The following is a 144,179-nucleotide window of genomic DNA, read 5'->3' as shown; positions in this document are numbered from 1 at the left end:
AGCAAATTGAACTGGCCTCACAGGCAGAATAGCCTTTTAACATGGTCCTTGGGGAGAGAAAATAATTTCTTTCTAAAATGATGAGCGAAAAAAACGCACCAGCAGATCTGTATTAGCACTTCATTACTGCACTAATATTTCACTTAGGTTAACAACTTAAACTACGCTTGAGTTTTAGAGAGTACACATGCCTTATTCCTCAAACAGCAAGCAATTAAAGCTTGTTTTTGTTTTAAAAATAAATAAAACAATTGTTTGCAAAGATATTTATTTGATTAAATAGGGCTCTGATGGCAAAGGCATTCCTGTATTTTGCATAGCAGAGCTGTATTTATGCTGTATTTATACTGTATATAGGCACACAAGGACCTGTGTCTAGGGGGGGCAGCTTCAAACGCCCTCGGCTGCTTATATAATTATTAACCTTTATTTTTAGAAAAATAAAAAACCTCCCAAGCCACCAGAGATTACCTGCATAAATCCGGCAGAGTTAGGGGTGGTGAGGGGGTCAGCCTGCGATTCATTGGGACGAGATGTAACACGTAGCGGCAGTGACGCCACGCACAGTCGTATGCATGATGTCACTTACGCAAATGGGGGAAGCAGTTAGGTCCGGTGCCTAGGGTGGTACCGGACCTAAAAACAGCACTGTATAACAGGTTTACAGATAATGGATACCATACCTGTTTATGTTTTTGTTCTCATGTACAATGTCTCCTGAAGGAGCCAATACCAAATATGTCAATTTTATGGAGATTTCTGACTTATATACCTAGAAAACTGCAGAAATCTGCAATTTATGGCCAAAAAATCCACAAAAAATAGGTTTACATCAGGAACCCACACATTTGGGAAAGAACACACTTGAATCCAAAATGGGTAAAAATTATACTTTTTATACTGTAAGCCACCTAACTGCAATGCAAGTAGAGTGGAGTTAGCAGTTCCCAGAGGGTTCCAATTGTGGTGTCCATTTCACTGAGACTATTCCTTTACATCATTACAATCTGTTATGGGTAATGGTGCATAAACTAAACTGCTTATTCTTAAGATACCACTAAGTTCTCACATTTGCCTGTACTCTGTAAAAGGGAAGATTGTATCATACTTACCGTGATCTTCCTTTCCTTGATGAACTCCATGTTAGTACTTACCGTGGATAGTCCCTTCCCCTGCTCACATCAGAAGGACCCTCCCCAAACCTAAAAGGCCTGTCTAATCACAGGAGCATTGCATTTGTATAATAAGACATTCAGATGCAGGTGTACTAGACACAGATACAACCAAGCCACAAAAACATGTTATACATAGTTTAGATCAGCTGATGCTTAAGCAAGCATATATCAGAGCCTAGCAGCCACTCAGCCCAATAACCTACATCCATTAAGGCTACTGGTTCCAGGTAAGCAATACCCAGAGGGCATCACACTGCACAGAACTGTACTGAACAAAATAGGAACACACTGTCTGCCAGCCCATTTGCCTATCCATTAGGACTACTGATCTCAGGTGAGCAATATTTAGAACTCAGCATAGTGCAGGTCAGCATAGGTTCCCTTTTCCTGCCCAGTTAGCTATATCCATTAGGGCTACTAGCGTCAAGTGAGAAATGACTAGAGCACACTGCAGAGTAGAATAGGAACACATACCTTATCTGCTGTGCATTATGCCAGGCTGTAATCAGGCCCCTAAAAAGCCACCTTATTGCAGAACACCTGGTTCACATCCCAGACAGACAGACCTCACAAACTTATTGAGAACAGCAGATTTGTTTGTGGCTGCAGTATATTAATAACAACTGTTCCTACTATTTACTTGAAGGGGGTTATTTACTAAACTCCAGTTGGGCTTTTTGGGGCAAAACTCTAATTTTTCTGTTTTTTTCCCAAAATGTATTAAAGCCAGATGATTGCAGTATATTAATAATAACTTTTCCTACTTTTTACTTGAAGAGGGTTATTTACTAAACTCCAGTCGGGCTTTTTGGGGCAAAACTCAAATTTTTCTGTTTTTTTTTTTTAAATGTATTAAAGCCAGATGCAGCAAAAAGCCTGAATTCGAAAATCCGCCATCGCAGACCTGCCAAGGTTGTGTATAAGTCAAGGGCAGAGGTCCCTATCTTATTTAGAATTTTCTGTTGTCTGCGCTGCAATTAGCCGGAAAATCCAACCATTTCAGGCTTTTCAGGAAAAGCCCAGAAAAAATCAAGTGATTCCAGTAAAAACTTTAAAAAAAAATCATACGATTCGGGTTTTCGCTCAATTTTATCGAGTTTTTATCAGAACCAATTCAAGCTTTTTTTAATAATAAATAAGGTAAAATCGGGTATGGGAGTATGGTTGTGTTTTTTTTATTTAAATATTAGATAAATTCAGATTTTAGTAAACAACCCCCGAATTGTCAGTTATGGAAAACATGTCCTTTCGCAGACTTTGTTCTTTGCATAGAAAATTATACAGTAGCACAGAAAAATTTGGATATTTGTAATAAGGGAAACCCTTCGAAAGTATTCATTACAAAAGTTGAACTGATTTGTGACAATCATAAGATTGTTATATAATTGAAAAAAGCCACAACCTATAGGTTATATCCTTATAATACACAAGTCCTGAATATCTGTGTTATATCCATATTATGTAAGTTATATCCATATAAATAGCGCTAATTGATGTCACTAGTTATAATTGGTGCTTAGTGATGCAAATTCTGTCACTTGATTTACTGTATTATTTAAAGGAGAAGGAAAGGTTAAAACTAAGTAAGCCTTATCAGAAAGGTCCATCTAAATATACCAGTAAACCCCCAAAGTAATGCTGCTCTGAGTCCCCTGTCAAAAGAAACACTGCATTTCTTTCCTTCTATTGTGTACACATGGGTTTCTGTATCAGACTTCCTGCCTTCAGCTTAAACCTCATTGCCCTGGGCAAGAGCATGCTCAGTTTGCTCCTCTCCCCCCACCACTCCCTTCTCTACTGTAATCTGAGCCCAGAGCAGGGAGAGACTCAGGCAGGAAGTGATGTCACATCACATTATTACTGCAGCTCCTATTGTAAACAAACAGAGAGTTTCTAGAGCTTTTTACTCAGGTATGGTAAAACATTCTACAGAATAAATATAGCATTCTAGCTTGCACTATTGCAGCTAATCTATTGGCAATAAAATGCCTCCATAGCTTTCCTTCTCCTTTAAAATGATTTACCCCTTTATGTAAAATGTGGGTAAAATAAAAGTCATCTCAGAGTTCTTTGGCCTTGTGCCTGCTTTCATTGGGGATATTGTGTTAAGATTGGATAAGGAAATAAAGGTTGTATTGAGAAAAAATTTAAAGAACATAGCTAGAAAGCATTTAAAGCCAAAGTAAGGGTATAAAGGCAAGTGGCAGGTGCATGCAAAACCTTTATGATCTGCTGTTGTTTGAAACCAGATGATTTAATACTGATTTATACCAAACTACTGTGTAAAATCTGGTAAGACACAATCCACTGGAATTATTTGGTTTAAAAAGGTTAATATATTGTAACAAGGATGGCATGATACAGTATATCGGGAACTGAAATCAAGACAGCTATTGCTATTAGAGAAAACAGCTGCAAGCTGTGGAAGTGGTGAAATGTATTTCTAATTCTTGGTTGATGAATGGAATAAATCATAGTAGCCTCTATGGTTAAGATGTGTGGGCCAGGGGTCAATAGAGCATGTGTAGATTCAGCGTGTAATAATAAATCATATGGCAGAGCAGAATGTCCAGACTTACAGATGACTTTTCTATTAATGCTGAAAGTATTATCAGTAGCTGGACATTTTTGTATTTATGGGTCTATCTTAAAACTTTTTCCAAAAAAAAAAAAAATTCTTGTGTCAAGAAATCATCAGTGATCAATTACAACCCTATTACAATACTTTTAAAAAATAAAACCTTTTTTATATAAAGGTATGGGACCAGTTATCCAGAATGCTTGGGACCTGGGGTTTTTCAGATAATGTATCATTCTTTTTTGTCTACTTAAAAAATCATTTAAACATTAAAAAAAAAATAGGACAGGTTTACCTAATTAATTTTGTTTAATTATATCTTAATTGGGATCAAGTACAAGGTACTGTCTTACTGTAACGAGAAAAAGGAAATCAATTTTTAAAAATTTAGTTATTTGGTTAAAATTGAGTCTATGAGAGATGGCCTTCCAATAATTTGGAGCTTTCTGGATAATGGGTTTCCTGATAACAGAGCCCATACCAATGCTAAAGTATTCCCACATGGTAGTCCTAAATATATATTGTTATACATATATCATTGTATGCTGTCCAAGTTGCATTTTCATGAGAATAGGATCTCATCAACTTACTCATCTTATAAAATAATACTCCAACCAGAATCAGACTTAGATGTTCATAACCAGCACATATTTCTAATGTTTGGAAGGTGTCTGCATAGTTTTTTACTGATCGGTCTAAAGGCCATGAGATTTAATTAAAATTTCCAATGCACATACCTTGGCCCTATGTATTATTAATGGTATGATATTCTGGGCAATTGTGTATATTTTATAAACTGGGCTATTTTAAAGGGGTAGTTCACCTTTAAACTAGCTTTCAGTATTATGTAGATTGTGTAGATATTCTGATTCTTTATAATCCATTTTATATTTTTTTATGGTAGTTTACCTTTTTGTTCAGCAATTTGTTCAGCTCGGGTCTTTTTTCCCTATTAATCAGGCAGATATCAGAGATTGAATGAGTATAGGAGAGAGACTAAATAGAATAAAGTAATAAAAAGTAAAAATAACAATGAAATTGCAACCTGACAGAGCAATAGATTTGAAACCTGGAAAAGGGGAAGAAAGGAAAGGAAAATTAGTAAAAAAAAAAACTATTAAGAATAAGTAATGAAGACCAATTCAAAGTTTTTAAAATGATGACATTCTATAACATATTGAAGTTAAATTAAAGGTGAACCTCTTCTTTAAGGCCCTATAACAGCTTTCAACTGAGCAGAGCTATTTCCCAACATAAATTAAAAATGCAAGCAGAAATGTTGCCCATACACGGGGTGTTTTGTATCCCATGGTAAATCTATGCTACAACGCGTCACAAAACATCCAAATATTTCTTCCCTTAGTGTAAACCACCTATCCTCTCCAAAGCATAACAGATTGGAAAATATACAGTGCTGTACAGGTATTTAGAGGTAGATTTTTAAAAAGTTTTATTGTGCAGTGTGACTTTAGAAAAGAATTGTTTTGCATTACAATCAGTCCTGGCATGTACTAGCCAGTGACAGCTACTTTAAATGGCAGCATTTATTATCCTCCTAATGTTGTCTGTCAGTTACCCACGTACTTTGATTGTAAGCTCTATAAGGCAGGGACTTAGCACTTGAACTTGAATATAACTGTATTTTGTAACCCCTATGTGTTCTATTGATTTAGTATTGTACTGTACATTGCTGCATGCAAGTTGCATTGTTTAAATTAAAATATACATACATGCAAACTTAACTACAGTTCAATGCAAGTTTAACCCTTCATAATAAGCTGACAATGCTGAACGTTGTAATCAAGCAACATTTGGGTGGAGCAAAACTTCTATGGAAGTTATTGTAACACTATTTTGGGCTATATTAGACCAGAAATACAGCACAATGTGGCACCATTGTAGATGTAGTTAGGTAAGTAGAAGGTTCACCTCTAGGAATCCTTTGTCATGGTCCGGATCCCATTAAGTGGAAATGATCAGGGAGAATGAATGAAAGCCTGATTCCCTATCCAACTGTGGTCAGAGCCCAGCAGAAAGCTACTCCCTACCATTGCTGCCACCAAGGTGGCACAGGGGGTACTGTTGTACAGAACCTGGGCCTAAAGGGGGGCCCGGCTGTGCTGCACTTTTTGAAATAGCCTGGCTCCCCTTAACAGTGCCAAAGCCATGCCGAAGACCCAAGCCTGCAAAGTCCCGAAGCGCCAAAGTCCCGAAGCCGTGAAAAAACCCAAAGCCACAAAAGGAGCCTTAGTTGATGTCCCGAAGCTGCAAAAAGACCCAAAACCACAAAAGGAGCCGAAGTTGAAGTCCTGAAGCCACGAGTTCAGTTCTAAATTTCTAAAAAGTTTATGGGGGCCGGGTGCCAATGTTTTCTTTTAACAAAATGCACGCGACAAGTCGGATGGATTTGCCCACGTGAAAATATAATTGGACTGAATGAAAAGTCAGAATTATCAACTGCACGGCCCAACTGTCAGATGAAGATGCTGCTTTTTGTGTCCACATCCGACAGTCATGTCGCGTCAGATGTAATGTAGTTGTTACCTCCGACTTTTCATTCAGTCCAATTATATCTTTTGTCAGCAGGTGTCGATTTGACCGAAAATGCTTATCGAGTCCAGCCCTTAAAAAAAATTTCATAGTTTTTTGCTATAAAATCGTAATTTTCATTGAAAAAAAAACTTGAATTTTTCAAGATTTATTATACCCCGAGGATGGAAAAGTCGATTTTTCATTTTAGCAGGTCGAAGGCAGGGGGAAGGCAGTTCGGGAAGATTGTCGCCCAGAAGAAGAGGCAATTAGTTGCCAGGCGACTAAATCTCCCCAAATCTGCCCGTGTGCCCCTGCCCTCACAGACCCAAAAGTACCATTAGACTGGGCCCTCTGACCTCCCACAAGACTTTAGTTATCGTTTACTCAGGTCAATTAGATTTCAACATTTTACATTTTTTATACTCTAAGGTCGACAACAATTTATAGACTAAAGCATTTTTTTCATCAGCATAAAATATATTATGGACCCTTTATATTATATAATTTTTTTTCTTTTTTTTTAAAGGTATTAAGGTATTAAGGTACAGGTTTTTTTTCTCAATGCTTAATTGTCAGCATTAATACATTTGTTGAATCTTGCAGACTCCCATCAGACAATTTTAAATGAAACCATCAGTAGGATGGAGAAGAGGTGTATTTCCTAAGTTACATGATCATCTTACTCATTCCATCAATAAACACAGAAGGCTGAATTAACCCAGCTCTCCGATCAAAGCCCTTTATTGAAAGAAATTATCTTAGGGGCTGACCATTTATATGAAATTCAAATCCAGTCCTGGAGTAATTTGGCTGTAAGGAGATTGATTTTACTGAATTTTACTTTCTCATTTTCAACAGAGTGAGATTGTAACCTGGTTAATTTCTGTTAAATACATTATGCAGGTATAGTCTCAGTACCGATCAAATGATTTTATGTCTGAGCTGAAGGATTGTAATTGCAAGATAATAGAACAATAAGAGTTCTGAGCATTGTAAAGATCTATTAGCTATACAAAACATTTATTATATGTGATTTTTATTTTCTCAGCCTTCTCCCAGTGAACAGAGTAAGATGTGAGGCTTCAGTCCCACTAAGAGTAGCCACCTGTATCATTGTAATATTTATCAGGCAATATTCTGCAATATTTTGCAAGAAATTGACAGCAAACAGAAATCAATTTATGTACTTAGCCAGTCCTTTCTTACACTTTGGAAAACCTCAGCCCTTATTACCATAGATTGTTGACTTTCATAAGGATAATCATCTCCTTTATGTAACTTTTTTAAAACATGTCATATATGTTAGGGACTTTAAATATAGGTTTTAAAACTGTATGCACACTGTTAAATTGTAACCTTTGGGATCTGTAGTGGAGATACCATATTGATATTTTAATTTTATGTTTTCAGGTTTAATTACAAGGTTATAAATGTAATAACAATAACTGTCTTATAGTTTTTTCCCGACGCTGATGGTTCTATAATGCTGTAATAATAATAGGGCAAATTTACTAAAAAGGGCGAAGTGACTAGCTGGGGAGAAAATTTGGTACTTTGCCGGTTTACTAACGGTCGCTGGCGTAACTTCGCTAGCAAAGGAGATAGACTCTATTGGTACTTTGCTCCCTAACGCCTGGCGAATTTGCGCTCTGGCAAATGCAGATTTTAATGAACGTTAACTCTTGCGCTAGACTTGCTTTTGCCACCTCAGACCAGGCGAAGTGAAATAGAGTAGATAGGAGTTCCTAAAAAAATTAGTTGGAAATTTTTCTAAGTCCCAAACAACGCTAACGTCTTTTCCTTTTTCAGGGTGATAGGCTGAAAAAGAGCGTCAATTTTTTTTGGGGTAACCAGCTTCCCCCCTACATTTCTTAACATATGGCACATAAACTATACACTGGGCTTATGTGCAGGGCAATATAACAACTTTATTTTATTTTATTAAGGTTTCCCGGGCTTGTGTACTGCAATGTATTTATACGTCCATTGAACTTTAACTTCCCGCCATATGCAAATTAGCCAACGCTAGCGCAACTTCGCTTCATTTGGCGCATTAACGCTAGGGCAACTTCGCCAACATTCGGCGCCCTGGATGCAACTTCGGATTTTAGCGAATTAGGGGTATATTTATCAAAGAGTGAAGTTAATAGTGAAGTTCCGCCACTAGAGTGAAATTCCGCCACTCTCCAATTATTTCTATGGGATTTTTATAGGCGTATTTATCAAAGGGTGAACTTTCACTTTCACCCATTGATAAATACGCCTTTCAAAATCCCATAGAAATAAATGGAGAGCTGCGGAATTTCACTCTAGTGGCGGAACTTCACTCTTTGATAAATTTACCCCTTAGTGTTGTCCTGGGGAATCTACGCCTGGTGAAGTGTTGCGCTGTGAGTGAAGCTGATGCTGGCGAATTTTCGGAGGTTAGTGAATTTGCCCCACTGTCTTTTGAATTTCAAATAGTTATGCTTCTAATCTTAAGGAAGATTTATTGCATTTAGCTACATAATGGCAATGCAGTACAAAAGGAGTTCTAACGTTATGCTGAGATAATACATTTTCAAGTATAACAAGATATACCCAAACTGTGACAACAACCATGGTAAGTTAACAGACACATAGGTGAGTATCATTTAAGGTACTTGTAAACAAATGCAGATTTAGAAACATTATCAGCCATAAAATGTATGCAAAAACACTAATACATATTTTTTTGGGGAAAAAACAGTTCTTTGCACCTTACAGTTTATAGTCTATGTTTTGTGCCACCAGGTTTCCCCACAGTTCCATTAAGTACACCTGAACAAAATTGCAATTCTAACTTCAGGTATGGGACCTGTTATCCAGAATGCTGGGGACCTGGGTTTGTCAGATAAGGGATTCGGCCGTAATTTGGAACTCCATACCATAAGTCTATTAAAATAAAATTTAAACAAGAATTAAAGGAAAATCATATACCCAAAATGAATACTTAAGCAAAAGACATACAGTGTAACTCTGTTAATTGGCTCATGTGACCTCATATGTTTGGTATGTCTGTGTGCACTTTGAATCCTAGGATCCCAAGGGGCGCCCTTATTTTTAAAAATGCCAGTTTTCTGTTCATGATTACCCAATGGCACATACTACTAAAAAAGTATATTATTATGAAAATGGTTTATTTACATGAAGCAGTGTTTTACATATGAGCTGTTTTATTCAATATATTTTTATAGAGACCTACATTGCTTGGGGGGTATAGTTTTCCTTTAAATCTAGTAGGATTGCTTTTGCCTCCAATAAGGATTATTTCTATTTTAGGATTTGTTTTATTGTTACAGAGAAAAGGGAAATCATTTTTAAAAATTTGAATTATTTGACTAAAGTGGAGTCTATGGGAGATGGCTTTCCCGTAATTCCAATCTTTCTGGATAATAGGTTTTTGAATAATGGATCCCATACCTATACAAGGCAATGCAGCTGCCCCCCAGCTCCCTACCCCCTCCAGACACAGTGTTCATGGTGGATTCATATGCGTGCGAACTGCCAGCGGGCCCCAAGGGGGTGCAGGCCTGGGTGCAATCTCACCCCTGGTAGTTCCCTCACCGCTAAAGAGCATTGGTCAGTTTATTTCTCTGTTGGCTCAGACATTTTATACCCACATTTAGCACTGAAAAACCTGACAGATTCCACTCTGTACAGAAGTACTTTCTAATCTGGTTGGTGCATATATTTTATTTGTACCCAATCCCAATTTTATAGTAAAAATCCATTAGAGGTAAATACAATCTCTAATTTATACATCCACTCTGGCTCAGTTTCTCAGTTAATTTCATAAAAATGATTTGTCATTCCACAGAGACAATTGGAAACACCTTCAATATTTCTATATTTATCCATTGAAAAAAAAGTTGTTTTCCGTGCATTAACAGTTTTAATGCATCTTCGAAGTAGACCCTCCTGCATCCTTGGGCTGGTATTAGGATGATATAGAGAAGTTCATATGTGTTATTATTGATGTTTCCAGTTGAATTCTGCAGTTGTGCGCAGTTGATTTAGCTTGGGAATTATCAATACAACTTCAGAAGCTATTCCATGGTAAGATGATATGAAGGATTCGATTAGCTTTGATTTGTCTGATCCATGCAGACAACAGCTATGTAATAAAATGCAGTTTTACTCCATCACTGGCTTTAGGGAATCCAATCATTCATCCATTGTAACGTTGCTGGTCCCTAAAGGAATTAAGGAACTACTAGCACATTGCTTGATCTATGGCTAATGTATGTTTGTATGCATATAAAATAATGTTACATAGCACTGAGAGGGCTCACAGTTATCACTCTCGGAACTATGTAATGGAGAGACTAGCCCCTATATGTAATAAAATGCACAAAGTTTGCCCAGGAGCAGTAACCCAGGGCAAACAATAAGATGTTTGCTTTTAAAAAGGTGACCAGTGAATGCTACCTGCCGGTTTCTGTTGGTTACTGTCTCTGGGCAAACTTAGTACTTTTTATTACATAACCCCCAAAGGGTATAGAAGCTATTACTCTTATAGAAAAGATTTTATAGAAGAAAATAGCCTGAACTCGTGTAACCAAAACTTTAATGGTACTCTTTCTCCCTTTACAGATATGCATCACCATGTAGCACTTTTATGAACCACAGCCTGGTTTTAACTTGGGAAGGCAACCTTTTGTGGGGTAATTCTCCCTTTGTCAAAAGTGCCGTTCTGGCAGCTACTCTAATTAAAGACTCATTCCAACAATTTAGGTTTTATCCATAGTTTGTGAATATCTACTATTTATCAAATAAATGTAAGTACATGCTATATCTATTATATTCTCATTTATTTTTACCACCGTAGAAGGCACAGTAGCATTTTTGGTTCTTTTTCTTTCTTTTTGAGATCATCTCATATGATGTCAGTGACTAATTTTGTGACATAACTAATCTTTATATATTTAAAAATAAATAATATACATGCTCCCTCAGCACTCCAGCGTTAATGTAGTTTTTAAGAGAAAAGCAATATAAAAATCTGCCCTGCAAAGCAATGCCCTTGATTCAGTAGTAAAGTGAAATCAGTATATACTTCTTGGGGAAAGAAATACCATGTCGGATTCTCTTTAAAACTGCTATGTATCCACATCAGATTTAGGGGCATATTTATCAAGCGTCAAATTTAGAATTGAAAAAATGGCAAAATCCGAATTCAAAAAGACCAACCGACATGAAGGCAAAGTTTTTTTTGGTAGAATAGGTCCGTTTTTGATCGAATTCGAATCGTACGAATCAAAGTAATAGCGCATTCCATCAAATTCGATTCGAAGTTTATCCCCAAAAAAACTTAGATTAGACTCCAAATAGATTCAAGGAGGTCCCCCATATGCTAAAACAGCAATTCGGCAGGTTTTAGATGGCAAATGGTCGACGTTGAATTTTTAAAGAAACATGATAAATTTTGATATTTGAATTCTCAAATTTTTTTCAGATTTGAATCGAATTTGGACTATTCCCCAGTCGAAGTACAAAAAAAATAGCTCGAAATTCTAATTTTTTCATTCTAAAATTCATCTCGACCTTTGATGAATCTGGCCCTTAGTGTGTTTTTTTCATATACTAAGCTACAGGGCAGTCCTTAAAAGGGGGATTGTTGGTTTTTAGAGAACTAATATTTGAAGAAAAAAACACTTTCCTTTTTGTATTAATCATACATACAAAAGCTTTGATTCTAAGAGAATAAAACAGAATAAAGGATTATACATATAGCAATGGAAATAACCTTCAGTGTAAAAACAGACACAAGGGCTCATTTAACATGGGCACAGGCACAAATGTTGGAGAACTCTAAATGAGACACAAGGTAGAAAGTAGGTATACAACAGGGGATGCCCATATTCTGCCACCATTCCTTCCTTGTAGTACGCAGCACCAGCAGTCACTGCCAAGGATTTATACATCAATGGTTGCTACTCGACGGACTGGGATGCCAGGGGCCCACCAGAAAACGTTAGTCCAGGAGCCCATTCTCCAAACTATTTCTCCTCTTCCTCATCTCACTCAACCTCTATTTTTCAAGTCTCTTTTCTTTCTATTCCATTATTTATTATTCTTTAGCCTCTCCCATACAGAAGTAGGTATTGACTATGAAACAGGCCAAATTGTTAGAAGCAGGAGGGCCCACTGACACTTGGGCCCACCGGTAGTTTTCCTGGTATCCCAGTGGGCCAGTCCAACACTGTTGTGCTCCATTTTGTGAACAAAAGTGGAAAAAATTGCCACTTTGTACCAGCATGCAATTCATGCTTTCTTTGCACTTTGCACATGGCTTTCCTTGAATAAAGACTTGTCACATGTGTCTGCACTCTAAAACGGTGCAAGCTGCAGACCATAACCAGACAGAGAGGAATTAAGCAGTAAGGTTTATACACAGAGCAAGATGCAGCAAGTCCTATTACTGTCCCAATAGTGCTCCATCCAGGCACCCGATAAATCAATGTAAGTTCAAATTGTAGAACAGAAGGACAAAGTCGCAGATTTAACTGCTAATGTGCAAATTTATTATGGTCCACACAACATGTTTTGGGCACATCTGCCCTTTTTCTTGCCGAATAAGCACAAAGGGTGCACTCATGCACCTCTTCCCTCAGTTGTAGTAAATAACCCTATAATGTACGTTAATGCAACTTTCCGTCAACCAAGACTCCAGCTGTCTCAATGCTTGCTATTTTCTTTGTACACAGGGTCTAATAATCACAGAACCTGCAAACATTGTAGGAAATGGAGACTTGGCCGCAGTGTTGGGCTATGATGTCAGTGGCCCACCAGAATACATTAGCATACCTCCCAACTGTCCTGTTTTTAGAGTGACAGTCTTTCTTTTGACAGCTCACCCCCCGGTCCCTTATTTGTACTGGAAAGTCCTGTTTTTCTCTGCACTGAACAGCCAGAAAAGAAACAAAGTTTCTAACTTAATTGGTTTTTGTCAGAGAGCCCACAACAGCCACAGCAGAAGATAAGAAGATAAGATACTTATGTAACAATTTCTAGATAAGCAAATAAGTATTTGTAACAATTTAAGATAACAGGTTCCTTGAGAAAAGTTAGATTCACAGCTTTAAGGGCAATTCACCTTCATTAGCAAAACTATAATAACTAAAAACACAGAAATATTTTCATAAACCGCTAAATTTTTGAACATGGTAATTATGGCCACAATAGTTTGCGTGCTCAAAACATTTTCAACACACTTTTTTGTCCCTCTTTTTATTTCCAAAATGTTGGGAGGTATGCATTAGACTAGGGGTCCCCAACCTTTTTTACCTGTGATCCACATTCAATTGTGAAAACTATTGGGGAGCCACACAAGCATGTAAAATGTTCCTGGGATTCCAAAAATGAATCTAATTGGTAGCCTCATGTGGACTGCTAGCTTACAGGAAGCGCTGTTTGGTGTAAACCTGTGTCTTTATGCTTGTAACATTTTCTTTCAAGCCAGGAATTTAAAAATGGGTACTAACACTTGAGGCCACTGTTAGCAACATCAATGGGGGTGGGGAACATGATGCTCATGAGCCACTGGTTGTGGATTTTTATTACTCGTCTTTCTATTCACACCCTCTCCTAGACATATTTTAGTCTCTCATTCAAATCAGTGCATGGTTGCTAGGGTAATTTGGACTATAGCAACCCGATTGCTGAATTTGCTAAGTGGAGAGCCGCTGAATACATAACTAAATAACTCAACAACAACAAATGCTAAAAAATGAAAACTTATTACAAATTGTCTCTCTACTAAAAGTGGAAATGTAGGTAATTTTGTTTCAATAACAGGTGACAATCTAGTCCTATAGTTAAAAAGATGAAAATCACATTAATGATGTGAGACAGGAGCCTATGGTTAAAAGCACAAATGTCTCTTTTTTAATGTTTTTTATGGTCTAGCAGACTTCACGATAGCTGAATCTTTAAGCTGCCCATGCTCCTTAGTTTCATTCTGCAAAAAATCTTAATATTTAAGACTAATGGCACACATTGCATATGCTGCCCTCTACTACCCCATATGTGCAATTACTGAGATGAATGTCATATGTATGACACTGCCAACACGGGGTGGATTTTGGGCAGAATATGCTCAAGTGTGCACTCACCCTGGTCCCTAAAGAATAAGGAGAAACTCCTTTACATATGGTCGGCTCCATAGTAAGAAGTTTGTAAGGAAGTCGGACACATACCAATCTGGGCATATCTTTACAGGTATAGCCAGTTCAAGCTTCATAAATCCATATATCTGGAAAAAAAAACAATCTTACTGGGTTTATTTAATATTTACATTTTTTAATAGACTTAAGGTATGGTGATCCAAATAACAGAAATCCCCATATGTGGAAAACCCCATGTCCTAAGCATTCGAGATAAAAGATGCAATAGCTGTATAGTGTTTTAGGTTTGAATTTCAACCACGCACTTTCTTTGCAGTACCACACTGCCCTCAAGTGTTACATTATATATTTGTATAGTAGATAATAAGATAGAGAACATTACAGGATGATAAATTGCTGTGCCAAAAAAAGTCGCAAGTCAGAATAGTTGCGTGCATAAAATTGCTGCGCGTCAAAATTATTTTCATTTTAATGCATTTGGACAAAATCGTTACGCATATAAAAATAGCTGCTCAAGTTAAAATTGACGCACGTCAAAATCATTTTGATGGCCATTGACTTCAATTTGTTTTGCAAATTTTTCGATGTTTCGCAAGTTTTCCGGTGAAGTAAGGATTTTTTGGGCACTGAATCGCCCATCACTGGTTGTGAGTACATTTTGAGGTATAAAAAACCTCACAAACCTCTAAAACTTGACCTTTGATAGATAACCCCCTATATCTTACTTGGGATCAAGAACAAGGTACTGTTTTATTATTACAGAGGAAAATCAGAGCAAATTATTATTTTTTAATTCAAACGGAGTCTATGGGAGAAGGCTATCCCGTAATTCAGAGCATATATATAGAAGTAAGTAACTATAACTCACAATGGGTCTTAAAACCTTGAGAAAGGTTGCAGATTATGACTGAAACGGCTGGCTGTGTAAAGTTTTTTTGGTTTATTCTCACTATCTGATGAGCGTTATACCTATTTACTTTCACAATTCTTGTTATCAGTACCCAGGCTTTTGTTATTTAGTGGTGAGGTCTCCTTCCAAACATTCACTGCATCTAATTATTATTTCAAATAGTCGGTTTGATTCGCATTTGTAAAAACTGGACCAAGAAAAATGGCTAGTGTAAATGCAACCTATCTGTTACAAGGTTTTTCACGTCTTAACCACAAAAGAGGCTAAAAAAATTGAAAAGTATCATAGTATCACAGTTCTGGTAAACATAGTTTAATTATCCATTGGCTTGTGCAATGTGTGAACGCTGCTTCCATCTTGTTTAGAGCCAGTTATTGCAATGAAGCCCATTGCACTAAAGTAAGCATCACCTGCTTTATTAACAAATTCTGCTGATTAAGTGTATAATAATCTTTATATGAAAGTGTGAATTGGGGTGGTTTATCAGGTTCCTGCTTGGAAAGCACATGAATAAGTTGCATACAACTTATTTTACTGTAACAATGTGTTTTCAGCGCCTGTGCTCTTCTGTTAACAAAGGGAAAAAAACCCCTTAGATTGTAAGCTCTCGTGAGTAGGGCCCTTTGAGCTATATTTTACTCTGTAACCCTTGTTGGTTAAATCATTGTAAAATCCCTGTTTGTTATAAATTGTTGTAAAGTGCAGCATAATTTGCTGGGGCTTTAATCTCTCCTTCTTGTCGATGTTCCTTTAAACAAGGACATCTTGTGGTGATCAATGGTAAGAATATATACGTATGCTCGCATGTATGCTTCCAGATGTATTATTTATTCCTTGCTGTGCTCTTGTAAAAGAGGTTATTGCTCTTCTACCAAAACTTATAACTGGCGCTACCATTACAAATTAAAATGCTCAACTTGCCAAATAGGGCTCACTCATTCCATACATGAGTGTCACCCAGTATGGCCGCACTCACCAGGAGCTCCGTCCTGGAAGTTTTAAACCATATTCTTTCTTGTGTACAGAGCTAAAAAAAAATCATTGAATGAAGACTTCATTTTAAATCAAGCCAATTAGATGCCGCTAGGACAAAAGATCTGGGACCAGAAGATATTCAGGTTGGGGTACTAAAAGAGCTTAGCTCTGTTTTCGCCAGAGCTCCACTTTTTTATGTCTGGAATGTTGCAGAGAGATTGATAAATTGCTAATATAGTATATAACCTAAATCTGCATCCTATTCGCAGCTTAGTTTGGAAAGTGTGGTAGATATTTGCTAAAGCATTTAATACTGTTCCACGCAGAAGGTTAGCTGATAACATTAAGAAATAAAGTAATTTAGAGCCTGAGAAACAGAATTTTCACTTGAAACAGTAGAGATTATTCTTTACCATGCGAGTTGTAATTGCACAAAAAAGTGAATAGAACTGGGTGGTGCCAGTTTGTTAGGTACATCCCTAACACACGCACAGAATAAATGGATATTACTGTCCTGCACATGCGCTGAATACCAATGTTACTATACTGCTGATTTGGCAAGGTGCTAGACAGCTCCAAAAATCCCTGGGAGCTCAATATGGTAGTGGTGGTGGTACTTATACTAAGCCATTTTTGTTTTCAGCAAGAGGAACACCAGACAAGGGTCCAAAGATTTGTAGTTATATTCAGTGGTGGGTGCCTAACAAACTGGCAATCCACCAATGATATGCGCTTTCTTCGGCCTTCAAAAGAGGAGCTTGGGTAACTTTTTGGACAGGTACCAGGACTAGGCTGAGAATCAAAATAGATACAAAAAATCAGGTCTGCACACTCAAACACGAATCTTTAGACTCAGGTGGTAAGATTGAAATATGTTTTACTAGTTAAAAAGAACAACCAAACAAAAGCATAATGTTTACAAGGACAAGAAACATTTCACATGATACTGATATACATACCACCCTTAGGTACAGAAAGGCAGAAAAGGAACTACAACTAGCGGATACACCTGCCAAAATGAGAATCAAAATAGGCCATGGCATTTCAGGTACACAGAGGCCCAATAAATAGTGACGGTCTATGGCAACTTACAGCAGCCCCTGTGGCATTTGTCAGAGCCCACAAATTGCCAGTCCCAGCCTGATATGCACAATAACAAGAACTGCTGAATTTAGATTAGTGGAGAGTGAACATTATGTTTAAAGGAAAACTATACCCCCCAAACAATGTAGGCCTCTATTAAAAGATACTGAGTAAAACAGCTCATGTGTAAAACCCTGCTTCATGTAAATGAACCATTATCATAATAATATACTTTTTTAGTAGTATGTGCCATTGGGTAATCATAAATAGAAAATTTCCATTTTAAAAAATAAGGGCCGCCCCCTGAGATCGTAAGATTCACTGTACTCACATACAAACCACATGTAAGGTCACATAAGCCAATTAACAGACAGAGTTCTGCCTTTTGCTTCCTCACTTCTTCCTGTTACAGTTAGTGTTGTAGTATTTCTGGTCAGGTGATCTCTGAGGCAGCACAGATAGAGTCACGAAATGGTGGTTCAAGGCAAGAGATGTAAAAGGGCAATATTTATGTAAATATATATTCCAGTTTGGTAAGATTCTTTAATATGTCATTCAATTTGATATAAACTATCTGTTGCTTAAGTATTCATTTTGGGGGTATAGTTTTCCTTTAAATGCATTTACAGTTTTCACATTTTATTGCTGCAAGTCGATGATTTAGACAAACATTTACAATGAAACTACATGGAAGATTTGCCAACTCTACATGCTGCATCTTCATCAGACAAGATAAAATATTATGGTATCTGTCTGACTTTTTTTTTTTCTTCTTACTGAAAAAAATTGACTGTCGGATGTGGATGATGAACAAACCACACCATCCGACCTTCTCTGATCCAACTTTATACTGTAGCTATGAGGATCATTTTGTGGGATTTAGCAAAATCTCATGCTGTTGGGTGGCAAGATCAGATAAAATCTGACCCACAAAATCTGATCAAAGTCTCCCATGTAGCTTATACCTTACAGGCCTCATCTTTCTTTAAGTTATGGGCCTGTTGATGCTGCTGTAAAGTACTGTATTAGCAAAACCACAAGTCTTTTTCCTTTCTTAGGTCACTCAAGTCATTCTGACCACAGCAGTACTCATAGGGTAAATCACAGCTATCAATCCCAGCGGCTTTCGGCTAAAAATGCAAAGGCTCTTTGCCAAAATCAGTCGAGTGTGTTCGCGCCAGGACACAGGTCTACCGAACTTTAATGCTGAAGAGGATTTCACTAGTGGTCAGGAGCTGAAATCTGCGGATTTCAGCAGGTGGATTTCAGCCCCCGACAGCTAGCAGAATCTCTTGTCTGCTCGAGTCTGGAAGCCTTGTGTTGGCTCCAACACAAACACTCAGCAGATTTTGACGAAAAAAGCAAGACTTTGCATTTCAAGCTGAAATCTGCTGAGTCAGTTCGCGCCTTACAGTTGCACTACAATTTGGAGTGATATCGCTCCCCTCCATATCCCCTCAGCAGAACAATGGGAAAATATCAAGATAACAGCACCTTGACACCTATATTGCTAAAAATGCTCCCATGACAATAGGTTATCTGAATGCACAGGATTAGGAACAATGGCCCAAATTGGTTTCCTACACACGAATATAACAACTAAAATGTACATTTGTTGGTTCAGGAATAACATTGTATATGGTATAGTTAATTATTTGCAATGTAAACAGTGCAATTTAATAATAAAAAAAATCATGACAGGTTCCCTTTAACAGTGAACTGGCAATTAGAAAACATATTAGAGTTCAACTGATATAAAAGATCACTTTTGTCGTGCCACCTTAATTATTCAAATGATCCAAAAACAAGAGGCAAATTAGGACTTTCTTATGCCAAAGTTTTAAAATGATAAAAACAAAATAATAAGAATAATAAAATCTCACGTCACTGCTGAAAATTAATCTTTATTCAAAAATATACATCCTGAGAAATGCATTAACTATTACTTAAAGTTTTCAAAAACTACACATGCAATAAAAAAACGGAGAAAAATATATATCTTATATACATATATTTACATGTAAGCTCCCACCTTCAGTCTTGTGTCCACCAGGTGAAAAATAAAACCTGGGGGCACATTTACTTAGCTCGAGTGAAGGATTAGAAGGAAAAAAACATTGATTTTCGAAGTATTTTTTTGGCAACTTCGACCATCGAATTGGCTACTTCAACCACGACTTCGAACGATTCGTACTAGAAATCGTTCGACTATTCGACCATTCGATAGTCGAAGTACTGTCTCTTTAAAAAAAACTTCGACCCCCTTACTTCACCACCTAAAACCTACCGAGCACCAATGTAAGCCTATGGGGAAGGTCCCTATAAGCTTTCAAAGCTTTTTTTGATCGAAGGAAAATCCTTCGATCAATGGATTAAAATCCTTTGAATCGTTCGTTTCGAAGGATTTAATCGTTCGATCAAACGATTTTTCCTTCGATCGTTCGCTCGAAGCATTTGCGGTAAATCCTTCGACTTCGATATTCGAAGTTGAAGGATTTTACTTTGAGGGTCGAATATCGAGCGTTAATTAACCCTCGATATTCAATAGTAAATGTTCCCCCTAGTGTTTGATATTGTGGGATTATGCATTACTATCTGTGCCTTGTAAGAATCCCTCACTGATCACATTTCATATTACTTCATACTAGGCTTTAAGAAATTTTAGCGCAATCTGCTGGTGTGTGAGCATTTGGGAGACAAGCTATTCAAGAAGGATTTTGAATCCTTAGTCACTGGATGCCAAAGCATATATGGGCTTTTATGCTTGTCTTCTGTCTGATCTTTAATGGTACTTCTTGTGTTTTTGTCTTCTTTTTCAGTATCCTTAAAGGAAAAACACAAACAAAATTTTACCTGAATATCAAGGAGAACATTTATTAAAATTGCAAGCTGTGTTTTTTCACAATTAAAATAAAGCATTTTTCAAATACTTATAACTTTTTGAATTGTGAATCGTATCTTTTTATAATAAAGAAAAATGAAATCAGCTGTGTGAAAAAACCTAACACATTAAAGCAGCCAAGCTTCTTTTTTTTTTTAAATTCAGCTTATTAAAATTTGAGATGCTTAGCCTCATTCATAATGAACTGGAAAAACAGTTTTTTGTCTGTATTCCATTTTTTTTCCACAACAGGCACCCATGATTATTCTGTTTTTCCAAAATATACTAGTGTCTGAGAAAAAATTAATATGGTTATGGGTGAATTTTGATGAGATTTTAATTTCCCCATTATGTTTTTTTCTAAAGGTTTGATTAATTTGGCTCAAAATGATAGTTTTATTTATTCTTCAAAAAGTTGTTTATTCCTACAAGTCCCATCGTGCTAGCATTATTGTTTTACACATAACTTCTAAACATTATTGTGTTACTCCTGCAATACAAACATTTACAAGATTATAAGCCCTTTTTCATAATTGCAGCTTGTAAAATTTTACATTCATTGTTCGTGAACAGGTTAGCAATATTAACTAGGTCATGGCATAAACAAGTGGCTGCTTAGTGTTATACAGAAGTTCCAATTTCCGAAAGCAAGTCATTACATGAATGTGAAGCTGAGCAATGGCAACTAGTGGACAAAATAAATCCATATATAGGTATGGGACCTGTTATCCAGAATGCTCGGGACCTGGGGTTTTCTGTATAATGGATCTTTCCAGAATTTGAATCTTCATACTCACTAGAAAATCGTGTAAACATTAAACAAACCCAATAGGCTAAGATAACAGGTCTTTCCAGAATTTGGATCTTCATTCCTTAGGTCTACTAGAAAATCATGTAAACGTTAAATAAACCCAATAGGTTAGTTTCCAATAAGAATTAATGATATCTTAGTTTGGATCAAGTACAAGATACTGTTTTATTATTACAGAGAAAAAGAATATGATATTTAAAAATTTGGATTTTTTGGATAAAATTGAGTCTATGTTTCCGTAATTCAGAGCTTTTTGCATACGGTTTTGGCATAACCTGTACAGAGGCTAATTATTAGAGACACAGGGGGCTTTGTAGCACATGAATAAAATCAGGCTCCCCAGAGACATTATAGCTTCTGAAAATAACTTTTATTGCTGCTCATGGGAAAGCCTCTACTATTGCAAAGATGCAAAATGAGCACAATTTCCAATGGGTGACAAAGCGCCCTGTGTGCCACTACCGTAAAAATCAGCATAGCAAAACTTTCGCCCCACCATGTGGCTAAAACTATATACCATGCATAAAGTATATAGAGGCCAAATTTCAGATCAGCACTTCAATTTTTAGACATGTGATTAAGTGTGTTGCAAAATTATATACTTACAGGATACCCTCTTTGAAAAGTTTTGGTACTTTTGCTTGTTAAATCTTCAACTTTTCTTGATTGCTACAAAACATAAAAATTGTATTTAAACAGTGATTCGTTTGTACAACACCTAATGCCAATAAAGCAAACATCAAGTACAAATTATGTTTCATTACTGCAGTTGCTGATCTTAATTAATATCAAAGTCAAAAATAAATGTATATTTTTCACCTCAAAAGCCAATTTTTAAAAAGAAAGAGGGTTTGACACATTTGAGCAGTTACATTTCCTTTTTACCCTATTTCTGGTTTAAAATCTATACGAGACACTTTCAGCACAGTAATTTATATGCAAATGAAGTTGGTCGCTTCTTCAGCACATTGTTATAAATCTGGAATATAGTTAATAAATTAGGAAGATTACCCATACCTTGTGATTCAGAAAAGTTTTTAAGATTTGTTACCCTGGCGCTAACAATTCAGACAAACTGAAACATGACCATCAGTGCGTGCATCTTGCTTATTCGTATTTAAAGAAACCAGCAACACCAAAAAGGTTTATGCATATAATTATAATGCACTGGTAAAAAAATAGTTTTTGCTTCAGAAACATTGTTACGGTTTACATAAATAAGCTGCTGTGTACCCATGGGGCAGCCATTTCAGTTGAATAGGGCAAAAAGGCACATGCGCATACAAATACACAGCATATATCAAATAAATTGAGTAGAATACAATGGTTTATGGCAGCAATGCATCAGTCAATGAGCGTACGGGCCACTATTACACTCCTTTTTGTTTTTCTGGTCATATAAACAGCAGACGTGAAGATAAGTTTAACTCCTCTTTACTTTCTCACTTGGTCATGTACAGGCCAATGTCATGAATCTCCAAATTTTTCAATCCTGCTATATACTTGAACCAAATGATAACCCTAGGATATGGATATCAGTCTGGATCAACAGGATACAAGCACAGAAAATTGTATGAAATAACTTCATGTATTTGCAGCATTAGCCCTTACACAGGAACAGGGGTCAAACGTCATTCATGGCTCTCTGCAGATCTATAGAAGGAAAACCTCTTTTAAAATAAAAGTGTAGGGGACTGGTAAATTAGTTCCCCGGTATTATTTAGCAGGTAGTCCCCTAGTGTTATAGACACTGAACTGGGTCCTAAAATACAGTTAGGAGGGGTAACTGTTTCCTATTCCTGCTTTAAGCCCCTTGTTGTTTCTCACAGTGACCAGTAGATGGCAAAGTGGCAAAGTATAAAACCCTCTGAAGCCATGCTTTCAGGTCCATCTTGTGCTGGCTCTAGCCTGAGCAGGCAGGCAGAGCTCGAATGGAACCTAGACAGGTCAGGTCTAGCAAGGATAGGCTACTCACCTTTATAGGTCACTCTAGGAGTGACAGACAGTCAGGATATTTAGCTGAGCAGCTTGAGGCTCCTCATGGGATTGTGAACTGGATTAAGATCCCGGGTACTAATTGCCCAGAAGTAGGGAATAAATGTACAGACCTAGGGTAGAGTTTCTCCCCAGGTTCCACTTAGGGAAAAGGCTGAAAGCTGGGTGTAACCCCTCAAGGCTGCATACATTGTTCATTTTCCAGAATCCTTCGGAATTGATTTGGCCAAATACCGTACTGACTCTGAACCCTCAGTGGTGCCAGAAATTCCTGGCACAGGTAGAAAAAGCAGATACACATGCAAAGCAATTTTTTACTGTTATATAGGGTTTGGATTCAGTTCAGCCAGGCTCCTGGATTCAGTTGAATCTTGCTAAAAAAGGCTAATATTCATCTGAAATCCGACGTGAATCCGGGATTCCATGCCTCCCTACCATTAACTTGAAAGGGAAATAAGATATGCCTGCCATACAGTTTATAATGGCAAAGCTACCTCAACTGCTACATGGCCTCCCATTTAGGGACATTGAAGTTAAAGGGCACCTATCATAGCCAAAATCAAACAATCTGACCAGTACAACCTAAACACTTTTAATCAAACTACATATATAATTTTTTGAAAAAAACAGGCGGTTTAAAAAAAAAACCTTACTTTGCCAAATGGGTTCTTTCACTGAGGGAGTTCATGCTGTGACTATAACAGAGACTATAACATGCAAATTTCAGGAGCATACTCACATTGTAGCATTGCCTTGAGTATTCTACCCAGAATGCCTTGTTTTAATAAACTCCTCCACTAGACGTATCACAAAATTTCCCTCTTTAGTCCCCTGCTGGTGATGTTATTATGCAAATGAAGGGCACACACTAACTTCCAGAAGGTGGCATCAATACAACTGAGCAACTGATCATGTGCGAGATTTCAGAGCTACAGTTGTCTGGGAAGATATAAGTAGGAGGACCCAGTGAAATCAAAGATGCCTGCCTCAACTGCAGTGGAGATAGGGGAGATCTTGTAGGAGGTATAGTAATCTCATGATTTACATTATACAAACAATTCTGATTTACATTATACAAACAAAAACTGTTTTGAAAATCAGATTTCTTGAGCTTTCACATAATGTATTTACTTAGTAAATGATTTTAGTTTTGATTGATGCCCTTTAACCCACATTTTACATACCTGATTTTAAGTTTTTACACTATTTTTTGAGGTCCCACCAATATATAATGCATAATGCATTTCCCTGTTTTTACATTCTCCTGGATTTTACACAATTTCTTTCTGTTTTTTTCTGAACCAGAAAAAAAAACACTGTAGAATTTTCATTGAAATACCTAAAAGACTGAGCTAGTTTCTCCTTCAAATCCTGAGTACCTACACACAACCATGACATTACCACCTGTTCCACATCCTCAAAGGCTGAAGTTCATATGCAGTTCTATGAAAACAGAATAATTACTAGAGAGATGGATGTACATCTTATGTAAAGATGAGCTGTGTAAAGTAAATGATTAACTGCCAGTATCGAATTACGCTAAAAGCCCACACATTCACATAACTAAGTGTAATTCAGAAAAAAAAACAGAACTGAATTGAATTTTAAAAGGTCATTTTATTAAACAGCTGGTAAACTAAGAGACATGTATTTTCGCTCCATTAACATTTGATTTATTTTTATATGTTCAGAAAACTGTACAGTACAAAAAAACAAATGATTTGCTGATGAACACATTTCAAAAAATGGTTATTTATCAATTTGCAAACCTCAAGTTTCACGTCAACACCATTTACTGCCTAGACTGGGCTGAGATCTCGAGTCTGATATTAAGGGTGAACATGAGAAAATACATTCTCTTAACTTTAAAAGGACACAAAATTATACATACCTCTTTCTTCAAATTCGATTCGATTTTTGTGATTTACAACAATTCTGACACACTCACGGGCGTGCTACATACTACATAGTAGGGGTTATTTACGGCCTCAATTGCCATGTTTTAACCACAATTCAGCACATTCCCCATAATACAGGTGCAATTGCAGTTGTCAGAGGGAGATGTGCCTGACATAATTCCATCCAATGTGCTACAATTTGCACACTTATATTTGCGCTTTGACACAAATCAGACCCACTTGCTAATTTGAATTCTGGGTGTCGTTGTTTCTGATATGACTGCTCATAAGACCTACACATCATACAGAACGTATGTGCACATGATCAGTCCCAAATCTCTGGCTAAACCTATTATGTAGTAGTTGAACTATAGATAAGCATATTATTAAGAGACTGCTATAAGCTAGCTGGTGCAAGAGGAGGAGGAGACATCGGAACCTAACAATCATATACAAAGCTTATTATTGACCTTTAGTGTTTAACAGCAGCCCTTGGGTGGGTGCAAGCCTAGGAGATAGGTGGGTGGGATAGTAGGTGCAAGGTTAAGTGGGTGGGTGCAAGAGTAGGGGGTGGGTGCAATGATAGGAGGGCGGGAGCAAGGGTAGGGTGGATGCAAGGGTAACAGGTTGCAGGGTGGGTGCAAGGTTAGAGGGGTGGGTGCAAGTTTTGGGTTAAGAGGGTGGTGGCAAGGGTAGCGAGGTGGGCAGGTGGGTGCAAGGGTAGAAAGGTAGTGGGTGAGATCAAATGAGGGGAAGGATGAGTGCAAGGGTAGGGGGCTGGGTGCAAGTGTTGGGGGGTGGAAGGGTCAAGGTTTGGAGGTGGGAGGGTGGGTGCAAAGATAGGGGTGGGAAAAGTGGGCAACAGTAAAGTACAAGTGTGGGGGGAGGGCGGTCGCAAGGGTAGGGGGTGGATGCAAGGGTAGGTGGTGGGAGGGTGGTTGCAATGGTGGGGTTGGGTGCAAGGGTAGGGGGTGGGTGCAAGGGTAGGGGGTGGGAGGGTGGGTGGAAAGGTAGGAGGTGGGTGCAAGGGTAGGGGGTGGGTGCAAGGGTAGGGGCAGGTGGGGGGATGGGTGCAAGGGTAGGGGGTGGAATAGAGGGTGCAAGGGTTGGGCATGGGATAGTTGGTGCAAGGATAAGTGGGTGGGTGCACAGATGGGGGTGGGTGCAAGAGTAGAGGGTTGGTGCAAGGGTAGGAGGGTAGGTGGAAGGGTTGGGGTTGCAAGGGTGGGTGGATACAAAGGTAGGTGAGTGGGTGCAAGGGTAGGGGGTAGGCTGGTGGGTGCAAGGATAGGAGGGTGGGTGAAAGGGTAGGGGGTGCAAGTATAGAGGAGGGTGGATGGAAGGGTAGGGGATTGGAAGGTGGGTGCAAAGGTAGGGAGTGGGATGGTGGCTGCAAGGGTAGGGGTAGGTGGGAGGATGGGTAGGAGGGTGGGATAAAGGCTTGGGGGTGCAAGGGTGGGTGCAAGGATAGAGGGAGGGTTGATGCAAAGGTAGGGGTTTGAAGGGTGGGTAATTAGATATATTACCCAGATTCTCTGGAACCTCTTTGCAACCCTTCTTCTCAGGGTTAGCTGATGTTCTTCGGCAGGAACATCTTCCGCTTGTTCCTGCTGTTCCTCCTGTTGTTCCTCCAGCTGTTGTTCTACCTCTTCTACCTCTTGCGCCTCCTGATGTTTCTCCTCTTTCTGTAGGTGTTCTTCTTGTTGTTGACTGGTCCTAAAGGGAAAAATAGAAAAAAAAAATCAGTCTGTGTAATTTGTTTCCAAAGTGTTGAGACTATATTTATGATTACTGGAGGAATAATATACCCTGATAGTCTTTACCTGAGTATCAACTCTATACCTGCTTCAAACCTCTGTGTACCGTAACAAATGTGGGTGAGTAGGTTCAATGCTCTGCTGTAGGGATAGGCTTCACCTCGATGAGTAGGAAACGTTTGAAAAAACACCTACTATCTTGATGTGCGGGGGGGGGGGCATTTAGTATATTGTATGGGTGGATCAGAGTAAACTGACAGACCAGCTTTATTTGTACTTCATCATGGCTATCCATTAGTAAAACTAAAACATAGGGGCAAATTCACTATTGGCCGAAATTTCGCTAGCGATGGCTTCGCCGCACTTTGCCAGGCGTAGTTTCACCAGGGCTGCTCAAATTCACTAAAATCCAAAGTTGCACCCAGGGAGGCGAAAGGTAGCGAAGTTGCGCTAGCGTTAAATCGGTCAAGCAAAGAGAAGTTATGCTAGCGATGCCTAATTTGCATACGGCGCCAAGTTAAAGTGCAATGGACGTATATGTAGCAGCAAATACATTACACTACACAAGCCTGGGAAAGCTTCATAAAATTAATAGAGATGTTATTTTGCCCTATACATGTGCCCACTGTATAGTTTAGGTGCCATATGTTAGGAAATGTAGGGGGGAAGGAGGGTACCCCCAAAAAATGTACGATCTTTTTCAGTCTATCACCTTTAAAAAAGTAAAAGACGCTAGTGTTTTTTCAACTTTTTTTGAAGCAAGTCCTATCTACTCTATTGCACTTCGCCTGGTCTGAGGTGGCGAAGGCAAGTCTGGCGCAAGAGGTAACGTTCAGTAAAATGCGCAAATTAGTGAATTAGCGTAGTTACGTCCCTTTGTCTGAAGAAGAGCTGCAGCTCCTCTTAACTTCCTGCTGTTCTGATTGTTCATGCTGTTTGCGCATATTATCAAAACAGTAGTAAGGCAGTCATACCGTGTGTGGGCCCTCCATTCATTCATCCTATGGGCCAATCAATCAGAGCGTGTTCTTTGTATGACTAAAATGAACAGGAGGAAAAATCTCTTTAAAGTGCTATAAAGATAAAGGCATATACAAACTATTGCATACAAATACTGCCAAGTCACAGTGAAACCTAGACAATGTATAAAAATAGGGGTGTGGAAGCACTCTAAAGGCTAAGTAATAGTATATTTAAGTATAAAGGAAGTGCTAGTTTTAATGCACATTCCCTGGGCCCCTGTCTCAAAAGTAAGTTTACAAAACAGGGGTTTTTAGTTACAAAGTTATGATCATAAAGTTGAAAAGCCACCATACCACGTCAAGGTAAACCCCACATGGCGGTCCCTAACTTGTTTGCCTTTCGGCCATAGTATAAAAAGTCTTACTGCATAGTAGCATTCAGTGTAATCAGTGTCTGTTGAACCTTGGTTTCAGTGAAAAGGATCTATCCTCCCCCGCCAGTATGCGGCTTTTAAGGGAGAGGCATTGTCCAACCAACGCCCATTTTTAAAAGTATAGGGCCCCAGGGGGCACAGGGGTACATTTGTACCAGGCTTAAAGTGAGGCCTGGCTGTGCTGCACTTTTCGAATTAGCTGGCTCCCCATTGACAGCACCGAACCGCCAAAGTCCCATAGAGCCAAAGATCTGAAGTCCTGAAGTGCTGAAGACCCGAACAGAGTCCAAGAAGTGAAAAGACCCAAAGCGCCGAAGACCTGAACCCACAAACAGAGCCGAAGCTGTGAAAAGACCCAAAGCCACGAAAAGACCCGAAGATGAAGTCCTGAAGCCACCAAAAAGACCCGAAGCCACGAAAGGAGATGAAGCTGAAGCTGTGAAAAGACCCGAAGCCACAAAATGAGCCCAAGGTAGGTTCCACTGAACAGCAATGTTTTTTTTTAAATTTATTTTATTAAACCCCTGGCCACCAATGTATTATTTTAATATTATATAGGCCAACAATGTTTTTTCTTTAAAATATTCTCTGGGGCCCCTGACCACCAATGTTTATTTTTAACTTGTAAGGGGGCCCATGGCCACCAATGTTTTTTTTTAAAACTTTCATGTGGGGCCAATGTTTTTTTTAAAACTTATAATGAGGTCCTGAATACCAATGGCTTTTTATAACATGTATGTGGCGGATGTTTACCATTTTTAGCTCTGTCTGTGTGGTCTTTTTACTGTGGTGTAGGGGCGTGATCTGGGGTGGTCGGGGACCAGAAAATTATTTTTACGGGGCCCTGTGATTTCTGATGGCGGCCCTGACTGTACAACAGGAGTTGCTAAAGCAAGTTCATTCAAATATTGGAAGATAAGAAATATGGGGTGCTCAGACTGAATTTAGAAATTTGTAAGGGAAAAAAAACTTTATGATGGCACACCCAATTTTTCTGGCCCTTCTTATTTGTACTTTATCACTGCTACCCACTTGTAAAATGAAAACATAACTTTTATTCTATAACTGTGGTCTGGGCCGCCATTAGAAATCACAGGGCCCTGTACAACAACATTTTCGGGGCCCCCAGGGCCCCGCCCACACTGGAGCCCAAGCCCCACCCCAGATCCCGCCCACTCCACTTAAGCCCAACTCTATCCCTCCCAAAGACCACACAGACGTCAGTGCTAAAAAAGTAACCCCCCCCCACACAAGTTATAAAAAACTATTGATGGTCAGGGCCCCTTATAAGTTAAAAAAAAAATATATTGACGCCAGGGCCCCCCTTACAAGATAAAAAAAATTGGGGCCCCAAAAAATATTATATTAAAAAAACATTGACGATGGGGCCCCCCTTACAAGTTAAAAAAAATTGGGGCCCCAAAAATCTTTTTTAAAAAAACATTGGTGGCAGGGCCAATAGAATATTAAAATAATACATTGGTGGCCAGGGGATTAAAAAAAACAAAAAAACAAATTGGTGTTTAGTAGAATTGAACTCGCCGCTTCAGGACTCTGGTCCTTCAGCTTTTCGGAACTTCCGCATTTCGGCTGTTCGGGATGGCTGCACGGCTTCGGCGCTCGCAAGGGAGGCCCGGCTCTTTCAAAACTGCAGCACTGCTGGGCCCCCTTCATGCCCGGGCCACTTGTCCCCCCTGATGGCTGCCCTGACTGTGGTATAAAACTGTGGTAAAAGAAATTTAAACATTTAGGGGCATATTTATCAAGGGTTGAATTTCGAATTGAAAAAACTTTGACTTAGAGGTATTTCCCAAAATTCGATTTTTTTGCAAATTCTAATCTAATGTGGACTTTTCCCTAGTCGAGGTACACAAAAATAACTCGAAATACGAATTTTTTCTTTCGAAAATTCACCTCGACCTTTGAAAAATCTGCTCCTTAAGCTGACCATTGACGCAGAGATCCTATTGTGCGAATCGAGGATTCGTATGATTTTTGGATCGTGTGTGGAGAGTGCCGACATCTTTCGTCCGGCGGAGATCGATCGTTTGGTCGATCGGACAGGATTGATTTTGACCCAACCGATCCGTCCGAGCCCATTGCGCATCGTAATCAGAACGTTCGGCCATACGGCCAAACGTTCAGATAACCCCCGATATAGCCATGCACGTTAATGGCATATTGGGGAAAGATCCACTCGTTTGGCGATGTAGCAAATGAGTGGATCTTTGCGTCTATGGCCACCTTTACAGTATAGGACTAGATTGACACGTGTTTCACTGTTGCTTTCTTGAGAACTTGGTCTGTGTCGATCTTGACATAAATGTTTTTTTTAAGTGAGAAATGTATTTAAGAGCAGCACTGTATTGGATACAATTGAGCAACCCCATATTTGCAACAGCAGAAGGCAGTAATTACTTGCTTGTTGTGAGTTGCTGTTTATGGCTCTTGGGGGGGGGTCAAGAGGGTGGTGCTTGTTGAAGCATTGGCATGAAAGCTGAACTACAACTCACACTATGTCTGATATGTGTTTTCGTTAGTTAAATGTGTACATACCAAAGTTTTAAGTTATGGAATAAAAGTAAAGTTTTCATTTTACTAGGGGATAGATTGTGTGAGGTTTTATCCTCTAAAGTTCTCGTAGTACGTTTGAAATAAATCTTTCAATCAATATACAAAATATGTCTTATTGTTGACAATATCCCTTTAATCACTGAACGACTAAATAAACGTCTGAAAAAAGACCATAATAAATGTCAAAGTCATCGTTCTTCATAAAAAAATGTAGTACTAAAGGCGGGAGAAAAAAAAACTCATACACTCTAGTGAACTTGGGCAGGAATGAGACAGCAGTTGTGGTACCGCCCAGTCACATGACTAGAGGCAGCTCGTGCAAGATAAACTGCAGGGACAGCCTTGTTATTTAAGACAATTCAGGGAAGTGGTGGCTGAGTATCTGAGGCAATCATGGCAACCACGATCCACGATGTGCTTCCAAGTCATTTCGCCTGTGTGATCTTTACTTACATCTACAGCGTGTTCATGATAATGTACCTGAGTATGAAGGTGATGGGAGCAAGAAAGAAATACGGCGTAAAGGTAACCATGGGGGGCGTGTGTGATTGTTATGTTTGTGCAGAACTGGGAATATGGATTGTACAGTTGTATTTTCTACACGCGCTCTTGGAGACTGGGTTGAGATTAAGTTAAAATGTGTGTATGAAGTCAGATTCGCGTGTTTTAAATCCCATTTCACGTCGTTTGTGACAGATCCATGCACACTTTTAAATTTTTAAACACTTTAAAGATGTTTTTATTCTCTTGTTAGTTTTCATTGTTTAAATAATATTAATAAGTAAATGTGGCTTGTAGGCTATACCTGCTGGGAAATAGGGCCACCCACCCCCTTCTTTACAGTGCAAAGCCTTTTTTTTTTCTTTTTGTTTGCTTCTTTTTCTTTGCCAAGTCCTTCCATTTTGCAAAAGGGGACCAGCCCTTTCCAAATATTTACACCGTACTGTGTAAGAATGTTTTCTTATTGGTTTCACACGGTTGCATGTAGATTTTTATGTAACTACCAACCCACCTTCTGTGTTGTTTTTTTTACAATCCTACCAGGTTCTTCAATGAGTTTGAATTAGGGATGGGCGAATTTGACCTGTTTCGTCTCACCAAAAATTCGCCGCCGGCGAAATGTCGCAGACGCCTATTAAAGTCTATGGGCGTCAAAATAATTGGACGTGCGTCTTTTTTTTTTTTTTTTTGCCGCACGCCGCCATACAAGTCTATGGGCATCATTTTTTCGGCGAAACGAGGAGAAAACATTCGCCCATCCCTAGTTTTAATAACAGCTCATATTTATATAGAATATTTATACAGTGCCGGCATATCCGGCAGCACTTCACAGCAGAACATAGAAGAATTCTACAAATACTGATTCATACAAGAGGTCCTGGGATGGTTACCTTTTAGTTGCAACTGCTGCACGGTTTTAAAAAAAAAAATTTTTTTTAAAAGGACCTGCTATCGCCAAAAACCATGTGTGACATCAGGGGACACAAGGGCCAGTTTATACCACAGATATGGTGGATTGAAGCATTAGTACATTAGGCATAGTCATGTGCCCCAAGATGGCTGCTCCCTTCTGCAGGAGCCAGAGAACATTTTTTTATATGTAGAAAAATATTCTTGTCTCCTGTATGCAGATTGTGGGGTCTGTTAAACCACACCTATTGGAGAACAATTTATAGGTGATAAGTGACCTTTGATGCATTCCTATGCATGCATGTGCCGGAGTGCTGCTGTTTTCTTTGATCCAAGTGACCTTTGATGCATGTCTGTCACTAAACCAAGTAAGGTGCATTGCTGTGATTCCTATTTGCTTTGCATGGGATGATATTTCTAGATTTTATTTCCTCCAATGGAGAGAATGCTGTTGAAACAAAGTGCTTAAAAAATCTTCGTCTGTGCCACTACTACACAAACAATTATTATAGAAAAAACAGTAGAGTATTATAATCGCTTACATTATACATGTGTCTCCCAGAGATGATTCATTTAACAGCACAATGTTGAAGTTACACAGTTTGATGCTATTCATTAAATTATTATTAGGGATGCACCGAATCCAGGATTCGGTCCGTGATTCGGCCAGGATTCGGCTGAATCCTTGTGCCTGACCGAACTGAATCCTAATTTGCTTATGTAAATTAGGGACGGGTAGGGAAAAATCACATGACTTTTCATCACAAAATAATTTTTTCCTTTCCTGCCCCTAATTTGCATATGCAAATTCGGTTCGGTATTCGGCCGGATTTTTCACCAAGGATTCGGCCGAATCCCAAATAGTGGATTCAGTGCATCCCTATTTATTATGGAATATGCTCCAAAGCCACACCAAAAAGTTAAGTCCACTGAAATCAATAGGAGACTTCTGGGAGAAACTATTGGTTGCTGATGGTACAGGGCCGATTATGAAATTCTGATGCTAATTACACTGATTTCTGAGCTGCGATGTAATGACAAAATTAACATATTACTATTCAGCCTTGCATTGCAACCTTTGTATTATATATAGGTGCAGAGAGGAGCACAACCCTGTAAAAATGTAGTTGACTGCTCGGGTGCTGGTGAAATTACATAAATAAAGAAACCGAGTACCGCGCTTTTTTTAATACAAGAAAACATTTTATTACATAGAATTCAACGTTTCATGGACAGACGGTGTTCTTCCTCAGGGACAAACCAACTATGCCGTATTTCTAGCCTACTTCGTTATTCAAGCTTTAGTCTCATTAAGATTTAGAAACAACAGTGAAAGTTATTCAGTATTGTGTATTTTACTATAAAATAGTATATCATTGTAAAGATAACAGCAGAGGGAGTCAACAGCATTTTAATCACCACTTCTGTAAATCCCACCCTGAAACGTCCATTTGATCCTCATATTCATGTACATTTTATCTGGTTTGTTTTAATGAAACCATAAGGGTTAAAAGAACTACTACAGTGTTAAAAACTGCCATGTCATGCTGAAGGTGCATTACCTCATCCCAGAGTTACTGCTTGTCTGAATACAAATATTTACTTAGCACAAAAGCGTAGAATGCTAATTATCAATCCTGCCTTCTACTACTTTGTGCTACACTTGACAATAATATTGTTATCTAATTGACTTTATTGGTTATGATTTTGTTATGATTCGTTTTATTTGTATTCTGGAAAAACAAATAAAAACATTTGTGATAAAAAAAAAAATATTTACTTCGCAAATCTTACTTAGGAAAATTGATACAAGAACATTTTTAACTGAGGATATCAGCAGTCTAAAGAATAATAAGTGAACTAGTGTTCTAGTACTTTGGTTGCACTAACCTGTAGAATCTTTATACTAAAACCGTATTTTTGCCCAGGAAAAACTTTTGGCCTCAGCTGCACATTATAACTCTTCTCCTTTCAAAAGTTAATAAGGCTCATTTACGTCCACAAGTACAGTGAGCAAAATGCAATTGCTGTGGTTTTTCCCCATAATGCAGCATCTTCCCCCAAAAGTTCAGCATTGTTACGATCACAAGTGGTTCATTGTGCCTGATGCAGTTGCAGCCGATGCTTCAATATTAATGCCGCTTCAAGTTCATTTGACGTAATTTCCAGTTTTCAGGTGAGGGTAACTCGAGCGCCTGATTCTTTGGATGCAAGTGCTCTGGGCCTATTGACTCACCATGGTAAGTGAACTCTGGAGCTACCGCCTGGTCCAAAGGTGGTGGTGGCTCCAGGGTTCCTCTGCATCAGGTCCCCAACCTTTTTTTACCTGTGAGCCAAGTACAGATGTAAAAAAAAAGTTTGGAAACACAAGCATAAAAAAAAAAGTGCTGTGATTGTCCATTTGGTAGCCCCTTTGTGGCCTCACAGCCTACAAGAGACAGTTTGACAGTAAATCTAGTTTTATACAACTAAAACTTGCCTCCAAGTCTGGAATTCAATAATAAGCACCTGCTTTGAGGCCACTAGGAGCAACATCCAAGGGGTCGGTGAGCAATATGTTGCTCAGCAGCCACTGGTTGGGGATCACTGCTTTGTATTGATGGGTGCAACTGCACTTCAGAACTTGATGCTGAAAGGACTGAGCAGCTGTCAGCGCAAATATATGGAAATGCAAAGAACACATTTTGATGCAAGTACCTTTTATTCTTTGGGTTTTACGCTGAACTGACCGTAGAGAAATTTGTGTAACATAATAAGCCCTTATATGTAAATAAGACTTTGGGATTGCTGAGAACTAATAGCCCCCTTATTTTGCCTCTCCAGTCAGGGACAAAAAACCCACAAAATGTCTGCAGTTCCCAAGACACCGCGGATACCCAGTGTTAGGACTCACCCTAGTGGACTAGTGGGTCGGCGGGGATGCCCGCTGTGATTATCCTTTCCCCCTCGTTGCCTGGTTCTCCTATGGTGCACACAGTGCGCACTTCCGGGTTTTATGCGCTAAAGCGTCATGACGTCATTGCGCTTTGGCGCAAATTTTCAATATTTAAAGGGCTAGAAACATTGCCCGTTGTTGGGTCTAATTTGATTAGTTCCTGGTGTGATTTTTTTTTTCTGTGATTTCCTGGTTTTTGATCCCTGCCTGTCTGACCTTGCTGAACTCTGCCAATACCGACCTTTGCTTGCCTGACTATTCTTGAACTCTGCCTGTACCGACTCGGCCTACCTGACCACACTTTATCATCTAATCCTTGTAAAGTTGGTGTTGCCTTCCGTCCTAAACTTGCATTACAAACGTGCCCATTTGCTTATCCAGAATTCTTTGCTTTGCTCCTCTTATATTGAGACCTGTCTGCATCTGAGTAGCTGAGGGCGCCTCCCGAGGATAGTTCTGGATTCAGGGTGTTGATTGTGACACCCAGGTTCATCTGCTGGTGCAAGGACCTATGGCTCATTTTATGTGACTTAAAGGGCACCTATAACAGCCAAAATCAAACACATATTAACAATCTGACCAGTACAACATAAACACGTTTAGTCAAACTACATATATAGTTTTTTGAAAAAAACTGCAGATTTTAAAAAATCCCTTACTTTGTCAAATGGGTTCTTTCAGGGAGGCCATACTGAGACTATAACATGCAAATTTCCGGAGCATGCTCAGATTGTAACACTGCTTTGAGTATTCTGCTTTGTTTTAGTAAACTCCTCCACTAGAAGTATCAGGAGCTTTCCCTATCTTGTCCCCTGGTGATGTTATTATGCAAATGAAGGGCACACACTAACTTCCAGCAGGTGGCAGCACTACTGTACAGCAGCTAACACAGAGGTTTGGCTGATTTGAAAATAGCTTAGAAGGGTTGATAAGCAACAAGGAATTTCAACTGAGCATGTGCGAGATTTCAGAGCTGCAATTGGCTGGGAAGATATAGTTAGGAGGAGCCAGTGAAATCCAATATGCCTGCCTCAGCTAGAATTGCAGTGGAGATAGGGGAGATCTTGCAGAAGGAATAGTGAGCTGATGATTTACATTATACAAACAATTCTAACTGTTTTAAAAATCGGATTTCTTGAACTTTCACACAGTGTATTTACTTAGGAAATGATTTTAGTTATGATTGGTGCCCTTTAAACTTTTGTTTGACTTCTTTGCCATAAAAATCCTTTGTAGGCTACATGTGACCCATGGTTTACTTCTATTCTAGATAAAATACAGGTTACCCATATAAGTTGTTCCAAGAATTAACACCTGCTATTAGGACAAAATATTTTTGCACTGTCACATCAGAAGGTCTCATTTCAGTTTTTAATTTTTAATGCATTAATTTACTTTGCTACATCTGAGCCTCCTTACACTTTTTACTCTAATTGTTTAATGAGACTCCAGCCAGGGATTCCAAGCACAGTATAATAACAGTTTAAGTAGACGAGAATAAGTTTAAGACAAAGTTTAAGAATACGATTTTTAGCACTAAAATAAAAAGTAAATATCCTTTAATAATATATGAATACCCTTTGCCTTTCAGTTACATGTATATTGTGTCTATCTTTGTCTTTCTCTCGTTTTAGTATCCTGATATGTACTCCAAAGAACCATTGTTTAACTGTTTCCAGAGAGCACATCAAAACACTATGGAGGTCTATCCAATTTGGCTTGTTTTCCAGCTTATAGCAGGGCTTGCATTTCCAGTAAGTGAAAAAAATGTATAGGCATGCTTGTAGTATTATAAAGTTCATCAAATTCAGGATGCATTCCAAACAAAAGCATTGTTTATTGGATTTATACTGAACACCCTAATAATTATGTTAGGACAGTTTTAAGATCACCAATTTATTATTCAAGCTCATGGGTGTCTGCAGAAGTGGCAAGAGGGTGCAGTTGCCCATTCCTGTCTTCTCCAGCCAGGTTCAAGGAATTGTTTGTAAATTTAATTTCCAACAACACAAAACACTTTTTATACTTCCCATCCAAAGGCAAGCCTTAATTAGGCTTTTGCATTGTCATGAATAGATTCATCTTCAGTGGGGTGCTACCCTATGTTATATTGGCTTACTTGCCCCACCCCTGGAAAAATTTCTGCAGATCTCCATGTTCAAGCTTAATTTTGATTGGCGCCTAGTTATAGCGCCAATCAATATTGAAATGTGTGCAACTAGTGTTCAAATCCTGGCATTTTGTTACAGTATTTTTAATAATATTTTCTGTATATTACTCTTTTCCAGCTGTCTGCTGCAGTTCTTGGAGCAATATGGGTTACTAGCCGCTTTTCATATGCCTGGGGATATTACACTGGCGGTAAGACTTATCTGAGCTTTATTCTTGATGACATTACAAAAAGGTGTTTTTTAAAATGCACATTTAGTAGGGAGTAGTCCTAGCAGTTTCGCTCAGAATTAATGGTGTTTTGCAGTGCCTTGTCTACAAGGTCACGGTCTCTCTTGCATGGGCATGTACAAGAAAATTATTTGATTGCATTTTTAGGAATATATCTAACCATACATAGACATTTAAAGGCACATTTATCAAGGGTTGAATTTCAAATTCATGTGAGTTCTTTAAAACTCCCATAAACTCTGTAAATTCGGAATTCAACTAGTCAAAATGTATTAATAAAATCACATTTTTAATACTCAGATGAATTTAAAAAAACAGAAAAACTTAATTTTAATTTGATTCACATTCGATCAAACTCGATTCGAGTTTTTTCTCAGACAAAAACTTGAATGTCAGGAAGGCCTGCACCTCTGCCATTGACTTAAACAGTAATTCGGCAGGTTTTAGGCAACAAATAGTCTAATTTGAATTCTTAAAGGGCCAGAGTATGATAAATCTCGAAAATCAAATTAAATTTTTTTTAAAAAATACTCGAATCGAGTTTGGATAACTCCCTGATTGAATTTGACAGTTTGACCATAAATTTCACAATTTGACCCTTGATAAATCTGCCCCTTACAGTTTGGTCATTTTCTGAATGATTAGACAGCCTTCTCAAAAGAAGAGGCAACTTGTGGCGACTTTGGAAAAGCAAAAGCTGGCCCCCCTCCCTGCCTCCCCTCTGCACAGTCTTACCCCAGAATTCTGTCCCCTCTTGAAATAGTGACCGCACATGCAGAGTGAGCGCAGCGGAGCTCATGGGCGCCAGCTTCTTCTCTTTGGTAATCTTCATGAAGTGAGGGGCGTAATGGCACATGAGCAATTTGCCGGTTTGCGACAACTGCGCATGGGCCGACAGAGACGGAAATTGCCTAAGGGGAGGAAGAAGACATAAAGATTACCGAATAAAAGAAGATGGTGCCCATAAGCTCAGCTGCACTCACTCTGCATGTGCAGTCACTATTTCAAGAGGGGACAGAATTCTGGGGTACGACTGTTCAGGGGGCCCAACGGAGGGGAGTCAGTATGATAAATCTCGAAAATCAAATTCAATTTAATAAAATAAATAAAAAAAACTCGAGTTTGGATAATTCCCTATTGGAATTTGATCGTTTGACCATAAAAAGAAATTGAGAATTCGAATTTTCAATTCGACCTTTAATAAATCTGCCCCTTAATGTTAATTCAAGCACGAGCATTAGCCTTTAAGAACTATGGAATTTGGTGTCTCTCTAGCTGCTACTTTTTCTTTCTAACTGAAGACTCCGATGCTGCATTAGTGCAGTTCAGTTAATGCCAAAAAAACCTATTGCAAATATTATTTTTCATTTTATAAACAAACATAAGAGAGATAAGAATTCCAGTCTATCATTTAAACAACTTCTTGGTTGCTAAGATAGATGGAAATTAAGCAAACTCCACATGGAGGAAGCAATTGTAGCCAACCTTTGGAAGGAAGAAAAGATAAAAGTAGTAAGTAATAATTGAGGCATTTGTTGTTCACTGGCAGCAGGTTACATAGATCCTTGGAGTAGATTTCAAATGTAGGTGAAGGAAGTTGCAGGCACAGTCACTTTTGGAAGATAAGGATTTTATCCAGGGTATATTCGTAGCTTTCTTCCAACTTTCATTTCTTTTCTAGCATTGTTTTCTCTTGGTGTACTGGTTTTTGGAACTGCACACTGTACTGAAGTCAGAAAGCATCCAGAGTTTTTAGACCATATTCCATATTGGCAGCTACAGCCAGTTTGTCCTACATTGCAGATCAATGTATATTTCTGATCAAGAATTCTAATAGTTCCATGATCCTTTGCAGTATACACAAATGCATATTTAACACAGAGAGCTGTTGCCTACAAGAATAATATATGGGGTTTCCCAGAAAAAGTTAAATTGGGAGAACAGAAGGCAAACTGCATGACTTGTCTTCGTATCTAATTGTGATAAGGTTGCGGAAAAAAATAGGGCAACTGCAGATTCGACAGGATTTCATAAAAGTTTATAAACTGTGAGAGACAACTATTCCAATTATCCTTAACAGATGGGTACATAATGAAAATAGTTTGTGCACAGGTCATTTCTTAATGTATATCTTGCTCTTTGCAGACCCTGAGAAGAGGATGAAAGGAATGTATGGCTACATTGGATATTTTGGATTGATGCTGCTGTCTATAGCTACTGCACTACAGCTTCTCCACCTTATTTAATAAAACCTACCTTTTCAGGTCATCTGGGAGTTTGTTCTGTTGAACTTATCCATGCATGTTTTTAATGGGAAAGAAGCAAATTAACAGATGTTATTTTTCTTGTCTTATTTTGTTCTATGGCATATAAATTCTGCACCTGTTCGTGTCGTGGACCGAGAAATGTCCTCCGAGCCATTCATTGAAGCCTGCCCCATTACATTGACAGTTCACCATAAGGCCAGCTTATAACTCTGTTTATTACTGACATACTGCTGCTCCCTGTTGTAGTTTGCAGCCTTATTGCCTGGATTGCACCCTCCCTGGGATGTGAAAGTTTACTATCGCATTCCAGCTTGCCATATCCTATTTGACAGAGATCCCTTAGAATTCATCTTACCGGGTAGCTGTTTTATTAGAAATGCAGATATTTTCTTATATGTCCAGATCCATGTGCTCACATGCTGCTTACAAACTGCCTACTGTTGCTTTTTACAAAACCTCATTTGCACTTTGGCTAAACATTTGCTGAAGGGCACATCATTCTGTATAAGCAGTTTTATGAATAAATGCTGTCTGCTATGTTGCAGCCCTATATATGTTGATCAGAAAACTGCGCTGTTAGTCTTTAGACACTGAGCCATCAGAACTATTGCATTAATTTAAGCTTGATTTCTAGTAGGGGCAAATGCAGGGCAATGACCAAAAAAAAAAAAAACGCTTTAAGGGTGAAGTTTTTGTGTTTATTATAGCCTTTGTGTTTTCTTTAAGCGTGCAGTTAATTAGCTCTTTAAAGTTTGGGGAATTCACTTTAAACTCTTGGAAATAATTAAGTTAGCTATTAAAAAATAGTGACACACATGTGGTGTTCTTATATAACCTTTCCTGTAGAACTAAGCTGAAAGTAATATTACAATTGACCCATATTTCTATACATGTATTTTACAATATCTGTAATAACATTGGTAGGGTTGTTCTATTTAATAATTTTGTTCTGAAAAGGTTCACAAATTGTTAAAGCTTTGTACTATAGCAAGGTAGCTTCTTTTTAGTCTGGAAATACACTAGCATTTTTCTCATTCAAATAAAAATAAAAGCTATTATAGACGGCTACAAATACAATGCTTTTGAGAATTATTTTTTAATGTGTTTATATTTCTTTTCTTCAGTATCTGATCATATCCTGAACCAGAAATGTCTTGTTTCTACACATCACAAAGAGGAAATTTAAAGGGACACTCATGGTTTTATTGTGGTATGTAGGCAGCCATCTCAGTTCTTATGCATGATCCCATGCTTTTCAGAAACAGCCAGCACAGCACAAGTCCTTTCAGCAGGGGCTGATCAATTTACAGGTACACTAGGCTATAGCCTAGGGGCCCATCTGGCTTTTTTTTAAATTATTATTTCTATTTTCTTTTAATATATATATTTTTTATGCTCTGCTGAGTCCAGTCAGGCGCACCAGCTGGGAGAAGAAGGCATGCAAGTTGTAATCGTGACCCGGCATATAGAACAAAATCATATAGGCCAGCATTGTAATAGGTAAACTCATCACAACATCTGGTGGTTCCAGGTGCATATGCCCCAGACCTTCAGCTAAGGGAGTACTTTAAAGGAAATGTATAGGATAAATGAAAAAAACTAATTTTTTAGGCAATTATGAGAAATATATGGTGTTGCTTTTACATGGTGCTAAAAATTAATATGATCTTTAAAAATAGCCCCATTATTGGAGCTCTCTCTAGATGTTCACTGGTCCCTGTACAGTTTCAAATGAGGGGTGGGCGTGTCCTAATGGTCCCTGCCAGAAGCACAGTAGGAGGGGGGACAGCCAATCACAGCCCTGCAGTCATGCTAGCTAGCTAGCTGCTGATTGTCCAACAGTGCAGTGAGCTGAGTGCCGCCGGTTCCCCAGCACAGCCTGAGAATTCATGAAGTGGAAGAGAAGGGAGGGATTATTGGGGTTATTGCAGAGATATTCAATTAATCAGCCTGAAACACTACTTTTTTAAGCACAATTCTTCTATATCTAAATGAGTATAACGCACTGGTACATTCTTATTTTTTGCACAAAATTCCTCCTTTAAAAAAGTAATAATTTGGCATGAACTAGACCACAGTAGAAAAACATTCTGCTTAGAAAATATTTATTAGAAAAAAGTAAAAAGTAGTGTGCAGAAAAAAAATACACATTTTGCACCGCCCACGTAATCATAGGCAAATGAAAGAATTACAATTTAAATTAATTTTAACCAATCACAATATTTGCACTACCAATCAAATGGCAGTTTTCAATAAACTGCATTTTTTTTTTTGTCATGTCTATATATGTCTATATATATATATATATATATATATATATATAAGTCCCACAGTGCCTGCACTCAAACCAAAGAATGAAGCCAGAGGTGCACGATCCAAATGTAATACATATATGGAAAGAAGATCAGCACTCACTGTAGTTTTGGTGAAATTGTGTTGATTTATTAATCAAGAATCACATCTTATCCTTATCACCAAAACTACAGTAAAACATTTCCTTTAATTTGCAGCTAGAGTTCCCACACCAGCCTACCAGTATGTTTATTTTTAATGTTTTTGCTCAGGAAATCCAAAACAGACCAATGGGAATGGGGCACTGGGTAAATATGTTGGCCTGGATGTGTCAGAACTGGGTATAGGTTCCTTCAAGATTGGCACAGCTACAGTGGCTCCAGATAATGATATGAATGAACTTTAAAATAGAAGTCCAAATGTTTTAAAGGGACTCTAAACTTTTCTGCATTGCATTGCTGAGCCAATACTTTCAAAAAGCATGTGTGTACTGTATCCCCATGCTTAATTACGGTGTAATATTCTGAAGCCAAAATTACAACAATGTCTGTATGTTATTAGGAGAAGTAATCAGCATTCTCATTGGTTTATTCTCATGGCATTTGGTCAGTAGAATTCTAGTCAATGTTCTTGCATCTTCTACAGGGAATTAAGAGTAGTAACTGGGAGGATATACTTCCATTACTTACCAAGGCTGCCACCATCTGGGGGCCCATGCTGGTGGGAATGACTAAGCTGACACAAAAGCTTTGGATTTGATATTCAATATTTGAGCAAAGATGACAAGGTATTTACGGAACGCATTTTAGGACATCCTCTGGAAAATTCCTGTACTCCATGCAATGTCCTACGGCTTAGGAATGCAGCATCGGGTGCTTTACCGTCACTCATCCTCCAAATCTGCAGTCATACCTCCGTCCTCTACCCTCCCTTCTCAGCCCTCAGCCATACAAACTCAGCCCTCTGTCTTCCTCCCTCAGCCTTCCACCCTCCCTGATCGGCCCTCTACCCTCTTTACTCAGCACTCAACCTTCCGCTTCACCTGTTCATCCCTCAACACTTCCCCTCCGCTCTCCCCCTTCATAACTCATCCGTCAGTCTTCTCTCTAAGCTCTTAAAGTGGTGAGTGAGCATTTTCAGTCCGAGAAAGTGAAAGAGTGTTTAAAACATCTCATCATAATAATGGCAAAGTGAGGAGGGATGAAGAGGGAAAGCAGAAGGCTGAGGGAGGAGATCATATGGCTGACGGCTGAGAACGGAGGGTAGAGGACGGAGGTATGACTGCAGATTTGGAGGATGAGTGATGGTAAAAGTACCCAATGCAGCATTCCTAAGCCGTAGGACATTGCATGGAGGACAGCTATTTCGCTGGAGGATGTCCTAAAATGTGTTCCATAGGTATTAGCAAAATGGACACATTCCAAGCTTCTTTGCAAAATGAAGCCTTTTGAAATCATAAGGTATTTACTTGTCTCATTCCATACACCCAGCACTGCCTAGTTACCAAAAATTAGAGTTTTAATTCTCCCATAAGGCATCATGGGCAGAGACATGCAAATCACTCCTTTATGTCCCTTTGGCCAACTATGCATCCAGAACCACTGATTTTGTAGCACAGATACAGCCTGATGGTGCAGAGTGGTGATACTCGCCCTCCTTCCACCTGCCCAAGCTGACTTCCAGGTTCTTTTTATAGACCATTGCCGACCCACCCTGCCGATGACGTCACAAAAGGGACTGGGCGAGCAGGTGCTAGTCTATAAAAGTTGAACCAGGAAGTCGGCATTGTAAGGTCGCGACCCAGAAAGGGGGGGTGCGAGGTTGCCCTGGCCGGCCTTCATCATTAGTTCAGAGCCACCTGAAAGTGCGGAAGACTTCAGATTTTTCTGGAGCTGAATGGCCACATAGCACAGTTAAAGTAGCCGGCAAGTGAAGAACAGCAATCGGAGGAGAGGCTGGACCTCCTGCAAACAATCCAGGACAGCAGGAAACGGCATAGAAAGCTGTACTGTCCAGTAAAAAGCAAGATGGTTGGGAAGAATGCATTTACAGTTTAGGAGACGGTTTCACAGTCTCCTAAATTTGTCCTTGTTTTGTCCATAAATTGTAATAAATCGCTGCACAAAAAAACACTGGGACCCTTACAGTACAAAAATACTAAAGATGACTTCATTTCACCTGCTCTATTTACTACAAAAAAATCTTTCCTTTATGGTCAAATTGGGAGATGTGGTTCTGATGGTGGCAGGTGTTGCTACCAACCATGAAAAATGTATCTGTTTTTGCTGACATCATGATTTAACCTGGTACTGCTTCTAACCTTCAAGATCAGTGGGCAGGGATGGCAACCACCACAAAAAATAGTCTTTATGCTGCGAAGAGAGAAAAGAAACACAGCAAATCGACACTGTCTGCTTCCAGCGCTCAGAATACACGTCCTCGTGATAACCAAATGCTTTTTATTTATTACGGCTTCCCCCAAGGCGACTACTTACAGCTTATATGCGCGTAAGGTGACGTCACGGTCTCGTGAGAAGAGGCATGTGACGTCTGTTTTTGTTGTCCTGCAGGAGTCTAGAAGCAAGACGTTGTCGGCTATCCCGGGGTGCGGGGAGCGTAAGGAAAGCGGGACGGTATGTGATTATAGTCTGTTTAGTTATGATATGTTACACTACGCAGGTCCTGTGGTCCAAATGGGTTGTGACTGGAGGCTGAGAGGACTCGGAAGCACTGCCTAAGTGCTGAACTAATCTTTTTGTTGGATGTCCTCGCACCGTGCGTTTTACTAGTTCCTGGCTTCCTGCACACAATTCAAAGTTTATCCAAATCTGATCTGTAATTGTTATACAAGATTTCCCTTTCTCGCACAGAACGCTGCCATTTCATCTGGCAAGAGATAGACTTTTGTTTCTCGTTGAACTGTATGTCACATGCAGTCAGATAAAAACAGAAACTAAGTTTATATGATTTTGTAGCATCCCACCCCATCATATACAGTTGCACGACTAGATTTTGTACTACTTTATCATTCTAAAGTCTCTCCTATAGTTTTCCAAGTGTATTTTTTTTAGTTGTGGTGTGTAGGCAGCCATCTCAGGTCATTGTGCCTGGTCATGTGCTTTCAGAAAGAGCCAGCACTTTAGGATGGAACTGCTTTCTGGCAGACTGTTGTTTCTACTACTCAATGTTACTGAATGTGTCGCAGTGTGACCTGGATTTTACTATTGATTGCTGTTCTTAGATCTACCAGGGAGCTGTTATCTTGTGTTAGGGAGCTGCTATTCCATTGTTCTGCTGGGGGGGAAGGGGGTGATATCACTCCAACTTGCAGTAAAGAGGTTTATCAGAGCACAAGTCACATGACTGGGGGCAGCTGGGAAATCGACAATATGTCTAGCTCCATGTCCGATTTCAAAATTAAATATAAAGAAAACTTTAGTTCTTTTGAGAAATGGATTTCAGTGCAGAATTTTGCTCTAGCAGCACTATTAATTGGTGTGTTTTGAAAAAAAAAATTCCCCATGACACTATCCCTTTAAAGTATAAGCAAACCCTTGCTACTAAAATACCCTACCCCCTAACCTACATAGACCCCCTCCCTGCTAGACTCCCCCCCCCCAGCCTTGGTGTTACCTTTGCTAAATGTCCCTAAAGGTGGCCATACACGGGCAGATAAAGCTGCCGATATCGGTCGTTTGGACCGATTTGACAGCTTATCTGCCCGTGTATGGGGGCTTCCGACGGGTCTTCCCGATCGATATCTGGCCACGATATCGATCGGGTGAAGGTTGGATTTTTACCCGACCGACCCGTCGGAGCCGCTTGGCGCATCGTAATTCGATCGTTCGGCCATACGGCCGAACGTTCGAATTACCCCCGATATAGCCACGCAGTTTAGTGGCATATCAAGGAAAGATCCGCTCGTTTGGCAATGTCGCCAAACGAGCGGATCTTGGAGTCTATGGCCACCTTAACACTTTACTTGCCCCTCAGTGCAGATTCTGTCCAGCAGAGTTCACGGGCGCCATATTCAGCCGCCTCGGTAATCTTTGGGTCTTCTTCCAGCGCTTCGGAAATTTCCTTGACTTTTGGCGCATGTGCAGTTGTCGTAAAACAGAAAATTGCTCCAACTGCACATGCGCCAATTAGGTGCTTACTTCCTGAAGATTACTGAAGAGAAGAAGATGGCTGCCTTGAACTCCGCTGGAAAGAATCTGCATCAAGGGGTAAGTAAAGAGTTAGGGGCATTTAGCAAAGGTACCGCTTAAGCTGGGGGGGGGACCAGGGAGGGGGTCTGTTTAGGGTAGGGGATTTAAGTAGCAAGGGTTTACTTCTCCTTTAAGTATATAAAATGCATCACAGGCAAAGTTTAATATTGATCCCATGGCTCCCTCCAATCACAGTTCTGTCTGTTTTAACCGTAAGACTTCTTTTGGCTACAGTGAATAGGCTGGACTCCTCAGCTTTAGCTGAATAGCTTTACTACTCATTATTATTAATAACACGTGTTATATGAATCCAAAATATGAACGATTCATGTACATTCACACACAAGTTGAATTTGCCTTCTTAGTAAAAACAAAACAAGTACAAAAGACATATGATTGTGTAAGCATATACATTATGAATGTCTTACTTGCAGCTTTTGAACTATTCCCCACCTTGAATACTGAAAATGTGAAGCAGGTGTTGGGTATGTATTTGCAAAACCTTCCTGAAAAGCATTATGATTGAGCAAGTCATTTTCTTTCAAATCCGCTGCTTTATTTTAAAGGGGTTGTTCATCTTTAAATTCACTTTTCGTATATTGTCGAGACTTAATATTCTGAGACAATTTGCAATTGTTTTTTATTTTTCATTATGTATGGTTTTAGAGTTATTTAACTTTTTACTCAACAGCTCTCCTGTTTGGAGTTTCAGCAGTCTGGTTGCTAGGGTCCACATTACCCTAGCAACTCTGCATAGATTTGAATGGGAAACTGGAATATGAATAGGAGAGGGCCTGCATAGAAAGATGAGTAATAAAAAGTAGCAATAAAAATAAATGTAGCCTTAGAGAGCATTTGTGTTTTAGATGGGGTCCGTGACCCCCATTTGAAAGCTGGAATAGGTCAGAAGGCAAATCATTCTAAAATCAAAACTATAAAAAAAGAAAATTGAAGGCCAAGTCAAAAGTTGCAGAATTAGCCATTCTATAACATATTCAAAGTTAATTTAAATGTGGACCACCGATTTAACATTTACATGTTGTATTTGATATGTTGGGTTTGGCACGTGTTTTTGACAGATAATCACAGCTGGTGACATTGCAAAAAAGTGTGTATGTTTAACTTTCTCTGGCTTATAAGTTTTATTCTCCACATAGTGCTAAGCAAAACAATTTCAGTGCAACAATTGCGTACTGAAACATAGTAGTCTTATTTACTTTTATACCTCTGGCATATATGATTATTATAGACTGCAGATCCACACACCGAGTTCAGCGTGCCTCTTTTGAGCTTTGCCACTTTTTTTTCTCTCTCACGCGACTATATGGTTGTCACCAGTTGACTGTATTTTTCTCAACAGGTCTTTACAAGATGTCTGGGTTTTTTGACACCTTGAGATGCTCAGAATGCATTGATTGGGGCGAGAAGAGAAACACAGTGGCCTCTGTTGCAGCTGGTGTTCTAGTAAGGGCTATGTGTATTGTATAACTGTAATTGCCTGTGCAATGTGGGGCTAAGCATTAGGCCTGTGGTATACAAGGGTTCTCAAGTGGAGAACAGCAGCAGTCAAAGAAATCCATTTCCCATAAAATATAATGATAGATTATTTTTCTATGGTAGAAAATGACAGCGACAAGCAAACCCTACTTAAGCCAGCCACACATTTAGAGATTCGCTTATTTGGAGACCTCAGCTCATCCATGCAAGAGGCCTCAGGCAGATCCAGTTGTTGGCTCGTGACCAACAATCAGATAATTCTCCGAGATTAATCTTTGGGAGAGGACCATATCAGTGTGCTGATGCAGTCCACGAAAACAGCATTTTCATACTTGTTGATAGATATCTGATGGTTTTCAACCATCTTCAGCCCCATCTTTAAACATGCTCAAAATGCTATAGGCCTATTGGTGCAAAAAAGCATTTCCATGAATGTTTTTTTTCACTTTACCACCCGAACTGTTATAACTTCAACCGGCTATATCTCCAGTGAGCTGACAACTATTTAAGATCATTTTAACAGTTCAGTTGGGAGAACATAAAATAATATATGGGTGATGTTTCATAGGACCGCATGTCCTTCTCCTTTGAATGAACTTTTAGAATGTAGTAGAGAGCGATATTTTGAGACAATTATATTTTGAGATTTTTTAATGTATGTGGTTTATGAGTTGTTTATCTTTTTATTTAGGATATATATATATATATATATATATATATATATATATATATATATATATATATATATATATATATATATATATATATATATATATATATATATATATATATATATAGAAAAATGTTCAGTGTCAATGCAATAAGCAGTAATGTTGGGGTTAACTTACCCAAACAAACGGGGGATCCAGGTGCACAGACCCCAAAGCTTCAGCTCAGGAAGGCAATATAGCAGATAATATAAAAGTGATGGGCTGACACAAACCGGAATTACACTCCAAAAATAGATCTAGTAAAAAAGTATTGTTATTAGAGCAAAAACATCACAACAAAGGCCTTCAGCGTTTTGTGCCATAGGGGCCCTTAGACATAGGCTGACTAAGTGCCCCTATGGCACGAAATGAGTAAGGCTTTTGTTGTGATGTTTTTGCTCTAATAAAAAGTAGGGATGCACTGAATCCAGGATTCGTTTCGGTATTCGGCCGAATCCTTGAGCCTGGCCGAACCGAATCCTTAAAATCATGTGACTTTTCATCACAAAACATGGAAGTAAAAAAAATGTTATCACTATTTTTCCCTCCCCCTCGCTGGATTCGGTGCATCCCTAATAAAAAGACTTTTTTTACTACATCTATTTTTGGAGTGTGATCTGGTTTGTGCCAGCCCATCACTTTTTATTTAGCTGCTTTATAGTTTTCTATTTCAGCACTCTGGTTGCTGGGGTCCAAAATACCATGGCAACCATGCCTTGATTTGAATAACAGACTGGCATATGAACAGAAGAGGACCTAAATAGAAAAATGAGTAATAAACAATATTGCAAAAACAATAGATTTGTAGCCTTACAGAGCATTTTTTAGAGGGGGTCAGTGACAACCCCTTTGTAAGCTGAAAAGAGTCAGAAGAAAGCAAATAGTAATTCAAAAACTTCAAAATGAAGGCCAATTGAAAATTTGCTTAGAATTAGTCATTCTGTAACATACTAAAAGTAAACTTAAAAGCGAATCACTGCTTTAAGCTGTTTCTGGGATGGTTGACAGTACATGTATGGATGCTGATAATGTTACTGTTCCTGTGCATTCTATGTTTTCTGAATGAGGTATTTGTTCAGTTCTTTACAGGTTGGTGGATCGTCATTGATGCTGCTGTCAATTATCCTGATACAGAAAGGTTGAATCACTCGTATCATGCATGTGGTGTTATAGCCACTGTTGCATTTTTAATGTAAGCCATTTATTCTTGACATCTGTTATATATTGTGTTACTCAGCTTCTGTCTTGGTTTGTTGTTGGTGCATTTTAAAAGTGGCTTATGAATTAATCTAGGAGACAGTTTAGACTCCTGCTAATTTTTTAAAATTATTTTCTCTTTGTCATGTTTATCAAGCAAAAATATAATGTAGTAACATTTATATTTTTACTTGATAAACACTTGACAAAGAGAACATATTTTTAAAAAAGCAGCAGGAGTTCTAGAGGGGAGGTGAACAGGCAAGGGATACAATTTGGATTAACTCTTTGAGATGCTGCTGTCATGGGAAGGCATTTTTAACAAAAAGGGGCTAATTGAACATAAGTTCTGTATATCAGGTGAGCTTTGGCTGGTGGTGCAGATATGAAGCTCATTCATTTCAGCATTCAAGTGTTCAGTTAATGCAAGTTAAGTTACTGCCCCTAGATGGCAGCACTGAATTTCTTTTTCAGTTTTTTTTGTTTTCACATCGGCTCAGTGTCTAGCATTGCTGCCTTTTATGTTTACTTTTGACCAATAAAGTGTGTATATTCTCCATGTGGCTTTGTTTTTACCATAACTCAAATTGATTTGTGCTTGTGCATACTAGGGACCTTAAATTGTAAGGTAGATAGGTACTGTTATAACTAATTATCACCATTCACAATTATGACAATTCTGTGTATTATGTCATACACATTTCTTTATTTGAGTAATTGGATTATGTGCATTTGTGTTTTACAAACCCAAAATGTATTTTATGTATCTGATCTTTGTTTTTGTGCTGACATAGGATAAATGCAGTGTCCAATGGACAGGTTCGTGGAGAGAGCTACAGTGAGGGGTGTTTGGGGCAAACTGGTAAGTAATAAATGTGCTCGGCTTCTTACTGGGGCAGTAAAATAATAATTGTGCCACCGAGGCAATTTTTTTGTGCTATGCACATGCAAATAATTGTCTCTGTATCTAATAACATATATTTCACTCATTAACTTCTTTTTTCAGGTGCCCGTATTTGGCTTTTTATTGGCTTTATGTTGTCCTTTGGTTCTCTGATCGCATCCATGTGGATTTTGTTTGGCGGTTATGTGGCAAACGGTAGGTTATTGAAACATATTGCAATTTGAAAAAGCGTTGAAAGAATTGATTTTTCAACAGATATTTGAAAATTGTTTGTACTGTACTCCTTTCCCGGTTTTGCTAGCATTTTTGTGTACCTCTTATTAGGCCCATATACTAATTATGAGCAAATCTGCATTAGTTCTGTGAACTAATGCAACCAATCAAATTTTTGCTTTCAATGTTTTTCCTGCAGGTGCCTGAGCAAGACTAATCAAAGATAGTGTATGAACTGCTCCTTAAATTTAGCTAAATTAAATTTAGCTGGGTTTTGCCTTCACTAGGGGCCAGATTTGTCAAAATGTGAGATTAGAGCAAATAACAGAAAAACCTCACCCAAATTCCTATGGGATTTTTAGAAGTGTATTTATCAAATGGTGAACTCTAATGTTCCTCCTTTGGTAAATATACTTCTAAATATCCCATAGGAATCAGTTGAATGTGGGTAAGTTTTTCTGTAGTGAGCTCTAATCTCACGAGTTTATACATTTTTCCCTAAATCTATTACACCATGGAAAAACATTTAAAAAAGGTTTTTGTGTATGCTTCCACATGCAATATGTGATTTAATAACGAGTTGACCAGTAGAAAATCACCCAGAGTCACATGGAACCATAATGTAATGCATTCTCCAATATAATTGGGTGATTTGGTCATCTGAGTTTACTGTTACTACTTTTAGACTTCATTTAATTGGCAGATTTCTGTTATATCTATGAAAATCTCTCTCAATTTCACAGGTAGTGCAGTGGTATATCCAGGAATTGCCATATTTTTTCAGAATGCTTTCATTTTCTTTGGGTGAGTACATGTTATCGTGCAGATATTTTAACATACACAATTAATACTTCTGGTTGACATTTCACATTTTGGAGACTGACCAGTACTTCTGTAGGCCTTGTGTGCAAATTGCACTAGCTTTCTGTTCTGTAGTGTGCCAGTGACTGTGCCTGACATGTTTCAGAGGTCGGGATATACTTTCCAGTCAGAATTGTGCACAGCTTGTACAACACTGGAAGTTCCATCACTTGACCCTTTGAACATTAAGTAGTGTCAATATAGTTATGTTGGTATAATTTAAGTAGAAGTAAATGGTTAACCACTGAGGTAACAATATAATTGCTAGCCTCAGCCTCAGAACTTTTAAGTAAAATCCAAACTTTTAATTTCTTACACATGTGCACAGCCCAGTTTCTGTTAACACAGAATCTCATTTGATATAAAGCATTCATTTTGCTTTATAAAACCGTTTGCAGGTATATAATACATTTTAAATGTATTACTGTTAAAAATAAAAACAAGTGATATTTCTCATATGGGAGCATATTTAGTTAGGGGAAAAATGATAACTTTTGGAGGACTATTTATCATGCGGTGTAAAAAGTGGAGTGAACCATTACCAGTGATGTTACTCATAATAGCCAATCAGATGTTTGCTTTTTTCTCACTCTTAAAATTGCTGATTGGTTGCTATGAGCAATATCACCAGTAAAGCTTCACTACACCTTTATTCACCGCATGATAAATAAGCCCCTTGGTGTCTTATTGCCAAAATAAAAATTTGCCACAACATTGGCAATTTAATAAGATACGAGTAATACAAATGTTGGCCAATTGCATTTGCAATAATGAACTTACCATTTTGCCACCACTCCACTGTAAGATTCACTGCCTGTAATATCCTTTTGGTCACTGGTATATGTCAGTAATTCATTAGCATATTTTCTCTATTTAAATCTTATGTAGTTACAAAAAATATTTATGCTAGCAAAATTTCGGCATATTTCATGAACCGTGCCATCATTTAGATATTTAGTAAATAAGTGATATCTCATTGAATTATGCTTGGCGAATTGATGTGAACTTTGGTGGTGTCTGACGAGAACAACATTTGTATCTTTGTAAAAATGCCACGTTATCTGTTTTCTGATAATTTGAATATTTATTTAATTAGGCTTTATAACTTTAGACAAAAGTGGTGGGGGGCTGCTGGAGCATTTCAGAGCTATGCAAAATACCAAAGTACAAGGAAAGTGTCGCTGTTCGGGCCAAGTTAGCTGCAAACATACAAAAGAGAGGGGATTGATCAATGCACATCCCCCTTGTGCCCTTTTTCACTAGTAGTTAAGTATCCATGCAAGAACGGGCAGTATATTTAAAAAAAACGGGATTTTAGTTACACGTTATGAGCATGTAATTGACAAGCCACCATATTGAGTTTACCTTGACGTTGTATAGTGGCTTGTCCATTTTATGATCATAACTTTGTAAGTGAAAACCCCTGTTTTTGAAGTATACACTTGCATCGATACTAAATATATGTGCATTGATCAAACCCCTCTCTTTTGTATGTTTTTAGTTTAAACGCTTTCCCCTGCCTATGAAGATAGGCAGGCGAAAGTATCTCAGAGCTCATGGATAGTGATATTGCTGATATGAATAATTTCTATGGGTGCGATAAATCCAGACTTTAGTTTGAGCTTCTGCCAAATACCAGCTCCAGAGAAGTCAACCTCCCAGGGGTATAGCTGAAATTTGTCATAGTTGACAAGGGGACCAGGTGCACATTCCTAAGGCCTTCAGCAAAGGGAGCAGATTATACCAGGCTCAAAAACTGGACCATATATAATTAGTTACATAGTTACATTAACCTATGTGACTCAGCGTTATTCTATACAAGAGTGGTAAACTTTCTAACCTGCTACATTTTGTTTCTGCCCAATTTTTATATCTATGAAGGTGTCAAATTTTTGATGCAGATTTGTCAGTTGCACGAAAATATGTATATGCAAATGAGGATTTTGGTTCAGTTTGATACTCCTCAAAATCCAAATATAATTTGTTCTTCTTTGATAATTTCTGCTTATGTAAGATAATAAAAAAAAAGTGGAAATCATATTAGTTGTTTTTTGTTTGTTTTCATAATAAAAATAAATCAATATAAGTAACTTTTATTGCTTTCCTTTCAATACTATTATTTTAATCTTTTTCTAGGGGATTGGTTTTCAAGTTTGGCCGGACTGAAGATTTATGGCAGTAAAATGACTTGAAAGAAAAGTCTTCCCCCCCCCCCTTTCTTAAAACATTCCTACTTATAAACCATTTCGTTGAAATACACCCTTATTTTTCAATAGTACTGGACATATTTACCACTGAATACTTTATTTTAAGCTTTTGCACTTTTATTTGTTTGGTTAACAGCTGTTTTTCATGTTTTATAAATTTGTCTTTGAAGTAAAACAGTTCAACAAAACACATGTAAATGCATTTTCTTGTTGTCAGAGTAACGTATTTCTGTATTTGTAATGTCTGTTTAACCTTTATAGCTGGTAACTGGGATGTTTGTTGAAAAATAGGTATATTTTTTTTAGATGTTAAAGAATGTGCTCAATTATCCCATAATGTCAGATCAACTGGCAATTCTGAAACATAACTACCAACACCTACTTCTAGCGAAAGCAGGCTATGGAAATTATGGTCAAGAATTCATAATAGTTTGAGAGCAGCAGCTTAGACTTTTCCCTAACCTCTTCTGTATATCTAGCTAGATTAAATTGTGTCACAATATTATTTCATACACAAAGGCTGATCAAGTTCAAGACTTTTTCTCTAATACAGAAACTTGCTATCCAGAAAGTTCCAATTTACAGGAAAGTCATCTCCCACTCCGTTTTAAGCAAATAATTCTATTTTTAAAAAAAGTATTTTGTTTTTCTCTGTAATAATAAGGTAGTAGCTAATACTTTATGGTAACTAAGCTGCAGGAGACCAAATTAGTGGCAAAACAATCCTATTGGGTTTATTAAATGTTTTCTAGCAGACTTACAGTCTAGTGATCCAGATTATAGAAAGCTCCCTTTTCGGGAAAGCCCAAAGTCCCAAGCATTTTGGATAAAAGGTTCTATACCTGTACATACTTAAACTTCTTCCTTGTGTTATGCTGACAGTACCATATGCTGTAGGTCTGGATTTTTTTAAAGAATGTATCTCATAAATAAGCTATGGTCAGGCTGTTCGTTATAAAGGACATAAGGCTGACCCTAGGCTTATTATATACTCAAACGTGATAAGGTAAATTACTTGAGTGAACATGAAGTAGTGCAAGATGATGTCTGGCAGTCTTCAGAACAAGGTACAGCAAATGGCTACATTAAGGGGACCTTCAGTGGTGTGGTTTGGGAGGGCTTAAGAGGGGGCCCCAGTTATTACAAATGCATTAGTTCTTAAAAGCTAGCCATACATGGGCAGATATTGACTGACAACTGCTTCTGTAGACCAAGACAGCATCCTGTTGCTCAATCTATGGAACAAAAAGCATGAGGCTAGATAAGATATTGATCAGAAAGGCTGGAAAACTCCACCTAGTGAGTACCTAGTTGGGCTGTGAATGTGTTCCTTATCTGATAAATTTGATCTGATTGTTTGTTGCATTGTGGCAACTCAATTTTCATCGCCAAACGATTATACAGTTAATAATCCAGATGAGGCCTTACCAGGGACCTATAAAGAGGCATAATTATGTTTTCATCCCTTGAGTTAATGCCCTTTTTTATGCAAGACAGAACTTTATTTGCTTTAGTAGCCACAGAATGACACTGCCCAGAATTGGACAACTTGTTATCTACAAAAATCTCTAGATCCTGCTCAGTTAAGGAAACTCCCAACACACTGCCATTTAGTGTATAACTTGCATTTATATTATTTTTGCCAAAGTGCATAACCTTGCATTTATCAACATTGAATCTCATTTTCCAGTTTGCTGCCCAGTTTTCCAACTTAGACAAATCACTCTGCAAAGTGGCAGCATCCTGCATGGAACCTATAGTTCTGCAAAATTTAGTATCATCTGCAAAAATAGAAACAGTACTTTCAATGCCCACCTCCAGGTCATTAATAAACAAGTTGAAAAGCAAGGGACCTAGTACAGAGCCCTGCGGTACTCCACTAACAATACTGGTTCAATTAGAAAATGCTCCATTTACCACCACTCTTTGTAGTCTATGCTGTGTTCCAGACCAACATTCCTTAATTTAACCAGTAATTTACTGTGTGGCACTGTATCAAATGCTTTAGCAAAGTCTAAGTTAATCACATCCACTGCCATCCCAGAATTGAGGTCCCTTAATTCTCATAAAAAGAAATTAAGTTAGTCTGGCAAGATCTATTAACCATGCTCGCACACACTCATAGTATTATGATTTGCTATGAAGTCCAGTATCTTATCCTTTATTAACCCTTCAAAAAGCTTTCCTACCACTGACATCACACTAACTGGCCTATAGTTTTAGAGCCGAGAATGGGATCCCTTTTTGAACAGGGGCACCACATTAGCAATTTGCCAATCTCTCAGCACCATGCCAGACCTCAATGAATCCTGAACAATTAAGTAAAGAGGTTTGGTAATCACAGAGCTAAGCTCGCTAAGTACCCTGGGATGAATAAATCCGGGCCTGGACCTTTGTTTATCTTAACATGTTCTAGTCTAGTGTAAACCATGCATCATTAGTTGTTTTACTAGAATTGGGAGGAAACCTTCATTAACTGACAGATCAGGCGGCACCCCGGATAAAAGAAGAGTCTTTATTGAAACAGGTCGAGGATTTACATTGCTTAAAGTGCTGCACAATATGTTGGCACTCTAAAAATACATGTTAATAATACTGAAAAAGTCTGTGCTCAGCAGATCAGCAGAGATCATGTCTGATAGGCGACTTTTGACATTTGGGAGATGTTTATCTGCGAGCTTGAGAGCGATTCATGTTAATAAAGAAATCCTGTTTATTACCATAAAGTGGCATGCATTTAGATTATAAAGTATGAAACAAGTTCCACTTGGCATCAATAGAGTTATACTTTCTCTCACACAATAGATGTCATGAATATAACATCACATTCCACACCCAAGACAGATGAGCTATCAGACTTTATACAAGAACAAAGCATTCTAATTTTGACTGTGTTTCAACTGGGAATCTCCACTTGTATACCTTCTTGTTTGTCATGTTCACAGATGAGAAGCCAAATGGGGAAACTGTTGAAATATAAATGATATTAAAGCCCAAGAAACCAACATTTGCTACCAGCTGATTTTATTTCTTTAATGCATTATTTAAAAAGCAAAATCAAGTTTAAAATAAAGCTGTAAGGCTGCAGATTTGACATAACCAATCCATTAGAATGTAAGTAAAATTTAAATTATTCTGGCTGACCAAAACAGATATTATAGGTTATTACTGCTCCACAGAACAGAAGTTCACAGATCCCTGTAATACAGTCTGTATGAAGACTAGAAGTCATGGCTAGTAGAAGAACTATACAAATACATTACTTGTAAGAATACTAATGTAAAGGTAGATTGAAATGATAATGATACATAATTGAGGCAAACTAGACAAGAGGATTATATTGAAAAATTTGAATTACTATGTGATTGTCTTCATACTTCATTGGGCTTTTATTTTAAAACTAATTTGAGGATGATCTGTTAGGGGATCCCTGTTCACACAAGAACAATCATAGTAATTATCTTACCTCCCAGTAAGGTTGATCATGAAAAAAATGCCATTCCTTGGGAGCCTTCCATAGCCTACACTTTAACAGGAAACCAATTTTAAAGGAAAATTAGTTAGAACCGTTTTATATTAATTTCGAATATTTAAAAAAAAGCTACGTGCACATGTATGTTACTGATACAAAGATGGTCCATTATTAATAGTACAAATAGTTTGTTCTGTTTGTTGTGTGTTTTATTGAGCTGGAAGTCACCATTATCTGGGTTACAGTGACAAATAAATATTGTTTTGGAGGGCTTGTACACCCAGGTGATTTCTAGGACAAATAGAACAATGATAGGATTCTATAAATTTGTGTTTAATAATTGGCACTGTTGAGTTTAGAAGGACATTTAAGCCTTTAGGGAGGAAAATAACATGTACTATGTCTACTTTTCCTTATAGTGAAAAGATTGCTTGCCTTGGGTCCATATTCTGGATGGTTTATCCAGAGGGTTTATTTTGAACTCCCCCACACTCCATCCATTTAATTTGCTGCCTCTAATGTGAGCATTAATACCCATGTGTATTTGTATGTGTGTTTTCCCTACAATGCAATTTTATATGGTCCACCTTATGGCAAGGCATATGTTAGATGTACCCATGGAAGCAGGCTAAGGGGCATATTTACAAGTAAGAAGACAATTCCCCTCATCTTTCATTATTGTAGGACTTGTTTCTTTTAGGACAAATTGTATGGCGGTATGGTATTTTGCAAGGAAGGGTCTGGAATTCAAGAGAGCATTACTGGCTCACTGGCTGGCTTGGGCTTACAGTTACTATGGCATTTAAATATGATGCCCAGTGACAGAAATAAAAACATTTGTACACATTGTTTTTCTTTCTGCATTTTACTAATACAAGTAATACTAAACTGTAATTAGCAAAAGGCCAGAAATAACACTAACCTGTAATAATTCCACTGGAGAGACTCAGAGCCAACGTTAAGCAGATGCATGCAACACCAACCACAGCTTGATAACCCAGTCTACAGGAAGAAGTGGGGTGTACAATATATTTACAGAGTAAATTTAAATATATTTCGTTAAAATCAGCTCATGGGAAAACAAAATATATTACTTGTAGCATAAATTAAGAAGCCAAATTTGTTCTGAGATTAGGTGCATTGTTTCAAATAAAAAAACAAACAAAATCCATAAGGGGGAATCTAATTAAAAATTGCAAGCGATGTTTAAAATGGCATTTTTGCAAATGTTTAGCTCTGCTCTGGAGTTTTGTTAAATATTTAGTTGCAAAATTCGCTTTGTGATGACAAATGTTCTCAAAAGTCATTTGGTTGTTGAGTTCTGTAATCCGTCAAAAAGGACACAAACATGGTCCCTAACATTCGGATAGGTCTTTGCAAACGATTTTTGGGCTAATGAAGCATATTACATTCCCCCAATAGTATATTATCTATATTATTAAAAACCAAACTAAGAAGAAGTGAATGTTCCAGAACAATGCCCACATGACAGTGCCAGCAGCTACAGTGTCAAACTGGCTCTCATACTGTAGGTTCCAACAGAGAACCGGTCGCCCTGGAACCATACTCACAGCAATCAGATACATTGCAAAATGATTTAGGTTCTTATATGGTGCCGATAAGGAAGGAGCTGATGGAAATTCTTCTAGGCTATGGCCCAACAGGAGATACTCTGGTAGGCCTGTCCAACACTGGAGTATCTACCATAGGCAGCAATATCAAGTTTACATAAATGGGAAGCATCTGTAGATGGTAACAGGTGATTTGATGACTGTGGTTCTTTTGGAAAGAATTAAGGATCACCAAATGCCCCATTTGAAGTAAACCCTACAGCATACCTCCATCAGAAAGCATCTACATGTATTTGCCCCAGTTAACTAATCACAGGTATCGCTTGGTGCAAAAGAAGGTACTACTAGCATGACCATAATAAATCTCTTTCATGATTGTACTGTGGTTTTCTTTTTTGTTTTTATGCAGAAAAATAAAACCTAAAACATATTCTAAACAGCTAAAATTCTGAAGAAAATAGTCATATATAACAGGAAATCTAGCACAATTAAATTCTTGCTTCTCATGCTAGGTTGCTTCCCATGCACATGAATGTCCCATCAGCCACAACTAATGACTGAAAATGCTTTGTGCTACTCTTATTTGACACATTTACACAGTATTAAAACGTACATTGCCGTGCTTGTGAAATCTGCTGTTATGATTAATAATATGTAAGTTATACTCCCAAATAATCCAGGCAGTCCAAATGTGTAATGAACTCCACAGGTATCGTGTACAAATGAGACTGTTTTTAACGGTCCCTGAAAAATTAAGCATTTAATCAGATTCAATTGCCCTCTTTAGTGAGAGTCAACATTCACTTTTGATTCATGAAGAAGTACATGTCCAGCAGAGTAGAAAGAATAAGTATAATTCTTATATATGTTTAAAAGCCTTTAATGTAGGACGCATGTTGTCTGTCCATAACTCATAATGTAAAATGTATATTAAATGTAACTGATAATATACTAGGCTGGTTAGTTCAGATTATCATTACATGGCAGCATAGAAACCAAAACTTTACCTGGCACCATATGAAGTATACATGTACAAATCCTTTATTGCAAACAAGCCTTTTAAATCTTTGGACAATAGCAATGTTTCAGACAGGGCCAAAATTAGGAGAAGGCAGAAAAGGCATGTGCCAACAGCTTGTCTGTTACCCCTAGTTAGGGTCCTGGGTGAGTAAAGTGCAGGTCCTAAAGATCTTTGCATTTTTAGACATCACTCAGCCAGTGGCACCAGAATGTGAGTTGGTGCTAATAATAAAAAACAATACCTGCAAGTAATGGAAACCTAGTGTAGCGATGAATCCAACAAGAAGTCCTATGATCATTGCAATCCATGGGTACTGAAGCATGTATGCTGTGAATCCAATCGAAACACCCCCAGCCAACACAGCATTATGGATGATTCTCTAAGGGCAGATGGAACAGTCCATTATCATACATACCATATAGCTCAAATTGTTTTATCAGGACTCAAGTTGCTATTCTTACATTTAAGGCATAGTGTAATCCCTATATAATTACATTTCCATTTCCACGGCAGGATTTCTTAAATGTGGATGATTTATTCAGAAGGAGATTAGCTTGATCATAGTGGTGCTGGTATATAAATGAATAAAGTCAGGTGAGCATGCAGACAGACATCTAGCAATATTGTGCTGTCATACAGCAGCCCCCTCACTCTTAAATCCGATGTTGGACAGCACTGTAACATGTGCCAAGGAGAATTTTTCATCCTTGATAGCAGCTATCTGGGACACCCAACTTAACTGCCAGCTCTGATAAATATCGTTATGTATATTTGTGCCTAGACCATTCAGAAGATGAGTCTAGCATTCTTGGTTGAAATGGGTGACTGCCTTGTTTAATATAAAAAATGTTCCTGCCATAAACTACACAAAAATGCCATTTTGATACATACATCATATTCTTTGCTCTGGATGTGAGTTGGATGCATGATGTATATGTATATCATGCCTTGCAGACAAAAGGTTGGCAAAGCATGTTAAATAGAATAGGTAAATTAAAGGGTAAAGCACACTTACATATATATTACATATAATCATCATTCATTAATGCTGCCAAGCTTAGGGCTGCTTACCCAAGGCACTGACATAACAGTCATTACAAGGAATCAAACTTAGACTCCTATCATGTCCAGACTTTCTATCCAGAAGCAAGGAAATTAAATTAAACTCACCATTTGAAGATTTCCCTTTGGGCTGAGAAGCACTGATAATGAAAATACAGTAACTGCACTAACGGCAAGGGAAAAATAAGTATTGTAAATGGCATTCTTTCTTTCGTTGTATTTTTCAAGTCATAAAGAGTTATAAGATGGCCAGAACATCCACATGAACAGTGTTCCTAAGCAAAAGAACAATAATGGAAAAAAAAATATAACAATCAAATCCCAATTTCGATGGTACATGATAGAACCTTACCACACATTAGAGCTGTTGCATTTTTTGGAAGGGTCAGTTTAGTCTGCATAGGCTTTAATACAATCTAACGCTACTGGAGCTTGGGATGCATTGGAAAATATGAGTTATAGTGCTCCTTATGTAGCAACTGCTATAACTGATTATTAAGGGACAGGAGCACCCTCCTCTTCCATCCTGAAATCCCTTTTAGTTAACATCCCCCCATAAACATTTCCATCTTTTAACAATAACATAACAATGGTGAAGGCAAGGAGTAAAGCCATGCACATTTTAAACCAGAGTTTATCCTATAAACCCTCTTCTACAGTATTTCTCTGTATATGGACTTTGGTGGGGCTGGGACGAGCAATACCGTCAACTCATCTCCAACTATTTGCATTGTTATGTATTGCCCATGCATATAGTGGGATATGGTCAGTGGCATAACTAGATGTTAGTGGGCCCCACAGCAAATTAATTTTAGGGCCCCCAAAATATCCAGAGGTTGTCCTTTTTTACCAAAATATGTTGAAATTATTCATTAATTAGGGCCTTATGGGGCCCCCCTGCAGTTGCAGAGTCTGCTTCCTCTGTAATTACGCCCCTGGATACAGTGATTTATATAGAATGTTGACTTATAATATAGAACAAATGAAAGCACTCACAGCATAGATTTGAAAAAAAATGGTTCTTTACTCCAATCCAAACATCAACTTGTTACGATTCTCTAGGGACTGTCATCAGGATAACATATATATGTGAGTGGCTTTGCATGCTGTATCACTTCAATAAAATGGCCCCATTGTGATTGACTATGTATACTAAGGGGTAATTTTCTAAAGGGCAAAGTGACTAGCGCTGGTGACAATTCGCCAGCATTACCGTTTTTAGGCACTTCAGGTGAGGCATAACTCCGCTAGCGAAAGTAACAGACACTAGCGCTCATTCGCACTCTATTGACAGGCGAATTTTCGCTCTGGCGAATGGACGTTACTCGCAAATTCACTAAGATGCGGATTTTACTGAACGTTACCTCTTTCACCAGACTTGCCTTCACCAGCTCAGACCAGGCGAAGTGCAATGAAGTACCTAGATCTTCCTCAATCTTCTGTTACTTACAAGTCCAAAAAATGCTGGTGTCTTTTTCTTTTTTTCAGAGTGATAGCCTGCAAAAGTCCTTAAAAAATTTTTTTTGGGTAACCGGGTTCCTCCATACATATGGAACATTGACTATGCAGTGGGCTCATGTGTAGGGCATTATAACAACTCTATTGTCTTTATTAAGGTTCCCTGGACTTGTGTAATGTAATGTATTTGCTGCAACATATACGTCCATTCAACTTTAAATTTCCCACCGTATGTAAATTAACCTGAGCGAAGACCCCTAACGATGTTGCGCTAGGATTTGCATTGCCAAAGTAACTCTAGAGAAAATTCGCCAGCGTTCGGTGCCCTGGATGAAACTTTTTAGTAATTTAGTGCTGTCTGAGCGAATTTTCGCCTGGTGAAGTGTTGCGATGGCTGCGAAGCCGTCTCTGGTGAATTTCCGCCGCTTAGTAAATGTACCCCTAAGTATTTATAACCATTTGAATACATCCTCTCTTTGCTCCATCAAAGCTTATGCTAGGTTTTAAAATAATTCAAATCTCATTTGAAATGAATTCTTATGATATTCCTTTTGTCAGGAGTAATTGGAGTTGGTGTGGTTGCTACTACCAACATTTTTTGCACAAAAAAAGTATTGTTTTCCCAACTGGAGTGTGGACTCTGTTAGCCCAGACCTCCAGTGAAGGAAACAATTTACCCTCATGTGTCCTTCAAATCAACTGTCTGAGGCTAAATTAAAGCCTAACTTCAAATACAGAAAAATAAAAGAACACAATGTTGTACACTACAGAGTAATTAAAAAGCCACGGTAAACGTAGCAATAAATAAGAAAACAACTGACCTATGAGCACTCTATAGTAGTATTGAAGCAGAACACCCAACTTGACACTAACCCTGCCGCAAAGTATTAATCTGGCACTGAACAAGTTCTACTACTTTTCCTTTAGTTGAAGGTACATTTTTTGTACTTAATGCAATCTATTATGTGTTTCACACAACAGGATCACTTTTTTAAATTGTGTTTAAATATATTTTATAGTATCACTAACCCATCTTAACTGGTGCTGGCCATGTAAATTACTATTATTTTTAACGAAACAGAAATGCAAAAATAAAGAACACTATGTAAAGCAGTTAAGTGTAGTGTGTCAGACAGGTGCAACCATTTTATTGGTAACATTTCAAAAAACGTACCTAGCACTGAAAAAATGTCTGAAATGGCATCAGATTTTTCTTTCTCTTTATTGACTTTGTTACTGATTGAAGGTGGGGTAATTAACCATGACACTGCTAATCCAAAATATGCCCCAAAGATATGCACATGCATCATGCTCACTTGGGTAAAATATTAAAAAAATGTTCTTCACGAGATGAGAACCACTACTTAAAGGAAAACTATACCCCCCAAACAATGTAGGTCTTTATTAAAAGATACTGAGTAAAACAGCTCATGTGTAAAACCCTGCTTCATGTAAATGAACCATTATCATAATAATATACTTTTTTAGTAGTATGTGCCATTGGGTTATCATAAATAGAAAATTGCCATTTTAAAAAATAAGGGCCGCCCCCTGGGATCGTAAGATTCACTGTGAACAAATACAAACCACATGTAAGGTCACATGAGCCAATTAACAGACAGAGTTCTGCCTTTTGCTTCCTCACTTCTTCCTGTTACAGTTAGTGTTGTAGTATTTCTGGTCAGGTGATCTCTGAGGCAGCACAGATAGAGTCACGAAATGGTGGTTCAAGGCAAGAGATGTAAAAGGGCAATATTTATGTAAATATGTATTCCAGTTTGGTAAGATTCTTTAATATGTCATTCAATTTGATATAAACTATCTGTTGCTTAAGTATTCATTTTGGGGGTATAGTTTTCCTTTAATTGTAATTTTCAATTTATATACAATTGTTTGCTATTATTAGTGGTTAATACCCGCTTTCTTACTGCTCTTGAAACCAGAATGATTCATATTAAATCAAATGACATCTGAAAGCTCTCATTATATAAGAATTCCCAACTTCGCGCCCTTCAGCAGTTAAACTTCTGGGGTATATTCATCAAAGAGTGAAACTAGAGCTCTCCACAGTTTGCCAGAAGGAGATTTTATAGCTCTTCATTCACTTGTCATAGATTTTTAAGAACATACATATCAAAGGCAGAGAACAGAGCAAACTTTCACTCACTGATACATATTCACCTAAAAAGCTTATAAAATGAATATAGCTGGGGAGTACTGTTAAAGGCATGCTGGTTTAGGGTGTTGTTATATTAGGGTGGCACACCATCACCACTAGCTTTCAAGTTCCAAGAATTTATTTAGAACCTTAAATGGTTATGCTTAGCCTTTATACCATTTCATTATAGATAAAACTTTTGCTTGCCATCCCATAACTACTTGAATGAATGAATTTTAGGCCTCATCATAGTAAACCCCAAAAGGGGTGAGCTTTAAAGTTGAACCAAACCCTTTATATTTAAATCCCTTACCATCCTACCCTACATAGACCCCCCTCCCTGCTCCCCCAAGCCTAGGTGTTACCCTCGGTAAATGCCCCTAACTCTCCACTTGCCCCTCATTGCAGATTCAGAGCATCGGAGTTCAGACACCATCTTCTTCTCTTCGGTAATCTTTGTGCAGTAAGCGCCGTATCGGCGTCTGCGCAGTTGGAGCAGTCTTCCGGTTTTTGACAACTGCACATGAGCTGACAGTGACGGAAATTGCTAAATCGCCAGAAGACCCGAAGAAGATGGCGCCCGTGAACTCTGATGTGCTGAATCTACAACGAGGGGTAAGTAAAGAGCATTAACTGAGGGTAACACCTAAACTGGGGGGAGCAGGGAGGGGGTCTATGTAGGGTAGGGGATTTTAACATAAAGGGTTTGCTTCTCCTTTAAAGAAAATGGGTGGACTTATAAGTGGAGACTGCTCATAACTCACCTTCAAATGAGTTTCCATAACATATCTGTTCACACAATATACTGGTACTTCAATGGCTGCCATGACTATCAGCTGCACTGGATTCACCTTTCCAAGAACAACCCCAGATGAGATTAAAACTGGCATCACATCCATCAAACCTTTGCACAATCTGGAAATAAAGGAATACTTTTATTTACATTCATGCTGCTTTGATAATAAATACAGTAATACTCTGAGGGCAAACCATCAGAATTTGGATAATTATCATGTTTATACATAGCATTGACATATTCCGCAGTGCTTTTCTGAGATTATATGCTCAAACACATTAGTCCTTGGGCAGGATTCCCTATGATTCCCTATGATTGACGCGGCAAACAGCCAATCCCCTGCAGTCACAGCTCTGCCCCCATTTTGTCATGGTTCCGTTCTCTTCCTGCATTCAACCTGGCCAAAAGGTGGCAACACTAGTGAGTCTGGACAGATAGTGCAGTTGTCATTTTGTACAAGATGCATAAAGTTTGTCTGAAGGAAAATAGCATGTCACAAAACAGCAGTACAGAGAAGTTCTTTATTGAATTCAAGAAAAATGGAGGAAATGTGAGCTCTTGAAAATAATACACAACTAGTGATGGGTGAATTTCTCCCATTTCACTTCGCCGAAAAATTTGCAAATTCGAATTTTGACGCCCACATTAATTCTGACGTAAATTTTGCGTAAATTTTGACGCTGGCATTAAAGTCAATAGGAGTCCAAATAATGTTAACGTGCGATGGTTTTGACGCAAGAAACTTTTCCGACGTGCGTCCAAAATTTTTGGACGCCAGCAAATTTTTGTGGGACTTTATTTGGCGGTGGCAAAGTGCAGAAATTCGCCGCAAATTCACACCTGGCGAATTTATTCGCCCATCACTATACACAACATAAAACTAGAAAGCAGGGAATATTTGAAATCTTTGTTATAAAAAAAATGCAGAATGTTAAAATGTTCATAGAAATCAGGTAATTAACTTTCATTGAATTAATATGTCTCACTATAATATATTACTTTTACCACTACTGGTGAAGTCACTAGTCATTTTTTTCTTTTGCATTTTATTGTACAATGTGATTATATATTAATTTAATACAAATAATAAATAAAAATAAATGAACATCTTTAGCTGTAATTTTTATGTGGAAATATATAGGTATGTTTATTTAAGTTATGGCTTGCTGGGAGGAAATTACTGCCTGGCGCTCAGGTAACATAATGCCATATTACACTGATTAAAAATAACAGTCTATTTTAGGGCAGACTATGCACTGCAGGGAGTTTGGTCTCACCGAGACAGTTAATGGATCTTTACAGGGAAGCTATGTTTCCACTAGAGATGTATTATAACCTATTTTGCTGAATAATTAGGCATGGTGGAATATATATATATCTATATATATATATATCTATATATATATATATATATATATATATATATATATATATATATATATAATATATATATAGGGAAATAAATAATATCAGTGGGTGTTGCACAAATGAAACTAATGACTTCAAATGGCTTATTGCTCTGGGTTACTAGAATTAAAAAAAAAATTGCCTTATGTCTTTAGTGAGTAACGTTAATGGGTCACTTTTATTTAGAATTAATTTATTAGGTATTGAATGCAAAAATAACATGACCCAAATAAACAATAGAAAAATAGTAGGTTAATTCTAGGGGAAATGCAAGACAATAACCACAGCAGCAACAAAAAGCAGTACCTGGATGGATGGCTTGCTACTTTGAAAAAGGAAAGAATTCACAATGATTGCCCACTGAATTCCAAGGGCTGTGAGGAGAAAGTTGAATGCAACTCCACTAAAAACAAATTTCTTCAAAGACCCAAAGGAAAAGCCAAATCCAAGTATGATGATAACATTAACATCTTGAAATGCTGTGGGTGAGAAAAACAGATCTTATTTTAACAGGCGAATCATCGGCAAATCCAGAGAGACAAAAAGGTAGATCATGATCTAGGAGTAGATCTTGAGCTGGTGACCAGTAGATAACAGCAGCCCAGCATTGTCCACAAATAGTTCATACATAATGTGTTTTTCTTTTGGCTAAATGTATATAAATAATTGTAAAAATAGGTGGTAGACCCTGATATGCTAAATTTGCTAAGAGTAGCCCTCAATCTGTAAAGTTCTGGGCACCTCTGAATTACCCGACTCCCCTATCACAGACATAAGAAAGAGGTATAGCTGTTTTAAACATGGATATTAAGATAGTACACGGCCAGTACTGCAGGAGCACTTGTACCAGATGCTTTTTGAAAGAAAGTTGCATTTGGACCTTTTTCTAGGATATTTAAGGTTAATTCCTTGAATGATACTCAGCTATAAAGTAGCCTTGGTTCAGTCTGCTATAAAGTGTAAAATGTTAATCTTTTCTAAAGGTTTGGGGGAAACTTACTGTAGGACCACTGAATATGCATAACAGTAAAAGCCTTCTTAAAGCAAAAACTTGGCATGACCTACACACTATAGCATTGTCTTAATATATATCTATATATATATCTATATCTATATATCTATATATATATATATATATATATATACACATATATATATACATATATATATATATATATATATATATATATATATATATAAAAATATATTTATAATTCTTATCCATAAATCCAAACGTACAGCCTTGTTGAGTTCTACTAGATCTTAAAACTGCAAGACTTAGGAACATGGCTTTTGAGGTGTAGGATGGAAAAAAAAAAAAACAGTAAGGAGTTATGAAGTGGGCTAAAACCCCTCGTTCAACTTGCAAAGCAGCTTTCTAGCACACAATGTTGCTGGACTACGTTTCCCACATTATCAATTACATAAGGGTTAGAAATGGTGTAGTTCAGCAACCATAAAGTTGCTGAAATAAAAATATATACTTTTTAGAATACAGTCCAAACTTTTCTAGACTACAGCTCCCATCGCAGTTTAAATCTTGTTGGATTATACTAGAATTTGTAGCCCAGCAACGTTAGTGGAGAGTGACACTGTTATGGAGATTTTACACTACCTTTACGGTGTTTACTGGAAAGGGATCAGCAAATGCAAATCCTTTTCAACGGACTGTGCCCTTCTTTCTAAAATTGCTTTGATTCTCCACATCACTGCTATATATACAATGTAATTCGATTTGGGGAAACCTCAGGGTCTGTGCATACTATAGTTTCTTTTCAACACACACTGTGAAAAACAGGCATGGTTAACGTTTTAAGATTAACAACATGGACGCCTGGGCAAAACTGATAAAGCTCTGGTCATGTTGTATGCAGATCTATTCATTATTCATGTCATTAGTCGTCACAGTCATTGTGGTTAGAACTGTAGCCATTCAGCACAGTGAGGCTGATAGCTTGTGCTTTGTAGAAATTCAATTGCAATGGAATACAATGTAAATGGCTCACAATACAATATAAATTCAGCAATATAATGTGTTATTGATTGCTACCTTGGACCCACCTGCTAATTGCCATTCATTCACTTATTATTACACATGAAATAAGAAAAGTGCATGCCCATCCTACAAAAGCATAGTCTTTGTGGTCATTTTTAGAAATAGTAAATTTATTATAATTGGATTGGGGTTGTGGTTTAGTGGCTGCTAAATTGTGGGTATAGCTTCTAAGAATTTCACATGCAACTCTATGGAATTTTGGATGTGCAACACTAGGGGGCCCATTTACTAAGGGTCAAAGTGAATTTTCGAATTCAAAAACTTTGAATTTCGAAGTAATTTTTTGGGTACTTCGACCATCGAATAGGCCAAATTCGACTTTGATTCGAATTGAAAAACTTTGTATATTCGACCATTCGAACATCGAAGTACTGTCTCTTTAAAAAACTTTGACTTCGACACTTCGCCACCTTAAACCTGCCGAATTGCTATGTTAGCCTATGGGGACCTCCTAGAACCTATAGCCAACATAAAATCGTTCGATCGATAAATTAAATCATTCGAATCGAAGGATTTCATAGATCGATCAAATGATTTTACTTAGATCGAATATGGCCATATTAGATCAAAAAAAACTTGTAGGTTTTATCTAAAAATGGTATAAACCAGTGAAAATGGAAAGCCATTTTTAGATAAAACCTTGGGGGGTTCTTTTTATAAAAAACATTTTTATAGTGATCTGCTCAGATTATAGGAGATTCCTTATCTGTATTCCTGTTTTACTGTTTTCACTATAAATTCTCTGGAATTTGTGTGCTAGTTAAAATAGAATTGAGACCACGGTTCCAGAAGCACTGACTTCTCCTCCTTTGTGGGGTCCCGCAGTTAGTAAAACAATCAGCTAGACAATACGGGACTTCTCCACCCTTCTACCAATTTCCTTTTCCTACCTTTTCTTGGAATCAGAGATATTTATAATTGCACTTTAAGTAATTTATATGTGAATCGATCACATTTGGTGGCACTTTACCACCCTTATTGGTGTTTTAGCTGGTTGTTAGTAATTTATTAATTAATGTAAAATGAATTGTTTATAAGTTAGAAATTACTAAATACACACAATATTTAAAAGGAAAATTAATTGTGTTTTAGTTTTACCCTATTTAATGTTAACTTATTGAGGTTAAGCACTAGCACTTTGTGGGATAAAGGGGGATACTGAATCACGTGACCTAATGGTTTAACTGAAAACAAATCACACAGTGATAATATATATTCTTTTGTGTTAGAATTGATTGATTAAGAAGACGGGGATACTTTTCTTCTTTTCTCCTATACAAAATTAAAGACTGACGGAAGTCAGATCCCCTCCTTTTAGTCAATTTTATATATCTGAAGTTAGATCATTCCTTTTTTATTGATATTGTAGGGTTTACCATACACACTATGAATGAATGGACAGGATTAGAGCTGGTGCTTCGCTGGCAGAAGCCTCTGAAAGTGTGGCTTTGACTATACAGTATGTTTCTGAAAAGGAAGGTAGTCGTTTAGTGTGTATATGCAGTTGTGCCTCATTTTATGTAAGAAACAAGTTTCTGTACATTTGGCCATGATTATCAATAATTACTGTAAATATATTATTTAAAAAAAAACACATTTTTCTCCTTATTATGTGCTGTTGCAATCCCTGCTCAAAAGTAGTTACTCCACCATCAAGCTTTAAACAGACTACTACAAGTCAGAAAATGAAAGTTAACAATTTATTGTTTTTTATGGGAAACTTCACCTGTGAAAACACTTATGGTGTAAATCAGCCCCTCACCCCATCCCAGCATACTATTTTATACCCAGCCCTGTCCCTCACCTCTGTGCATGCTCATTTGTACCAAACAGAACTTCATACTGGCAGCCCTGGAAACTGCACTGATAGGATATTTTGACATATGTTTTTATCTCTCTGCATATGTGGCTAAGCGTTTGCTGCCCCTAAACTCATGCCACCCTAGACTCAGGCCTTTGTGGCTTTTATGTGCCTGAATGGGACTGTATAAATTAATAAAAAACATTTTCTGTAGTTGAGACAATGTATGTGTCCACTCTTTATAGATATATGAGTTATATCAGAATGGTGAAATCACAATCTTTCGGTTAATGATATTAGCCAAGCTGAATGCCCTTATGTTACATTTTGTCTGGCAATTAGAATCTGCTCTTCCATCATCCCTGGAGTCGGGGAGGAGAGCCTCCTGTATGCATGTTTGCTTATGGGGCAGACAACACAATCCACGCTTAGTTTTTCATCGACGTGTCCTCTTTGTTATTGTTTGCATTATAGGCACATGTAAAAAAAAAGAATACTTAGCTTAGCTTGTCTATTCTGGTGTAGACTATCAAATGCAATATTAATGTGCCTGGTCATCGAAATAATCTCCAACAGAATCATCATGCCTGCTATAAATAATACAGCTTCAATGTGGGCTACTGAAATTCCTACCTTCACAACTGACATGGGACCCATATCTTTTAAAAGTCTAGTATGATGACTCCTAACAGGTTCCACAACATAAATATGTGGTTTTTAAAGGGAAAAATTCTAATTTTTGTTTTAATGAAAAAAGAGATAAACTCAAGTTTTAGTAAATATCCCCTCATTCTCACAATGTGACCTGTTTAAAAACAAAATGCAATACCACCTACATTGTTCAATTGGTTGCTATGTCAACATCACTGGCGATGTTTTTCTCCTGTGTTTTACACAGCATTATAAATAAGCCCTAAGTGTTCAACTACAAGACTCCTATTCCCTGCAACAGCGTGTTTTAGTGATTTGTGGGTCGGGTTTTTCCCGCCCTCAACCGCCTGATATCCACCCTCCCTCCACCCGCCCAAGCCCGACTTCCGGGTTCCTTTTATAGACCCAAGCCGGCCCATCGATGATGTCACAAAAGAGGCGGGGCAAGCAGGCGCTCGGCTATAAAACTCAGACCTGCCCACCACCAGCAAATGGGGGAGTGCGGTCGTTCCGAACCCCACCACCCTGTGGGTAAACCCGCGGGTCCTGCGAGTATTGTGCCAGTCCACACATTAATAGTGTGTTCCCTGGAGTGTTAATTCTGCCATTTACTACAAAAGTTATTTTGTACCACTTTTCGTGTACCCTCTAAATTTTGTCACAAGTGTCTGTTCTATTTACTCAATGACAAGTACTGTAGCAGGACATATCAGGCACTTACTGTTCATAGATTAGAATAGCAGTGATTCAGTTTTATGAACTGGAATGTATTGTAGTTAATAAAGCAGATCAGATTATTAGTGTTTTATCTATGCAGTTACATCTATGGATCTATGGAGTTACATCATCAGATCTGCAGATGCCCTCTAGAACCCCTTATACTAAAGTACCCCACTTTGGTGGGCTTAGCAGCCTGGGAAGGTTGAACTTTGAATTGGATGAGGTACTGGTTAATTAGGCCTGTGCAGGGTCATCACTTTAGTGTAAAGGAGGGGGTTGCTTTAGCGGCATGACAGGACCAGGCAGTAGGGACTACAATGGAAGCTGGCATTGGGGAATTAACAGAACATATTTCATATTCCCCTTCAAAAATTGGAAATTACTTCCCACAATTAAAAACAGCGACTAAAGTAAAGTTATAACTAGTTTTAATACAATTTTTGGGTTGCACAGCTAAATTTGGGTACCCTAAAATAAAGGTTACATCACACCACTTTATTGCTTAATTAAATGTAATCACCACTCTGGAGAACCAGTATCATCAATCAAGTGATTCTTTATTCGGTAGCACTACATGTTTCGGATCTATCTGATCCTTCCTCAGGTGCCAGTGTTCCCAGTGAACACTGGCACCTGAGGAAGGATCAGATAGATCCGAAACATGTAGTGCTACCGAATAAATAATCACTTGATTGATGATACTGGTTCTCCAGAGTGGTGATTTCTGATTTATGAAGATAAGGAGAAGTGGCGGCTCCTATACTCTGTTGGAGGAACCTAACACTATAAGGACAGAAAAGAGGGCCTCTTACCTACACCTAACCTACTTAATTAAATGTACCCCAGCTCTCCAGGGCAAAATAATCCCTCAGATGACACCACTTCGGAGTTATGATGATGTCACTTCTGGTCAATTATGCTGGCATTTCTAGCTTCATGGTAACCAGGGGATATCTGCTGTAGAAGAGCTGAAATTTCATTTTTACATCTTAAATTTGGCTCTGAAAATTACCAGACTCTGCTTACTGCCACTCCTGATAATTTGCAGGATGCTTCTGCCTGAGACAAGTTTCTAAAATTCAAATAATTTAAGGCAGGAGTGCCCGTCTGCCAGAGTTCCAGAGGGATAGGATTTCTCAGTGTACCCATACTCTGCTGACCCCAGTCTGAGACAATTCCCATGAGACCTTTTTTTCCACCATAAGCTTATATAACCTGTTTTATAACTTTATATAACAAGACAATTTACTGTATATTGTCTCTGTCCATTGGTGCAACTAGATGATCCTGGACCCTGAAGCAAATTAATTTTAGGGCCCCCAACATATACAGAGGGTGACCAGTTTTACCAATGTTGAAATTGCTCATTAATCAGGACCTCATGGAGTTCCCTGTACCTCCTGCCCCCCGGAGGCCTCAGAGCCTACTTCTTCTGTAGTTATGCCCGTCTTGATCTGATTAAATTGAGACTGGGCCCTAGATGTCAGATTCTTTAGTGGGCCTAGGGTTGCCACCTGTCCGGTTTTGACCCAGACAACCCGGTTTTTTGAAAGGCTGCCTGGATCAAAACTGCTTGCCTGGTTTTCCAAATTAGGAAAACCGGGCAGGATTCCCTGTGATTAACGCGCCAATCGGCCAATCGCCACTTCATAGCCCCAGATGACCCGCCCACCCCTGCAATGTCACAGTTCCGCCCCTGTTCCATCATGGTCCTGCCTCCAGTCCGGAGTTTTACCAAAAGAAACGTGGCAACCCAAAGTGGGCCCTAGAAAGCTAGGGTTGCCATCTGGCCAGAATTTTGCTTTATGCCAATGTCATTAATAGGGAAAAATGTAAAAGTATAGGAAGGGCTGTATTTTTCTCTAGCAAAGGTGTCAACCCCATAGGAAGGCCAGGCTAACACTGGTATTTAAATGAACAGAGCCTGTTTCCCCCACTCCCTTTTATTTAAAATCTGAATAATGGGCAATCTATGGAGTCTGGAAAATGCCAGCTGGACTGCTGTAAGATGCCATAGGCAGTCACTATTCATTGAGCATGTGGGGGGAGGGGATGGCTGGTTGGGCCTCTGGGATTCCAGTCTGGATCTGATAATGGGCAATAAACAAAGGATAATCTAATGCAGGAGTGGCCATCCTATATACTAACCGAAGGCCTATCTATGTCCCGAGTGGAGGGGAGGCAGATGCGCACGCAACTTCGGTTAGGATCTATGAGATGCGCGCGCAACTTCAGCCGAAAGACATAGATGCGGCCTTCGATTAGCAGATGTGCTGGAAGGTTAGGATCAGAACAGGTTAGGATCGGGGAGGCAGATGCGCTGGAAGGTTAGGATCTAGGGAGGCAGATGCGCTCACAGTCTCCTTCTGCCTCCCGCCGCCTCTTCTTTCCTGCTCACTCAGGCGGCGACCGCTGGAAGGTTAGGATCTAGGGAGGCAGATGCGCTCACCGTCACACTAGGGGAACCGGTTGCGTACCTGCACGAAAGTCTGTATAAGCGTCGGCCATCTTGCTACTCCTCTGCGACTTTGTCATCCGCCCACTGCCAAATCCGCCCACTAAAGTCTGTATAAGCGTCGGCCATCTTGCTACTCCTCTGCGAGTTTGTCATCCGCCCACTAAAGTCTGTATAAGCATCGGCCATCTTGCTACTCCTTTGCAAGTTTGTCTAATGGCGGCGCTAGCGTCACTCTAGGAGGGGAACCGGTTGCGTACCTGCACGAAAGTCTGTATAAGCGTCGGCCATCTTGCTACTCCTCTGCGACTTTGTCATCCGCCCACTGCCAAATCCGCCCACTAAAGTCTGTATAAGTGTCGGCCATCTTGCTACTCCTCTGCGAGTTTGTCATCCGCCCACTAAAGTCTGTATAAGCGTCGGCCATCTTGCTACTCCTTTGCAAGTTTGTCTAATGGCGGCGCTAGCGTCACTCTAGGAGGGGAACCGGTTGCGTACCTGCGTGGGTGGCCATTTTTAGCAAAACGGGCTATATTATCTCCAAAAAATATTGATGTTGACATGATAAACAACCAAGTGATTGCATTACTTCCTGGACAAAGCTGTGTCTTTCTGAGTACTGACTGTATTGATTCTGAAGACGAAAGTGAGAAACTTAACTTCCCATTAGAATATTTAAACACTATCAACAATGCTGGATTACCACAACACAATCTTATACTCAAAGTAGGAACAATAGTCATGCTGTTAAGAAACCTTAAGGGTAGGGGCACACGGCGCGATTTCGCCGCGATTCTGCGCTAAGCGAGTTGTCGCTGCGTTTTTTAAGCCGAAATAGCTTTGCTAACTTTGGCGCTGGCGTCAATGCAAATCGCGGCGAAATCGCTGCGCTAATTCACACGCGGCGATTCGTTTTCTATTGTCGTCCGAAGTTGCCTCGCTGAGCGTTTCCGGGCGACAGTAGAAAAAGAATCGCCGCGTGTGAATTAGCGCAGCGATTTCGCCGCGATTTGCATTGACGCCAGCGCCAAAGTTAGCAAAGCTATTTCGGCTTAAAAAACGCAGCGACAACTCGCCCAGCGCAGAATCGCGGCGAAATCGCGCCGTGTGCCCCTACCCTAACACTAAGCAAGGTTTATGTAACGGTACACGGTTGGTTGTGAAGAGCATGAGACAAAATGTTATCAAGGCAGAAGTGCTTACAGGATCCCATAGCGGTGATACTGTTTTGATTCCCAGAATTGACCTTACCAGTTCTGACCAGGAATTACCTTTTAAACTTAAACGACGACAATTCCCCATTAAGGCTGCATTTGCCATGACAATCAACAAATCACAAGGACAAACATTGGATAAAGTCGGCATTTACCTATCTGAGCCTGTGTTTGGTCATGGTCAACTTTATGTTGCATTTTCAAGAGTGCAGCATTCATCTGATGTTAAAGTCAAGATTTTAAGTACAGCTCACCAGGGAGAACTCATTCAAGGACAGGAGAACATTTTCACAAAAAATGTTGTTTATAAAGAAATTTTTCAGTAACACTTTACTACCAATAAACTCAAAATTTAAGAATTCTAATAGCAGATAGGTAATAACAAGCAATAGGCACAGATTCACTCTACATCCCCACAAATTAGCGTCGCCAGTTGCTGCCTGGGGATGCCGAGTGAATCAGCACCCATCGCATTTTGCTGCCTCACTGTTGTTACCATTCTTTCATTAACGATTCTTTAGAGAATCGGGGGTTTACTGGTACTTTTCTAATGCAAGGTCGACTTTTAGTCATGATTTCCCAATTATGATCTACATCCATAAAAGCATTATTATCATTCTGTTCCATTGAAAATATTACTTAAATATTGACTTATGAGAAAACGTATACTGCTGTATTTAACAAAATATGTGACCATAACATAATAAATATGTAAATGTATTGAGAGCGACTGATCATCAGCTAAAGGTCTATTGATAGATCCCCATCTACATTTTGGACACCCCTGATCTAATGGAAGTGTTTGTGGGCTGTGCTGAACTTCATCTCCCACAAGATACATCTACATGACGCAGAGATCTATTAGATCACAATCTGCCTTTTGCCCTAAATTCACAGAGACTTATAAGGCGTTCAGGTAAATCATCAGTAACATGTCATATATGTATAGTTTACATTAGGGTCATAATGGGTTTTATCCGAACTTTTACAAGTACTCATTTACAAAAGTTGGAAAATTCCCTGTGTGAACATCCAAAATAACAATTTGAATCAAGTTCGCTTGATCCATGTGCCGTGCTGACAAGACAGGTGTCGTAAACTGATACGCCGCTGCCTACTTGCGCTTTATAAAAAGACTGTTTATTAATAGGCCCATAGGCTCCATTCCCCGAGATGGTGCAGTCTCCCTCCTTTTCGACACCCGGGCCCGCCCAGCGCACACCCCTTGCCTCGCAGAGGGCTGACAGACCAGCCCGGCCCTTCATCTTGCGGACGTGGAACCCAAAACAAATCCGCCCAGAATACAGTCCCAAGGACCAGCTATAGCCCCGCCCATCTCTTTTGCTATAGGCCACACCCTGTCACCCTTTCTGAAAGTCACTTTGTTATTGGCCACCCTTTCTAACACGCCACACCCCACTGCTTCCGACAACCTGGCTTCCCGCTGCCGACACTTGTTTTCCACTATGACCGTCCCACTGTTAGCTTGCTTTATTCTTATTGGTCCCTTACTGCGTCTTTCTTCTCCGTTTATCCACCCACTTTCTCGGCTTCTCTTTCTAAGGCCACCAAGGCTCCTATAGAACTCTCTGCGTCATTATTGGCAGCTTGCCCTTGAATCCCAATGGCTGCTTCCCTTGTCACTCAGCACTATCCGGCTTCTGATTTGCCCTTTCTCGCGTCAATCATGATATGGGCCAGGTTACATCGCTCCCGCCCCTGGCTGCACCGTTGCTGTGGGGAGGAGGAGGGGCCTCCATCTTTATTTCTTTGTTTCAAACCTTCTAAAGTCGATATTATCTATCTCGTTTTATGTGTGGCGAGATCCCGCTCTGGGCGGCCGGCCCCCGTTAATCACGGGGAGCAGTGTCAGCGACGCATAGGCTGCGGGGAGGAAGGCCTCGGGTGGCAGCGGCGGACGGAGGAGGAAGCAGGAGGCGGACACCGGGAGAATGAAGCGGCGGAATGCGGACTGCAGTAAACTCCGGCGGCCGTTGAAACGGAACCGAATCACGGAAGGCATTTACGGCAGGTGTGTGTCAAGCGTCCACCCGTGTATTCATACCCTGCAGTACTGTGAGCGGGTAGGCCGCAAGGAAATCCACGGGCTCTCCTGATGTCACTACTACAAGAGAACAAACTCCCCCACTGAATGCTCAAGAGTGCTACAGCAACACTTGTGTTCTATGACACAGGCAGTGTCCCGTGCCACACATTCATTCCTGCCTTTTCTCTTTCACTTCTTAAAGTGTCATCCCCGGGACAGCCCACACTTTCTGTCAGTTTGCGTGCACAGTGACACTTGACAGCTCCCACGTTAAATGCCGTTCATAGTGCAGTCATCTCAAATAAATGATGTTCCTTAAAGTTACTTGTAAGCAGTGGGCTCACTCATGTCACTAGGTGACTGTCAGCAAGTCCTTGAGGGGTCCATCTAGCACTAGAGTTGTTGAATGATTTCCAGAAAAGTTTATAAAGGCAGCATCATGTTTTGGAAATGTCAGGAGCAGTTACTCCTCCATAAAAAGTAATCCTGAAACAATTGTTACATTGAGCCGGTGCAGACTTGCCTAAACCTAGAAAATAAGGCTTCTAATATGAAAGTGGTGGCAGCTGAAAAGGAAACAGTTTGCACTAAAAAAGACACTGCCCTTGTTCTTTCTGCGCATGGGAGAGGATTGTCTGTGTGTTGTCAACTTGTAGTTTATCAATTATGTGGCCAAGAGGTGTAAAATCTGAATTCCTGTGGTTGTTTTCTATCCCTTCCATAGTGATGCCTCTAATCCTTGGGTTCGGAGGTGCAGTTCATCTGGAGATCTGCTTGTTGGCTTAAAATAAATGTACCTTGTTTGTAGTCTTCAGCATTAGAGCTTTTCAACTATGAGCACAGGTGGAATGCTTTAAGTTGTATTCCACCGCGGTTTGCGGTGTCCCCCAGCTGCAGGCTGTTATGTTATGAGGGAGGTAGCAGCTCATGATGCAGAGACTTCCCAATGGGCTGTTGATGTGTGTTTTTACCTTTTTTTGCTTTATATACAGGTATGGGACCTGTCATTCAGAATGCTCGGGACCTAGGGATTTCTGGATAACAGATCTTTCCATAATTTGGATCTTCATACCTTAAGACCACTAGAAAAGTAATTAAACATTAAATAAACCCAATAGGGGGATTTTGGTTCCAATTTTAATTGTATTGTGAATAAAGTACCCCCTCTTGTAAAAAATAAGGATATTATAAGTTACCGAGGAGTTTCATGACCACATAAAAACACGAGGCCGAAGGCCGAGTGTTTTTATACAGGTCATGGAACTCCGAGGTAACTTCTAATATCCTCATATTTTACAACTGCGTGTACTTTATTTATTATAATACACAAATTTCAGTGAGTCATGTGACCGAAATACTTGATAAAGGGCACTTGCCCGAAACATGTTGTGTCTAATAAAGAACACTTAGCAGCAAGCTCTGCTCTGATTGCTTTCTCTCAGTAATCTGACAATTTGGATGTGACCGAAATGACATCAGAACTCACCGTTTATAAGGATATCATTTACAGGATATTCATGGCTTTTGTGTATTATAAAAGTATTAATTATATCTTAGTTTGGACCAAGTACAAGCTACTGTTTTATTATTACAAAGAAAAAGGAAATCATGATTATTTTGATAAAATGGAGTCTATAATTCAGATCTGTCTGGATAACAGGTTTCCGGATAACTGATCCCATTCCTGTATATAAGGTATTTCCTTCTAGTATTTGTGGTTATAGCCTTGTATGGTACTCTATTGGTTTTGGTTTTTACTCAAAATCTAGTTTTAGAATCTGTAACTAATATCCAATACAATTTTCTGCATTTACCATGCTCACAATGTATGTTTTTGGCAGAGGCTTCATTCACATTAGCATTGTTGCATGATTAATTTCGTAGTTTGGAAACCAAATTCAGATCTGATTCAATAGTGCCCAATTTTCTTGTGATTTAATTACAGAAAAAAAAAATTGGTATTTTTTTCCTTTTTTTAACTGAACATTTTTTAATTTGGTGCCACCTTTCTAAACACAAGTAGTAGGTTTTTTTTTCAGAAAACACATGGCTTGCTAGACAATTTTCAACTTTTGTAGAGTTTTGCTGTCCACTATTAAAGCAACAGTAACGGCAACACTATTCCTTTAAATATAATTTACTGTTAACGGTTATATGTTTGCCTTAGGAACATGTAAGTTTACATAAATAAGCAAAGGGCAAAAAAGCATGTTTATACTACAGATAAGTTCTATAGAATACAATTGTTTCAGTTCTTAAACAGGAAGATAAACAGAGTTCAATGCCATTCATGACGCTGAACAGGCCTATAAAATGAAAACCTCTCTCATATAAAATAGATTTTTTTTTTTCTTGACAAAAGTTTCTGTAGGTGATAATTTTTTTTGCTGTTCCTGATACCTCCTGGGGGCCCAGGAGGTATAGGGCCCCATGAGGCCCTAATTCATATAAGATTTCAATAAATATTGTTAAAACAGATCAACCTGTAGACATTCGTGGGGCCCTGTAATATCTAGTTAAGTTAAGTATGTGAAGGAAACCCACTGAAGCACAGACAATACATATAAACTCTTTGTGGATAGTGGCTTGATGAGAATCAAATCTAAGACATCAATGCTTTGGAGCAGCAATGCTAACATCTGAGTCAATTAGGTACAATTCTAGGTCAGACTTGTGGTGGTTGTAAGTTGTTTTATCTGAATATCTTTTAGCCATTCGTGTGGACTGTTTACACTGTTGTAACGAGGGCCACAGTGTGGGCAACATTACAATTCAGTACAGGTATGGAACCGGTTATCCAGAATGCTCGGCAACTGGGGTTTTCCAGATAACTGATCTTTCTGTAATTTGGAACTTCATACTTCTAGTAGAAAATCCTTTAAACATTAAATAAACCCAATAGACTAGTTTTTCTTCCAAGGATTAATTATATCTTAGTTTGAATCGAGTACAAGATACTGTAGGAAATCATTTTAAAAAATTTGGATTATTCGGATAAAATCAAATCTAGAGATTTATGGATAACTGGTATCCGGATAATGGATCCCATACCTGTGCGTATATTTAATGAAGATGTAGCTGTTTGTTTTGTGTAGATGAGCAATATCACAAGAGCCGTTAATATCCTGTAAATTATATCCTTATAAACGTTGCTTAGTGAAGTCATCGGTTATAATTGGAAGTTAGTGATGCCATTTCTGTCACATGACTCTGAAGCTTGTGTATTATAATAGATAAAGTACCACCAGTTGCAAAATATGAGGATATTAGTCACCTCGGAGTTCCATGACCTGTATAAAAACACTCGGTCTTCAGCCTTGGGCTCAAAGGTTCTAAAGGTTCCATCGTATCCGTAACGTTGGAATGCACTGTGAGTAAAATAAAATACGTTTTATTTCAATAAATGATGCGTGGTTCCTTCTGCTGATACCATCACAGATGCTGGCTTTTGAACTGTACACTGATAAGCTAGATGGTCCTTCTCCTCATTAGCACTGTGGATGCAGTAACCATGATTTTCAAAAAGAATTTCACATTTTGATTGGCCACGTACCCTGGCCAGAACTTCTGTTAGCAGAAAACTGCACTGGCCAATGGTTCGTAATGGTACTCCTCAGGTGTGCAATAGAGAGAATAGTTGATTTTTTCTGACTATACCTCATCGCTGGCCCAGATAAACAGAAGAAAGAAGAAACAGAATAAGATCGGTCTTTGTCTTAAATTGTTTCATTATCTTGTGTACTGTAACTGCTGAAATCCCCAAAGTGTTTGCAATTTCAGTTTAATAAATGTTATTGTTAAATTGTTCTCAACCTCTCCGGGATCCACTCTCTCTTTAGCTCTCTTTTGCTATTCAAGCACATTCCCTGTTGCCATGGTTTAGCAGTAACTGTGCAGAAAGTTACTTTTTTACAAGTTGCAAGTTTATTATTATAAAATTGGTATTGCTGCTACTACTTTCTTTTGGCATTATTTTTTTATAGTCTGGCACCTGCCTAGTGGGATCTTTTTTCAAAAATGAAAAGTAAACAGATTCAGTGTTTCAAGCAATAAGCATCTGTCACTTTACAGCAACAGTCGATTCCTATGGAGGGCAATTTTCTAGCGTTTTGTACCCCTTTCTTGGAGCTTTAAAATATTTGTCATTGCTTGGTGTGCAATTAATTAATTAAAAGGCAGAGTGATTATATTCTGTTTTGCACTTAACTATTGAAGTATGGCACATGCAAGTCTTGAAGATGTGATCTATATAATGCTAGCATAGTGCTTATTCTAGTTTACGGTTAATATAGCTATCTGATAAGGTTACAGGTGTTTTTTTATTTTTTTGATTGAGACACATATACATACATCACTGTTAATTGACTTATATTTTTCCCTTGCAGTACTTTCTTGTATCTAAAGTTCTTGGTTGTTTGGGCGCTAGTATTACTGGCAGACTTCGTCCTGGAGTTCAGATTTGAATACCTGTGGCCATTCTGGCTGTTCATCAGGAGTGTATATGATTCATTCAGATACCAAGGACTGGTATGTATATAATATTAAAGCAAAAGTTGGGCTAGCTGAATGTCAATGTACAAAAACAGTAATGTTCAAAACTATTTTAAACTGATCATACATGGACCAATATTTTCAACTTGACACTTGTTGATCTATGTATAGGGTCAATGCTAATACTTATGTGACTGATATTTGGCCAGTTGATCGGGATATAAAATACCACTAAGCAGACCACATGGGATAGTGGAGAACCCTCCATATCTGTGGCTGATTTAACCGTGTATGTTAGGGAGGAGAAACCTTAACTGAAGCAAAATGAATGATTAAACTGTATAAATTCTGAAAGAACAAAACCTTTATTAGAGAGAAATTAAGTGCAGTTGTAATAAAACATTTTTTTTACATTTCAGTAATTGAATACCTTTGTTACAGTACATGAAATAATAATTTTAAATACCTTTAAATTAACTTTGTTAGGCAGTAATTTATGGTTTTTCATTTCTTTAACTATGTTTAGCAGCTTTCCAGTTAGTATTTGCAGATACTCTATTGCTATGGTCTTATTTACCCTAGCAACCATGTAGTGGTATGAATGAAAGGCTTGAATATAAATAGAGGGAATAGTAGAGGGACTGAATGGGAAGGTAAGGAGTAAAAAAGTAACAATAACATTATAACCTCACGGAGAACTGACTGTTGTCTGACCAATGTTCCCTCTAATTCCTTCTCAGCTGTGTGCACAAAAAAAATCCTAGCGGTGTCGGTGGGCAATTTTAAAAAGACAAAAACAAATACTGTTACCTCCAACCGGAGTACGGGCTCTATTAGCCTGCACCTTTGGTTGGGGAAAATATTTTCACTTAACAGGTGCCCTTTAAACTTTAGTTCTCCTTAAAAGTGAGGTTTGGTTTAGTTACTGATATCTTGTTTATTTTAACTGGTTTGTAAAATCTAACACTTTTTTTTTTTCTGTTTTGTTTCAGGCATTCTCAGTATTTTTCGTGTGTGTAGCATTTACTTCAGATATAATATGTCTTCTATTTATACCAGTACAGTGGCTGTTTTTTGCAGCCAGTACCTATGTTTGGGTACAGTATGTTTGGCACACAGGTAAGTAGCACAGTTTTAGTATGAAAAAAACCAAAACCTCTACTTCTTAAACTGCAAATGAAATGTATTTTGGGATGATCGTTAAATCTGACATTTTGAACACCAACTGGGCTCTTTCTCAAGGATAACCCTTGAGCACAGTTGGTGTTCGCAACATCTGATTTTTTTTCAATAAATCTTGATTTCTTTTTTCACAAGTATTCCTGTTGAGTGCAGTACTATGTTGCTTTATTTGCCTTCAGGCAAGTTGCTATACACATTTAGGTTGTGGCCTTTATTAGCATTTGCTTTAAAAAAACACATTCCCCAATCCGCTCTGGCATGTGTTGTCTACTGCAGAACACAGAGGTAAAATACATATGCACAGAAAGGTAAAAATAAATACAATGTTAAGACAAACATCTGTCTTGTTGCATTTAATTTTAAGAAAATGTATATGTTTCAACTTACATACAAATTTAACTTAAGAACCGCCTACTACAAAATCATGCAAATATTAAATAAACCCAATAGGCTGGTTTTGCTTCAAATAGGGATTAATCATATCTTCGTTTCGAACAAGCTAGTGTTTTATTATTAAAGAGAAAAAGGAAATCCTTTTTACAAATTTGGATATTGCACTATAATGATTTGCTGCACTGGAACCTGCGAATCTCTTGTTTCACTAAGGGCTCTTACTGAGGATCGTTTTTACTTGCGCTCCCCTGCGTTCTGCCGCAGGAGAGCGCAGGAATAGGCGCATTACATTTTTTCCAATGGGGCTGTACTCACACAGGCGCGTGTAGGCGCCAAACGCAGGTTGAGACGCAACATGCTGCATTTTTCCTGCATTCGGCGCCTGTTTGAGTACAGCCTCATTGGAAAAAATCTAATGCGTCTATTCCTGCGCTCCCCTGCGGCTGAACGCAGAAAAACGGAATGCAGGGGAGCGCAGGTAAAAACGCTAGTCAGTAAGAGCCCTAAAGCCTATCTCTATGTTTCATACAACAAGGAAGTGTATCCCATTTTATGTTCTGATTCCCTTGAGATAAACCTCAGAAACTTAGGTTAGGTTAATTAATAACTTGAAAGTTAATTTATGTGTAATAATACGAGTAATTCTTTAATAACTAGTTTTAAACCTTTTTTTTTTTTTACAGAAAGAGGGGTATGTTTGCCCACTGTCTCACTGTGGATACTGTTTGTATATATTGAAGCTGCAATTAGGTTTAAAGATCTGAAGAATTTTCATGTAGACCTATGTCGTCCTTTTGCTGCACACTGGTAGGAATCAAAAATCAAATGGCGCGAATTATTGATCTGTGGGTAAATTATTGCATCCATAGGTTTATGGAAACCAGATTTTTAAATGTAATTTGAAGACATTGTGCCTTAAAAAAAATAATGAAACCTAGGATTGTTTTGCTACCAATGTGGATACATGCTAGCTTAGTTACCATAGTTAGTTACAGTTTTATTACAGAATTGTTTTTTTAATTGAATTATTTGCTTAACATGCCCTTCATGGGAGATAGGCTTCCTTTAATTCAAAACTTTCAGACCCCAGATGTAATCCATACCAATAGATACAGCATGCACTCCCAGATCCCACAACTGGGCACAGTAAAAGAAAAGTAAACATTTATTGGGTACAAATAAAAAGCCTTGCACTATTTATGCAATGCTGCACTTAATCGTTATGTAGCAGAGCAAATTGGAAAGCATTAAAAAAAATAATTGTTTGCCTAATTGGGAGACTCTGGAGCATTCCTGTAATTCAGCTTTCTCAATGATTGGCTTTCAGGGAATACAGCACTGCGCAATATGTTGGCGCTGTAAAAATACACGTTAATAATAAAATAATAGCCATACCTGTACCAGTATTCAAAAATACATAAATGGCAGGGTCAACAAAAAGATTATTTAATGTCTTTGTGTTATATATTCTGTAACCGACTTGTTTTTTTCCTATCTAGTATTGGTTATCCTGTGGTCACGCTGGGCTTCGGTTTCAAAAGTTATGTTAGTTATAAAATGAGATTAAGAAAGCAGAAGGAGGTGCAGAAGGAAAATGAGTTTTATATGCAGCTTCTGCAACAGGCACTGCCACCAGAGCAACAGATGTTACAGAGGCAAGAAAGGGAAGCAGAAGAAGGTGGGTATAATCCATACAGTATCTACATTATGACGACATTCTATTTTTTTTTTTTTTATCGCTCCACTGCATTTGTTATATAGTTAAATGTATGTATGTATTTTGTCCAGCTAGCAGGTGATAATTATATTAAAATAATATGATGGTAAAATAAGATTGTCGCCCAAAAATATATTCGGTTGAAAAGCTACTTTAGTACTGACCCCTTTCCCCATGTAACCTTAGTCCTCTTCACAGGGGACCTACCCTATATCTTGACCCTCTCCCTGGTGCATGGCATATCAGGGGAATTGTTTTTCTGCTCCGTAATCCATTTATTTTTCTTGTTAAATCTGCAGCTGCAAAAGGCTTATCTGAAATGGATTCTTCAGTACTGTTACAGCACAATGGTGGACTTTCTTCAAATAAAAAAATACCCAGCACATTACCAGAGCTGGAATACAAAGAAAAGGGCAAAGACAAAGATGTAAAAAGACAGAATTTGGGTATTAATAATAATATCTTGCAGCCCACAGACTCTAAAGTGCAAGAAATTGAGTATATGGAGAACCATATCAACAGCAAACGATTAAATAATGATTTAGGGAGTACAGAGAACCTCTTAAAAGAGGATCCATGCACAGCTTCCTCTAAGAACTACAAGAATACAACGGGGACTGCAAATTCATCCCCTCGTAGCCACAGTGCATCTAATGGGAGCATTCCTTCCTCTTCATCATCTACCAAGAATGACAAGAAGAAATGCAGCAGTAAGAGTCCAAACACTCACAAAGACCCCACAGAGAACTGCATTCCCAACAATCAGCTCAGCAAGCCAGACATCTTAGTAAGGTAAGGGAGACCATGCAAAAAGCGTGGCCAACATGAAATGATTGCTTCCTTCTTAAATACAGATCCTTTAATCAAAAATGCATATACGGTAGTCTGTCAGCTTGATAAACCAAATGTCAACCTTCTGCTGTTTTGTGAAACCTTTTGATGCCCTTTTGACATTTGTTTGCAGCAAAGAATGCCTAAATGTGTTTGCTTATTGGATGACTTAGTAATATGTAGATTCTGCCATTAAATAACATCCCGCTGAAATCTGCTGGGCAGATATTGTTGCAGTGAGTGTGGTGTCCTGCTGCTGTGTTTATCTTTTGTTTTTTTCAAAATGCCTGTTGTCTGCAGTGGCCTGTGTCACAAGAGCAGTAACAGAAGAGACTTAGAAGGCCAATGTAGGAATTTTGAGTCATGTATTTGGAAGAAATAGTGAATAAAGTACCCCCTCTTGTAAAATATAAGCATATTATAAGTTACCGAGGAGTTTCATGACCATATAATCACACGAGGCCGAGGGCTGAGTGTTTTTATACAGGTCATGGAACTCCGAGGTAACTTCGAATATCCTCATATTTTGCAACTGGGGGTACATTATTTATTATAATACACAAGTTTCAGTGAGTCATGTGACAGAAATGACATCAGAACTCACTGTTTATAACTGATGACATCAGAACTCACCGTTTATAAGGATATAATTTACAAGATATTCATGGCTTTTGTGTATTATTAGGCAATATATCCTAGAAATGTTTTAAATGATTTCTCTAATAGGCCTCATCTCTTCAGCTTTGCTGTTTTCAGTTGATTTGTATGACTTAAATTATATGTATCCAATATCTTGCATAGTGAACTTTGCCTATTCAGAATGCATAATATCATGGTGATTGGAAGGTTTAGTTTGATATCTAAACTAAGAATGTTAAGTGCCAATTTGTCTTTTTTATTCTGTTCTTTAGTTTACAAACTGTTTCTCACGGAGTATATGTTGTCTTTGCACACCGTGGTATGTTCAAGGATTCTGCAGTTAATAAACTGAGAACTAAAGATATGTTTACTATCCACTTATCCACTGATAGCCAAATGTGTTATCCTTTTACTACAGGTATGAGATCTGTTATCCGGAAACCCATTATCCAGAAATCTCCAAATAAGGAGAGGCCGTATCCCATAGACTCCATTATATAGTGAATAAAGTACCTCCTCTTGTAAAATATAAGGATATTATAAGTTACCGAGATGTTTCATGACCATATAAAAACACGAGGCCGAAGGCCGAGTGTTTTTATACAGGTCATGAAACTCCGAGGTAACTTCTAATATCCTCATATTTTACAACTGGGGGTACTTTATTTATTATAATACACAAGTTTAGTGAGTCATGTGACAGAAATGACATCAGAACTCACCGTTTATAACTGATGACATCAGAACTCACCGTTTATAAGGATATAATTTACAAGATATTCATGGCTTTTTGTGTATTATAATCAAATAATGCAAATTTTTTAAAAACTATTTCCTTTTTCTCTGTAATAATAAAACAGTAGCTTGTGCTTGATCCAAACTAAGATATAATTAATCCTAATTGAAAGCAAAACCAGTTCTTGGTTTTATTTAATGTTTACATGATTTTTTTTTTCCCGTAAACTTAAGGTATGAAGATCCAAATTAAGGAAAGATCCCTTATCCAGAAAACCCTAGGTCCCGAGCATTCTGGATAACTGGTCCTATATATGTACAATAGTGGAGGCTAAAGTGTAAACCCATTTTAGCATCTGAGAATATTGAGAAGAAAGATAACAAAAGTTATGTAAAGTCGGTAACGTTACTGGCTATTTTTTCGTATTGCTGAATTCAGCAGATGCATGTGGTGTCTCTCCATTGTCTAGTACAGCAACCAACTAGGAGTTTTTAACCGTAGTAAAGCTAGATACAGGTAAACCATGGTCCTTGCATAAATGTATAGTTAAATACTAGGGTTCTGAATAATTGAAAAAAAAATAGAACCAGCCAGACCAGGGATAATTCAGTGCATCTGTCATCTTAAATATGTACTGTAGTACAAACCATCCCTGTTTTCTTTAAAGGGTTGGGCATTTTTAGCAGGTCATTCCGCTCAGGAAATTACTTTATTTCTTGTATATAGGAATGCTTGTGACCTTGTGTTATCTGTAATCTGGCTCATTATATAAAATCCATTTAGACATTCTATAAACCCAATAGATTATTTTTTTTTTTTTTTTTTTTTTCGCCACCAATAAGTTTTTTCGGTTTAGTTACCATTAAAGGAACAGTAACGTCAAAAAATAAAATTGTTTTAAAGTAATACAAATATGCAGTGTTGCCCTGCGCTGGTAAAACTGCTAGAGTTTGCTTCAGAAACACTAGTATTGTTTCTATAAATAAGCTGCTGTGTAGCCATGGGGCAGCCATTCAAAGGAGAAAAGGCTCAAGTTACACAGCAGATAGTAAAACATAATGATGTTATCTGTTATCCACTATTTATCCTGTGCCATATAGCCTTTTTTCAATTTCCGCCATTGCTATTCAGATCAGTTTTACCAGTGTAGAGCAACACTACATGATATTTTCATTACTTTAAAACACTTTAATTTTTTTGGTGTTACTGTTCCTTTAAGTACAAACATACTGTTTTATTATCATTGAGAAGAGGGGATTAATTAAAAAATTTTAGGTTTTTACAAAATATAGGTTCTGACAGCAGTTCTGTCAGCCATAAACGCCTGAGGTTTAACCTATCATTACAATATCTTATCTTATTATCACAAGGATTAAATCCATTGATTGCATCTTGGAATCCTGAACCCTTAACAAAATTAATGAACAGAGTTTACAAAGCAAATGAAACAACGTGTCATTTTAAAATGTGAGTTTATGGTAATTGGATACACATATTTAGAAATAGAAAACTGCCCATAACTGTCAGTTAAAGGGCACTTAAAAATGTCATCCCCCAACCAAAGGTGCGGGCTAATAGAGTCCGTATTCCGTTTGGGGATAACCGTTGTCTTTTTTTTTTTTTTTTTTAATGCCCCCCGCCAGCGCTAGGCTACCCGCACTGGGAGGGAGCTCCCGGTGCTGGAAGCCATGTCTGGTCACTCGCATGTGCATAATGAAAAGCTGCCCTGAATTGCTCATTATGCGCACACGCGAGACGTCGCATGCATGTTATGCACATGCGACTGACTGGACATGGCTGCTCGCACCAGAAGCTCCCTACCAGTGCGGGTAGTCTAGTGCTGGCGGGGGGCATTTTTTAAAGAAAAAAAAAATCTACCATTAATAGCCCGCACCTTTGGTTGGGGGAGATAACATTTTTGCCCAACAAGTGCCCTTTAAGTGCTGTTAAAATGAAAGAAAGAGGGAAAAAATTGAAATTGTCTAATAACGCATATTGCTTATAGTTGGTCCATTCGAGATGGCTATGTTCCCTCAACAGTATGTGTGAGCACACAAATGTTGAGGCCAGAACACAACAAATTGTGGTGCGCACAAAGAATTCAATTCTGACCTGAGCACAAGAAAAGATATTACATATTACATAAATTACTTGTACTCATACTTTGGTTTCCACACAAACCTAACAACAGCTTTTCTATAAATACTGTAGATAAAGTAGTAAAATACATACAGCGAAGCCACCGTTTTACATACCCACATTTTTCCATACATTATACCATTTTTGTGGTCCCACTAATATATTGCACATTTTCATGACTTGAAAATGTTTAAAATGTGCTAACGCAGGAATCCTTATTGGAAGCAAAACCAAGAATCCTTAATGGAAGCAAAACCAACCTTTTGGGTTTATTTAATGTTTACGTGATTTTCTAGTAGACTAAAAGTATGAAGATCCAAATTCCGGAAAGATCCGTAACCTGGGAAACCCCAGCTCCCGAGCGTTCTAGATAACCGGTCCCATACCCATGCCAGATTACAGTGCCAGTAACCTCACTTTGTGCTAATGTCTTGATAATATTTGAGGAGCCCCTATGATTAGTTTCTCCATTATCAGAGTACAGTGAGAATATGCAGTTCCATTGGTGCACAGAAGGTGGCGCATCAAGATCAGGAGATAGGGATTTGCTGTGAACACCTTTAAAGGCACATTACTGTTCTAGGGCCGCTGAATGCAGTTTAGTATATAAAACACAGCATACACTTTAATTCTCCTGTATTCAAAATAGGGGCACAAACCACGTTATTTATCTGGATATCTTGCCAATGATTTGCAAAAGTGTCTATGCAAATGTCCACTGCAAGAAAAATACTGTATAGGCGTGGGATCGATTATCCAGAATTCTTGGGATCTTTAGGGGGTTTCCATCACTTGGTTCACTATACTAGTGGTGTTTGCCAAGCACAACTAGTTAATAGTACAACATTTTCAGTTATAAATCCTTTTTTCTTTCTCAGTATATCTGTGGACTGTTCTATCCAAAGTCATCATGGAAGAAAAATCTAAAGTTATGACCTTCCGTTTCATTTATAAAACCTAAACTAAGATCATGTTAACCGCATGATCTTGGTCTTTGTTGGCAAAGGAAAGGAACAAATTAACGCAAAATAAAGTAAACAAAGATTAAAAAAAATAAAATAAAGAAACAGGGCAGATATACTGAGACAAAGAAAGTGGTGTTAGATTGAAAGAAAAGTGTGAGAGGCTACAGTGGCACCTAATAAAACTCTGATTATCTCCACTAGGACATAATCATTTAAATGAACTGGACGTAGCACTTGCCAGGCTAAGCAGAGTTGATGCTTAGAAAAAGAGCATTTAGTCAAGATTGTCCATAGCTGTAAACTCTGAACAGCTAGGCAGAATATAATGGAATTAATAACTGATGCATTTACGTGAGCTCAGATGCACGAAAAAACAACCATGTGAATTAGCCCTAAATGTATTGTGTTTCTACATGCAGTAAAGCTGTTTTTATGCAAATCGGATAATGCATATGCAATATAGGTATTTTAATGCACACTATACAATAGTGCAATATGGGATCTGAATATTTCTTGTCAAAAACCTGTTTCTAATTTCTGCAAATCTAAATAGATCTAAAACATTGTAACTATAGAGACCCCCTTTAGATCAGCTAGACAAGTGCTTGATTAGTCAGCCACTCTTAATTATGCTTTTTTTTTTCTGACACCACATGCCAAGTTCAATATGTTACTCACAAAATCAGCTGCAAGTGACCTTGGAACCCACGGGCACCTATAATTGTGACTGTTTAAATCACCTTACTGCTGGATTTAAATAGAATGTATATGGAAAGCTGTTTGAATAAATATTGCTAGCTTGATGGTCCCATAAACAAAACTTGTATTTGAGGGGTGGTTCACATTTAAATTATCTTTTTAATATGTCATAGCATGGCCAATTCTAAGCAACTTTTCAGTTGGTCTTTATTATTTATTTTATAGTGTTTTAATTATTTGCCTTCTTCTTCTGACTATTTCCAGCTTTCAAATGGGGGCCCTGACCCCATCTAAAAAACAGATGCTCTGTAAGGCTACACATTTATTGTTATTGCTACTTTATATTACTCGTCTTCCTATTTATATTCCAGTCTCTTATTCAAATCAGTGCATGTTTGCTAGAGTAATTTGGATCCTAGCAACTAGATTGCAAACTGGAGAGCTGCTGAATAAAAAGCTAAAGAACTCAAAAACCACAAATAATAAAAAATGAAAACCAATTGCACATTGTCTCAGAATCGTCTCTACATCATACTAAAAGTCAATTTTAAAGACAAACAACCCCTTTAAATATGGATATTAACAGATTCACAAATCCTTTACTTGTTAGGTAAAATGTTGTTTTTCAATTTTTAAATGTTAATTGCTACTGAATATCAATATCTGCATGCCTGGCTACATGTACCCTTTCCCATAATCTAACTGTCTGTAATTAAGGAGGATTAGAGACTGGATGAGACTGCTTCAACATTTCATTTGGACATCATGCCATTGAAAATTGCTATTTATAATAATTGTTATTTTGGGGTGTACATTCCCTTTCATTTTTAACAAAATATTAAAGCAAAGTCGATATTTATAGTGTGATTTTTTATTTATTTTTTTTTTTTTTCCCCTCCATTTCAAGCACTGTTTATTTGCTTTTCACTCAGGTGCTTGTAGAAATTTTAAAATTATTGCATATTCATTACAGAGACAAAAAATGCAGCTGGGACAATATCATCATTAAATATTGGTAGAAAATGGCCTTTACACCAGTCCTTGGTGCTATTTGCCTTACTTTGTCCCTGGGAGAGGCACAACTGCACAACTATTTGTGTGTTTTTAAAAAAAAAAAAGTAATCGCTGCACGTTTTTTTGGGTGGATTGTCCCACTGACCTCTCAAGATTAAGGTTTTATTCATTTATTTGTTACTGCATTGTCTCTTGTTTTCTAGGCTTGAACAAGATGTAAAGAAATTAAAAGCAGATCTGCAAGGGAGCAGACAGGTTGAACAAGATCTCCGAAGTCAGATTGGTTTACTAACAAGCACAGAGCGGGGGATTCGAACCGAAATAGGGCAACTGAGACAAGAAAATGAGCTGTTACAAAATAAGTACGTTTCCCTTACAATCGGTTTCCCATGATAAAATCATGCCCATGGCGGTATCATCCAATTGCAGTGACTTAATTTTTGTTGCATTTTGAACCAAGGTTGATTTTAAGGGACAGTATTGATCAGTCTGTCTTATTCATTCAGATTACACAGTGCTGTCCAAATGAAGCAGAAAGACAAGCAGACGATCAGTCAGCTGGAGAAGAAGTTGAAGGCTGAACAAGAAGCTCGAGCTTTTGTAGAAAAACAGCTTCTGGAAGAAAAGAAAAGAAAAAAATTAGAAGAAGCTACAGCAGCAAGAGCAGTTGCATTTGCAGCAGCCAACAGGTATGAATTGCACTAAACTGTATTTATTAATGTTTTTCTAAAGTAATCAGAACTACATTTTCTAGGGGCTGGGGTGATGCTGAAATTTGCATCTGAATAGATATACGGAAAGCATTTTAGGACGTCCTCAGGGGAGCATCACCTGCCTTTTCTCTCACCACACCTCTGTCCTGGGTCCTCCCTCCTCAGCCTTCTGCTATTCCTCCTCAGCTATCAGCCTGTTTTTGGAGCCGAGGTCTGAGGGAGGGCTGAGGATGGAGAGCTTTTTTTTTTTTTTTTTTACTGAGGACAGAGGAGGGAGGGCTGAGGAATGAGCCACAAGGGGGGAGATTGCAACTGCATATGTGGGCAGCACTGAGGTGTGTCTGCAGCTTCTTCGTTAGGGGAGCGCATGCAGGAGTGTGTGTACTCCCGATGATGTCCTAAAATGCATTGCATATAGATATACAATGATATGTCTGTTTGTAGATGACAATGTAATTATTATGTTCATTTAATGTCACCATCTGCTTGGTTAAATATAATGCTAAAGGATATATAAAGAATTACACCAATGTAACACAAGCAACCTGGTTCATATTGACTGTATTGGGGAGTATTTAACTGTAACTCAGGCAGGTCTGTAGCCCTGTTTCCCCTAAAATGGTTGATAAAACACCACTTGTACCATTTCCCTAACAGGGGGATTGCTGACTGCTTCTAAGATAAAAGACAAAGGGACAGATCCATAGAAAAATGAAAGCATCGATCTATACATGTGTTTTTTTTTTTTGTTTTTTTTTTTTCTTTTGTTTGTATAGTTATGTATTTGGCTCACCATTTCATGCATATTATTAGTACAGGTTTAGGACCTGTTATCCAGAATGCTCTGGACCTGGGGTTTTTCAGAAAAGGGATCTTTCCATAATTTGGATCTTCATTCTTTGTCTACTAAAAAAGAACATAGACATTAAATAAACCCAATAGGATTGTTTTTCCTCCAATAAGGATTAGTTATAAACAGTTAAACATATCAGTTCATAGATAAATAATCAGTTTATTGTTTTAAAGTACACATTTGTCTTTCTGCATTAAAAAAAAGTTACATAGCTTTGCATAGAGCAGTGCAGAGTATACGTAAAGGGACTGTATAAATTAATGTCTTGTCACTCAATTGCAAAGACTCTGCCTATTAATTGTAAAGTACATTTTTACACTCTAAGGCTCATCTTTATTTTGAATTTAGTAATAACTTATCCTTTCTCTGTTATTTTTTTTTTTTTTATTCTTTTCTTTTTATATTAACAGAGGTGAATGTACAGAAACATTAAAGAATCGAATAAGAGATTTGGAGAGTGAATGTAAAAAGTTGTCTATTGACATGAAATTAAAAGAAGACCAGATAAGAGAGTTCGAGATAAAAGTACAGGTAATGTATGCATTTTATTTTTCTTGGAACCTATTCTACAGCATGGGATAGGCTAACACTAGCAAATGTATCTGCATTTTGAAGCTGTTAAGAGTAGTGACAGCAACGATATTAAGAGTGGTGACCGCAACGATATTAAGAGTAGGGACAGCAACAATATTTTTGGCTTGGTTTCCAGTCACTAGACAGGTCATCTGATATGGCACTCTTTCATCATGGCACAGTAAAGCCAGTTTTAACCCAACAGTATAAATATGCACAATACATTTGAACACAATGGGAGGTGGCAGGGGGTAATGTTAGGTGTCTGAAATATCTGATGGGCAAAATATTTGAGACGTAAACCCTTACAGGGGTGGTTCTCCTTTAAGTTATATTTTAGTATGTTATAGGATGGCTAATTCTAACCAGTTTTTCAATTGGTCTTCATTATTTTTTATAGTTTTTGAATGATTTGCCTTTTCCTTCTGACTCTTTCCAGCTTTCAAATGGGGGTCACTGACCCCATCTAAAAACAAAAGCTCTGTAAGGCTACAAATGTATTGTTATTGCCACTTTTTATTACTCTACTTTCTATTCAGTTCTCTCCTATTCATATTCCAGTCACTTATTCAAATCAGTGCATGGTTAGTAGGGTAATTTGGACCCTAGCAACCAAATAGCTGTAATTGCAAACTGGAGAGCTACTGAATACAAATCTAAATAACTCAAAAACTACAAATTAAAAAAAAAAAAAAAAAAAATTAAACACAATTGCAAATTGTCCCAGAATATCACTCTACTTCATACTCACTTTGCATTATATATTTGTTTTACTGTTTTTCCAAGATCTAAGTATAAAGTTGAATGTTCCTGTCTCTAGTGTTTGAGTCTATCAGCTCAGTAATTCAGGTGCAGATTCTAAACTGTTACAATTTTGCAACATTTAGTTGATACATTTCTCAGCAGCATCTCTGGAGTATTGGCAACTATTGTATTCAATTCAATCAACAGCTGCCTGTAATGAAACCCAGAGATTCTGAGCAGCAGGAACATAGATAAGAAATGTATCAACTAAATGTATCAATTTAGATCGGTTTAAAGGGTCGGCAACCCCCTCTCCCAGAGCTGCTTTAGAAGGTGAAAATGACACACTACATTTCTATATTAGAAAACAGTTGACACATGGAAAATAGAATGTAGTTGGAAAAAAGTCATTATTTCTGGTGATCTATCTGAAAAAAACAAACCGTTTTTTGAAGGTGAACAACCCTTTAATATTTAATGATCATCCTGTCAATAAATTACAGCAAAAGAATACCATCCATTGTGAAGGCAAGTCTGTGCCATGTGAAACACTTGCTAGTTGCATTTATGTTGCATCTTAATTAACTCTTAAAGGTATAAATGGAATAAGCCATCACAACATCACCTGACAGGGCATTCCACAAACCTCACCACGAATAACTAGTTTTATTGTTTCAAGTAAAAATTCTGTTCCACAGGTCCAAAGTGAGGGAGGCCTTTTGTTTTTTGTTGTTTTCTATGTGTATACAGAGCCCCTGCTATATTTTCTATAATGTCCACTAATGCACTCTGATAGTTGCAGTTGCCTCATGTCATGAAGATATAAAAAATGTTGCTACTAAAATATTCAAAGGAGAACCACATAAATGTGTGTGTTTAGAGGAGGAGCACTCCTTGTGGGAAAAGTGCCCAGGTGCATGTAAAATATAAACACAAGATTTAAAAATGACATGCTGCACTCCCATGCCCAAGTGTTGCTGGCTGTATATTTTGGCATATGCTGTACATTTTGTCTTTGAGATCTTTTTTTTTTTTTTTTTTTTTTTTTTTTCTTCAAATCGACGATCGTGTGCTGGTGATGCTTGCTTTAACTGTTTTGTTTTTTTCTCCCCTTTTTGTGCATTTTTATTCTGACCCTATTTGGTAATGTGTATTTCAGGAGCTACGAAAGTACAAAGAAAACGAAAAGGAAACAGAAGTTTTAATGTCTGCACTTTCGGCCATGCAGGATAAAACACAGCACTTAGAAAACAGCCTCAGTGCAGAAACCAGAATCAAATTAGATCTGTTCTCTGCACTTGGTGATGCAAAAAGGCAGCTTGAAATTGCCCAAGGTAAGAGGAGTTTTGAACATTCTCACTTTGGATCCCTTTACTGGTAATATTTATTTATTAGTTGTAGTTCTGGAAACTCTTGGTTCTCTGTATAAATGCATAAAAAATAATGCAGCAAATCAGTAACAGTGATGTTCATAAACCCCTTCTTCTGTTTATTTGTTACAAACTAGGCAAGATATTGTTTATTTTTTGCGTAGAGAGAGAGAGAGAGAGAGAGAGGATATTTTACAGAAAATGTGCATTCAAGTAATTGACAAGCTCCGCAGCTGCATATGGATGATTTGGCGGTTGATCAATACTAGTACAGATATGCACTTTGTGCCATAGTCCTAAGGGCTCTTACACACGGCAGTTTTTCCTGCGCTCCCCTGCGTTGCACTTTCTTCCGTTCAGCCGCAGGGGAGCACAGGAGTAGACGCACTCCATTATTGTGAAGAGGGCTGTAGTCACACAGACGCATGTAAGCGCCAAACCCAGGTGGGACACAGCATGTTGCATTTCACCTGCGTTCAGCACATACATGCGACCGTGTGTGAGAGCCCTAAGGGCAGTCACACACTTCAGCTTTTTGTCTCTAGCACAATTGACTAGCATAACTAGCACTCCAAATTGCTTCCTATTCCTAGTAGTTTAGGCATTTGTTATTTGGAAAAGCAACAGTTTTCCTAGAGTGACAATTGCTTGACCCGTGAGTGCACTTGCTGGTCCATTTAAATCAATAGAGAGTGATTACAAACATTGTGTTTGTGGATTTATTTCCAAAAAAATGAAATAGATCGTTCAATTCTATTAACAGGGATTCTTTGTGGATAAGTTCTCTGTAACTATATTACAGATCATCCATAATTCACAGGTTCTGTTGCTATACCTGAATGCAAATGCATTTGAACTTTGACATCTTTTGGATTGTGTTGTCTTCATACTGTTATACCCTAAACTTCATAATGTCATACTACAATATCCACTCTGCTTGTCTGTTTAAATGTGTGAGTACACTCAAATACATTTACGTTGTTTGTTTTTGTTACAGGACAAATTCTACAGAAAGATCAAGAAATCAAAGACCTCAAACAGAAGATTGCAGAAGTTATGGCAGTGATGCCCAGCATTGCATACACTGCAGGGACAAGTACCCTAAGCCCAGTCTCGCCACATTACTCTTCCAAGTTTGTGGAGACTAGTTCATCAGGGCTGGACCCCAATGCATCAGTTTACCAGCCACTCAAGAAGTGAACACTAGCTGCCACCAACTCACCAATTTTGCCCAACTCAAGTCAACATGCGAAACAGTTGCCATTAAAGATTAAATTGTATTGTACGAGAACTGTGTTTGTTGTGACTTGCACAAAGAAAGCTGGTAACAAAAGGATGCCAGAAAGGAAAAGCTAAATTTTGCCTTTTGTTTTCCCTTATTTGAAAAACCTCACAGAATTTTCAAAATTCATTTACCTGGCCAAAATGCAGAAGGGTTTCACTTTTATTTAACATTTTTACCCCATATTTTCTATCTGTAATTCTAGTCTCCCTAAAGAACATAAGGTTCACATGCAGATCTGATCTTCTCTCAAAATTGGCAATTTTTTTGAGACTTAATGATTTGAAGATCAAGGCTTGAAAAAATGTTTTATGATCATTGCAATTGCAACTTCTTTGCCCCTCTGCATGTTGCATACCTTGTGTTCATTTGAAAGTACAGAGATGAAAAACACATGCTGTGCAAACATATCCAATTAAATCCTGCTTCGTTTTGAGAATCTGTATGATTCTTTGGATCAGTATTGAAGTTCTATCTTACGTAACGGCACAAACTGTCCGAAAAGCCACTGACTTGAATTAAGAAACACTGGTGCTTTCAGACTTTTCTCATTCAAGTTAATGGCATGTGGCAAAGTGGGGTCAAGTTTTTTTTTTTTTGTTTTTTTTCAGCTGGCTAAAAGCTTTTCCGTATCACTTCTTTGACAGTGCTACAAAAAAAATGGTCATTACCGAAAGCACATAAAACATCTTTTATCCAAATGAAAAAGTAATCTTTTCTCCCGGCAGCCCTTTATAGAACTAAAATTGGCTCTTTAAAAAGATGTGTTTCATCTCTTTAAAAATCTATTTCTGGGAGATGCTTAACATAAAGGTTATTGCTGTAAAATAAAATGTAGTACTGCTCCGGTTTTTCCTATGTGGCATCCAAACAGCACTGCACCTTTTCTCTTCGACACAGCAGATTTGAAATGGAATAACCTTTGAATGAACGCCTCTCAGAAATAGCAGATTTCTTGGAATCCGCTGGAGAAACACTACACATTTTTGTAAAGCATAAAAGCGGGTGACATCACTGCAACCAAAGAGATGAAAAAAAATGATTTAAAGAGCTTTCTCACAGAATTGCAAAAAAAAAACTTAAAACAACTTTAGTGTGTTGTTGCCCCCCCCTTTATTTGGCACTCCCAGCCGTGATCATTTTAAGTGGCTACGCATCACAATATTAGAAATAAGCTGTTTATTTGACCTGCGTCTTCTGCATGAGCACATTACTTACAATAAAAGCTAAGGATTTGGTATCCTAATAGCATGGCAGGTTTCCTTCTAAAAACAGTGGAAGGATTTTGCTTGTTTAATCTCGCATCAAAATGATACATTTCACACATATAGTCTCCTATTTCAAAAAGTAGTACAACTACTAAAAAGAATCCCGTGAAGCACTGAACAACAGTCAAGTCTTATTGGTAGAGAGAAGCATAAATGCTGTCGGTTTGCTGCTGTTTTTAGTTCCTTTTACTGGATGTGACTTGACTGTGTTTTAAGTACTTGGTTAAAATCCAGCTTTTTCATGTAGAGGATAAAGAAACTTCACCATAATGGAAGGGGCTCCCTTTGAACCTTCAAAGAGACAAACCTATAACTGAGCTGCAGTCGCATCGATGCTTTACTGGAAGTGCAGAGCAAAAGCCTTATGTATTTTATGCCATGTGTGATACTTGTAGACTGACTATACACTTGCCTTATTACAATCTTAAAGCAGTACTAACCAGTTATGAATACTGTACTAAGACAAGTGTTCTGTAACATGTTCTATATTAGGCTGCTGTGCACCTCTTAATACATTATCTATGAGCATGATAGGCACCTGGGGTGATCACCTTTTTATTGTCTTTGGCTAAACCCTTTGGGGTATATTTATCAAAGCGTGAAGTTAGAGATCACCACAGTCCTCTAGAGTGAACTTCTGCCACTCCATTCATTTATGTAGGATTTTTAAAAGAGTATTTATCAATGGGTGTAATTTCATCCTTTGATAAATACGCCTTTCAAAATCCCATAGAAATGAATGGAAAGAGGTGGAATTTCAGTCTAGAGGACTGTGACGATCTCTGACGTCACTCTTTGATAAATATACCCCCTTGAGTCCACATTAGCATTAGAAGGTTATCATCTGTTTTTGATCTACCTGATCCCTATAAATATATTTCTTTGCAAATGACTACAGTCTTGTTCCCCCTCATCTAAACAGTCTGTAGTGGTGTTACATAGTAGATCGGATCTTTAATTGCCTTTGAGATTGCCAAGTTGATCTTTCATCATCACAGTTACATTGGTTTCAATGGCAGATTGACTGATCAAGAATTCCTTCTGCTATGAACATTTTGTGACATCCAAGAACATTGTTCATAGGGTTTCTTGCTTCATCCAAAGAATGAAATTAGTTTGCTTAATTATTATTTACAATACATTTTACGTTACATTAGGAACAGATGCTAAGAAAGAGCACTACCCTGCTGCAATTTGTGATCCAATGCTGTCCGACCACACCAAATTTTTATTTAAATACAGTATTTTATATAGAAAAAAGATTTGAAGGTGAAAGACTTACAGTAGAAGCCAGTCTACAATGTACTTCTTAAACAGAAACTGGACTCTATTGCCAAAAGGAACTCTTGATTATGAAAATGTTTAGTCAATACATTCATAAATCATAACCTTCACACAATCTCCGATTTGGCTGATGTAGTAATTCAAAATAAAGAGACCTTAGATTATATCCTTATTTATTTGTAAGACGGAGTCATAGCTGTTTTAATCATGGAAAGGCTGTTCGTTATTTTACCAATCTCCACTGTTAACTGTCCGCTTAAGGGTAAGGGCAGATTTGGGGAGATTAGTTGCCTCCCAAGACAAATCACCTCTTCTTCGGGGTGACAATCTCCCGAACTGCCTTCCCGTCGGCTATAATGAAAAATCGCCAACTTCGGGTGAATTCGGAAAATGAAACGTTCGCGAGTGTCATACCACGGACTATTTTTCATTATAGCCGACGGGAAGGCAGTTCAGGGAGATTGTCGCCCCGAAGAAGAGGTGATTGGTCGTTGAGGCGACATCTCCCGAATCTGCCCGTGTGCCCTTACCCTTAGGGCAATGGTTCACAAGGAGATTAGTCAATTGCTACAAACTCTTCTGTGGGTAACTAATCTCTTGAGGCAACTTCAGGCGTCTTTATAAAACTGAAGCATCACTGAAGCGAGTTTTACCACCAGCGATTCACTTTATCGCCGGTGGGAAAGCATTTACAGGAGATTAGCCGGCCGCAGAAAAGATTTATCACTGGCAATGAATCTCCTGATGTGCCATCAGCCTTAGAGAGGATTTTCAAAACCCATGGTACATATTGCTTGTGATCACTGCGGTTATCAACACTGCTGGATCTACTTGAATGGGACTATGCTGGCTAGACCACAGGATAGGTTGCAGTCAGCACATTTTCACTCTATGGAACGTATCAGCAGGCAGATGTTTTCAGTGGTTTTCTTTTCAAGTACCCAAGTGTTATGTGCCGTTGACCTTTATCCTTTAGAAATCTTTTCGGCTGACTGGTTTATTTTTATACAAGTTCTAGCCGTAGTTCCCTTTAATTTTGACATTTTGATTTTGTGTGCACATTATAATAAATGGCTGTGTAGAACAGGGTGGTCTAGAACTGAATTAGTGTTGAAATACTACATTTTCTGAGCACTCCACAGCTTAGAGAGAACATTGGTCCCAGAGTTCCTCTATAAAACTGATGTAGGCATGTGAGTTTTTTTTTTTCCCCCCCATGTTTTTATTTAGTGATGGTTGCCCTATACATATTACGCAAGTTTATAAAGACTTGTATGTTGCATGCCCTCAGTGTGAAGATAAGAGTTGCTTTGGGAGCATTGCCTTTATTTCCGGTTTCAAAAAAAAATAAAAATCCTTATAAAATAGAGTGCACATAAATTCTTGACTAAAAGTTGTAAAATGTTAAGGCTGATGCTTGTGTTTTGCAGGATATTCTGCATCAGTGAAATACAGTGTGTCCAGGTGATTAGAGGCAATTTCAGTGCATATTTAAATCTTTAGACAGTTGTATCTGATCATTGGTTGTGACAAGGATTTAGAATAATTGTACAAAGGTCTTGTAAAGGAAAGAGATCTTGGGGAAATTACATCCAAAATACACAGCAGTTTCTCGTTATATGCAGCTCTTCTGAGATTTCTGTATTGGCATCTTTCACAACATGCATTTAGAGCAAACAAATTAAAAACAATAGAAGTATTGAAGTTTTTGGTTTTTCAAATTCATTTTGGGGATGAAACGTCTAGTTTTAGAAAGATGTGTATGTTGCGATCATTTTGCATTTTTTTGAACCATCTTGTGTAGCTGTCGCCATGAAAGTGTTACTCAACTATGTCTCATAGTTTTTTCAGCTTTGTGCAAAACATGGAGATACATTCACTGACTTTGTGTTTAAACCCCTCCATTTTGTTGCCTTTAAAGGCACTTTTTTTGTTACATGGTCTTGGCTGCAATTTTTTTTTCTGTGGGGTTTACAATGAATAAACATTTTCTTGCAGATATAATATTGTCGTCTTTTTCACTTAATCGACTGATGCTGAATGTCGGTTTGTAAAGAAGCAAGTCAATGCATTCCATTCTGAACAGGGAGAAAAGGACTATCCAGGTGATGATTCTGAACACACTCGCACTTTCAGTCCTTCCCAAAAAAAGCTGTTCCTTTACATTGTCAAGTGTATCATCTAGGCATATTACAGTAGAAATCCGGCAATGTAAAATTGAGGTTTCACTGTATACATAAAGGAGTGTAAAATATTTTAATCATACGGTAACCTCAATTCCAGGACAGTTGGTCATTACATCACGAAAACACAAACCTGTCGTTTAAAGGCAATGACGCATTTAGAAATTGGTGTTGGTTGGAGACAAAGCATCCAAAAATACTTTATAATCCCAAATATTGGTAAACTCCATGTGGAAAACACTTTGCATGCAGTGATCCAGCTTAATCCAGCAGGAAACATATTTTATTTCAAATAAGCCTGAATGCTGCATGTAGAATGGTTACCTGCAGGCGTTTTCAGATGTTCAACACCCGCAGGGGAGGTGATCTCTCATTGTACGTTGGACAGTTTGGGAGAATTATGTGAAATAAGTGAAATGGCACACGGCAATTAGTTGCTTGTTGAACAGGGTGTTGAATGTTTGAAATAGTCTGCCCTTTACTGATATTTCAGTTACTTGGAAGCATGATACACTCTGGTAAATGGCGACTGACCTCTTTCCAGTGATGGCTTCCAAAAGTTGCACAATGGTGTTGGTGGCCACCATGTTTGGCCCTGGCAGTTCCATTCTCTGTCTGAATTGTAGCAATCAGTGATCAGCACTATGAGCATAGTTTGTGTAAAAAATGACTGCAACTTGCTTTCCTTAGTTTGCTGCAATTCCCCAGATTTGCAAGGAAATATAATTATGCACCCTTCTATAGGTACAGATAACCATTTTTCCTACTCTATTCTCTGGGAATCTGTTTGTCAAGAGAGCTCAGAAAAATATGTGTGTGTTTCTAATAAAGTTAAATGAGTGACTGGATGTCTAACATAATAGCCAGGACACTACTTCATGCTTTGTAGCTCTCTTGGTTTCCACTGGTTACCAGGCAGAAACCAATCAGTGACTTGAGGGGAGGCACATGGGCCATAGCTGTTGCTTTTAAATCTGAGCTGAATGCTGACAATCAGTTACAAACTCACGGAACAGTAATATCCCATGTGGCCCCTCTTAAAGTCACTGACTAACTCAGAGATAAAGAGCTGAAAAGCAGGAAGTAGTGTTATGTTATGGTAGACATCCGGTCACTCCAGCCTTTATACATTACATATTTGGCTAACTAACTATATTAGAAACATTTTTTATTTTGCACAGCCTATTTGCACAGTTTTTATTTTTACAAGAACTGTTCCTTTAAGTATAAGTACCTTTCATTTAGTGTTAAATGTAATTGCAATTTAAACAGTTTTTAAACATACTAATGCTTAAGGTATGGGGCTGTGATGGAAGGAATAATTACAGAAAACATGTCGAATTTACTTATGTGCAAAAATGCTCAGATTCCACACATATATTTTCTCCCGAAAATACATAAATCATTGGTAAATCCCCCGCGAAGACCCATTGTATCAAATGTGGGGTCACTTCTCCAACCATTAGCAATTTTTGTGGATTTAGCATTACAGGAAATTATTCCAACGCTTAAACCATGCTTACGTGACACTACTGATTTTCTCTCAAGGTTGGGAAGCATTAAAGCCCCTCAGACGGAGTTTATTCTATGCTCTTTGGATGTTCGTGATTTATATACCTCAATTCCACATGAGGAGGGGGTGGAATGCATTCGGAGGTACTTAAGTTATACGGAAATGCCCACATATAAAGTGAACTTTGTATGTACATTGCTTGAAATGGTCCTTATGAATAATTTTTTTACCTTTAATAAGGATTTCTATTTACAGGTACAGGGCTGTGCAATGGGTGCCAACATGGCACCAGCTTATGCCAATATTTTTATGGATTCTTTTGAACAGACATTTATTTTTTCTAACAATGAATTTGTCCAATTTATTGATTCCTACATGCGCTACATGGATGACACCTTTTTTTATTTGTAAAGGTACTAAGGATCAGCTTAATTCCTTTTTGTTTTACTTGAACTCGGTCCATTCCACAATCAAATTCACACTTGAAAGTAATGCTACAAATATTCATTTTTTGGATGTAAGTGTCGAATGGAAAGAGGGAATCTTTTACACAAGCTTATACACTAAGCCTACTGACAGAAACAATTTAAGACCTACGAGTTTCCATGCGCCAGGTCTGTTTAAGGGGTTACCTAAAAGCCAGCTGATGCGGGTTAAAAGAATAACCTCTACTGAGGAATTATTCATACAAGAATCTGACAATATGATGGACAAATTCATTGCAAGGGGCTACAAACAGGAGCCACTCAAAAAAATGAGAGAGGAAATAGCGAAAATCCCCAGGGAAACATTGTTGCAACAAAAGAAAAAAGAAACATTTAAGAGAATTCCATTTGTGTCAACTTACGACAAAAATTCTAATTTTGTTAAACAAACCATTTTGAGGTATTGGGGGGTTCTTAGGAACGACCCAAAAATTGGTAACTTCTTCCAGTCTCCACCCATCTTCTCCTACAAACGAGGGAGAAATATTGGGGATCTAATTAAGCGAAAAAAGGCTCCTCCAACTGTAAGGCAGATTCCTTCTGGCACTTATCCATGCCAAAATTGTGGCCATTGTAATGGGATTATTAAGGGTGATAATGTAATGCATCCCCTGAAAGGTACTCCCCATAAAATCAAAGGGATACATACGTGCAACACACAAGGGATTGTATATTGCGTTAAATGTCCGTGTGGCATGGCGTATGTAGGCCAGACACAAAGATCCTTAAAGGTGCGCCTGAACGGGCATAAATCTGTAATTCGCAATTATCAACCAGAGGTGGGGAATACACAAAATAAGAAAAAACAAGAAACCATTTTGGCAAAACATTTTTATGAGTAAAAACATGGTGTCTCACAGTTGCGTTGGCAAATCCTAGAAAAAGTTAATAAAAAACATGGACAGGATTTTAAACAAAAATTATTACAACGGGAAAGTTACTGGATATGGACCTTACAAACTCAGACCCCTAAAGGTTTAAATGAGGAATTCCGTCTAATGTGTTTTCTATAACCGTTGTTTCTGGATAATTTTTTTCTTTTTTGTAACCTTTTTTGCAACCTTTTTTCAGTATTTTCCGTATGTTTAACCATCTTCTTTTTACTTTTTTCAGATAGAATGAAAAAAAAGAAATTTACATCCAGGGTGAGGCAAAATTATTTTTCTATTTATTAGGGAAAGTTTTTCTCCTTATTCGTTAGACTTAATTTTTAGGTATATTTATAACTTTTTTTGAAATTTTTGTTCTGGTTATATTTTGTTTTTTTCGTTTGGGAAATAGGTTTTTTTCACATACGTGGGTGAACATTCTAATTTGGAGTTCCCCAGGATTGGACAATTTTGCATTCCTACTGGATATTGGACAATGGGTTCCTGGGGGTGGAGTTTCTTTTGGGTACTTAAACCTGTTTCACATGTTTGGCTGTATCACCTGACGAAGGGGGAATTGCCCCCGAAACGTTGTGTCGACTTAATAAACACGTAAGGGTCTAGTCCCCTACTTGAATTGCACCTGTGTGCCGGTACCTGTTTTCTTCGTTCCTGTTGTATTGCAGAAGTGCCGACTTCCTAGGGTCCAAGCACCGGGTCAATTACTTCATAGGGCTCGGGTGTGCACCTGAGTGTGTTTGCATATAAGGTATGGGGCTCCACATTATGGAAAGACTTTTTTTCCCAAAGAACCAAAAATTTCAGATAATAGCACACATCTGTACTTCCTGTATTATTGATTTGGATATGAAAATGTTAATTTGAAATTGCCTACTATTTTAAGACTAAACACAAAGTGGAGAATGACCTTAGATGCACTAACTTCCATGCTGATTTTTTAAATCTTATGTTAAAGGGGTGGTTCACCTTTAAGTTAACTTTTAGTATGTTATAGACTGGGCAATTCTAAAACTCTTCAATTGGTCTTCATTGTTTATTTTCTATAGTTTTTTAATTATTTGCCGCCTTCTTTTGACTCCAGCTTTTAAATCGGGGTCACTGGCCCCATCTAAAAAGCAAATGCTCTGTAAGGCTACAAATGTATTGTTATTACTACTTTTGATTACTCTCCTTTCTATTTAGCCCCGCCCCTATTCCTAGTCCAGTCTCATTTCAGTTGGGAATAGGGCAAGCTGTGAGAGGCAGAAACACAGATATCATCTAGTTACATATACCTTTTTTTTTTTTTGAGAAAAAAAAACTAATCCCCTTGAAAGACGATCAGGAATAAGTTATTCCTTTTAGGCTGCAAAAGATACCGTATTTAGCCACTTGGTGGCAGACACCTATCTGTTAATTCTGTCTTCTTGAAATGTTGCACCAGAATAAAGATTTTCCTATACAGCTTTGTTAAGAATGTAAAGATAATCAATTGCAGATAGAAGATAAACATGTTGTTTTTATACATGTTACTGAACACAGAAAATTACATTAGTGGATGTTGTGTTGGGCTCTTGTCATTTTAGGCAGTTGAATTATAAAATAGCAAAATGTTAAAGCATTTTCTCCTTAAAACCTATTCCTATATTTCATACGTGTCAATCCAAAATTTCCCATAGCATCGATTTTTTTGTAATGGTCTAATCATGTTATTGACATTGGAAGCTATAATTTATCTATACTACTTTCCCCATGCTATCGCACTTGAGGATGTCATGGTAGGAGGCTTGTGCTTTGTGTTTGTTACATTTTGACTTTTCCTGTTAAGAGTGGGTGCTACATATTAGAAATATATATACAGTATGGGGCAGATTTACTAAGGGTCAAAGTGACATAGTACTGTCTCTTTAAAAAAACTTCGACTTCAATACTTCGCCAAATAAAACCTGCCGAAGTGCTATGTTAGCCTATGGGGACCTTCTACAACATTTTTCGAAGTCTTTACACATAGAATAAAAATCCTTCGATCATACGCTAAAATCGTTCGAATCGTTCGATTTTTATTCGACCACAGGATTGCCAAATTTATTGCAAAAAACGTTGAATTCAAAGTTTTTTAATTCGATGGTCGAATTTCGAAGTTTTTTGTACTTTGAAATTCGACCCTTTCATAAATCTGCCCATATCTATCTATATCTATCTATCTATCTATCTATCTATCTATATATATATATATATATATATATATATATATATATATACCAACCAGCAAAGAGCCAGCACTCTCGAATAAAGTGTATATTTGCCTGGGTGCACGATCAATATATATATATATATATATATATATATATATATATATATATATATATATATATATATATATATATATATATATATATATATATATATATATATATATATATAGCCTTAAGGTAAATGGAACCATGTGTATAATAGTACAGTGGATGACCAGTATAAAATGTTTACTAGGAATCCCCTTTGAGTCACAGTCTGACATTTAAAGGGAATCTCATTTTACTGATTGCATGCAAACACTTTACTATTAATCATGTATCTTAATTAGATTTTCAATTAAATGTTGGTGTATAACATAGTTTATGCATTTTTTTTTAATCTAGCACATCTCTAATACATTACATAACTGAGCAATTCCCAATCAGTCTATGCTGTATGTGTCATCTTGAGCTGACAGCAGCCTCCCTTAAGCAGAACAAACAGTATTGTGGTTTGTTCTCCTGAAGACTGAAGTATCAGTGAGTCAGAATCTACTCTTCCTGTTATGAAGGCACCTGTATACATACTGTGTATAGTAACTTGCATAAAATAGATAGAATCAAAACTAAGAATGTATTGTCATTAGGGTTGCCACCTTTGCTGGTGGCTAAACCCGAACAATTGGGGCGGGGAAGATAGCATTGGGGGTGGAGCAGTGATCTTTGGGTGGGCGTGATGATGTCAAGGGTAGACACAATGATATAGAGGAGTTATGAAGCTGGGTCAGGGTTATTACATCACTTATATGCAAATTGCTGGATTTCTGTCCAGTTTTCGCTATGTTTTAAATGGGACACAAAGTTTTGAACAGACAGCCGTTTGAAAACTAAGATGTCCAGTCCAGTTGAAACACACATGGCTGGAAACCCTACCTCTATCTATTCTGCCTGATGAGTAAGACCACAGGTATGGGATCTATTAAACAGAAATCAGTTATCCAGAAAGCTCTGAAATACAGCATTTAGAAAAAACAAATTTTTTTCACTGAAATTAACCTCACTTCATAATAACTAAGCCATGTTAATGTGAGTATCTTAGTATTTAATTGTTTTTCGTTTGACCAGATTACAACAGGCCTTTGAAAAACCGAACTGTTCGGGTCAAAACCGAACAGTTGGCAACCCTAATTGTTATATAATAGATTTCAATCTAAATATTGCTTTGGCAAAATGGTTTAAATGTAATCCGCACAGGATAGATCCCTTTAATAATATCTAGTTTACTGTAAGCATTGTAGATTACACAATTGTACATAGACATCTGATTTTTGCCAGAATTTTAGCCAGTTTAATACACCAGCCCTATCGATGAATTCTTAAAAGGTAAATCTCACTAACAACAACTATAAAAAATTTTAATTGGGGATTTTAAGACCAAATACAGCCATAGGGGCAGCATGGGAACATACTTCAGAAATAGCAAGAAAAAAATGTATGTGTATTGTCATCAGCCTTCTAATAGCAAAAATATTTTATATACTTATTTCTGAGTTCGAAAAGACTGTTATAAGTGTACCTGTTATTGACACAACAATTCCAGGAGGCAGAAAACAAATAAAAATAGGACCCTAGGTTTAAAAATAAACAAAATGTTTAACACTAGAAATTTATGGCATGTACAGTAGATCAATTTCCCACCCATAGTAAAAGGAAGTGGTAGACGACTGCAGAGAATAATATGCCACAGGGAAGGAAATGTGGTAATGGCCGGGGACTGAACACATACATTTTTAAGCCGAAAATGCTCAACATATTGTAATATATATGTGAAGAACATGTTGTGTTATTAGTAGAAAATATTTTATATTTCCTAAAATAAACAGGACATTTAAAAAAGAAGTAAACATTTTTTTTTACTATTTCTCATATTGCTCTAAATAGTCCCCTTGAATAACCTATCTGAGCCTGCTGTGGTTCTGCATAATCAGTTGAAATCTCCAGCTCATTTCACTTATTTCCTGGTCTAGAATGAAGCCCCACCCCAGGCCTAGATTGTGGAAAGGCCACCTAGGCCTAGGGTTGCCACCCTTTATAAAAAATTTTACCGGCTGCTGGGCGCGGGGCCTCAAAGGGGCGGGCCGTGATGTCAAGAGGGGCGGGGCACGCCACGGACACCACGGACGCTAGAAGAGGCAAAAGAAAAGGTAAGTTGCAGGGGATTGGGGGCAGGCCGAGGTCTCCTTTTGATCGTATTACAAATTTACCGGCAGCTACATTGCCGGTAAATTTGTAATACCGGCCCTGGCCTTGGCAGGTATTTTACCGGCTAGGCCGGTAAAATACCGGCCGGGTGGCAACCCTACCTAGGCCCCGGCCTAGGGTGGCAGGATTTTAGGGGGGCAGCATACTGCCCAACCACACCCACATTGGTTCAAAAACACTGGTGATGCACAGGAGATACAATCGTTTTTTTTAAATTCCCATGCACCAATTCCCATTGCTCTGGTCCAGATGATGAAAATTTGCATGAATAAAGGGGAGGGGACAGGGGCGAAAACGGCAGTGGGCCTAGGGGCGCCCACTACGTAAATCTGGCCCTTGCACTTGCATCTTAATTGATTCAACCGTGGTGTTGAAATATAACTCTCTGAACTTCAAGTTGAACCTTTTTTGTACATTTTTTTAAAAAAATAATATGCCTGTTCTGTTATTGAATATACCATACCAATTTTGTTCCCTGAGTTATTGGTCTTGGGGAAATGGGGTTCAAAGAGTGCAACTTACTTTTACTAAAAGTTTTTGGGTTCTCTCTGAAGAATTCTCGCTCCAGCTATTGCTGTACATAGAAAATATGTGTAGACAAACCAGCGCTAAAAGCTCGGGGTAAAAAAGAAATAGTAATATATAGTGTAGTATTTCCTTATTAGGTATATGACTCCCCTGTGTATATTAAGGGTTAATAGTGTTTCTTCACCTGTGGGGTTAAATTACCCTGCAACCATTTACCAGCATAAAATTATTCCACCGCCTGTGTTTGACAAATAATTATACTCACAGACGTTTTAAATATTTGCTTGCAATAAGGATGTTTGTTGTTGCTGTTCCACTCGTTTTGGCATCTAGGAACACATGCTTGACATCGTGTAAAACAAATTAAAATATATTTATAAGGTTAAAATTACACTCACAAAAAAATCTTGAAGTTTGCACGTATAAAAGTCATTCCAAAGGTGTTCCCAACTCCACCGAATTTGTTCCGCAGTGTAGAGATGTTTAACTTGCCGTCATAATCAGCGTGTGGTATCTGGGCCTCCTTGGATGACGTCACAGCCGACGCGTTTCGTCTCAGACGGACTTTCTCAAGGCTTCAGAATTGTCTCTGCGCAAGTGCGCCTTTTACTCTAACCGTTGTCGTAGCAACGGCTACGGAGTACTTCCTGTTTCTGGATTCGTATCGGTTGTCTTAGCAACCCGTTTCTACTCGTGCAATGTATTAAAAAACATTTTAAAAACATTTTGTACAAAGCATTATCTACTTGTTGCAAGCATATATATCGCATTTAGAACTTCCCTATAATGGTAATATACCTTATATCCCTTTGCATTTTGTTACCCGTCCCCACTAATAGCGCACCCACATGGCAGATCTATTATCTTTTTTTTATTAGACTATGGTTACTGCTTGATTTTTAATTTTATATTTTATGGGTTTCGAATGTATTAATATATCATTTTTTATTGTAGATCACATATACATTGCTGTACATACCCCTTAAGTGGCATGCACAAAAAAAAACTGTGTTAGCTTTGATACTAGCTGCATGTAAACCTGCTACCTTATATGCCATAAGCCAGCGAGCTAAGCCTGAAGAAACCATGTTAAAATAACAGCTTTGCAATGGGAACAGGTATGGTATCCTAGGAGACAATAACAGCAGGTAGGAGAAATAAAGATTCTATTTATATCTACTTCAATCATAGTCCGCTGAAATAACAACTATGCCTAACAGAGTGAGAAGTTCATCACAAGGGCATAAAAATGGCACCACCATACCTTGGGACTGCTGGGGGGCAGGGAATGTGGAGGGGGGCAGTGTGGTTCTTATTCTTGCTCATCAATTCCTGGACTAGGGCCTACGTGCATCAATTCTCAAGTGCTCTGGGAACAAATACAGATACGGCTGGGCAGCATTCCACCCCTAAAATAGTGCTACCTTAGGCCGGGACCGTTGTTGCCTTCCTACAAGCCTGGGCATGATTTGTAGCTAACAAAACATTGCCTTTAGGCTACCCTGTAGGCAGAGTTTGAGATCCTCTACATTCTTGAAACTACATTTTGCAATTGATTTATATCCCAGATTTCTTCATAAAATCTTTTTTAACAAAAGGGCCAAATGTTGCAAACATTGGTTCTCTTCACCCCTATTTCTTCTTGTTTTAACTGTGTAGCTAAAGCTGCAGCCCAGAGAGGAGCTGTAACACTGTGTCATGCACTGAGCTAATATTTAAATTGCAACGGTTAGGAATTGTATAGAAGGGCAATGGGTACATTGCTATCAGACATAATGACTGCTATAGCCATATATAGACCAGGAGTGGCCATACTTTACTACTTTTAGTGATGTTGTCCCATTATGATCTACATCCATAAAAGCATTGTTAGCATTCTGTTCCATGAAAAATATTACTTAAATATTATATTAATTTATGAGAGCTTTTATATTTCTATATTTAACAACTATATCTCATGTAACCTTAACATAATAAATATCTAAATGAAAAGCATGAATAGCAGGTTGTTGTTGACACTGTCTTGAGATCTACTGATCACCAGCTTAAGGTTTTTTTTTTTTTTTTTTTAAAAAGCACTGATTTGTAGCAACAATAGGGAAAAAACAAATGACACAAACATATACAGAAGTAAAATGGAAGTAGCATTAAGCTATAAATCTAGCAGGGACTGGGCTTTTTAAAAAAACAAATGTAATTTTGAATAGTGAAAAATTGTGCAACAGGACCTGTCTCAGCCAGCTTGATGCAGCTTAGAGGAAAAGTACTCTAGTGTTGTGCGGGTAGACAAAAGTTCAACCCTAACCCTCCCGCTCCTAATCCGTACCTGACCCAAACCTTCCTGGCACTTGTATTTATAGACCTGCACCCGACCCACCCATTTCTGATGTCATGAAAGGGGACAGGGCAGGACAGACTTGTGCCTATAGGTAGATGCTACCAGAAGAAGAAGCCAGGAAGCTTACAAACAGGGAGAGTGGAAGGAAGAACCCAAAGCCACTGCACTACGTGTGGAAATTGGCCCGATACCAGGTGGGTCCCACTTCATCTTTCAGCAGGACAATGATTCCAAAAACAAGTCCAATGTAATACTGGAGTAGCTCAAGAAAAATTTCGTTTAATGGCCACGCCAAAGCCATGATCTCAAATTAAGAATATGTGACACTGTTTGAAGATTGTGTTGCACAAGCATCATCTAACCTTAACGGCCAGTTGGGCCAGTGTAAAAGCCTTCAGGAATTTCAGGAACAAACACAGACTTTCAGGGAGGATCAATCATAGTTAAAATTTAGTTGACCCCTAACAATCATTAGTAAATCTGCTGCCAAATCTTTCTGGAATATGCTTGCAATTACATTAACAGAGTTGTCTTTGTGTAACATTTATGGGTAGGTCAGAGTATTCATTGTTCGCACACCAGTATTTCATATTCATCAGAAGAATACACCACAATTAATGGTACAGGACTCCCCATTTTTTAGCAAATATGCTAATATTATTTTATCAGATGAAATGGAAAGCTCTTGTTTAAAATATAGTTTCTTTCTGCTGTGTTCAGTCTCAGCCTGATTAGGAAGGGGTTAAAAAATGTTGAACTGAATAACAACTGGAAAAGCACAGGGAAAATTCCTGATTTATACATTTCCAAGGACCCCCTTTCTGAAGCAACTGAGGGTGATGACAATGATATGTTACAAAACATGCCTTTAGTATTTGTGACCTAAGATAGTTTGTAATGTTTTGACAATCACCAATCTAAACCCCAGTGTGTAACCACATCCCACCCGTGACCTGCACAAAACAAAAAAGTTGCCAAATAAAAATGAATTGGAAACGATAACTCAAGGAAATAATGTGATGAAAGTATTTCGCTCTCAAGTATATGTATATTGGATTATTGTGATCGTTTTTGTTTTCCTAAAATCAATGTAATCGAACAGATGGTTAACAAAATGAGCTGCCATGGTCACTATTTGCTTTTGCAGGCTAACATGTTTTCCTAGAAACACCACAAGGTCAATATATTCTGCAAAGTTCTGTTAGAACATGTCAGTCATCGAAGAGTCAGTGGAGCTGTACAGTTCCCGATCAGAGGTCAAAATTAGCAGTACATGCAAATATGGGTGCTATGCGATTCATTGATTCCAAAGACAGGCGGCCCTCAATAGTATTGAATCTAGAATCATTTTGAATCTAATGACTATATGATTACATCATTAGATTTCTTAACTCTATGGCCACTGGAATCTACTGGTTCATTGCAGTATATAGGTGAGGTGTAACTAGCTATTTTAACAAAGATCAGTATGGAAGCTCTACCTATCTTAAGCACAAATAAAAGATGATTAAGAACAAACCTTTATAGATAAACATGCTTTTTCTTTGTTAAAAAGGATTTCAAAAACTTCTCTCTAAAGAGTTTGATTTATTAAGGGTTGCACTTATTACTTTATTTTTGAGTATTCATGTGGATTTTACCATTTTTACTGCTGATATAAACTCAATAATAAACTAAATATAATACTTTTTATTACTCATATTTCTGTTTAAGCCCTCCCCTATTCATATTCCAGTCTCTTATTCAAACCAATGCATAGTTGCTTAGGTAATTTGGACCCTAGCAACCAGAATAACCAACCAATGCTGAATAAAAAGCTAAATAACCACAAATAATAAAAAATGAAAACCAACTGAACATTATCTCATTATCTATATCATCATCTACATCATACTAAAAGTTAATTCAAAGGTGAACATCACTTTGCCTTAGGGGTCACTTATCCCATCTAAAAATAGATGCTACAAATGTATTGTTATTGCTACTTTTTATTACTCGTATTTCTGTTCAGTCCCTCTCCTATTCATATTCCAGTCGCTTTTTCAAATCAATGCGCAGTTGCTAGGATAATTTGTACCCTGAGATCCCTTGTAACAAAACACTGCAGATAAAGGCAACTATCACAATGCATGCCACTAAAATCAACAGTATGATTAGAGCTCATTAAACCCCATCATTTTCTACAGCACTTTACTGAATGTAAAGGAGACAAAACAAACAAGCATTGCAGCAAGCCAGGAACAATGAGAGACGTCCAGTCAGTACACTTAAAGGATTTTTATACAGATATGCATAACACAAAATTGTCTATATACCACAATGAGGCATAGCTCTTAAGAGTTCCTGAAGACTGCGCCTTTTGTTATTCTAAGCTGCTATAAATATGAATCAGTTGGAAAATGTACCATTTCATATTCTTTTGCCTTATAGGAGAAGGAAAGGCTTGCAGCACTTGGGGGTGCCAAATGTTAGGTTCCCCCAAGTGATTGTATTGACTTACCTGAAACCCAGACTGGTACTCCTATCAGCAGAAAACTGCACCGGCCCAGGGTTATACCAGTGAGTACCACGGAGCGATCCACCTATGCTCTAAGTTTTAGTGCAAGGAATCCCTAGGAAATTTTAAAAAAAATGCAGATATTTGATCAGACAGATGAGATTATTTCGATATGACGTGGTGTGTTCCTTCTAATCCCTTAAATGCTCCTTCCCTTACCAAGGATAGGTCAGCTGTGTTGAATATCCCATATCAATGATCATGTTATTGGCCTGATCAAAAATGCTTCGGCTAATGGATTACAACCTGCCCGCTCCTAAGACAGGTACTAAGCAATGATGAACTTGGGGGTCCGGGCCTTCTATATGACAGATCCCATACCTCATCTTTTTTGTGGCTAGTTTTAAATGAGTAATAGCTTAGTTTACTATTCATTAGAAAAAGAAGTGATATTTTCAGAACAAGTCAGGCCCAACCAATTCACATTCCTCCAACTAGAGCTGATAAGCAATGCAGAGCAGTAAGGAGACAGGCAGTGTATGGCAAAAGTGGTGGGTGGGACAGGGCAATGGGAAGCCTTGAACATACAGGTATTTCATGCGCATTACACGCGCATTACACAGCGCATTTAAAAAGATGCCAAGTTACATTTTGCATCACACTTGACGTTACTGTGTCCTGAAAAATGTATTATCATTTATTATGATTAATAAGGAATTATATTACATGTCTCTGCTCCAGGCTATACCCTCTGCATTAAATGGAGGTTTAATGGTAGTTAGGAGAATTGAGTATAGCTTAGTGACAAGTTTCCTAGTGGAGGTTGCTCTAAGGGCTGATTCTATCTTAGTAGTTGTAAGGTCCATGGTGAGTCTTACAAATTGGGTATTAGTGGCCTATCTCAACTGGAAGCAGGAGAACCAGGGAAGAGCCTCCTAGGTTTTAACATGTTTTATTTCATTCCTGGGGCGTACCATTCCATCCTTAAGTAAGTCCCCTAGTGAACTCAGATTTAAAAGCAAACTAAATGAACAGTTATGTCCCATATGGTCCCCCTTCAAGTCATTGGTTGGTAACAGGTTAGAGAGCTGCAAAGGAGGAAGTAGTGTTCTGACTATTATGTTAGACATCTGTTCAGACTTTATACATTATACTTTTGGATAACTAAGTATATTGAAAACATTTTTTTTTTCATTTTGCACAACCGATGTAAACCAAGTTTTTCATAATGAACAGCCCCTTTCAGGTTCCTTTCCACTGGAACCAGGGGCCCAAAGGCAAACAGTATTATTAGTATCATAGGTGGAGGGTGACATTTGAGTTTGGTAAGGATAATTAAAGATCGCCTATCACCAAAAAATTCTACCTCCTGCCGGAGGTGCAGGCTAAGTGCAGATGGGGGAAACAATAGCATTTTTTTAAGAAAAGTCCCCTATAGAATGCTATAGCCACCTCACTCACTAAGAAAATGTGTGTGCCCCAATGAGGCCTTCCATACCAGGAGGTCCCTCCCAGTGAACAGGCCACAGTGCTTGATAGGGGAAAACTTTACCCCCAAAATGAACATTTGAGCAACAGATAGTTTACATCATATTAAGTGGCATATTAAATAATCTTACCAAACTGGTCTATATATTTAAGTAAATCTTTCCCTTTTACATATCTTCCCTTGAGCCACCATTTTGTGATGGTCTGTGTGCTGCCTCAGAGATCACCTGACCAGAAATTCTACAATGCTAAATGTAACAGAAAGAGGTGTTGAAGCAGAACTCTGTCTGTTAATTGGCTCATGTGACCTAACAAGTATGGTTTGTTGGTATGTTTGAGTGCACAGTGAATCGTACAATCCCAGGGGGTGGCCCTTATTTTTTTAAAATGGCAATTTTCTATTTATGATTACCCAATGGCACATACTATTAGAAAAGTATATTATTATGAAAATGGTTTATTGACATGAAGCAGGGTTTTCCATATGAGCTGTTTTATGCAATATCTTTTTGGGGGGTACCTATATTGTTTGGGAGGTATAGCTTTCCTTTAAAACAGAACTGAACCTTAACACTAAATATGGCTAGAAATGCCATATTTCATATGCTAATCTCTATAGCACAAATAATCCAGGACTTCAACGTTGTCACAGGAACTCCCTATCTTGGATTTTGTTAAAAGAGTCTTTTACACGAACATGCTCAGTGAGCTTTGAGCAGCTGTTTAGAAGCTAAGCTTCCTGACGATGACTCCATGCGAGTCGAAGCGCATTGATGCACCATGCACTAATAAAAGCCCTTTGATATATATTTGAAGAGTCAATGCCGTGAGTGCTTTCACTGGACTGATATTTATGAATTTGGTTAGCACCTGGCTCTTAACTATATGAATGGTGGAATGGAATATACCATATATTTATAGTATTTTGTGTGTCTTTCTCTAAGCGTGCAGTGAATAAACAAAGATGATGGGGAACTGGGGTATCTTTAAAGACACAGAGCTTTCCCACTAAAGGGCTGTGGTTGCCTTGGGCTGGTACAGAAGCCCAAAACATAATGTACAACATTTCCCAGGGGATACATGCCTTTTGACTTGACCCCCAAAAAGGTATCTTTGGCTATTTCCTTAATCCTGAGATTGGAAGAGGTCACTGAGGATTCTATTGTCCTGCCTTTATGACAAGAGACCAAAGGCATTGATTTAAATTCCTGTACTGTAGGATAGGCATTACTCAAAATACATGCCTCCCAACTGTCCCTTTTACAGAGGGACAGTCCCTCTTTTGACAGCTCAACCTGCAGTCCCTATTTTATCTGCACTGAACAGCCAGAAAAAGATACAAAGTTTCTAACTTAATTAGTTTTTGGCAGAGAGCCCAGAACAGGTAACAGGTGCAAATAAGATACTTTGTAACAATTTTGAGATACAATAATAAGTAATTGTAACAGTTGAGATAAGGGGAAATATTTTCAAACTTTCATAACCTGCAAAATTTTGTAAAATGAACATGGTAATTAGGGGTGTGGTCAAAAAAATTGCCGCACTACGCCCGCTAAATGTTAATGTCGCTCTTTTTCCTTCCAAAATGTTGGGAGGTATGAAAATATACCAATGTATTCGTAATGACATGGACTCCCTATTGCGGTTCCGCGATAGACTGAATGGTATGCACCCGTCTATTACTTTTTCTCTTTCATATGATCTCATATACATACATTTTCTTGATGTGTTGGTGTATAAGGACCAGAAAGGACAATTGGGTACCTCAATGTATACAAAACCTACAGAAAGGAACCAGATTTTACATGATGAAGGGTAGGTGTTCCCCCCCCCCCGAAATGTTGATGTTTGGTGGCTAAATAAAAGTGGATACTCCCCGACTGTATTAATCAGAGTGTGTGCGGATCCGTTTTTCTATAAACATACGTTGCTAAGGGACCCGGCCGGGTCTATGGAAGAAACGCACCACCAGTTGCAGGATTGGTGAACTACAGGTGTGCGGTAGGAGAAATTACATTGTATTCAAGTTCCAGCATAGAGTTAGTCATCCAAGGGTTAAAAAACCACAGGGAGGACGGATACCGTTTGTGACACAATTTTCTTGCAACAGTGACTCTGTAAGTAAGAGATTATGAAAACATTGGTATATTTTGAGTAGTGCCTATCCTACAGTATAGGAATTTAAATCAATGCCTTTGGTCTCTTATCTTAAAGGCAGGACAATAAAATCCTCAGTGACCTCTTCCAATCTCAGGATTAAAAAAAAGCCAAAGAGCCCCCCTTTTTGGGGGTCAAGTCAAAAGGCATATATCCCTGCTTGAACTGCACCCAATGTCCTTTTCTGTACAAGGGAAAACAATTTGTTCATCCCTTGACAGGACATAGTGTGCAGTTATGGGATTATTACACGTGTATTTCCAAATTTGTGATATACGTGCTGATCTTTCTGTGTGGTCTCATCTATACAGGTGAGACCACACAGATGGTAAAGCCACGTATATCACAACACAGGTCAGCCATTAACTTGGGCAATACTTTATTACCTGTTTCAAAGCACTTTGTGGAAAAAGGCCATACCTCTGATCAACTAAAATTTATGGTATTGGAAAGTGTGCCACCCCTCAAGAGAGGTAGGGCCGGGAATTAAAATTAAAAAGAAGATCAACAAACTGAAATCTCTGCATCCAACAGGTCTCAATAGAGATCATGACTTGTTTCTGTTTTTATAAGAATAAGATATATATAGAAAAGTCAGATGAAATATATTACTTTTAGGGTTAACAAATGGTGAACAAATTCCATGATGTCATTTCCTGTGATTCCCTTTAAATGCAGCCAGGTAGAGGTTTTATATGGCTTAAAAAAAAGGGCAGACATGGTGCCCGAAACGTCACTTCGTCAATTGTGATTTTTCTAAATACACTTTTTGCAATTTAATCCCGAGTGCCGCTTCTTTATTCACAAGGACTATATAGTAATACAGAAGGTACCTGCACTCTGTCTCAGACTTCCACTTTACGGGTGCTTGGCCAAATAAATGTGTATACTGTAATTGTTTAAGAGGGACCAGCACGCCAATTTGTTTAAAGTCACCAAATATGTATTACAACATCACTGTGCTTCAACAACTTAATATACACTATACAATCTAGTAAGAGCAGAGATAAAATAGTGTCATGTATAGTGTATGACCTGACAAACACATTATATTTTGTGAACCTAGTGGAAGCCTTCGCCTCAGAAAATATATTTACCCAAAATGTAAGGGCATGTGATTAAATGGAACAGATACAGAGAGAGACAGATACAGAGGGCAGTCTCTCTAAATAAAAACACACACACCAGTGTTTCCTTGCTCTATTTCCCCTCACTGTCCTCCTCCCTGTACTCTAGTTTTATCACCAGGATTCCATGTAATAAGCACTTCTTTACATGTCAGTCAGGGCAGGAAGGGGTAAAACTGCAGCAAGCTGACTCAGATTAAATAAATTCTAACCATGGGATAAAGGGAGCTTCAAATACATGTTATACACAATACACAAATAATTGTTCCCTTCTCATTGCCTAAGTCTCTGAATGTATGTGAAATCTTTCAGTGATATAATAAATATATATATCTATATATCTATATCTATATCTATATATATATATATATATGAGAAACATATGAGAAACTGGCAACCTGGTTTGTGGAATAAATACATATTTATAACTACTTGGGATCTTTTTCACTCACTGTAGTCCTGGAGATGCTGCACATGGCTACACCTGAGCTTCTATTTAGCATGCAGTGCTTTTTTTTCTCTGAGTTCTGCAGGTCCAGCCCACTCCCCTCCTGTTCCTCAGTCAGCTGATCTCTCAGCCTGTGTGAGACTATGGGAGCTGCAAGTGAAACAAAGTTACTGCTTTTTATTGCAAGGCATCGCTTGAATCACACACAGTGAATGTTATGGAATTCAGAATGGAATACACTATTTATGTGGACAAACAACATGGCCCAACTACTTCTTCCATCAAAAACAAAAGTGTTTCTGCACTATTGGTTGTTATACATTTCTTTATCCAGGTTAGATGATTTTGTTCAGGGAGCAGCTAATCAGGCAATTACCATCTGATAGATTGCAGCAAATGTAAAGTTTGGTGATACCTTTTATTGGCTAACTGAATAAGTAAGATGGTCTTTAATAGTGTAGCAATATGAAAATAAAAGGAATAATAGTGTCAAAAAGATTGTCTCACTGCAACGAAGTAGGTGTAAAACTAGCGGTCCTCCACCTGCGATCTGCAACTGTCACTTTTCTTCAGTAGCCAAGTGGCGGCAACTCCGAGGAGCTGTCCCTTTAACAGGTTTGTGCTGTGAGCCCCAAGGCGAGGAGGGCGTGTCTGTGCTCGGGACATCTGATCCTATTTACATAAATATCACCTCCCTCCCCACAGACGTGATCATTCATCGACCCTGCTGACAGGGAGGGAGAGGGAAAAGTTTGAGGGGCTTGGAAAGTTCGTGAGTGGAGCCGAGCAGGGAGATGGATGCGCTTAAGTCTGCTGGGAGGGCGATCATCAGGAGTCCGAGCATTGCCAAGCAGAGCTGGGGAGGAGGCAAGCACAAGAGTAAGTGCGCGGGCAGTTGCTATTATATGTGTATTCGGATACTCTCCCTAGTTTGACCTGTTGTTGCACTACTAACTAAGCCAGTAAAATACTACATAGAACAGTCCCTTATGGTTTCTATTAGAGTTCCTCTCCCGCCCCAGGCACACACTCCCCTGTGGATATATCTATGTGTGAGCCAGGCTGCTGCTGTTTGGATAGAGAGTTGAGCGCAGCTGTGTGAACAAACACAACCTAAATCTTGTCCTGTACGTGTTTGTTGCTCAGTCCCAGCCGGTGAGGCGATACATACAATTACTCCTTAACAAACTCGCTGTTTGTTATAATGTTGCTTCTACAGTCCTGGTGTATCTATATGGGGCTCATTGGTCTGCTTGCTCTCACTTTCCTGTCATAATGAGCTCAGGCTGAAGTCACATGAGCACGTATACAAACTAACAGCTCGACTGACTGACGAGGAGTGTGGGCCTGTGACTGGCACTGCTCTTGCTACACATCCCCCTGTCAGACCTCTGGATTATCTGCAAACAATCAATTAGTCTTCTTGTCACTTTGGTTCTTTTGTTCCCAGAATGGCTACTGTGTGGGCACAAGCAAATATTTTCTGTATCTGGGAATGCAACTTCCTGGGATGTGACCTTAACAGACCCCAGAACTTTGCGTAAAACACATAATGGCAACAGATTTAGTCAAACCACAATTTTACATTCTCACATTTTGTTTTTCCTAGATTTTACTTTTTTTGAAGGTTGTTTCAATTCTAATGCATTTCAGTGAGTTTCTTTGGAACTTACATGTTACACTGCATATTTTCCCCATGCCTGTTTGTGTCCCAGCTAGGGTTGCCTCCTTATCTGGAAAAAAAGACCAGCCTTCCTATGTATTTATCTTTTTTTATCTTGGGATCAACTATCATTTTTACCAGCCAGGCCAGTAAAATACCAGCCAGGTGGCAACCTTAATCTCAGCATGGCTGCCCCTGCCCACACCAGGATCTCCTTTACAGTGTGAATGGTATAGTGCTCACTACCTGGATATTTTTTTTTTATTTTTTTGCAAATCTTCGTATTGTTTCCCCTAACCAAGTAGGGCCTTTTTTCACCCACACCTCTGCTGATGGAAACCAATTACTGAATAGAAAGGATGCCAAACACAAAAGTCTGTGTAGCGGGGAGAACCCCTGCACATTTATTCAGTCACTCAATGTAACGTTTCGGGGGCGTACCCCTGAAAGAAATATAAAGTTTCAAGAAATATAAACTCTAAAAGTAACACTTTGTGCTTGTATATGAGCTGTATTTCCTTTTACGTTACATGTGTGGTTTCCTTTCTGTCCTAAAGCACCCAGTTTTGCCTACCCTATAGTAGGTCTTTACTACACTGCTGCATGTAGAGGTCTGGATAACTTTGAAAACTAAAGAGATCAAATTATTAAAATCGCAATGATTCCCTCCCCCTTTTTTCTAGTGTTGTAGAACATATTTATTTAGCAAGCTGTCGTTGCAGAACTTCTGCATACAGGTCTTATATACTTCTAACATGGAAAAGTCCCTATGGGTACTGCACTCACTATGAACTGATCGCAGCTATCTGTAATACAGTCCATCATTCTCATACTAGATCACTTGAAAAGTCTGGGACATGGCTAATAAACATTTCAGGGCAAGAACCCACCATAGGCTGCTTCACAATAAAGTTAAACAGGAAGAAATGTCCTGTTGATATGTGGCCCTTGAGTAACATTAAACATACCTCCCAACTGTCCCGTTTTCAGAGGGACAGTCCCTTTTTTACAGCTCAACCCGCAGACCCACGTTTCAAGTCCTGATTTTTCTCTGCACTGAACAGCCAGAAAAAGAAACCATGTTTCTAACTTAATTTGCTTTTGGCAGAGAGCCCAGAACAGCTGCAGATGAGATACTTTTGTTATTTGCTATTGCAAGCTCTTGTATCTAGCAGGTTAGAAACCACTTATGGTTTTCAAATATCTTCAAAGGAATTTGCTTTTTTAGCAGGTTAAAAGGAGCTGTGTCAAGTTACTTACACAAAACTGCTATTGTTTTCTCAGCAGCACAAATGAGGCGGAAAAAGTAGGACTACAACTGATCTAATGGTTCAGGGTGATTTTTATCCGATTTCGAGGTCTGTGATTGCATTTCATTTATTTTTTTACAAACAGACTCTAAGAAAAAAAGTCGGAGTTTTCCGGCAATAACTGTGTGGGCTGTATTCTTCCGATAATGCTTGTTGCTAGACCAAAGCTAAGCCAGCAGTCTACATTGCCACTCATAGGCAATGTTGGTGGATAGCCAGACTCCTTATGCAGACTGCTTTTTTATTTTTATTTTTTTTTTGCAAAACCAAAGTAGCTCTTCTCAAATATTTTGCACCAACAGGAAATTTAACCACCCTTGTATCTTTGTTCTATGGTGTAGCAGAACCTTGGGCCTATATTTTAAAATGATTGATGGGGTAGTAGGAATGTAGCTGTAGTGCAACTGGACTCCTAGTCACATTGACTGCTTCTTTCCCCATCATATCCCAATACAAAGTGCTGTATTGATGTGTTTTATATTAATGGGAATGGATGGCATTTTAACTGCAACAAACAAAACAAAGTTGTTGTTTACAAATAATTTTTAAATCATTAAGCGGGAGTGCAATGAGGCTGTGACCACAAAATTTACACAGACAAATATGAGGTCCTCTGTACTCAACCCATTATCAATATATTTAGGACATTAACGAGATATGGACATCAAAAAATAACCTTTTTTATTATCCATCATAACATCGTCTTTGAATGCTATTTATAATTTTGCCATAAAAATATTTGCCTGATGCTTTAACATTGCCTTTCTTACTACCCTGTTCCTGTATGAGGGGGCTGCCATATTTGTGCAGTATGAGTCCGTTGGTATTAGAAACTTTAACCGACCGGTTAAGAAGAGACAGTCAGGAACTACAAGTAACAATTATGAAAGGAAAACTATCAACGTGACCTATAGGTAACTTTTAATGTAGATTAATATTTTGAAAAGAGAACTTTTAGTGTCCATATCACTTTAAGAAATTTTTGGGGTTATGTTATAAAATGCACTTAGTTTGTGCAGGTAGCTTTACTGGTCACTTGTTTAAAAGTAAACATCTTATTGGTTGCTATGGGTTACTGATCCTGGGCAAACTTATTGCCTTTTATTGCATATAGGGGTTAGTGCCTTAAAGGAACAGTTCAGTGTAAAAATAAAAACTGGGTAAATAGGCTGTGCAAAATAAAAAAAAAAAAAATGTTTCTAATTTAATTAGTTGGGCAAAAATGTAATGTATAAAGGCTGGAGTGACTGGTTGTCGAACAGAACCCAACTTCCTGCTCTTGAGTTAGTCAGCGACTTGAAGGGGAGCCACATGGTACATATCTGTTCAGTGAGTTTGCAATTGATCCTCCGCATGCAGCTTGGATTCAAAAGCAGTTCTGACCCATGTGCCCTCCCCTCAAGTCACTGATTGGTTATTGCCTGGTAACCAATTAGTGGAAACCAAGAGAGCTGCAAAGCAGGAAGTAGTGTTGTTGCGATTGTTACACATCCAGTCACTCCAGCCTTTATACATTACATTTTTGCCTAACTATATATTAGAAATAATTTTTTTTATTCACACAGCCTATAACGATTCCTTTAAGCTAGTAAAAATTCTTACCCTTTAAACAAAACAGCGATTGTTAGTCCATATATAAATATATTTTAAGCTGGCTAACTATGTATGTCATCCTTGGTATGGCCAGTATAGGGCTTATTAATTGGTCCCAAAACAGAGGGGCTTGCTCCACTACCTGTGGGTGCTATTTAAAGGGGCTTTACCTTTTGTAAAGTACTACCAAGTGGTAGGACTTGGCAACAGAACTACTTTTCCAGATACAATAGTGTAGCAAAAACGGCTCCACCTCCAGAGAAGGATGATACAACCCCCGTGGTCAGATATTGGCCAGGGAAACACTTTGGAGAGCCCCATACACTGTCCTATAAGCTGCTGACTTTGTCTGTCAGGGCTTTTATCGGCCTGTGTATGGCCACCTTAAAGGGATACTGTCATGGTTTTTTTTTTTTTATTTTCTTTCCAAAGTGCATCAGATAATAGTACTGCTCCAGTAGAATTCTGGACTGATATCTGTTTCTCAAAAGACCAAAGATTTTTTTTTTTGTATTATATTTAATTTTAAAATCTGAAATGGGGCTAGACATATTGTCAGTTTCCCAGCTACCCCAGTCATGTGACTTGTGCTCTGATAACCTTCAGTCACTCTTTATTGCTTGACTGCAAGTTGAGTGGTATCACCCCCTCCCTTTATTTAAACATGGAACCCAAATCCTTTTTTTTTTTTTTTTTGATTAGACATCCATACCTGTTATAAAGGTGTGTACATATCTGAGCTGTCAATCAAATATTACCTGTCCGCCTGTGGCATAGAGATGTGGTGGTCAACTACTTTCACTTCCCATTCAGCTATTCCTAGATGTCGCTACACCAGGGCTGTGGAGCCGGTACATAAATCCTTCGACGCCTCATTTTATGGTACCTTCAACTCCTTTGTTTAAAGGAAAAGTAGTGCCAAAACTGAAAGCGTATAAAAGATGAAAATATGATGTACTATTGCTCTGCATTGGTATTTATAACAAACTTTTAAATTGTGTAGGGCACTGTGCACATGCATTAGATCCCCCATTCTGGTGCATACACAAGATTTTGGGGTGATACACTTGTCTTAATTGTCAACAAAATGGTGCCTGCCTGCTTGCTTTGATGGTATAATTCCAAGACAGAAGGAAACAAATTTTAAATAAACTAGTGTAAGTAAAGTTTTGTGGGGTCTTATTTATTTATTTATTTATTTATTTATTATTTTTTTTTTACATGATATTTAACATGATATTTATTTAACATGATATAAAAGAATTTGGAATATTTTTTTAGGCTGACCAGTTCCCTTTAAACTGCTTTATAGAAACGAAATGTGATTTCTCATATCTCAATGTTAAGTTGCAAGGCAGAGAAGCCTTTCTCTAGTGCAGAGGAGGCTGTATGAGGCTCTGCAGCTGTCACTGTCTCCTAACATCCGCTGTTGGGTGAAGCTAACTTGACTGCTGGAGAGCTGCACAGTGCATTTCATGCTGTGGAGTAAAGTCATTTTATGCCAGTGATTTTTGTGGGTTGAACCAGTGGATTCCAGATTTCGGTTAAAATGAGAGAGACATGAAACCGAACTAGATGTTTTTCCTGTCGGTTTGCTCAGAAGACTGCATGTTCTATATGACAGGCTCTGATGTACAGCGTTTGTGTTATCTCATTTTAAAAATGCAGTAGTAAAAACTTGGGTAGTTTTTTGTTTTTAATTTTTTTTTTGGCCATAGCTTTTCATATTCTGGCTAATGCTGAATTCTCCGCAAAAGGTTCAGGAATGAGGAAATTGGGGCAAAATCACATAATTTGAACAAAACCTGGATCAGGTTCAGTTTTCCAGGGTTGTAAAGTCACTTGAATTTAAGCGCTTGTAGTATGTTTACCCCAGTCTCAAAACAATTCTTGAAATCGGTGTATTCTACTTGTGGTACTAAAGCTGGCCATACGTGCGGATCTCTCCCCGATATGCCCACCTCCAAGTTGGTGATATTGGGCTGATCTGATCATGGACCCAACGATTGGATCACAACAAGGCGAAAACAGGTGGGCAGATTGAGGACCTCATCAACACTCCGATGTAGTTCTTGACCCGATGGGATTTATAAGCCTGGACGATCGACAGCTGGCCAGATATTGATCGGGGAAGCTTGTTGAAGGGCAATAAACTGCTGACTTAATCTGTCAGCAGATTTTATCTGCCTGTGTATGGGGGCCTATAAAGTACCATAAATCTCGCCATCCCCCCCCCCCAACCCCCCCCAAAAAAAAATGCCTGCTACATGATTTTAATCCCCTTTCTGGGTTGGTTAAGGCTACTGATGAAGCCCTTTAGGCAAGGGGCAACTAGGCTTGCTGTGCCTGAAACGACTGTATTACCTTTTAATGTTAAGGATTCAATACATGAGCAGGATTTAAAACTAGTTCCCCGTTTTCTAGTCCTAATGTGTGACAATAAATAGCAAAAATGATTTTATCTAACTAAACACCAGAACTGACTAATGTATTTAAATAGTGATGATTAGACTGTGGCATTTCCTCACCCAAGGATAGGAATTTCAGGCATGCAGCTCTTAAGTTACCACAATAATTTATACTTGACATTCTGGGGTTTTCCTCCCTCACTTTAGAGCTGGCAGCAAACAGAACTGTACCAGTCTGCACCTTCTGGCTGGCACCAAGTAGCAGATGTTGAGCACTAAACCTTCGTTATAGCTCTTTCAAAATAGATCATGATAACTTGCATATTTCTGAGTGTGTTCTTAAGGCTTCTCAAGCAGTACATTTCATAACACACTTTTTTTTTTTTTTTTTTTTTTTTTTTTGAAGTTGATGGATATCTTAAAATAGCTTTCAGTTTTTTCAGTTGTGTAGTGCTTATGTAAATGCGTTGATTTACATTATTTTGCGTTAGTGTTTGTAAAGACATGGGGTTAAGCATTGCAATCAAACTATATGCACATGAACAAAGATGAAGTATTTTGCTTATCTTTCTCTGTAGGGCTTACCTGTTTGTATTTCGTTCTGGTAGCAGTTATTTAGAAAGCTTTGATTCACAGAAAGTTTGTCTCCCATAAACTATTTTAGCCAAAGTTAGTTTTTTTTTTTTTATTTTGCATTTTAACAAATAGAAAAAAGGGGGTGACCCCCTTAAGAAGTAAAAGGGGAGAAAGCGAGAATAAGTTGAGCTTGGGGGGGAAGCGAGAATAAGTTGAGCTTGGGGGGATTACCAATCTGAGGACATTATACATAAATTCTCATGGCCTCAGTCGTATTTACTTTACTAATTCCTGGGGCTTTGGGGGTGATCATATGTTAGGGAGCATTGGGCAGTGTCGGTGTAGGTAAGTACCTCTCTCCAAAATCCCTGAATTATTGGGCATTCCCGGAAAACATGGAAGAAGGCATCTGGGACACTGGTGAGAGGCCCCTGGATAGATCCTAGCTAAATTTAAATTTTTAAAAATGATTTCCTTTTTTCTTTGTAACAAGTACAAAGTACTGTTTTATTATTACAAACTAAGATATAATAAATCTCTATTGGAAGCAAAACCAGCCTATTGGGTTTACATGATTTTCTAGTAGACTGAAGGTATGAAGAGCCAAAGTACGGAAATATCTGTTGTCCGGAAAACCCCAGGTCCTAAGCATTCTGGATAACCGGCCCCTTACCTGTATTCAGGTTGTTAGTGGTTTGGTGAGCTTAGCAGGGAACTAGAACCGCCATGTGTGACAATTGACAGGGCTGAACTTTGCATTGAAGTGAAGAGTTGCTGCTGTTGACCTCAATCCGGGAATGTGTGACTTCCATTTTTGAATCTATTTAAAAAGCAACTTGGTGCAAATGCACAGGCCCAGGACTGCTGCTTGGCTTCAGTGTACATTTAGCTTGTCACTGTTGATGGAGCTCCAAACTGGGAAAGCAAGCACAATGGCCGTCACCACCAAATTTTCCAGCTGTGCAATTGGCACTAGTCCATCTATTACTCACTGCTACTTTTCAAGCCTCATACAGTTTTTTGCCTGACTAAAGTCAGACTTTCTATAGTATTAATTGGGTCCAGGTAGTCCATGCTGAGCCTTTTAAGCTGTGTCAAACTTGTAACACATTTGGCGGTTGTGTGCTTGGCAGACAAAGGACTTGCCAAACTGTGTGTTTTTGCACATATTAAATGTTGTGCTTTACCAAGGAAGACTACTTTTTTTTTATTTATTTTAGGGCTTAAGTGTTCCCTCCAGGAATGTTTCAATAAATTGCTGGAGCAAAGTGAATGAATTTTTTATTTTTTTTTTTTAGTATTTTCTATGTTTTCCTATGGGTCTATGTTAAGATTACAGATGGCAAATAGTGTCACTGCAACCTGTCGGTTAAATGTTAGATCTTTATAGTAGTTATGATGCATTTACATATAATAGTTATGCAGCTAGTCACTAGTGGCTTATATTCAAATATAAAGTACATGGGAGCATTTGGACACCCTTTAGCCAATCAAAATATGTTGGAGTATAGTCCTGTGTGTCATATGCTTAAATGACTGCTAAACACAACAGAGCTGGTAGCTGTATCACAGCTGCTGATCTATAAAACACCAAACTGGAAAATACTGAAGGACTCCCATCAGTTTGGTGATATTTAATTTGACACATTTTACTGGCTGTCTGGAACAACTCATCCTAGCTTAGGCTCCAGGACTTCTACTTCAGAGAAGTTTTTTCTATGCCTGCAGCACAGTGTGTTGGCTCAAATTTTTTTTATTTTGCTGATCCTAATCCTTTAGAAGGAAGTTTTTGCCTTGCAGGTGAACTTTGAAGTTGACAGTGTAGTTAAAATATAATTTGAACTCATGCTCGTACCCATTAGATCCAAGATGAGGCTGGACAAGTGCATAATAATAATAATATTAACATGTATTTTTTTTAGAGCTCCAACATATTGTGCAGTACTGGTATACATGTATATAGTTATCTAGAACAGTCAAAACCTGTCTCGGAAGGTTCAGTACTAGATCACTACATACATGATCCAGGCCCTGGCTTAATGCAGCCTTTATCAAGCTATTCCATTATATTCACAAAATAAGTGTCTTACTTACGGTACTCAATGATAGAAATCAAGCCTGTTCATGATCACTGCCACAGCAGTTTGGCTTTGTTATTAAAAACATCCCTCAAATCATCTCTCATATCGAACGGGTACAAACCCAGGGCAATGAAACCAGAGCTGTTCTCATGCAGCATGAAATCTATCCCCTCTATTTAATCTGACCACATACTTTCCTTGGATTTCCATTTATCTCCCACTGTGAAGAAATTATCCTTGTTAAAGGGGTTGTTCACCTTCAATGTACAAATCTTATAAAACCACTAACAATGTTCTCAATGTGTTAGAAAAACCATTTTCCATTACAAAAAGAAAAAATGCCATTGTAAAAGCTAATTTCTATACCTATTAACTCAGTCCTTCTCCTGTCTCTCTGATCAGTTTTCTGAAGTGATGGGAGTGGCCTATTTTGAACCTGACACACCAAGAACTTCCTATATGATGACATCATCATGCCCAGGCTTTGCCCTTACTTGTTTCCTATTGGATGTTGATACTGCCCTCCTCCTAGTAATTTATTGGGTGCTTGTGAACTGTAACCAGTCACAAAATTTGAATGATCATTGGTTGATTACTCAATTGTAATGGCAGAGGTTAACAGACGCAGCATATAAACAAACCTGCCTTGTAACAAACAATCACACAGCCACGCAGACAAATACTGCAGAAAAGGAAGGAGCAACATTGTTTTCCCAATTCTGGCACTCTCCTTCTGCCTAGACTAAAACTGAATGTAGTGCCAAAGGGGGGCAACCTTTTCTGGGAATAAATACTGGCGTTTCTAAATTTAGGCATAATGTCAGTTATTTACAAAATTGCAACAAAACCAGCACTGACTTGCTTAGAAAGTATGTAACTTACACATCTAGCAGGGACAGTAGGGCTGCCACCTCACCCTTTTAAAACCAAACACATATGAAATCCACAGGCTGCATGGCTAATTATCAACTCATTTAGATGCCGCAGGCTGAACTGATTTCTGTGCAGCCATGTATCATGCATCTAAATGAATTGCTAATTAGCCATGCAGGCTGTGGATTTCATATGTTTTTGGTTTTAAAGGGGTGAGGTGGCAGCCCTAAGTGACAGGCAGAGCAATGTTGAGGGCAGGTAGGTTTTTTGAACATTTTGTGCGCTCTCCCAGGGGGGCGGTAATTTACCTAGGAAAACGATACCTTTTTTAAGTGTTTGTGTTCCACTTCTGGAACAAGATTTAGAGCTCTAAATACCAAAAAAATGAAAAAGTTCTATTTTTCATGATATAGGGATCTATACCAGAAAAATATTTCACTTCATGCACAAAAATTCAACTCATTTGGAAAGCCTCAAGCTCATACAAATAGTCCTGGAAGTCACGTCAGCTGCTGAATAATGATTTTTTATGAGGTAAATACACAAAATAATACATGGACCCCCCCCCCCCCCAAAATAATATATTTCTGGAAAGTACAAGTGTCATCTCCCATAGACTCCATTATAATCCAATAATTCAAATTTATAAAAAATGATTTCCTTTTTCTCTGTAATAATAAAACAGTCGCTTGTACTTGATCCCAACTAAGATATAATTAATCCTTATTGGAAGCAAAACCAGCCTATTGGCTTTATTTAATGTTTACATGATTTTCTAGTAGTCTTAAGGTATGAAGATCCAAATTATGGAAAGATCCATTATTCATAAAACTCCAGGTCCCAAGCACCTCGATCCCCCCCCATCTGCACAGTTGAAGTCTCTGCAGCACACAGCCCACACTCCCCCTCCCTCTCACAAACTTGTAACAGTTTCTCTTCAGTACCTGAATGCTGCTCAAATTCCCCAGCACAGGAAACAGTGGCAGATTGACAGCAGACATAGCCAATAGGAGTTAAGTTAGCTGCCAGTACAATGTGTGATGTCATATAAGGAAGAGGAAGTGAACACTGTAGTGTTTTTGGGGGTCAGTGACCCCCTCCCAGCACAGGGTCTGTGTGGAACTGAAGGATTAGTACAGGGACACTTCTGAGGTGAATATCTCTTGAACTGTACTTTTTCTGTTAACTATTTCTATGGAAAAGTTTGTTCTATTCATGTGAACTGTTAGATTTGTCAATTTGTTACAAAGGTGAACAACCCCTTTAAAATCATACTAGCAAGATTCAAAACCATTTTTGGTTTTGTTCAAACAGATCTAAGCAGCCTTGATATTTGTATCTTTTTTTTCTAAATAGAACTACCAGAAAACTGGACTGATACCAGGGAAACACTCTTAGAAGGAATGTTATTCCATTTGAAATATTTGGGCATGACATTGGTGGAACAACCAAAAGGGGAAGAGCTGTCTGCAACTGCAGTGAAAAGAATTGTGGCAACTGTAAGTCTTACAAATCATGTTGAAACTCCATTCACTGTAGGTGCAAGAATGTATAGCCACTTCTGAATACACCTCTCTTCTTAAAAACAAATTGTCACAAAGCTTGCATTGTACCCCATATATGCTCCATGTTTTATGACATACCATAATAAAACATCCTAAATAAGCATGCCAGGGGTATATTGAACCTTTTGATTTACCAAACTGTCATACAGAAACCCCAAAATGGATATAAAGTAACAAAAACAAAGTAACAAAAAACAATGCAGAATTCAAAAAACCTAACATTTTCTCCTAGTATAATAAGCAATCGGAATAACAATTTGAGTAGTTTAGCGTGGCCAAATAAGTTTTACGTACATCTACATAGGACTGAAAATGCAATAAAATGGCTAAAAATGCACCAAAAATTTAATATAATCACCGAAATAATATACCAAAGGTATTATTCAGTGCCGTTAGTGAATATGCTATTCGCAATGTAAAAAAATCAGTGTTCTGTGGCACTTAAAAGGGTTAAAGATGCAGGTACGGCAATTGTTTGTGCTCTAGAGGAAAACACTTTTGCATTGTTTTTTTGTTTATTTGCAGTACAAATAATAATCCGTTTTGTAGCAACCTCCAGACAAGGCAAAAATGATATCCCTGTTGTTCCACTTTGCTGCTGCTTTTGTGGATCACTCATTCTACATCTGAATTGCTGGAAAGGCTCTACATCCTAGATAAGCTTGTGCTTGATGCTATTAACTATTTTCATTGTGCCGTGTACACCGCACATTACACGTGGTGATCAAATTTTATTAAAAGGGAAAAATGTTTTCAGGGGATTTGTTTTCCTTGGTCTTGTGCCATTCCCTAAAGCTAGAGTGTGTGCTGGCTTTGTCTTTTTTTCTTTATAGTTTTACCCGTGGGATCTTTGCATATTAGATTTATTTTTCTCCCTCAAAGGCAAAAGCAAGTGGGAAGAAACTGCAGAAAGTTCTTCTGAAAGTATCACCACGGGGCATCATTCTGTATGACAGTGCAAGCAACCAACTAATTGAGAATGTTTCAATCTACAGGTGAGTTGAATTGGGTACAAGATTTCTTTAGTTATGTGACAGAACAAAAATGATGGCGTAGATTATCCTTCAGGCCACAGTCTATGGGCCAAGTTTTTCTTTCTAGAAGCAACAGCAGGGTACATGTAAATGGCATTAGTGTGGGTTGGTGGGGATATTTTAGAATTATGACAAACTTCTAAAGGTCATTTATTATGGGTATTCTTATTTATAGTTATTTACTAATTTATGACGGAGAGCATAGTCACACTCACATGGAACATGATGATGTTGTCTGACCATTACAATGTTTAAATGTAGACCATCCATATTCTGAGCTGGTTGTCTTATGGCCACAGAATAGATGACTTGAAGCCAATTTCTGGTCTTCATGGGTTTTGAGGCCACCCAAGGTTTGCCCCGGTCTGCCTGTTGGATCCTTGACTTGCATCTATTGCAATTCAGCAACAGAGACTTGGTTTTTCAATCTTCTTTTTATAGATTTCAACTAGATTTATTCTATTTATAAATGCTAAGATCAATTCTGCCTGTGTAGCTACAGGGACTGTTCATACTGCAGAACAGTATGATTTCTGAAAAACAATTGCAAATGCAAAGGAAACGGTGTTATTATTGTTATGACTGTTGTGTAGTTGTGCTGATTATATATAATTCATCTTTTCTCCTCTGCAGGATATCATATTGCACAGCTGATAAAATGCATGACAAAGTTTTTGCCTACATTGCTCAGAGCCAGCAGAATGAAACCTTGGAATGCCATGCATTTCTTTGCACAAAGAGGAAAATGGTTGGTATACTGTGTTTAAACTTGCTTTTATTCAAAAGGACATTAGTCAATTTTGCCTCTCCGAATCAGCAGTGTTACACAATCCTGGGTCTACCAATGCAGCCCTGAGAGCAAGGAAATACTTCCTGTTTTTAAATGAAATTCTTTTAAAGGTTTATGGGGCCCATTTATTAAATATCAAATTTTTCTGATTGTGTTTTTAAAGGAGAACTCAAAATTTGAGGGGTTTTTTTTCTCCTCTAAAAGAGATTTATTATAGCACAAAGCTGCTAAAAATCAGGAAATACTCCATCTTAAAACCTGTCAAGATCATGTAGAAGTCAATGGAAGTTGTTTCTTGACGTTGTGATCCGCAATGGCTTTCGAGTTTTTTTGCGCATCGTACGATTTTAATTGACACATTTGTTGCAATGTTTTTACGTTGTGACCTTTTTAGAGAAAAATGATTGATAAATGAGAGAAATTTGTGGAAGGGAGTTAAGTTGAATATGTTTTTAATAATAAAAAAAAGAGAAACTAGAGTTTTAGTAAATAGCCCCCTAAATGTGGACAGATGAACAATGTTTACATGAACAAAGTTACAAGTGGAGCAAAGATTCTGGAGCCCCTCTAGCTCTTCAAATAAGTACCCCAGATTAATTACAGATGCAAGAGATTTCTTTAGTTAGGATCCTCCCCACCAGCAGAATGCCACTTACTTACTTCGTTTTTTCCTTGTCACTGTTGTGCTGTAGTGAAATTTCACAATAGTAATAGTGCCGTTTAGGGGTAGTTCGGCTTAAGTTAACTAACTTAAACCACTATGGTAAACCACTACTGGTTTGCTAGAGGAATTTGGACTCAGCTACCAGATTGCTGCCAAAAGAGAGCTGCTGAACAAAAAGCCAAATAGTTTAAAAAAAGTTTGCAATATTTTTTTTTTTTTTTTTTTTTTTTTATTCAAATCCCACTCTGCGGTATAAGGCAATATAAAGGTGAGCAACCCCTTAAATGCCCTTGGCAACAATAATATGAAGGACAGGGTTAAATGTTCACAGTAGGCAGTTAAGTGTGCCCATTAGTCCTGTCGTATTATGGAGCACTTAAAGTGATAATGACAGGTTCCTATAAAAATCATAGAAACGCGCCAGTATCATGTAAGTGGTGCAGCAGACTGGCTTGACACCACTAACAGATCTTCCACGTTGCTTCGGTGACGCTGGGCTGGGGGGCGGAGCGATCCTTCCATAAACTGAATTCCTATGATTTTTATAGGAGCGTGTCAGTATCTCTTTGAGGGCCACCAGCTCCGCTAATACATTTGTGTTTAGGAATCTCTGTCACCATACCTATGGTCTCCGAACTTCACCTTCATCATGCCTCAACCCAAGATAATATACTGGAAATTGTAGTCCATCAGTATATGGTGAAAGTATACTGCCCCTATGTAGACTTCCATAACTATTCTTTGGAATGTATCCAGAATTACTGCTGTGACACTGGCCAAAAGCTCTCGGCATTCTGCTAATCTTTGCGCCATATAGTTAAATTCCCTAACTGGAAATTTGTACAGATATTGTGTAGCAGAATGTGACCCCTGATTTCAGTAGTCTGTATTGGAGGGTGGGCTGGGCTGCAAATAGAATGTACCATAAACTGATGCAGATTTATTATCTCCAGGCACAAGCAGTCACATTAACGGTGGCTCAGGCTTTCAAGGTAGCATTTGAGTTTTGGCAAGTATCCCGAGAGAGTAAGTACACCTCACATCAGATATTCTATATTATTCTTTAGTAGTTTGAAGGTTCTATTGTCTGTGGCAGGTAAGTGGCCAGTTGCTGCTCTGCTGGGTAACACTTCAATATTATGATGGGGTTATTTTATTCTGTCTCTTTGATTTTCATATGGGAATGCTACGTGCATTGAGATTGTCTGTAAAATCGATGAACCCATTGTAGTTCTGCTTGTACAAAGTATTGACCATTTAGAACATCTGCTCATTAACCTTGTATTTTAACATGGCATGGTTTTATGTATAAAAGCATCAAGATGCTTCATCTCAAAGAAAAATTCTATTCTTACCCAGGCAAACTTGTTTTTTTATAACTGTTCTTAGAGTCTTGCAACCAGCATTTAATCCGTAAAGTATATGCAAGAAGAAACCTGTTCAAATCCATTTTTAAAAGCCCATCCTGAGCTCAAGAATTCTCAACCACTTATTTTTATTTTTTTTCTCGCGATTAAAGTTACACTCAAACTTTTTTTCCTTCATGCACTGTCAGGAGTATCTAGATGAGCAATGTTATGCAACTTATTGTATCTCATTTCTAAGATAAGGACAAGAGAGAGAAGTCTGGTTCAGATGGAGAGGGTGCAAGTAGTTCTCAGTCTGATGGCTCCTCCAGTATCACCAGCCTTAAAGCATCAGGTATGTCCACAAAAAGCAAAATTGTGTTTCTTTTGCTGACCCAGCTGTTTAACTTTGCAATCGACACAATTTGAAGGCTTTAAAAAAAAAAATTGTCTGTTCCCCCTTTCTTGTATGCTAAGAAAGATGAGTTATGATTATGGGTAGTGTGTGTTTTGGTTCAGGCCTCTACACATTTGTGACTTCTAGATACCCAAATTGGTTCCAAATGCTCTCCTACAAAATTATAGGCATGCTCTCGCAGGAGACTTACACCACATGAAGAAACGTTTGTATATTTTCCATGTAATCTACCATAAGGGGAATTGCTTAGAAGAGCACGGAGACTTGGCACATGTGCAATTACGCTATCCGTCTAACTGTCCTCTTCCCATGCAAATCCATATACCTAAATGGTGACAGAATTTAACCTTTTAAAAATATTCAACTACAGCAATGTCAATTGCTTCGGTTTACTTGCAAAATTTTGGAAGTTAAGATAGGGTGCAAAAACACTTTATACATAAGTCCAACTGAATGAGCTCCCATCAATATCCATCTAACCTATTCTGTTGTCCCGTTCAAAATAGCATCTGCAAACCTTTTGGATTTTGAAGACTGTACCAAAGCTTTTGATGTGTTAAATGCCAGTGATAATCATATTGAAGATCTATTTAGGCAAAATTCAACCAATGAGAACAACAATATTGTTTGGGTAAGTGTTGGTTTTTCTCTTGTATAGTCAAAACATGTTTCTGACCTGCCTTGTGCTTTTGGTAATAGCACTGTTGTGGGGTATACGCTGGGTCTGGACCAGCAAGCCTAAAACTGTACTGTAAGCTAGTGAAATGTGGGTTGGGCCGGCTACAGCAAAAAAATCTTTGGGTCACTTACTTGAGTTCTCCACTCCCGCGGCCTCACACTACTGGCTTCTGGCCTTTTTATAGACTCGGCCTGTCATGCCCTTTTTGTGACGTTGGCGCAGGTCGATAAATAGAGGGGATGGAGTGGACCAGGTTAGGGTGTGGGTTCAAGGGAAAACTAGACCCGCACATCACTACTGTAAGCCTAATTAGTGGTTCTAGTGGAATATGGCAGCTACACAAATTGCATTTTGGGGTTGCTCATTAAAGGACCAGTAACATCAAATTAAAAAGTTTTTAAAAATTCATTAGTATACAACGAAAAAAAACCACGAAGACAAATTAAACTTTTAAATCGTTAGTCTTTATTAAGAAATAACTTACCGAAACTCTGCTTGCGCTCCTCTTCAGAAAAGGCAATCCATTGTGTGGCGCTGAATTTCTCCTCCTTGGCTATCTCCTATAAGGAAGGTAGGGAGGAGAAATTGAGCGCCACACGATGGATTGCCTTTTCTGAAGAGGAGCGCAAGCGGAGTTTCGGTAAGTTATTTCTTGGCAATTTCAAAGTTTCATTTGTTTTTTTTTTTTTTTTTTTTTTAAATAAAAATTGGATGTTACTGGTCCTTTAACTCCGGCCATTCCAGAATTATGTAACAGACCAATGCTTTATTAAATACCACTTAGTTGGTACACTTTAGCCCATATTTGTACAGATGCTTATTTAGGCAGAAAAGAAAGCTATGTATGCTGTGCTTTTTCATCTAAATGTAATCTGCTAGTGTTCCTGGTGGCTCTCGCTGAACACTTTAAAGAAACAGAAACACAAATATTTCACTTTAAATATATTGCTTCTAAACAGTTATTAGCATGTATCATAAATAAATTGCAATATTATGAGGTTTTTGAACAAATATTAAATTGCTAATGATGTATTGGACAAAGCTTAAAATGGTGATGGGGGCGATTGACTTCAGTTCAAACCTAAAGTTCATTTGCTGCATTCCTTAGGGCTCTTACACATGAGCGTTTTTACCTGCGTTCTGTTTTTCGGCGTTCAGCCGCAGGGGAGCGCAGGAATAGACACATTTAATTATTTCAAATGGGGCTGTACTCGCACAGGCGCATGTAGGCTCCGAACGCAGGAAAAATGCAGCATGTTGCGTTCGGCGCCTACATGCGCCTGTGTGAGTACAGCCCCATTTGAAATAATTAAATGTGTCTATTCCTGCGCTCCCCTGCGGCTGAACGCCGAAAAACGGAATGCAGGGGAGCGCAGGTAAAAACGCTCATGTGTAAGAGCCCTTAGTGTGTCCGGGGTCCTCCTTTTGAGTGAATAACTGTTTTTTATCACAGCCCAAGGAGAGGGATCTGGGACTGTAGGTTTCTACCTTCTGCTGAGTATGCATGCCTGTCTGAGCTTGCTCAGGGAGGGGCAAGCTGACTGGAAGCATGTTGGTTGAGATCTCGGTCTCAGCCCTATAAATCAATGGTAGATATTTTTTTTCCAAAAACCTCAATGTATGATATGGTTGCAGTATTGGAGCAGTAGCATGCAATGCACAGAAGCCCTGCTGCCCATTACTGTGACACTATGTAGCATTTATATTGCTCATGTAAAATGGCCCACATTTCTGTAAATTTCAGGTGACACCCAGTGGCAAGCTTGGTATTCTAGCAAGCTGATTTATTTGTAGCTCTTATGTCTCGCCTTGTAACTGCATCAAGGGCATCCCTTCTAGCTTAGCTGGCACACACAGTAAAATGCAGCAGCTGAGTACTGCAGAATACATGCTGGCTAATAGCTTGGATGAACTGAACTTTGCTAATGTCTCGTGTGCCATTTAGTAGCTCGTAAAAGCAAGTAAAAAAGTAACTAGTAGCTTGCTTAAAGGGTAACCAATCACTGTATTTTAAAAATCTTTTAAAACTAGTGGATTTTTATAACATTTTACAGCTATTTGTGAATTCCTCAAAACATTTGCTTTCCACCTGCAACCAACCATTCTGATAATTGCTCACCAATTCCTCTATTCTAATTGAATTATTCCAGTGTCAACCAGCAGTTGCAGTGCACAGATGACACAGCATGGTGAAGTCATTTTTAGAAGGAAAACATTACTTTATTAGTGTGCTTTGGCAACCTAATTTCACTTGAAAACTAGCCCTTTTCAAATGCTTTGTTTTAAACTTTTATATTTCCACCCCATAATCTAGGAACTGGATGATGGACTGGATGAGGCATTTGCAAGGTAATTAATCAGCCTAACATTAACATTTTAAATTAAGAGCTCAATTAAGAGTTAAGATCATGGTTACATACTCTGTGTCCTTTCTATATTTTGAGGTTTATGCATGCAGGTAATAGATGTACACTTATGAAATGTTCAATATGCGTGAGACTTTTCTATTTGGGGCTTGGATTACATTATGTTCCAATATTGGGTATGAAACCATGTACAGGTATTGGTTCAGTTATCTGGAAACCTGTTATCTAGGAAGCTCTGAATTGCGGAAAGACCATCTCTGATAGACTACATTTTATCCAAATAATTCACATTTTTCAAAATAATTGTTTAATATTTACATGATTTTCTAGTTGACTTAAGGTAAAAAGATCCAAATCGTGGAAAGATCCATTTTCTGTATAAGCGGTCCCATACTTGTAGCAGAAAGCCTCCATTATAGCAAAGCTTGATAACTACAGGAGGTTCCTGAACATCTATTCTTTATATTGGGGCTTTCAAACTGTGCCTCCTCTTCAGTTGCAGTGGGGGTCAGAATGTCCTGCAAGTGTTAGTTTTATTTATCCCTTAAATGCTTCTATTTATATTCTGGGTTTCAGAGATAGAATAGTAGTATTTTGGATCTTATTTCCTGATTCTTTGTATACCAGATGTTCATTCTTTGCTTTTTTTAAAAAAAAACAAAAAAAAAAAAACACGAAAAGCCATTTGATTATTCTGTATTTTCCCCAGACTTGCAGAATCCAGAACAAACCCTCAAGTCCTTGATATTGGATTGACTGCAAATGACCTTCAGTCTGAAGAGTGCTTGTCTCCTACCAGCTGGGATAAACTGGAGTTGAACCCTGCAGAAGCAGATGAACTATTTATGTTCTGACCTTTCTGAAGCTACCTGCCAATTTTCAGTGCAATAGTCCTACCATTAGACTCCTGTGTAGTTGCTGAGAATCTATACACCTTGAGGTGGGATTGGAAAACCAAAGCTTTACCTGAGACACTTTATTTCCAAGTTCATCACAAACTAAAGGGAAGAAAAATATTACTGATAAAACCGTATGTGTTTCTTGAATATTCCATTCTGAAGCAAGACCGGAAAACCAGCAGGCTATAGTGTAGGGGTGTGCAGTCCTCAAGAATTTTTGGGAACATGGATTTTGTTTGTGGAAAATTTTTTTTTTTTTACAATTTTGTACAAAATACTGGACAAATACTTAATGTTCTAAAGGCCCCCTTTTCCATATCTTTCATTAAATGAGCTACAAATTCACTACCATAAGATATACTTGTGTTGTGTTTGTTACGCTTAAAATTCTTAGTTTATTCACATCTGTGTTCCTATTAAAGCACCATATGGTATCAGTCCTGTATAACGTTCTAGCGCCGTTTATGCTCATCTGCTGTTTTGTAGGGCTGCTCATTGGCTATAGAACATCTGATTTTCCTCCTTTCCTTGTCTAAGTGGTTACTTTGTGACCCTAATATACTGGATAGCTAATTAGAGCTCTTAATTTATCCCCCCATAACGGATTCCCCGCTCACTCACAAAAAATGTTTATAAAGTCATAACACTAACCTAGCCTGCCTATTTTATCCATATGTTCATTCCTCCGTAGTCCAAAGTATTGCCAGTTTATGAGATTCCCAGCTTGCTTTTCAGTTCCATACCATTCAAATGAGACTATTGTGGCATCTTGCCATAAACGGTCTGCACAGTATTATGAAAAATATGCATATTTGTCTGAGTTGACAATCATTTTGTAATGGACAATATTTAACCCATATTTTGTTTGTCTGCAGTTGTTTACTAGAATACTTTTTTTTTTTTTTTTTAATTGTATTCTTGAAAAAAATGTGTGCATTAACGTGTTTGTTAGAATATTTTCTTTTTGCGCTGTTCTAAATCTAAAGTGGGCATTTAAGGGTGATATGAATGTTTCTTTGTGCATTTTTAAAAATTTGTATGGCGTTTCTTTGTATGCCAAGCTGTTAACAATTTTCTTTCATGGATGAATGGATTTGATAGTCTTGTTCTCAAAGTATAATATATCTACTTATAATACACCAAAGCCATGAATATCTTGTAAATGATATCCTTATAAACGGTGAGTTCTGATGTCATCTGTTAACGGTGATGTCATTTCTGTCGCATGACTCACTGAATCCTGTGTATTATAACAAATAATGTACCCCTGTGTTGCAAAATATGAGGATATTATAAGTTACCTCGGAGTTTCAACTCCTCAGTAACTTATAATATCCTTATTTACAAAAGGGGGTACTTTATTCACTATATCTTATGCTACCTATTGCTATTCAAGATGGCTGTGGGTCGAGCTGTGACTGGCAGTGGCGGAACTACCGGGGGTGCGAGCGGGCCAGGGCCTGCACCCCTTCAGGGGCAGCCCATGCGCCGCTCAAAATGCGAGCTGTACGGAGGGGGTGGGGCCGGCTGCGCGTCATGCACCAGGGCCCGCCCCCCTCTAGTTACGCTACTGGGAGGAGGCATTGGTTTTCCTAGGTAAAATGTCCTGTTCCTTCGGTTTCCTGCAACCAACCAAAGAAATTTCTATTTTACTAATTCTCTGCTTGACTATTAAATAACAGCATGGCAATTCTATTTCAATATAAAGCTATATTTAATGGCAGTGAAAATCGGCCACATTTTGGTGAATCCATTTTGGGAAAACTAGATGTGAATGGTAAATTGTACACCACATTTTTAGTGTAATTAACATGCACATTATTTTAACGACCATGAAATGCGCATTAGTATGTCAAGAGTGCCTCTGTGCAGATAAAGTATTTCTATCATTTGTAGCTGGATACGCCCAGGCCTTGTCACGCTGATTTGCATACAATGTAATCTTGCCACCGGAAAGTGATTGTGATCATTGGTTTCTGAAGCAGTTATCTCGTCGGAAGGTTTTTTTTTTTTTTCTTAAACATTTCATTTCAGATTTGGTCTGCTATAATGTCATATGAAGAGCAAAAACAATTTATTGCATTCACATTTCAGAAAGCCGATTTCACAGGCTAAGTATTAACAGATTATTTATTTAATGCCAAGTGGCTTCATTAATAAATTACTGGTTTAAAAATCAAAGGTAAAAACAAAACTTATGGCTGAACTGATGGAGGGCTACAAACTTCATGTATTAGATCAGTTTAGGAAGCACCCTAAATCTTTTATGTTCTGAACGGTTACAAAATGACAACAGATTTGTTTAAACACTTCACCTTCATCCTATTCCTTATTGTTTCTAAACTGTTACAATATCTGGTTTGTCCATAAACCATGCAAAAACAAAAAAAAAAATGACAGTAAAAACCACAATGTTAAACAGAGCACAGGGGTAACTTTTTTTTATATCATCATAGCTTCCAGATCTCCATAAGTTCTACTTGTACTGTAAATATTGGCAATATTTAAAATGCTATTGACAATGTATCAGAAACCAGAATAAATATTCTGTGTTTAATGTCCAATGTACTGTTCTTGTTCTTCTCGAATGCAAAGAAAAAGTAATGCTAAGCAGCTTTCTAATATACATTAATGTAAACTTGTTTGTTTTTTTTTTAAAGCTATTTGTAAATATAATTGCTATTGAAAGCAGCATATTTCTGCACTGTTGGTTCTGGCTTCTCTTCAAGAGAACAAATGAATCGAGAAATACTGCTTTTAACATTACAAATTTGGTGCTTAGAGAAATGTTATACTCCTGGACCTTTCAAGGTTACCAAGAAAAAGAACTACTGTTAAAGGGAAACTAAAGTCTAAAATAGAATAATGCTAGAAATTCTGTATTTTGAATACTAAATGTAAACTTGAACTTACTGCACCAGAAGCCTAATAAAACAAATGATTTATGCCAGGGGTGTCCAAACTTTTTGCAACGAGGGCCAGATCTGGGGAGGTGAAAATGTGTGGAGGCCAGCCATTCACCCTGACATTCTTCGAACCATTTACATAATTTAACTGATTTAAACAAGGAATCGAAATTATCAAAACACAAGTCAAATAATTTCTGCTATAGAAGCTAATACAGCAAGACTGATTAATAATCAGAATAAACAGACTGCACTGGGTCTGTGGATACCAATCTTTACAGGTC

General features: G+C 38.1%; 4 protein-coding genes and 1 pseudogene across 6 annotated transcripts; 4 read left to right on the top strand and 1 right to left on the bottom strand.

Moving 5' to 3' along the window:
• Positions 1-31,092: 31,092 nt before the first annotated feature.
• On the top strand, positions 31,093-40,792 carry XB5796436.L (provisional ortholog of microsomal glutathione S-transferase 3 L homeolog). Its single transcript, NM_001097902.1, is given in 4 exon segments — positions 31,093-31,237; positions 36,692-36,811; positions 37,346-37,418; positions 39,603-40,792. Coding segments are annotated over 4 exon segments (426 nt in total). The 5' UTR covers positions 31,093-31,105; the 3' UTR covers positions 39,704-40,792.
• A 3,578-nt stretch (positions 40,793-44,370) lies between these two features.
• Positions 44,371-54,001, top strand: tmem50a.L (transmembrane protein 50A L homeolog). 3 transcript variants are annotated; one of them, XM_018246781.2, is made up of 8 exons: positions 44,555-44,649; positions 46,659-46,709; positions 47,585-47,688; positions 49,511-49,623; positions 50,423-50,490; positions 50,635-50,727; positions 51,489-51,549; positions 53,743-54,001. In XM_018246781.2, exons 3-8 carry the CDS (start codon positions 47,596-47,598, stop codon positions 53,786-53,788), a joined length of 474 nt encoding a protein of 157 aa, XP_018102270.1. In that variant the 5' UTR covers positions 44,555-44,649; positions 46,659-46,709; positions 47,585-47,595; the 3' UTR covers positions 53,789-54,001. The 3 variants fall into 3 exon arrangements, with proteins under 3 accessions (XP_018102267.1, XP_018102269.1, XP_018102270.1); XM_018246780.2 differs by lacking the exon at positions 46,659-46,709 and having other exon boundaries at positions 44,512-44,649; XM_018246778.2 differs by lacking the exons at positions 46,659-46,709; positions 47,585-47,688 and having other exon boundaries at positions 44,371-44,649.
• A 5,358-nt stretch (positions 54,002-59,359) lies between these two features.
• On the bottom strand, positions 59,360-70,655 carry LOC108707511 (annotated as a pseudogene).
• A 6,705-nt stretch (positions 70,656-77,360) lies between these two features.
• On the top strand, positions 77,361-98,046 carry maco1.L (macoilin 1 L homeolog). The gene is made up of 11 exons (XM_018246777.2): positions 77,361-77,687; positions 82,088-82,229; positions 83,186-83,312; positions 84,452-84,575; positions 85,268-85,446; positions 85,785-86,277; positions 92,712-92,870; positions 93,015-93,197; positions 94,485-94,605; positions 96,551-96,725; positions 97,759-98,046. Exons 1-11 carry the CDS (start codon positions 77,608-77,610, stop codon positions 97,959-97,961), a joined length of 1,986 nt encoding a protein of 661 aa, XP_018102266.1. The 5' UTR covers positions 77,361-77,607; the 3' UTR covers positions 97,962-98,046.
• A 23,400-nt stretch (positions 98,047-121,446) lies between these two features.
• Positions 121,447-143,383, top strand: ldlrap1.L (low density lipoprotein receptor adaptor protein 1 L homeolog). The gene is given in 9 exon segments (NM_001091098.1): positions 121,447-121,603; positions 132,585-132,727; positions 133,676-133,788; positions 134,461-134,575; positions 136,235-136,307; positions 136,887-136,982; positions 137,552-137,676; positions 140,039-140,073; positions 140,800-143,383. Coding segments are annotated over 9 exon segments (930 nt in total). The 5' UTR covers positions 121,447-121,518; the 3' UTR covers positions 140,945-143,383.
• The last annotated feature ends 796 nt before the right edge of the window (positions 143,384-144,179 follow it).

The sequence above is a fragment of the Xenopus laevis genome, chromosome 2L, assembly GCF_017654675.1.
Source record: "Xenopus laevis strain J_2021 chromosome 2L, Xenopus_laevis_v10.1, whole genome shotgun sequence".
NCBI classification, from domain to species: Eukaryota; Metazoa; Chordata; class Amphibia; order Anura; family Pipidae; genus Xenopus; species Xenopus laevis.
Note: the sequence above shows the minus strand (reverse complement) of the source record. Positions and strands in the feature narration are given on the sequence as shown.

Coding starts and splice junctions, on each gene's coding strand:
- tmem50a.L (XM_018246778.2), top strand. CDS start 44,386: ATGCTGCGAAGAGAGAAAAGAAACACAGCAAATCGACACTGTCTGCTT. Junction 49,624..50,422: donor GCCACTGTTGCATTTTTAAT/GTAAGCCATTTA, acceptor GTGCTGACATAG/GATAAATGCAGTGTCCAATG. Junction 50,728..51,488: donor TGGCGGTTATGTGGCAAACG/GTAGGTTATTGA, acceptor TCAATTTCACAG/GTAGTGCAGTGGTATATCCA.
- maco1.L (XM_018246777.2), top strand. CDS start 77,608: ATGAAGCGGCGGAATGCGGACTGCAGTAAACTCCGGCGGCCGTTGAAA. Junction 84,576..85,267: donor CGTCCTTTTGCTGCACACTG/GTAGGAATCAAA, acceptor TTTCCTATCTAG/TATTGGTTATCCTGTGGTCA. Junction 85,447..85,784: donor AGAAAGGGAAGCAGAAGAAG/GTGGGTATAATC, acceptor TTAAATCTGCAG/CTGCAAAAGGCTTATCTGAA.